Source organism: Haliotis rufescens, unplaced genomic scaffold (assembly GCF_023055435.1).
Source record: "Haliotis rufescens isolate VD_foot unplaced genomic scaffold, xgHalRufe1.0.p SCAF_5, whole genome shotgun sequence".
NCBI lineage: Eukaryota > Metazoa > Mollusca > Gastropoda > Lepetellida > Haliotidae > Haliotis > Haliotis rufescens.
This window is the reverse complement of record NW_025964223.1, coordinates 3375996-3520174: the sequence shown is the minus strand read 5'-3', so window position 1 is coordinate 3520174 and position 144179 is coordinate 3375996. Positions and strand designations below refer to the sequence as shown.

Sequence of the window (144179 nt, the reverse complement as noted above, 5' to 3'; positions counted from 1 at the left end):
AAAGATGCGCAATACAATCACAGTAGTATAATATATAGACGAAATATGTGACACGTTTTATTCCCCCGGAGAAGAACTCCAAAACCGTCAAAAATTTCTTATTGAAACTTGCTATTCACATCAGTCTCGTGGTGAATTGGTCCTTTTCATGATTTGGGATTATTAAAAAAAATATTGTTTTCATGACTACAAGCTGGGCTTATACTGAAAATGAGGGTAGTGCTCGTTTCCGTAGCAGAACTCTAAAACTGCTGAATATTTCCAGAAAAAACTTGTCATACAGACCAGTCTAGTGGGGAGCTTGTGTCTTTTGATAATTTGGGATTTTCATTTTATTTTGTTAATGTTTCATGGCGACAAGTTGGACTTTAGTGAAAATGAGGGTAGTGATTGTTTCCGGGCCAGAACTCCTAAACCGTTGACTATTTCTGGATGAAATTTGCTAAACAGATCAGTCTAGTGGTGAACTTTACTTTACTTTATTTTTCAGTACTTGTAGGCCACGCCCCTTTTTGTACAGACTAAATACAGTGGTGAACTAGAACCATTTGATCATTTGTGATAAGCAAAAGTGTTGGCTTCCATTGTCTATTGCTAATCACCTATCGGCGCCAATCATCTGTTGGCTTCCATTGTCTATCGCTAATCACCTATCGGCGCCAATCATCTGTTGGCTTCCATTGTCTAATGCTAATCACCTATCGGCGCCAATCATCTGTTGGCTTCCATTGTCTATTGCTAATCACCTATCGGCGCCAATCATCTGTTGGCTTCCATTGTCTATTGCTAATCACCTATCGGCGCCAGTCATCTGTTGGCTTCCATTGTCTATTGCTAATCACCTATCGGCACCAATCATCTCTTGGCTTCCCTTGTTAAGTTTCCACCTTTTGTTATCTTATTACTTTTGTAATCCATACATCCATAAATTATCTTCCTTATCCTTACCTAATACTTAATTACCCTGACAAACCGATGGATCAGATGAGAGAAACGCCACAACTCACCTCTAGCTACTATATTAGGTGTAGCTCTACCCAAGGGCAAAATATTGTTTCAGAAATTGTCATGACACGTGATACAACTGGTGACCGATGAAAGCCCCAAACTTCAGTACCATACATTAAAACTGGCAAAACATTGACATCAAATATGTGCAATAACATTTTGTACGGCATATCAATAAAGTTATGCATATTGGATCGAACAATATCTGATAATCTTCATGTTATAAGCTAATTTAGGGAGACGCTAAACCAGTATCTTATTTTTTTATTTGTATCTACACAATCACCATAAGCCATATTATTTGGTGTAGAGGATCCGGCACAAAGCAGCTTTCTACATGTTAATAAGAGAACCTTCGCTTAACAGTCATAACGCTGAAATACCCATACTTCAGAACCATATAATAAAATCGGATCTTGGCTTCCACATATCGGTTAGATCGTTGACACATTGATTAACTTACGTCTAAAGTTACGACATCTACGGCAAGAGCATCTTCCCGAGGCATGAGCGTTACCTGACTTCAAAAGTCCAGTTTCCGCCCTGGCCGAACTATGCTGGAATTCCTGGGCTCGATGTAGCGCCACCAGTGGCTATTACAAGTTATGTGCCTTCGACGCCTCTCCTATGGACCAATCAGATTCCACCTCTCGTATAACTTGCATTTGCTTCAAACAAAATGGCGACGCCCTGTCAAGAAGATCAGATCGATAATCGAGATCTATATTGTGACACTTACATCGCAAAGTGCATCAAATCACGTGAGCACCTTGATTAAAAGCATGAAAAGATTTGGCAAATATCTGTTGACAGCGAGTTGGCGGTGCACATGGTTTGCAAATCCTACAATCGACCGAAATCTGCATGACAGTTAACGAACCGAATTTCGATTTCGTTGCGCGATTTTGATTGGACTATGCATAGACTCGTTAGTCCAGCCAAAATGTAACTCCATAATACCAGTCTAGTTCGGCAAGGGTGGAAACTGGACTTTTACAGTCAGTTAACTCTCTTGCGTCGGGAAGATGCGACAAGCGTTACCCAGCTTAGAAAATTCGGTTTCGTGGTCTAAGGGGCCACTAGACTCCTGAACTCCCCCTCACACTGCTGTCGAGATATTAAAGTCGTATTGCTTATTCTAGAAACTGTGGAATGTAAAGTTAACGCCCATGAATAACTCTACTGACAACAGAAACCAACCTTCAATGTAAGTGAGTGAGTGAGTGAGTATGGTTTTACGCCGCTTTTAGCAATATTCCAGCAATATCACGGCGGGGGACACCAGAAATGGGCTTCACACATTGTACCCATGTCGGGAATCGAACCCGGGTCTTCGGCGTGACGATCGAACGCTTTAACCACTAGGCTACCCGACCGCCCCTTCAATGTAAGAAACAACATGGAGGGGTGAGTTGAGTACCAGCAACGACGATGGAGATGAACTACGATCTGGGCGGTATCTAGCAATGGCTCCTGTCTCCCACTACCTAATTTAAATGTCACCTGTATTGAAACTTTTGTTTGTTTGTTTGTTTGTTATTTAACGCCACACTCAGCAATATTCAAGCTATATGATGGCGGTCTGTAAATAATCGAGTCTGGACCAGACAATCCAGTGATTGACATCATGAGCATCGATCCACGCAATGGTGATAGGATGACATGCATCAACCAAGTCAGCGAGCCTGACCACCCGATCCCGTTAGGCGCCTCTTACGACAAGTATAGTCGCCTTTTACGGCAAGCATGGGTTGCTGAAGACCTATTCTACCCCGGATCTTCGCGGGCAACCGTTTTGATGCATACACAGGTAATGGTCGTCTTATACATGTTGATATGTGGTCACTGTTTTAACAAAGTATGGACGTGAAATACAATATAAATATATTGAAATAATACCAAGCTTTGGACGTCCATGTCTTAAAACCAATATTGGGTATTTGTGTGTTCTACGGCGTGTACCAGAATAGTCGCAACTCGTAATTAAAGGACAAATTAGCCAGTTACTAACCACATACATCAGTGTACACAAACCCCGGATCTTCACGGGTCCGTAATGAAACTAAATAGATCCGTGAGTCTTGTCAATCTTAAATGAATCATTAAATTGATCTAATAGACTTATGACAACAGAATTACGATTTATTAATAAAGCATTTTATTGTCTCCATTGTGGTAGAAAATTTATTTAATAACCATGCTTGTGTCATTTATTGTCTTTTATGAAACATTGTCATACTATTAACTTTCGTATCCAACATACAGGTCAACTTTGGCGTGTCTTATCACCAGGTGTTGAAATGTATACTTAGTATCAAATGTCAGCGTCCGTACCCATGGCAGGCCACATCAGGCATAAATATGTTTAACTTAAAGGGGGACTCCACTCGGCGAACTGGTGCCTATTTCCGTCCAATGCCAGAAGAATGTTGCCCTGGGTGAGACAGGAATGTCTAAAGTGAGCGAGTGAATGCTATTTTACGCCACGGTCAGCCATGTTTTAACAACGGCAGCAGCTTCCTAGTATTCGTGGAATTTCCAGGTTTGAGTGACTAATTCTCAGTAAGCTATGCTTGTCGTACGTGGTGGCTTCATGAATCTGGTGGTCGGGCTCGCCCCGGCGGCGAAGATTGCTGCTCATAATATCAGTCATCGGTTTGTGTGGTCTAGACTCGACCGTTTACTTGAACATACAAACAAGAAACGAACGAAAAGTTCTCTTCAACTGTCATCATATCTTGAGCCGAGGGTTCAAGGGTCGTGTTGGGTGGCACAGCTAATAAGGTGACATCAATGAACACATCGGATGAATCGGGGATGATGATGGCAACTGCTGTAGTTGATGAAACTGGTCATCGGGATGCGTGGAACCAATGACGCCATGGTCGGAACATTTGAGGTTCAGTCGGTGTGAGTTTAGTTGTATTATAGACAATAATAATATTCTTTAATGTTCATTTATCTCAACTATAGCCGGATATAATGTGGAACACTACGTTGTTAACACGGCACATCTAGAAACCTAAGTGACTGGCTGTTTGAGAATGATATACACAGCCGTTGACATGTAGTTTTATATAAGTTATCGGAAGTCCATCCTATGTAATCTCGCAATGATTACGCCAACAACGAAATAACATAGTACTTGTATCTAAAGAGTAGGTCCTACGACTAGAGACGACGTTCTGAAACAGGGGCCAGTGGAAGACTAATGCATTAACGTTCGTTTCTTGCAATCCTTGCCTGTTTAGATGCCACCTTAAGTTGACTCCAACTGTTGCTAATTCACCATAAAGCAGATGCTGTGCTGTATCGGTTCATCAGAAACTGCCTGTTTGTAACAGCAGCCTGTGTAGAAAGGGGGCTGTAGGGAGTTCTAGTGAACAGAAAATTGAATCTCATGTCCTATATATGACCCTCATGATTAGACATCCAGACTTTCCAATTAGTGACCAGTAATTGTATGTGGCCTAATTCCTCCACAGTACTGATATGTGTTTATCGTTAAGCATTCTGCCCGAGTGAAGAGTGTCCTGAGAAGATGGAAGCTGTGCTCTGTGTGGTTCTGTTGGCTGCTCTGGTCATCGTCCAAGGACAAGTGCCAGCGCTCTGGCGATGTCCAAATGACTGGTGGAGAAGGATTTTTAGTTGACGCCGATACGTTAAATTCTTTCGTTTGTTTCGCACAATGGATGTAATATGTTTACAAATGACGTAAAACTCTACTACAACACAATGAACAACTGACAAAGGTTTTATTCATTAATTGTATTCATGAAAACATTTTCGTTTTGAAAGTTTCCCACCAAGAGAGAATTCCACCTTTGACAGAGGTGATAAAAAAATGACACAATCAGTCCATGAAAAAATCAAAGGTCATATAACTTGAACCTGTAACGTTAATAGAGGTCTTTCAAAGGGTCTCAAATTGGCTTGATTCAAACATTGACCACTGCGCCATAACCCCTTCTTGACATTTTGACTGGAAAATGCGTCATACCTCATGTCGAATTGTAAATATAAATTGTCAGTGCAAGAGAATTAACCCGTCTAGATTGTCCGCCGAAACACTTGTTATCACATAGTGTTGACATTTTGACTGGAAAACACGTCATACCTTATGTCGAATTGTAAATATAAATTGTCAGTGCAAGAGAATTAACCCGTCTAGATTGTCCGCCGAAACACTTGTTATGACATAGTGTTGGCATACTGATTAGAAAACACGTCATATGTCATGTCGAATTGTAACTCTTCATAACATCTTGTTGATATTTTGATAGTTAGGTTTAACATTCACTGGAGTAAAAAAGAAAAACGACCTGAGTTCGAAAAGTTTGATACTAACATCAATTCACAAGACTGCGCACCATGCGACATTATCAACATGTCGAATTCACGTGCATTTTAACGCCCGTTTCATATATCCAAATTAACACGCAGTTTCTTTTATTAGTTTCAACAACATCAGTGATGGTACTCTCCTGTCACTGGATTTTCTGGTTCCTCGATCACTTGATTGTCTGGTTTGTTTACAGGCTGACGTCTCATGGCAGGAGTACTGCGTTGGTTGGTGGATGACCAAATGTTGGTGTGTTGGTTGGTAGTTGACAAAACGTTTGTGCGTTGGTTGGTGGATGACCAAATGTTGGTGTGTTGGTTGGTAGTTGACAAATGTTAGTGTGATGGTTGGTAGTTGACCACATGTTGGTGTGTTGGTTGGTAGTTGACCAAATGTTGGTGTGTTGGTTGGTGGTTGACAAATGTTGGTGTGTTGGTTGGTAGTTAACCACATGTTGGTGTGTTGGTTGGTGGTTGACAAATGTTGGTGTGTTGGTTGGTAGTTGACCACATGTTGGTGTGTTGGTTGGTAGTTGACAAAACGTTTGTGTGTTGGTTGGTGGATGACCAAATGTTGGTGTGTTGGTTGGTAGTTGACAAATGTTAGTGTGATGGTTGGTAGTTGACCACATGTTGGTGTGTTGGTTGGTAGTTGACCAAATGTTGGTGTGTTGGTTGGTGGTTGACAAATGTTGGTGTGTTGGTTGGTAGTTAACCACATGTTGGTGTGTTGGTTGGTAGTTGACCAAATGTTGGTGTGTTGGTTGGTAGTTGACCACATGTTGGTGTGTTGGTTGGTAGTTGACCAAATGTTGGTGTGTTGGTTGGTGGATGACCAAATGTTGGTGTGTTGGTTGGTAGTTGACCACATGTTGGTGTGTTGGTTGGTAGTTGACCAAATGTTGGTGTGTTGGTTGGTAGTTGACCAAATGTTGGTGTGTTGGTTGGTAGTTGACCAAATGTTGGTGTGTTGGTTGGTAGTTGACCACATGTTGGTGTGTTGGCTGGTAGTTGACCAAATGCTGGTGTGTTGGTTGGTAGTTTACCACATGTTGGCGTGTTGGTTGGTAGTTGACAAAATGTTGGTGTGTTTGTTGGTAGTTGACCAAATGTTGATGTGTTGGTTGACAAAATGTTGGTGTGTGTTGCAGTACCTAGGAACCTGGTATGAAGACGAGCGATTCTTCGCGGTGTACGAGATCGGGGCAGAGTGTGCCCAGGCCAACTACTCGATGAAGGCTAACGGACATGTGAGGGTGCTGAACAGCGGGACCGGGATTAACACGATGTCCGCGAGTGATCGTGATACTATATAAATGTGAATATAACCCCGCCCCTGAAATTCATTGTAGGTTTAAAATAAGGTGTTTTTATGTTAATTAGCGTGTGTGTTAATCAGATAGGCTTTCATTGTCAGCCTCCTGTTTGATAGAAATACAATTAGCCATACATCAACCACACACTTATGAACACATAGATTTTGAAACGCCGGTGGGGTGCTCACCTGCAACCTCTTGATTTGTAGTCGTTCCTACGTGCTAGGGAGACTGTTGTCGTTACAAGTGTCAGTTCTCCTAGCCACCATTAACCGAGTTTGGTTAAGTTGTAAACTTTTAGACCGCCTCCGTGGTCTAGTGGTAGAGCGTCCGCCCGGAGAGCGGAAGGTCCGGGGTTCGATCCCTGGCCGCGTCATACCAAAAGAAGTTAAAAGATGGTACTTGTTGTTACCCTGTCTGGCGCTCGGCATTAAGGGGCTAAAACAAGGACTGGTCGGCTCGGAGTCAGTATACTGTGTCTGAGTGGGGTATTCGTGTTAAACTGCGGCATGGTATCTCAGTGAGCTAGCACTATAATTCGGCATCAGTCCGGTCTAGTACAAGCAGCCACACACACACACGTGCATGCACGTCGCTATATAAGTGCAATAATCTTGGACGCGACGTTAAACCAAATTTAACCTCACCTCACCTCACATATCTCAAGTCTAGATTACTGCAGTTTCAGGTTGAATGTGAAAAATATTGTATTAACATAATTTAACAAAAAAAATCTTTACAATATTTTCATTACGGTAATATGTCACAGTTACATTTCGCTGTAGCACTTCAAATATTGTCTTTAACAGAGGCCCATATAGAATACGATTAATCTGATAGATTCAGAAATTTAAAATCACGTTGTTCCAGAAAATATTGGAAATAAATACCTTTGCCTCAGTTTTTTCAAAATCTATGGATATGCTAGTTACCAAAGAAATGTACAAAACGAGAAGAAAAAGCAGGTCGAAAGCATATTCGAATATGTTCTCAATCTGTAGAAATTCACAAGCCTTGGTTTTGGTGGGTAAAAATGTAGTGTTTGAGGCGCTCGTAAAATCTCTTAGTTCAACAACACATTCCAAGCTTCCGATAGCGTCTCCTCCCAAAAGACCTATTCTACCCCGGATCTTCACGGGTCTCACGTGCTATGAAGACGTCCCGACATCATATACTGACCGGGAAAATACCGCTACTTGTTATCACGTGGTCTAAGGATACCTGTTTGAAAAACCGCATTAATCGAATTGATTATTTTAATGTTCTTAAAGTGATACTGACAGGTCTTGTTACTATGCTGGAATTAATTAAAAAATGAAGGTAGTTTTGGAAAGTTAAGTCAAATGATTACTATGCCTTCGGACTCTCCCCAAACCTTTAATTCCATGCCTTGTGTGTGAAAATAGTTACTGTTTTAAGCCAGATAATTAAAAACACTTTATGGGTATTTGTCATTTAAGGTATTGTACCAACAATTCGCATTGTAGAGTTGCGTCCCTTAGGCGTACCAGAATCCCCTCAGTCCAGCGTAAGTTGTTCTCTATTACTCCTATGTTCGTGGGTTCGAATCTTATATTAGCCCACATTATGTTTCTTGGTCTGGAGGCACCATTCTCTATGGTTTTAAAAGACATAAATCATTTCGGGCTTGCCTGCCACGTTTAGCTGACACGCCGTGAAATAAATGACATAATGTTCAGATGACGTTAATTTGACGTTATTATACAGCGGTTATCTATCATACACTATATCAACCCGAGGGCCGAAGGCGTTATGAGGATCGAGGGTTGATGTGGGGTATGATATGAAACATGCCATATAATACCTTTTTAGCATATACCATAAAATCACCTATTTGCAAGTGAATGCAATACATTTTCGCCTTGTTTGGAAGTCATTATCACGGGAAAGCTAGCCGAGCGGACGAGCAGACCACGCACTAAGGGACGTAACTCCAAATTCTTACCCCGCGGACCGATATCGATCGCCCATTCAATATGCATTGACAAGCCATATCAGACCGGCAGGGTTGTAATACTGTCTGGTTATTATTATGACCGTCTCTATGTTGGCTATATCACACATGCAAAATACCTCATATTACTGCTAGGAATATGATAATCCAAATTAACCCACTCACTAACTCACAAAAATCACTGCGTATCTTCCCTCCGTGAATCTTCTCAAAATAAATAACACGTGGATAACAAACCAAAAAAGGTAATAATACCCGAATACGACTTGACACAAATCGCAGAAGGACATGTCAGAATTCATTCTACAAAGGCAGAATGTCAATCACAGAAATCACAGACGAAAATTCTCGTGAAGATTCCGGGTTAGAAATGGTCTTCAGCAACCCGCCATGCTTGTCGTAAGAGGCGACTAACGGGATCGGGTGGTCAGACTCGCTGACTTGGTTGATGCATGTCGTCGTATCCGCAAAGCGTATGTCGATGCTCTTGATTTTAGTCACTGGATTGTCGTGACTAGATTCGATTATTTACAGACCGCCGTCATATAGCTGGAATATTGCTGAGTGCGGCGTTAAAAAACAAACAAACAAAGCACAAACGAAAACTGATAGAACACGATCACAGCTCAATTTGAAGTAAAATTACTAAAACAATATTTAAAGATGAAACATTAAAAAGAATTTCTTTTCAAGCATGATTTAAAAAAAAATTGGTGTATCTGGGTACTGATTACAATTTTATTTGCGTCTCGCGCACGGCACTTCTGAGCCTGACTGACTGACTGATATAGAAGATTTAACGTGCGCTTTCCGACTGTAGCGTATTTCGCACACGGGCCTGGCCAGACCATTTAGTGTATTCCGAGAAGGGTGAAAGTAGTGTGTGCAACCCAAGAGGGGGCTTTTAGGGGTTGCTTAATTATATTGAATTTTTGGAATTTTTAAATTTGGAATAAATGCCGAGGTGGGTGGGGGAGGGAACTAAGGGAGCCGGGTGAGGTGGGTGTTTGTATGTTTATTGGATTTTGGATTGGTAGATTAATTAGTTTTTAGATGCGCTTAATTAGGTCTGTTTTGATTAGGAATACGCCTAGGGCCTTGAAGTTTTCTAGTTTATTTTGAGGGTTTAGTATTTCATCTAGAGTAGGAATCTTATTTAGATTGAGGGTGGTTTGTAGTGTGGTTCTGTGTGTTTTGTAGTGGGTGCAGTGGATGAGTGCGTGTTCTGTGGTTTCGGGTTGTTTGCAGTGGGGGCAGTTGCCTGTGGTGCGCCTTTTAAGTTTTTTTAGGTGGTTATTTAGGTTAGTGTGTCCTGTTTGGAGTTTTGTAATTGATCTGTGCCCCGACTTCCCTCTAAATATACCCCAAATCCCGCGTTACAAAGGGGGGGGGGGGGGGGGGGGAGGGGGGAGCGGCAGCAGCAGCAGCAGCCTCCTGACTCGGAATAACCAATGTGCAGTTTCTAATAAAAAAGAAATTATGAAAGTGGTAAACAATAGCCAGCGCGTGTAGTGAAACAATGTATTTTGTCTTCACCTTTTCTTTCCAAGATCACATTTGAAAAAAAATCTTGCGATTTAAGCATGTTTGCGTAATCATAAATTTATGACATAGCTCAAGGCCTATACGACATGTTGAATAGAAAATATACACACTAACATATTCTTATCCCGAATCCCGGATGGGACTCAACCCAAAACATTACTAGAATCTGTACTTTACTGACAAAGTGTAATCCCAAATATAACATAAGGGTTTCACTGAATAGCCTATTTAACAATATGGGTATATATTGGGCTAGTTTAATTCACTACATAGGTTTGGTGTCCAAAATTTAGAAACATATCATCCCAAGATTCAGATAACTAGCGAGCGATGAGAAGTTCGCGACTTGATGAAACGTTTGATGCATCGGAGTGTGATTCTCTGATAATTTACATTATTCATAACCATGGTGACTGTTTCCGATGTAAGCCAGGAAGAGTTATGTCCCATTAATGCACTGTGAAAGGAAATGTTCATTATTGTAAAGCGGAAGCTATTCATACTCACAATAAAGGCACTGGGGTAATGCCATTTAATTTTATCATAGAAACGATCACGCGGTCAGGAAAACGGTGGGGCTTAGCTGTGATAAAACGAATGGAATTTGTCATTTATTTCCTCGTAAGACGAGCGATATGACTTCGACGCATGCGCAATAGTTGTGCCTCATTCTGGACGCCATATTGAAGACGAGGTTGAACGATTTCGAGGTTTGTGACTCGTTTTGACAAATTTAGCACTTGTTCAAAATAGGCAGCTGGGACGGGGGGAGGTTTGAGGCCACGCTCGAGTACCCATTCAGTGCCTTGTCAGATGACATGGAGAGAAGATTACACACCAAAATAATCAATTAAACTTAAGTGTCATGGCCACACTATTATTTTACTAGATAGGAATATCTGGAAATAAGGAACACATATGATATTTTGAAGTCGCCGAGAATCTAAAACCTTCTACCGACAAACAATTTCCCTTGCCTGTTACCTCGAAATCTCTGTTTAGACTTTGTATTTATTCAAGACATGTGTATTGGAGAGAAAAAATAACAGCACTTTTCATGACGTATGTCTATTTGTATTTGCATATGATTACAGATGAGGAAATATATCGGAAGCTATGTTTTTTCTTACCAAAAACATCAACTGGATCCTAAATTCATCACACTCAAAAGAGTACTTTGAACGAAAATAACTTGAAACAATACATTAAAACAATGATGTAGATCTATCATGATCTATAGCTAATTGTTTTATGTTCAATTGAATGAAATATCAACATCATTTACTTGAATTCCATCATGTTGACCTATGTATAAAAAACCCAGTCTACTTTTTTTTCCTGTTTATATCAGAATCCAATATTAATATTTCATCAAATGGAAATTTAACACAAAAGAAAAAGGAATCATTGGGATTTAAACATATGTAGATCTACCTCAAAACTTACACTCATTTGGCAGAAAACTCAGTCATTACATACAACTCTCTCCAGATCGATATTAGATCTACAAGATATTTCACATTATTGATAATCATGATAATACTGTTTTTTAGTAAGTTCTTTTCATCTCTGCACAGATTAATGAAAATACAAAGAAAACAAATCTATTTCAGTATTCAGCATTATATTACAATTATCGGCAAAAAATCAGAATCAGAATAGTTAAGGTGAGCCAAAGTTCACAGTCTCACTGGCTTGAAAAACTGTAAATTGGAAAAAATGTCTTGAATTTGTTGCAGTTATCTGTTTACATAACTCTGTGTAAAAATGTAGACTTGTAAACAATTATTAGTCCATAACACAAATGGGACCACAAATGATGAAAATATTGAAACATTTCATGTACAAAAAGACCAATTCTGACGATAACAAAAACAAAGAATGTCCTTATGAGTGTTTGAAAGGACCTATGGGAATTCCTGGTAGAAATGTGAGCCCCTGGCAACCTGTTTTTCGGGTAGTCAGGCGAGGTAACTTGTTTGATTGCGTGTGATTGTATCCCATTGCATGGATCAGTGCTCACAACATCGACCACTGGTCAGTCAGATATAGATTCGATTATAGCTGGAATATGACTGAATGAGGCAGTATACAACAAACATAATTGATCTCAGTAGCCAACTTGTATATGTATCCTGTAGGCAATGTATCAAACACTTTCAACCAGTCATTCCAGAGGACTTGTATCCTGCACCAAAAGGTTACGACTGCCTATGTGGTCTAGGATAAAACATGGATTGGTTGTCAGCAGGAGGTGATTTTATGGATTGGGTGGTCGTGCTTGGTGAATTGGTTGATTGCGTGGTATATAAATCACTGGATTGTCTGGTCCGCAATCGATTATTTGCAGACTACCTTCATAATATCTGGAATGTTGCTGTGTGCAGCGTTAAACAACAAACTAATTGAATCATTTTTTAGTTGGCAGCATTATCATGGTTATGTTAAAAGTCTATCTGGAATATTTCTAAAAGCGGTGTAAAACCATACTCACTCACTCACTCACTAATAGAAATGCTCATAAAATGTAATTCAATTTGGCTCCAGATAAAACATGTAATACAATGCAATCTGATTTAGAAGATTTCTCATAATTTACAGAGCTACTGACCACTGTCAGTCACCACGATGACCAAAGACGATGGAGTGAGCTCCAGCTCCGACGTTGTCGTGGTTGGAATTCCTGTTGTCAGCAGCGGCAACATTGATGGTAGCATCATTGACCTCCCCCTCACAGCTATCTCAAAAGCGGAGATAAGTTCAGAGATTGACGTTGCTTCTGCAGGATTTGTTAACAATTCTTTTCTTGGCAGTGAGTTTGTTACTTTTTCTTCTTCATGTACTTTGTTAGATGGTATATCAAACAGCCTTGAAAGACTGTCCTTAGAGAACTAAAATGAAAACAGCAATTTTTGTAACCATGTTAAAATATTCTGACAATATTGGTTTGATCAGCATTATGCCATAAGGCTTGGTCATTGTATCCCAGTTGCATAAGTCGATGCTCATAATGTCGATCACTAGATTGTCTGGTCCAAACTCCAGAGGTGACTAACTGGATCGAGCGTCAGGCTCGCTAACTTGGTTGATGCATGTCATCATATCCCAGTTACATAGATCGATGCTCACGTTGTCAATCACAGGACTAAAGGGTCTAGACTAGATAATTGAAAGGCCACTGTTGTAATATTGCTGAGTGTGGTGTTAAGTACTGTGGTATTTGAATCATGGGATCTGTCAACATGCTCTAGTCTTTTCCTTTCAACATTAGGGTTATGACAAGGATCCTTTGACAGTTAACTTATATGCTAAACTTTCAGCTACTGCCGTTGTTTCAGGTGTTCGTACAGACAATGCAACCCTTCAGAGCCTCCTGGCTGCTCCGATAACCACCCCTCAGATACTGGCCAACCCAGACACCATACAGATCATCACGGTGCCCACTGCTGCCGACCTCATCACGACCTCGCAGCCAGATGGCGCTGGTAAAGTCTGGCAGGTCATCCCGAACATCAACAACCCTGAGATCGCCACCATCATCGCCGTCAGTGATCCTTCGGAGCTTCTCCAGCATATGCAAGTTAAGCCAGATACAACAGGTACAGATTGATCTGAAAAACAAAATATAGATACGCCCAGTGTGTTCCTGCGTCCTAAATAGTATATATTAGGAAACTGTTTTTTTTATAGAACCTATGTCTTTATACAGCAATGAATACAAACTTTACTTGTCATTTGCTCATATACTTGTTTCGTCATGCAATAAACTGGTTTGAGAGTATATTGCATTTGTGTGTAAAATAGCAGTAATATCCATGGAGTCGATTCTCTTTCTTAAGTTGCACAATCATACAATTTCTTATGTAATGCGAATAAAGCCTAAAGATGTATGTGTGTTTAAACATTTATTTCAGCTATCAGTGTTTTGAAAGTGGTAGTGGTGAAAAGTTGCCGTTTTATTGCTGTCAGTCTGTATGATCAGCAGTCATTGGAAAAACTCCATCACATATTTATAAATTCTGCAGTTTATAATGTTGATGTATTCCAGATGGCATGGGTCAGTTTGATGCCCAGTTTGTGACAACTGCTGACTCTGCAGGGGTCACCTGCTCCACCGACAACCTCCTCATGCCCCCTCCCCAGCCGCCACCCCAGGCCCTCCCCCCGGACTGTCCCACCTGGGCCGCAAGGTTGAAGAACTGTGAGGTAGGTCATCTAAACAGTGAGTTTCCTTAAACAGGTTTATATAGGCCTTCTTAGAGGTCATCTAAACAGTATGTTTCCTTAACCAGGGGTTGATAAAGGTCTTCTCAGAGGTCGATTGAACAGTATATGTCCTTAATCAGAGGTTTATATAGGCCTTCTCAGGGGTAATCTAAACAGTATATGTCTTTAACAAGGGATATATCTAGGCCTTCTCAGAGGTCATCTGAACAGTATATGTCCTTAACCAGAGGTTTATATAGGCTTTCTTAGAGGTCATCTGAACAGTATATGTCCTTAACCAGAGGTTTTGATATGCCTTCTCAGAGAGGTCATCTAAACAGTATATGTCCTTAACAAGGGATATATCTAGGCTTCTCAGAGGTCATTTGAACAGTATATGTCCTTAACCAGAGATATATATAGGCCTTCTCAGAGGTCAGCTAGACAGTATATGTCTTTAACAAGAAGTTTATATAAGCCTTCTTTATCTTCAATCTTCTGTCAACTGTTATATAGCTAGAATACTGTTGACAATTGTTGATCAGCATTCACTGTCTCCAACTGAGGGTAGGGGTAGCTTTGTGTTTAAAGTGATGGTAGTTTCCTACTGCTGTGGGAATTTCCAGACAGATTTTGTTCCTATGCATGCATATTGTGGCCGTGAAGATCTGGGGTAGAATAGGTCTTCAGCAACCCATGCTTACTAAAAGAGGCGACTATGCTTGTCCGGTGGTCAGGCTTTCTGACTTTGTTGATGCATGTCATCTTATCCCAATTGCGTGGATCGATGCTCATGATATCAATCACTGCATTGTCTGATCCAGGCTTGATTATTTACAGACCGCCATCATACAGCTGGAATATTGCTGAGTGTGGCGTTAAACAACAAACAAAACATGCTTGTTGCAAAAAAAAAGCTAAATCAGCATTCGGACTTGAAATTGAATAATGGTAAATAGACAAAATGGATATGGTTGTGTACAAGACCATTCAGCTTATGATATCTGGTACATCCTGCTAGAGATAATACCATAACATGTAATAATACCATAACACTGGGATTATTGCTTATTGTATTAACCAGTGTTAGACCTGGTCACAAGCCACTGGGGGGCACGGGGGCCCAGTCGTCAAAGTCGCCGCTATTTGCTGTGCAGAGTTGTGTCCCTTGGACACGCCAGAAACTTATGATTGTGGATTCGAATCCCGGTTTACCCGATTATGTGTCTAGGTTCGTCAGCACCATAGCCATGCTCTTGGGTTTCACCAAAGTGGTAAACGTCTGAGACCCGTATCACTTCAGACTTTCCTCCCACATTAAGCTGACATGCCGTGATATACCTGGAATACTGTTAAAAGTGGCGTTAAACCCAATTCACTCACAAGCCACTGTGCAAGGATGTTGACTGCTGTATTCCATTCATCAACATTTATACACTTGATATTGCTGTAAGCTTTTGGAAAGCCATCATATTCCTTTCTAACTAAAGCAATAATTAAGTAGAATAAAAAAAAAAGAGGCATAATCATTTTGACTGCAGTCAGATTCAGTGTGCATGACTTTCCAGAGAATCGGTGATTCCTACCGAGGCTACGTTGAGAGTGAGGTCGAACTTGACCTTCTGCTGACCTTCCACAAGCAGCAGACGCAGAGCTTCTGGGGCACCCGCCAGTCCCCGAGTCCAGCGAAGCCGTCCACCCGCCTCATGTGGAAGTCCCAGTATGTGCCCTTTGATGGCATCCCGTTTGTTAATGCAGGTATGTATGGTGCCAGGGATACCAAGTCTTACTCCACAGCAGAGAGCCTTCAGTGAGATGGCAGTAGTTTATGCTTCTTCAATTATCCTGGGTCCATGTCCTTTGTTTTTAATCTGGTTTCAGTGTTACAACATCAGTGTTGACTTTCACATTGTGTGAGTTCATTGGAGTATGAACCTTCATAGAGTGAGGGTGAAACTGTATGAACATCGGAGCTGCGACGACTTTTATACAATGTATTTCGACCGGACCAGACAATGGAATGAACTTAACTGAGAATTCGAAACATGTGTTCGACTGTAGTCTTAGAATCTGTGATGGAACCTCTGTGATACTACACACAGTACATTGAAGAAGAATTTCTATACCTGTTAAAAAGCATTGAACATGATTTTGTTTTTGCAGTAGACCATGTAGACTGTGGAGACATGATAGAAACATTTGAACAAGTTAAAATTATGATGCTTTTTTACTCTTAAGTATCATTTGCCTGTATGAAAAACATTTGAACCTCCTACTCCTAGTTTGAATTTTTGCTCTCAGCATTATTTTCAATAGATTTTAGTGTTATTATCATGATTTTGTTGGCTATTGTCATTGTTGATTATAAGCTGATCATACTAGACCAAATAGAATTTTACTAGACTATGGTTTCAGACCAGTGACTATAGTTTCAGACTGCGATATGCATACTCTTGTATGAGAGTATGATGTACTGGTATCATGTGTGAGTCATATTGCTTGTATAACCAGTCTGCGACTTTAACCACAAGTTCAAAGCCCAAGTCTAGTAAAATTCTTGTAAGCACAGCTAGTATCCATCTAACAGTAACATCAAGATCAACATTAAATGTTGCTTATAGCCACATTCAGGTTAGTATACTCAAAGGTATTTTTGCACAGACTGTATAACTATAACTATATTCACGACACAATGACTTCAGGTCAAAGCTTCAAGTTTAGGTCCCTGGCATGTCGCCCACTGGTGTAAGGGGAGGTAATCACTGTACTGTCTGTGATTGCAGGGAGTCGAGCTGTGGTGCAGGAGTGTCAGTATGGACCGAGACGGAAGGGGAACCCCAAGAAGCAGCTGGACATCCCCATCAAGGGGGAGTACAGGCAGACATGTCCTGCAAGGTAAACATGGACACTGTTCTTCCACAGTACAATCTACAGTTATGGCAACACACAGAGAACTTTATTCAAGATGCGTGCTCAACTTCTTTCGGAGTATTTGAACTTTTTCGAAGATAGCTATTTTAAAAATTTGATGAATTATATAAATGTGGCTAAAATGAGTGATTTGTTTTACTTCAAATGGGCAAGTTTTGGTTTGGTTTGTTGTTTAATGCCGCACTCAGCAATATTCAAGCCATATGATGGTGGTCTGTAAATAATCAAGTCTGGACCAGACAGTCCAGTGATTGACATCATGAGCATCGATCCACGCAATTGGGATACGATGACATGCATCAACCAAGTCAGTGAGTCTGACCACCCGATCCCTCAAATGGGCAAGTCAATGACCCAGTTGACCTTTTATCATATGTTTGTACTGTTTTTATCTATGAAAATCAGACTTGCTCATGTTTAAATATTAGACGTTTCCAGAAAACCTCTAATATCACCTGTAACATTTGTTCCTGATCTATGCATTATGTTGTCATAAGTCCTAAACATGCATATGTTCAGATGAGCAAAGCCGTTCTCATTTATATGAACACATCTGATAACTTTCAAAACAAGTTTGAGCAATGTTTCTAATTTCTCAAATAGTGGATATCCTGTTGACCAAAAAGGGCCCTTGTCCTACCTTGTCCTTTATTTAAGTCCAATACATCTGTGTTTCAGAATATACATCAAGAAAGTGAGAAAGTTCCCCGAGTTTTATGTATCAACAACACTAGATAAGAAATCCTTAAAGATTGCCATGGACAAAGCATTTCAAGACCTGAAAGACAGGGGCGTCGACGGCTGGGGGCAGGAGAGGTAATATATATATATATGTTACCAGTCAGTATTATGTATATCTTGATAATCATTAGGCCTTTTGATTAAATATGGGAGTGGGGCACGTTGCCCCAGTACTCAAGGCATCACAATTCTGTTGCCAGAAACCCATTATCATGATGATTGTGGCTTGGAATCACAGTTTCTAGGTTGACCAGCACCATACCCATGCTTGTGGGTAGCACCAAAGTGGTAAACATCTGTTGTGATCACACTTTTTCTTGTTTAGGGAAAGGAAATGGTCAACCAAAATGTCTTGCTGCAAATGAATTCGGTAAAAAAAGTCTCCTCATTGTTTTAAAAAAATACCATAGACTTGACATGTTGGACCATGTTGACCCAAGACAGAAAGTTTAAACGTGATAAATAGAACACCCAAAGTGCTCAATGAAAATGATTGCTTTTGAGTTATTACTCAATGGCTAATGTTTCTGAAGCACTGTTGGTCTCTCAGCTCCCATAGTACTCATATTAGTTTTTTTGTTAACGTAGCACTCCGTAATATTCCTGCTATGTGATGGCGAATTATCAAGTTTGGACCAGACAATCCAGTGATTGATATCATGACCATCCATCTGTGGGGGAGCATGGGTGGCCCAGTGGTCTAAGGCGATACGCTGTGCAGTGTTGTGTCCCTTGGGAAAGCCAGAAACCTATGATTGTGGGTTCAAATCCCGGTTCGCCACGATTATGTTTCTAGGTCTGTCAGCACCATACCTGTGCTCGTGGGTTTCACCGAAGTGGTAAACGTCTGATACCTGCATCACTTTGTGCTTTCCTGCCACATTAAGCTGACACACAGTGATGTAACTGGAATAATGTTAAAAGTGGCATTAAACCCAACTCACTCTCTCACCCCACCCATCTATGCTAGTGGGATATGATGACATGCATCAACCAAGTAAGCGAGCCTGACCACTCAATCCCGTTAGTCGCCTCTTACAACAAGCATGGGTTGCTGATGACCTATTCTATCCCTGATCTTCATGGAGGAACTCCCACATTAGACATTGTTAGACCCAGTGAACCGCTGCTCACTCCTGTGTTTGTGTGTGTCTTCAGATACTATGTCCAGCTCCCGACGGAGAAAGCTCACGAATTCCATGAAGATGTTCCCCAGCCCCCCAAGTTGATGATTACCCCGGCCAAGTTAGAGTTTGACGACACCGACTGTGGCGAGCAGCGGCTACACCCTCGGGTCGTGCAGAAAATACGAGAGATGGTCTCGGCAGGAGAAACTAGAGTCTACGCCATACGCAAACAACTAAGGTACTGACCTTTACACGCTTGATGGTGATTGGAGAGTGAACAGGGCTTTGATTTTGTTGAAATTTTTATTGTTTCCAGAGTTGTAGAGTAATACAGTATTCCCTCAAAACATATTTCGGATTGCAATAGAATGACACAATACACTCTTTAAAAATTTAAAGGTTTGGAAACAAACATTGTCACGTTATATATTGTTGTTAAGAGTTGTACTCAGCAAAATTCCTTCTGTGTGAAGTAAATATTCCATGAAGTCTGGACCAGATAAACCAGTGACTGTTATTGTAAGGGTTGTGTTTGTGAACACTATTAATAGTAAGGGTTTTTCCCTGGCTCGAACTAGCTCCCATGGTCAATTGTTACGTCGGATCTGACGCCATGTGTGTTCTATGTAGTCTGCCTACTCTCAGCGCATGGCAAACACCATGATAAAAAGACGCTTTTGAAGTAATTAAACTGTGTTGACCGTACACGTAGTTAGTCCTTCCGGCAGCAGCTGGGGTCTCCTTTGGTTCTGTAGCAAGAACATGACAGCAACATCCCACACTATCAGGGTACAATGACAGCAATCGACTGAGCCGCCAAGTGTTGAACAACACTCACTCCCTTTACTGTCTACCAAATGTCTGCATTGGTATTAATGAGAGCTGTTGTACACGCAGGGTGTTTGTGGTGAAGGAGTTGTGTCACGGGGGAGAAACTCCAGAACGCCATGATCTCACCTTGTTCCCGACTGTCAACGATCTCAAGAATCACATTCATCAAGCTCTCAAAGACATCGAAAATGGCTCTCTACCACTCACGGCTTCAACTGTAAGTAGCTGAGATGCCAGCCAACTTGAATACTATTCCTTGATTGTGTCTCACTTGAACTGACAGTTCACATGGAAGGTTTAGCAACAGCATCAGCTACAGTAATGATTGTGTTCTTCAAGGATGTGATTTGATGCCGCACCATGTCTTTTCTCAATTTTGAAAGTATTTAGCATGTTCAAAGAGGTGGGGGTGGTAGCACAGTCATATTGTTTGTTAAGCATGGAGGAAATAGTTGTGTTGTTTCTTTTTACATTTCCTGAGATATTGCCAGACTAATATAAAGTGACTTTGTCACAGATTTAAGATGAGTTGTGACAACAATCTTTGCATGTCAGATTTTGAAATTGCTTCACTTTTTCTTTTTTGGTTTCAAATTTGAATAAGGCAAAATCAATGCAACCTTTTCCGCAGAATTTTCTACAAGATATTTGGTCTTTCACATTTTTTAATTGTTCTTTGCTCAATGTATACTTTTATCTTTGTGATTTGTGGCAGTTAGACATGTTAAGGCTGCATCTGCTCATAATGGTAGCTTTGTGTGACCCGGTTACTGTATAGAGCTGAGAGGGGCGGTCGGGTAGCCTAGTGGTTAAAGCCTTTGCTCGTCACGCCGAAGACCTGGGTTTGATTCCCGACATGGATACGATGTGTGAAACCCATTTCTGGTGTCCCCCGCCGTGATATTACTGGAATATTGCTAAAAGTAAAAGCGGTGTAAAACCATACTCAGTCAGTCAGTATAGAGCTGATGCTGAGAATGTGCTCAGTTACTGCTATTTATGATGGCCTAATGATTCTTCCATTATCAGGTGAATGTCGAAATAATCACCAACCAGGATGGAACATCCACATCATCACTGGACCCTCACGGGGAGCTGCAGTCCTTTGACCCCTCCATACTGTCTGGGGTAGCACCTGGAGAGGATGGGCCCATGCCAGAGACTGTCACTGTCACCCTCACACAGAACCCTGGAGAAGGTAGGTCACACACAACATGGGGATGTAGCAGCGTTAGAAATTGGCACTTGTCCTGTAGTCCTTACCAAACTGCCCAATAGTAAAGGTATCCTAAGGACTAGTCACAATTGGCCCATTTTAAGGGGTTTTGCTATATGTTATCATTATAAGGACTATTGGACAAAAACTGTTAGTTTCTAACCCTGTGTAGGTCAGCCTCACAGAGAAACCTCGGGAAATAGGTCAAGTTTCAGTTGAAATGATTGTCTGAAGTTTGTATGGAGTGTGTTTACAATCAGGTGCTCTCCATAGTTACCAATTCTGTGAATGAATGTAATGAACCCCACCAGATTTCAGGTTATGGGTTCAAAGTGTGGACATTTGACAACCTTGATGAATGTTCTGTAGATGGCCACCACATCATATCTCGCATCGAGACCCACCTGAGCGACGGCACCACCCAAGTGAGCACCACCCTCACCCCGGAGACGGCCCAGCTACTGTCCCGCCTACACCCGGGGATGTTCCCAGCCGGCAGTCTGCTACAGGTGAGGAAGAGAGGGGAGACACTTGTACTTTCCAGCTCACGGATTTGACCAACCAGAGCCAAAACTTCCAATCATCAGTTACACTAAAGATAGTGTTAAGTTATTTCTATTTGCTGAATGCTCCATTTTAGATGCCTTGCTTTTGCTTCAGATGAAGCAAATGCTTAATCGGGAGATGAGTCTGTATTTGCAAAGTAATTGTCCTTCTCCAGTAAACCTCCCTGACCAACTTCTAGACCAGTCTGAAAGTAATGTTTACTTTACTTATCTTTACTAAGGGCCCCTACCAAGACCGAATATAAACGTGACAGTAGCTCATGGCAGCATAGAACGAGTATATGATCGCCTCATAATTATTATAAGAATAGTTTTAGTTTCACAGACGTTTGACCTAAATTTGTTCACTACTGCTCAATCTCTGAAAACAAATTTTACTCATTGTATATGGTTTTAACATGTTTAATAAACATTCCTTTGAATTTTCTAAGCACTCAGTGCGATTATTACAGCAAATACGGATTATTACAGTGAATTGAATTGTTCTGGACAAAATTTACGAACAAATGTTTTTTGCATGCCTAGATTTCAACATTTCTATCAGGTGATCCAGGTGTCCCCTGCTGGAATATTGCTGGAATATTGCAAAAAGCAGAGTAAAACCAACCACACTCACTTGCTCCATATTTCAGCTCTCGCCGATGCAAGGACCCACCACTGCACAGGAGATGGGGTCCTCACAGGACATCGTCGTCGGCAGTGCCATGGGAGATGATGCAGAGCAGAATTGTGATGATATGGAGACCTCCCAGAATGCCGATGCACTTGACGGGACAACCCCGCTACATATCGTTGACACTCAGATCATACATAATGATGATTGTGATGATGAAGATGAAGGTGAAGACATGGGGAATGTGGACACTTCACTGGAGCAGGCACACATGAATCACACTCAGATGCACCAGACACACATTGATCAGGACGACCTTGATCAGGCTCAGATGGCTCAGGCACACCTGGAGCAGACACACATGATAGCAGTGTCTTCCATGGAAGGTAGTTGTTCAACTCATTTGCCATTGAAATACGAATGCCTGTCAGAGGGTCAGCAATATAGCAATCGGTGAAAAAGGCAATCGTGACGATGGTTCATTGTGTATTTGGCTCTCGTGGCCTAACAAGCTGTGTGGCCAATTTACAATGACTAACAATAACAATAATCTTTCATGTTTGATCATGTTGATTGTTGATGATGATGCAGTTTTTCAAATTCAATGCTTTGACCGCTTTGACCCATGCACCAATGTTCTCTTTCTGTTACATTGGTTCAACTTTCTACTTGAAATGAGGGCATGTGTGACCCAATTGTGTAAAGGTTCACAAGTCACTGTACAGTTGCCTCCCTTAGTCACCCCAGAATCCGACTCCCTACATTGCCCTGATTATGATTCTTGGTCTGAAACATCTAGGGCTGCATCGCTTCAGTTATTTGTTCTGACATTTCAGGTCTAACTGATGGAGGGGCAAGAAGTAGCCATTAAATGTCGCAACAAACAATGAAGTAGTTATCATCCATATACATTTAATGTCTTCATGTTCTTCCAAATGCCTTTCAAAGACAAAGAGTTAAAAAGGGGCGGTGGGGTGGCCTAGTGGTCAAAGCGTTCACTTGTCATGCCAAAAACCCAGGTTCGATTCCCGACATGGGTACAATGTGTGAAGCCCATTTCTGGTGTCCCCCCGCTGGGATATTGCTGGAATATTGCTAAAAGCGGCGTCAATCCATACTCACTCATTTTTACTCACTCGTCAAGCTGAAGACCTGGGTTCGATTCCCGACATGGGTACAAATACTACAATGGTGCTCCTCGCCGTGATATTGCTGGAATATTGCTAAAAGCGGCATTAAACCATACTCAGTCAGTCTGTCAAAAAGTTAAAGGCACACTTTGAATTAATTGCATGTATTTCCCACAATTCAAAGCAATTGCACATTAAGCATGGTGTTTAGCGCAATGCAATAAATTTCATTGTAGTTTTAACTTTTTTTTATATTTTCTGGAATTGAAATGTGACAGATTGAACCGGGTATCATGTGAATATTGCTTGTGTTTCAGATGAGCATGGATTGGTGCATCTGACAACAGCTACCTCTCACCCTGGTATCTGACTATATGGCTGAGACCTTGTCAGCATGTCTCAAGTGTGGCCAATGTGTTGTCGGCATATTTCACTAACCCTGCCTCAGTGTGTGTTTGAGGTCTTGTCTTTTATTAATATCTCACTGTGGTTGAGATTGATATCCCACTATGTGGCTAAGATGTTGTTAAGATGTTTAACTATGTGGTCATCATGTCTAAATTTTGTTGGCAAGATCTTGTCACTGTATTGCACATGTACATGAGATCAAGATATCTCACATATGGCTGAGATCTTGTCTTCATCACTCACTATCTCACCGAGACGTCAGCATATCTCACATGTGGTTAAGATCTTGTCAACATATCTCACATGTGGCTGAGATCTTGTCAACATATCTCACATGTGGCTGAGATCTTGTCAACATATCTCACATGTGGCTGAGATCTTGTCAACATATCTCACACGTGCTGATATCATGTCTTCATCACTCACTATCTCGCCGAGACTTCAACATGTCTCACATGTGGTTGAGATCTTGTCAACATATCTCACATGTGGCTGAGATCTTGTCAATGTATCTCACACGTGGCTGATATCATGTCAATGTATCTCACACATGGCTGAGATCTTGTCAACATATCTCACATGTGGTTGAGATCTTGTCAACATATCTCACACATGGCTGAGATCTTGTCAACGTATCTCACACGTGGCTGATATCATGTCAATGTATCTCACACATGGCTGAGATCTTGTCAACATATCTCATGTGGCTGAGATCTTGTCAACATACCTCACATGTGGCTGAGATCATGTCAACCTTTTTCACATATGACTGAGATCTTGTCTTCATCACTCACTATCTCACCGAGACGTCAACATATCGCACAATGTGGCTGAAACAATGTCAACATATCTCACATGTGGCTGAGATCTTATCTTCATCACTCACTATCTCACCAAGATGTCAACATATCGCACAATGTGGCGAGATCATGTCAACATATCTCACTGTATTTCACCGAGACGTCTGCATTCTTCACCCTGCGGCTGACTATCACTGTGATTGCGCTGACTCTGCTGTGTATGGCTGGGGAACTGACTACATGATTTCCCACATATCGTCTGGCATGCAGCATCGTCTCACAAACAGGTGCTTGTTGTGACCACATGCACAGTCTGGAAGCGCTGTAGACTCTGATCATATGTAACATACCTGTAACATACCATACGCACTAGACATCTTCAGGTTTAGAAATGAACATCAGTTAGCTATTCGGAGACTTATAATTCAGGACCGACTTGTGACATTTCCTTGTGCACTACCACCTTTTTCATTAGGAGCAGCAACGTCGTAATATAACTGGAATACTGTTAAAAGTGGCGTTAAACAAAACTCACTCAATTCATTAGGAGCATGGCAACTCTTTTTGGGACTAGTGGAAAAATAAAAAATTCTAATCCTGAAAATGTGAGACATGTAAGCACCTTGCAGCCAGTTTGTGACAATCAGTGAATCAACATCCACTGCATTTGATTTCCAAAGGTTAACTATTATGATGATGTTGCGCTGTTTTGACTGGCCATTGTGACCCAAATTTAAATACAGTATTCAACATAATAAGCCCCCAGGGCGATATTTGCTAATATATTGGCTAGTGAACAATCCCAATTAGCACCCCTTCCGATTGGTCAATGTACACAAGACTTAACTTGTTTGATAGGCATTACTTAGAAGTTGGCGGATGACAAGATTATGAAGATAGACACAATTTTATGGATAACAACTTCTTTAATACTGTAAAAAGCGACGTTTCAGTATAGATCCTTATACCGTTGTCTTGTTGGTACACAAGACTTATTTATTAGTGTATAATACATGTGTTACATGCATCCTTAATTATGGGAAACTAAATTCTGGAAAAATATATCTGTCGTATATAAACATTTCAGGCTGTCAGCATAAATCACAAAATTTATGATCTTTCAACTCTGTTGTTTTTCACCAAAATAATATTTTAATAAGAGCCCCCTATTTCATATTTTGAGAGTGCCCTGGGCGTTTATTATCTTGAATACAGTAAGCAAAACTGACACAACTATAGGTCATTATGCAAAATTATAGAAAAATTATATATCGACCATAACATGGTTTAAGTCCGACAAATCACTCGAATGAGTTGAATCCAGAAGTAGAATCAAGAGATTCTCATAATTTTGCCATTACAAGGAAAGGTTTGGAAATCCCTTCTTAGCATTCGTTATGACCAGAATGACTGCAAACTTCATCCAAACCAACGAACCTCACTCATGACACATTGTTTGTTGCTGTTGTTACCATGGTAACTGTAGACTTGCATGTCTCATTCTGTCACTGCTGATAACTATGCTGCTTCATAAACTGTATTGAATGATGGATGCAATGTGTTGGTCAGATTCGGCTTTATTTTAAAACCACCTTACTTTGGAATTTGATTAAAAATAGAACCCCAATATATCCTCCATTGTACACTCAGTTTGGTGTGTAGATGCACCAACAACAGAAAGTATAAGCACAGCTTCTTATTTTTGCATTCTGAGATTCCCAGTTACATTTGATTTTGAGATACAGAATTTGGATATGCTAGTCTGAATGCTTTGTAGCGAGAATTTAGAGGCCTTGAAGCTAATATAAAAAAATCACCTGTTGTGACCTATGGAGGACTGGTGTTCTAAGATCTTCACACAGAGAGCTATTGTATCAGAGTAAACAATCTAATATTGAGGAGATTGAGATTGACAAATTTGATGTCAAGGTTGCAAGATTGATGTGAAGGGAGGTATTAATATTTATGTATATTCATTCATACAATCATGAATAGATCAAATAATATTTGAACCAAGTTATTCATTTGATTTATGAGAATTTAGAAATCTGTAATGTTGATAGTGTAAGCTCAATTGCACAGTAGTTTTGAACACATGGATATAATAATATATTGATGTTTACTTTTCAACACTAATATGTTTCTCTGCATCTAGAATAATAAAATATCTGTCAGACAACATTGACAGATTTGTCTGGACAAATCAGTAAGAATATAATGGATGTACGTTTTTTTGTATGTGAGATCAAAGATTGAGATGTATAAAGGCCGAAGGTCATGTGGACTGCTTGCCATGTGATGTGCCAGTGTACTGGCGGATAGGATGCATTCAATGTGATTTGTTGTCTACTTCCAGGAGACAGCTGGTAGTGGTTTACATTACTATTCTATCTGTGATCTTGTGTTCCGTGTATCGTGTATCATGTATCATGTATGTATAGTGTTATTTAAGTTTCTTGGTCATGAAGTCTCCATGTTGAAGATAATGAGGATGTTAGAGTTGATTTCATACCCACAATCAATTTCATGAAATTCTCAGTCTACTAAACTACATTTTATATTATCCAGTGTATATCTCCATTCTATCATTATATATACGTCAACCTATTCGCTTGCTTCATCTTAAGCCAGATTTGAATGTGATGCTAAACATAGCCATCCAATGAAGTTACACTTATGAGCTGGAGGAATCTTGTGCTAAGTTAGTGATGAGAGAGATAAGGTTACGGAGGCAAATGGGTCCAGTTTATCACTATATGATGAAGATATAGTGAGCTGGGTAATCAAGATGGGCTATAAAATTTATTTAATTTTTTTGTTAAGGCGTCATTTCACAGTTTGTCTTGACACTATTTACTCGATCTTTTTTCCAGGTCAAATGAAATATTGCAACAGTGTCAGGCTATTTGTGAAATGTGCAGTCTTTTGAGGGTGCAGGTGTGTACTGAACCCAGTGCAGATGAAGTGCGTTAATCACGATGATTCAATAACTCTTTTTCTCATCTCCATCTTTTACCAGTTTTTACAGAAAACACCACACTCTCTCTAGAGACGTTTAATCACATCTAACTCTTTCCTCCTCTTCAGCAACCAACTCATGACCAAGAAATGTATAATATTGCCTTATTTATATGTTGAATTTCATTTGTTGTGTGTACAAATATCTCCATGTATGCCCTAGGCATTGTGAACTGCACCAGACGTAGGTTTGCTCACTGTTATTTATTTTCTGTATATATAATAGGATCTTATTTGCATAACATGTAAAATATGTACATAATGTGATTGACAGCATGCCACACATTGCGAGATGTATTTCATTTGTATGACAAATATATGAAATGGTGTTCCTAATGTCTGGAGAACTGCACAGTATAGTGTGTCAAATAGTGCTAATGGACAAGACTTCTGTCTATGCGTGACCTGATCAAGACAAATGTTTCAAATTCAGGATTGACAGTGATGTGTTTTCTTTGGGTGGGAAATACCACCCTACCCATCTGTTTGATGTACATTGTTTGTGTAAATGTGACTCACATCCTTTATCGAAACAGGCTTTTGTTTAAATGCACAGCAAGTTGGAGCTACTGCAGCACTGAGCTGAAGAGACATGGCTCCAACATGGCTCCTACATGGCTGCAAATATTCTGTCAACAAATAAAATAATGTTCAGACACTGTTGTTGTGTTATCTCTATTTGTAGCAAAATTACAATAGTGGAAACAAAACCTGCTAAATTTTATATAAAAACTGTTACTAAGGAACAGTGGTAGCTTTGGAGGCATTATAGTGGTCACAGACATAAACTGACATCACATTCAGGGGATTATTTTAGAGATGTTTTCATTTGTAGCTCTATCTCACTCACACACACAGTAGATATATATCTATCTGTCGGCATAGATTACAGTTTGTGTAATGTACTTGGAACACCTCATGCGAATTCAGCAGATTGTCATATAGCTGAGGGTGGTGTGAAATGAACATGGAACAAATAATGTTCCCAGTAGCACCAGTCATATGATTTCAAGGTTTTGTCTTTCAATAAGCAAGTCAAGGAATGTCCCATGTTTCTCACCTGCACAGCTTCAGGTTGACCTAAATAAGTTGTCCTGTAAAACGCAAAGGCTTCTGCTTCTATTGTGAGGTGAAATGGGGGTTTAATGTCGTGTGTGTGTGCTTGTACTAGTTCGGACTAATGTTGATTTATAGTGCTAGCCCACTGAGATACCATGCCACAGTTTAACATGAATACCCTACTTTGACACAGTATACTGAATCTGAGCTGACCAGCCCTTGTTAAAGCCCCATAATGTCAGGCGCCAGACAGGGTAAGAACAAATACCATCTTTTAACGTCTTTGTTGTGATACGGCCATGGATCACACCCATGACCTTCTGCTCTCCAAGCGGACGCTCTACCAATAAGATAACGGAGGTGGTCTCTGCTTCTGTTTAGACGGTGCTGACTGCATGTGCACATGTCAATACTGGAGATGTAACAATCACCTGATCACCTGTCACCTAATATGTGATGCATTCGCAACATCTACACCCTGTCCACCTCTGAAAAACATTAAGATGTGTGAAAACAAATTCGCACACAAAAACTATCTGCTGCATCAATATAAAACAGGTAAAGATGGTGCATGCTTGACCAATAACGTATCTATTTTCTGACACGTCTTAGTTTTGTGTCAATGATCGGCCTCATGCAAGCAAAAATTTTTTTTCGACTTAATGCTCCAAAACCTCGTTCAGCTCCAACACTCACACCGCCTCCGTGGTCTAGTATTAAAGCGTCTGGGGTTCGATCCCCGGCCGCGTCATACCAAAAGACGTTAAAAGATGGTACTTGTTGTTACCATGTCTGGCGCTCGGCATTAAGTACTGGTCGGCTTGGAGTCAGTATACTGTGTCTGAGTGGGGTATTCATGTTAAACTGCGGCACAGAATTTCAGTGAGCTAGCTCTATAAATCGGCATCAGTCCGGACTAGTACAAGCAGCCACATATGTTCATGCACGTCGCTATAGACATGCTAGAACAGCAATAATCTTTGTCGCGTTAAACACAATTTCCCCTCACCTCACCTCGCCTCATGCTAGCATTCTTGAGCAAGGAATAAAAACAGAACAGACTTGTATTCATTTATATACTTTAATTTTTGGATTAAGTACACAATAATCCCCAGCCATGATATATTACTTCATTTTCCACAGCGTTATGTACAATGTACCTTAAATAATTCTCCTACAGAGCATATACTATGTACAACTTTGAAAATACTTTTATTGAAAGACATTTTATGGGATGCATTCAAACAGACTGTTATTTTGATATGCCTTGAGAAGAAATACACCAATGCTACCAATAGCAACTTAACACCATGCAAAAAAAAGAGTGAGCTTGAAAACTAGTGCAAAGTAAAACTTACGGCAATATTTCTGGGGAAGCATACCCAGCATTGGTCTTAAACATGAACACAAAATTTCCAACAAAAAAACAAACAGGAAGCTAGAAAGGAAAATAAAACATAAAAATGGAATGCCATAAGCAAAATATTAACTAAAAATGACCTAAGCAGACAAAATAAATAACCCCAACATCTGCGACCAATGTCATTCATAAAAGCAGAATCACAGGCAAGATTTGTATGACTAACAGATACATGGCGGATTTGTGTCATTTATCCCTCTTCACGACACACGTCCCAGACCGTGTACCGGTTTATAAATTCATAAGCAGAATATATTGCATGGAAGAGGAAATTGACAGGACACACTAGCCAGATGTGGTAAATATGTAAAAATATGACACATCTTTGTCCCATTGTGTGGAATAAAAGTACTGATTACAAAGTAAGATTAGTGTCAGGTGGGGAATATAAAGTCTGACACAGAGTATGTAATAACAGTGGAATTGATAAGACAATAACAGATGTTACCATGTGTGGGTGCCAGGAAAAAAATACAAAAATGGATTATCAGCTGATTGGGACATGAAAACCAAAATTGGGAGACATGTCGGGCCCGATCCACAAAACGGTCATCTGTTACCCAATAGAGTTCAGACAATGGCAGTGGTACGAACCTTTGTGGCTTAGATTTCTATGTGTTTTCTGTGAGTGAAAAGAGACAAATGGAAGGTGGGGATTTGTGGCAGCGGATGTGAAGTAAAACAAGAAACATTCCCTCACACACCTCAATACAACCGACCTATCTACATATTTACACGCACACCAAAGCACCACTGTACAGATAGATATTCATATCCTCCCACCTTGTCTGTTGAACACAATGGAATGTGTACCAACTGTGTAGTTTACATCATTTTATATGAGAGCCAGTTTGGTGGATGAATTGTGTAAAGGGTAAATATCAAAACCCACAGTATGTCCCCTGACAATGTGTATCAAAATGTATGTACTTAATGGACAGTGTTACCATTTATTTTGTCAAATGCATGAAACTTCATATTTACATGTTAATCAATGAAGCAAACCCATGACCTTCCTATGCTTCAGACACACACTTTAATATTTCCAAACATGCATTCAGTATGATCCCTCGTGACATTAAATCGTATCCTATTATGACCCAAACAGTCAGCCATAGATCACATTATACATCCACAGTGCTAACTCCCAATGCGCAGGTGTGATCATTATGAAAGTAGAGATGGTTCGGCAACACTGTTGACCACACATTCCACAAAATATCACAAAATCACCTCAGTTTCTTCAACAAAACCGAGAATATTGTCCTGTACATGTATCAGCATGGGGTCCATCCCACGATAAGATTTCTTGAATTGACCACCATTAGCAATGTCCCTGGGGTCTCCTACAAGTCCAGGACGGCAGGACGGCGCACACTGTGGGAATGTTGAGTTGGCCTTCCATACAAGTTGATGCAAGTATGACACTATTGTCTCAACTATCATCACATACAGTTTGCAGCAAAGCCACATGGCTGATAATGTAGATGTCCATTTTGGTCACCCATACATTTCAGGTCTAGCTGATAATGTCGATATCCCCATACCATCTTCACAAAGCAAGACACCGGCTTCACAATATCTCCACGAAAACTTGCACAAAATCTGTCCCAACTAGACTCTCATATCCTCTAAATTTGACACATTTCTCGGAATAGATATGTCCCCACTGGTCTTTCATATCCTGTATAGCTTGAAACGTCTCTCGGAATACATATGTCCCCACTGGTCTTTCATATCCTGTATAGCTTGAAACTTCTCTCGGAATACATATGTCCCCAGTGGTCTTTCATATCCTGTAAAGCTTAAACTGTCTCTTGGAATACTGGTCTCTCATAAAAATCCTGTGAAGCAGGATACCAGGAGGATGTGCAGCAGGATGAAGTAGGCCCAGATGACAGTCCGTATCCCCGGGCGCATCCTCATCACCTTGGTCAGCTGACGGCTGGAAAAGGAGAAGTATTCCCTGAAGAGGAATAAACAACAAAGTATGACAGACACAGGCAGAACATGCTGTTACACAAGCAGCTACAGGGAGGGTGGGAGCGAGGGAGGGCAGCAGTGAACACTAATCCTCAACTGTCCTGGACCTCCATTCTATTGGGATAAATACCCTGGACCCATTTGCAACCACAGATTCATTTTGATCCAATGAAATCACTCTCAAGTGCAAGAGAAATTGTGTGCGATGATTCTGATGTGAGAGATGAGGTGGTGATGTAACAGAAAATGCTATGGCTGCAAACTGGTCCGAGGGTAATAATCATAGAATGAAGCCGTACTACCCTGGACGTCAGAGGATGGTGAAACCTTGGTGTGTACCATACAGCCCCATGCGAACACTCAGAAATATTCAAGTGTCACTTCGTTTTCAAGTACTTTTTACCTGGTTGAAAGCTCTGCCGAACCAAAATATTAAAAGCGATAATGTGGAATAAAATGAAAATCATAAATTCTTTTCACTACATCTAAAGACTGTTGAATAATTACTGTAATTAACAATAATAATGTCAATGACATAATTTAGAAAAGAAATTCTCTTATTTACAATCTGTGAAAGTCTCTTTAGCATGGATAGTTTCTGTAAAGATCTGTTCCGTGAATCCACTATTCCTCATGACTCGCAGGAACAAGTACAAGACTGACTCACAGTAACGAGATCGTCTACACAGAGAAGGTGCTCGCCAAGGTTTCACTTCACTAGCTGGTAACTAGAGAGGTTGTATGAACACAGCACCGTTATTAGTATGACACGTAATAGAGGTCACATATGCACATAATCAACTACTTCCATGATGCAACCTACAAGAGAGAAGTCCAAAAGTTTAAAGTCTGATAAAACTCACATTTGTTTCAGTCTGAGTGAGTGAGTGAGTGAGTGAGTGAGTGAGTTTGTTTCAGTCTGAGTGAGTGAGTGAGTGAGTGAGTGAGTGTGAGTGGCTTGTCTATGTGATTCATGTTTTTCATCCAGCATCAAACATTTGATCTTCTGCCTTACATGTTTTGATTACATGGACTGTGTTAGTCAGTCTGGAGCTTCTGAAGCATGAAGTATGATGGATGGTGTTTCAATGTTCACCAAACATCTATTCACACTTCAGTTGGGGATTAGTGAGTGAGTATGGTTCTACACCGCTTTTCGCAATATTCCAGCAATATCACAGCAGGGGACACCAGAAATGGGCTTTACACATTGTACCCATGTGGGGAATCAAATCTGGGCGTGACAAGCAAATGCTTTAACCACTAGGCTACCCAACTGTTAGGGATAGGGATTAGATATAATCCATCTCACAAACCAACACCAAACTTGAATACACATAAATATTAACGGTGAAAACACACACAAACACACACACACACACACACACACACACACACTGAGAAACCATGCCATGTCTACAATGTGATACCATGCCATGTCTACAATGTGATACCATGCCATGTCATACAATGTGATACCATGTCATACTATGTCATACCATGTGATACCACGTCATGCCATGTTATACTATGTCATACTATGTGATACCATGTCATACTATGTCTACTATGTGATACCATGTCATACTACATGTATGTCTACTATGTCAGACCATGTCATACTATGTCATACTATGTCACACTATGTGATACCATGTGATACCATGTCAGGCCATCTTATACTATCTGATACTATGTGATACTATGTCATGCTATGTCTACTATGTCAGACCATGCCAGTAAGTCTAGGTGTGAAACAGGTTAAAAGATGGCTTACTTCTTCATTCTGGCCCATCTGCACATTCTCTGACAGTAGCCCATTCCATGACGAGCTGAAACATAGCAAGGTGTCCGCTAGTACACATTGGCTTACAATGGCGTGCAGTGTCTTATTCTAATCATTCCAAAACACGAACAGAACAAGAGAAGAACATTGTGTTGCCAGCTTTAAAAACCTGGAAATGTAGGCAGATCTTCTTCATGACATGGATACCGTGATCAACCAGTATTTCATAAAATCACACAAAGTGAGTATATCTGTTAATGAATTTGTTTTTAAATGACAACTACTGTAGAAAATGTCTAGGTACTTTCAAATACCATGATTAATGATTGAGGTTGCAATGTTTCAAGTAGTCGCAACATTCTGAATAAGCACAAAAGATGATGTTAAATACATCTCTAAGTGAGTGAGTTGGGTTCAATACTGCTCTGAACTGTGGGGTCAAAACCCAAAGTGGTGCTGTTCTAGACGTGTAAAACACACGACACTGAGTACGGTGTTGACAAATGTAGGGACATAATCAGGATGTTTTTTGGATTCCAACTCAGCTGATCCTGTCACACAAGGGGACACAACAAATCATATCGTCCCTGTAGTGAGTGAGTGAGTGAGTGAGTGAGTATGGTTTTACGCCGCTTTTAGCAATATTCAAGCAATATCACGGCGGGGGACACCAGAAATGGGCTTCACACATTGTACCCATGTCGGGAAGCGAGCCCGGGTCTTCGGCGTGACGAGCGAACGCTTTAACCACTAGGCTACCCGACCGCCCCTATCGTCCCTGTAACTCATATAAGGATGTCAGCTGGTGTTGTGATTGCCACGTAGCTCTAACTGTTAGCGAGCCCCTTAAGGACAATCTGTCGCTGACATGAAGAAATCAGCTGAAAATCAGAGAAAGCCAACGACACAACCAATCAACATCTGCTGAGGACCAAACAGTCATCTTTAGTCAAAGATGTGGTCCTCAGCCAATGCTAAGTTGTATAGTAGCTTATTCTTCCTATGCCAGCAGGTGATGGAGTTGTGTTTTACACCACTTTGAACAGTGCCAGCTTGATGTGGGAGGAAAACCTGAAGTGATGCTGATGTTTATCCCCTCCCATCCTCTGCACTTACTCAGCATCGTGTTGACCTCCCTGATCCTGGAGTCCCCCTCCTCCTCCATCTGGAGATGGACCTGCAACACAACACAACCATGTATAGAGGAACTTCCTGTAGAGCTTGCTGGGCCACGTCCTCATGTCACATCCAGGTAGGTAGAAGGTAGTACTTGTCAGGGTGGTCTAAGGCCTGTTACTTTTATTAGCAGCAGAAAAGCCCCCGAAAATTGAATAAATAAATAAATGCAATCTGAAAACATATCTTGAGGCCGACTCTCAATTTCAATTAGGTGCTAACTCAGGAACGTATAAGTGACGTAATTGAATTGAATTGAAGTTCTTGTAAATAGTTTCCAATATGTCTTCATGGATAGACTCACTAGTGATAATCTGCAAGGGAAAATAGCTGACCCCTAAAAGTAGTACTGTATGTTACATAAACATCCAATCTCATTAAAATCAGACCTCAGTTCTCGCTACCGCTAAACAAAGATCTGAGGACATCCCATTAGGGGTCACGTCAGAACGACCTTTCAGAGCGTCACTTACCAGATTATGAAAGTGACAGTCGGAATGTGATTTCTGATCATGCAGCCCCGAAAGCTTTAACTCCGAATGATAGTTACGGGTTTAACGACTGTATCCATACAATCTAGACCATCTATTAGCCATTCCAGAATGTTCTTTGGTTCAGGTTTCAAATTTGTAATCGAGAATTTGTCAAAATATGTTTCTAAGCGTAGTCGCCAATTTGAAATTAGTGCCGTAAAGCACGAGAAAGCTGCCTTCTGATTGGTCATTCCATTGGTCGGTCAAAGTTCGCGCAAGGTCGGTCTGACGTGACCCGTAATGGGATGTCCTCAGATCTTTGTTTAGCGGTTGCAAGAACAAAGATCTGATTTTAATGATATTGATAAACGTCGTGACCACAAGGACTACAATGATGTTTAATTTTGTCTGCTGGATTGGTCTGTGTGTGAAATTCAAGGGGCAGAACCCAGGCATCCATGTGGCCACCCACCTCCTTCGTGTTGGCCTGTATCTGCAGGTGTTCCTGCAGCTCTGTCAGGGTCTTCTCGATCTGTGCGCTCCGCCCTTTTTCTGCGGCCAGACCCTGCTCAAGCTTCTCAACAGACTCCTCAGCCACCCGACGGGACTTCTCCGATGCTTGTAACCTGGTGACGGATGGATCCAACATTTATTGTGTATTTTGGATGTATCATCATGTATCTGCCTCAGTTATCATAGCTACTTGGAGTGAGTGAATGTTATTTTGTGCCAGTCAGCTAGATGATTGTTAGGATGGACATGGTCTGGGTAGAATGATGCATCATGTGAGAGTGACACATTGTGACCACCAGTTTCTCCTTTTAGTTGTCTCTGGCAACAACATGAGGTGCTGGATCTCCATTATCCCCTATAGTTATTGAGTAGATGAGTGAATAAAGTTTTATAATATTCCAGTAATATCACAGCAGGGAGGCACAAGAATTAGCTACACACAATGTACCCATGTGGAATCAAACCAAGGTATTCAGTGTGACAAGCCAACGCATTAACTGCAAGACTACCTCACTGCTCCATAAAACAGGACAGACTCAAACACAAGACATAAGGTCAAACCTTACCACACAAAACAGATGTGAACACTCCATACTCCATTACACAGCAAACAGATCCACACTGTGTCATATCAGCAGCTGTGCATATCACCCACTCCATATACTCAGCATATTCAACATATACCAGCATGTGGTTTTGCATATTCAAGTTTTGTTTGTTTGTTATTAAAATCACGCTCAGCAATATTCCAACTAGTGGCCTGTAGATAATCGAGCCTGGTCTTGACAATCAAGTGATTGATATTGTGAGCAACGATCCGTGTTGTCAGAGTAATGTTGATACGCTATCAACATTGTCACCGAGCGTGGTCACCCTATATAATAAGACTCCTTGTGGAACAAGCATAGATTGCTGAGGACCAATTGCAATCTGGAATCCCATAATTCAAGATTGGTTCCATCACAATTCAGCCATGACGCATACCTCTTCCTGAGTTCCTCCACTTGAGCTGGGTCAGCAGCTTGATGAGGAGCTGCTGTTGCTGCTGTTGCTGCTGTTGTTGATGTAACTGATGCTGCTGTAGTTGTCTGGGCAACTGCTGCTCTCTGCAAGGCCTCATTGACTGCCTTTTTCTCTAAGTCAGCCACCTAGAAACATGACAAGGAAGGTCAACATTAATGGTCTTACTACTAGTTACTGGAACAAGTTTTCAGTTAAGAATCAAGTCTTAAAGATGGTCAGGTCACACTTTTTTAATTTTAAGTTTCGTGGATTTATTCTAGCTGTTCCACAGGAGTTTGGTTGAAATAAAATTAAAATAAATCTCAATTATTTATTTATTCATATGAAAGTCATTCTGTCATGGAGTTAAAACTGCAGGTGGCCTCTTGAATCCCATTGTACCCATGTGGGGAATCGAACCTGGGTCTTTGGCATGACGAGTGAACGCTTTAACCTCTAGGCGACCCCACTGCCCCGGGCCACTCAATGGCTACCTTTGAAAGGTTTATTATTTCATGTGCTGCACGACCCCAACAAGAGGGTCATCATGTTATTATAATCAACCCAAAACTTCTAAACACCACCATGATAAATAAATTGTTTTGTATGAACATCACAGTGAGGCTCTCAAACTGACTTCTTGATCAGCTTGGGTGTTGGCTTCAGTCACATAACCCCAGGATACATCTAACTTTACTCGATTAATGGTCTGTTTCACAAGTGTCATTAAGAGTGAGTGAGTGAGTGAGTATGGTTTTACGCCGCTTTTAGCAATATTCAAGCAATATCATGGCGGGGGACACCAGAAATGGGCTTCACACATTGTACCCATGTCGGGAATCGAACCTGGGTCCTCGGCATGACGAGCGAACGCTTTAACCACTAGGCTACCCGACCGCCCCAGTGTCATTAAGAGAGGAATGCTAGTGTGACTTACATATATACTACTCCACTCTTATTAGGGATATTCTTTCTTTCAATGATTCTCACAATATGTCAAAGTGCATACTTCAACAGAATGACATGTCTGGTTATCCCTATCGAAAGTTGAGTAGTCTATTTAGGTCACATGACCTGTCAGATCTTCCAGCCTTGCGATGGGTTAATAGACTTGCACAAGTCTCTAAAGCACTTACTATTAGTTCAAATCATAACTTCTTGATTATATAAATAATAAGAACAAACTGTCCCTAACAGAGACTGGTGTCCACATATCTAGACTTGCCTATTATAAGTGTAGAATTACTTTAGACCCATGGATTTATCACTCAGTACAGCCATGGAGCAAGGCTAAAGGGTTGATGATGATGGTTACCTTTGTCTGCGTGTTGATGTGAGTCTGGTAGAGAGAGCGGTACTGCTGCTGCATGGCCAGCCACTCCTGCTCCTTCTCCCGCAGGGACTTGGACAGCTGCCCCAGCTGTGTGTTCAGGTACCCCCGGTCCTCCGCCAGCTGGCTCACCTGGGGACAAAACAACCGTCAGTGTCGCCAGTTGCTGCACATAGGTAGGGAGTCTTTGTTTGTTTGTTAACGCCGCACTCAGCAATATTCCAGCTATACGACAGCCCTCGGTAAATAATCAAGTCTGGAACAGACAATCCAGTGATTGACATCATGAGCATCGATCCATGCAATCGGGATACGATGACATGCATCAACCAAGTCAGAGAGCCTGACCACCCGATCCCGTTAGTCGCCTCTTACGACATGCATAGTCGCCTTTTACGGCAAGTATGGGTTGCTGAGTTAGCAAAGAGTTAGCCTAGAGTTAGCCTAGAGTTGGCCTAGAGTTAGCCTACCTGCATGGCCAACTGCTGGCACCGGGACTCCCTCTGCTGCAGGCTGTGCAGGGCCTGGTTGAGGTCCACTTGCACCTGGTTCTTCTGCTCGATGGCCTGGGAGAACTGCTGCTGAAGCTTCTCATACTCCACCTGGAACTTGCTCAGTTGGTTGCCCCCGGCCGTTGCCACCTCCAACTGAGACCGAAGCGTGTTGATGTCAAACACTGCCTGCTGAAGGCTGCTCTTTGTCTCATCAAGGTCCTGCTTGAGTTTATTGTTTTCATCAGACTGTACGAATGACTGATCTTCTAGCTCGTCGACCCTCCTCTGGAATGTTTCCTTTTCTCTTGTAAGATGTTCCCTCTGTTCCACGTTGAAGCTGATTTCCTGCTTCATGCTGCCCATTTCCCGTATTTTATCATGAAGTTCTTCAATCTGCTTCGCCATATCGCTGTTGTCTCCTAACACAGCATTGTATTGTTCACTGAGTGAGGAGAAGTCAGATTCAACTGAGGCCATTGTACTGAGTCTGTTGTTCATGTCTCCAATTTGCCTCTTCAGGGAAACATTTTCTGTCTGAGCAACATTTAATTCATCCGAAATTTCCTTCACATCCTGCTCAATGTGCATCAGGGCTTGAATCTTTCGATTCTGCTGATTAATTTCTTCCTTCAGACTCTTACTGTCTCTGTCCATATCTTCAAGATCTGTCTGGGACATCCTAAGTTCCGACTCCAGTGATTCCATCTCTTGGAGTTTCAGAGACAATGAATTGACCTCAGACTGTATCATCTCCTTGTCCACAGACAATCGCTCACATTCATCCTGTGAAGCCTTCAATTCATCCTGTGAAGCCTTCAACTCATCCTGTGAAGTCTTCAACTCATATTGTATCCTTGAAAATTGTTTCTGTGATTCAGTCAGTTCATCTCTGGTCAACTGAAGATCCTCCTCGAACGCTGATGCCTCTTCCAGCTTCCAGTTCAACCCATCAATCTCATCCCTGAGGTTCTGATTCTCAGTTCTCAACTTAACAAGTTCCATGTTGTTCACCTCAAGCTCATTCTCAAGAGCACTGAGCTCCTGTATCTTCCAGTTCAGTGCATCCACTTCATCCTTGGAATCTTGTCTCTCTTTCTTGCTGGTTGTCATTTCGGCTCTCATATGCTCAATGTCCTCCACAACCTGATCCCGCTCAGCTTCAAGATCCACAACCTTCTTCTGCAGTTCTCCCAAGGAGTTCATTTGTCTGCTCATGTCCTCAACTCTCTGACTGAGGATCTGTTTTTCTCTCCTAGAATCCACAAACTCATCTCTCATACCCTCAACCTCCTCCTCAAGATGTTCCTTCTCTGATTCCAACTCGGCTACTTTCTTGTGCAGGGTCTTCAACTCCTCACTTTGGCCACTTGATGTCTTGACCTCCTCTTCCTTCCTACTCATCACAAACTTCACCTCCTCCACTTCCTTCCTCAGCGTCTTGTTGCCATCTTTTAAAGTCTCCACCAAGGCTTGGAACTCATTATTGTCTGCAAGTAACATGTCATAGTGTGACTGAAGATCCTGCAATTTATTTCTCAAGCTGAACAGTTCTTGTTCTTGAGAATCTGAGTCTGATACAGATCGCTGTCGTGTCTCAGTTTCTTTCATGAGTTCAGTTTGTAAGCTCTGGATGCTTTCCTTATACCTCACAGAGTTGTTTTTTTCAAAATCTTCTGCAACTGATAGATCAACTTTTAGACGATTCACCTCCTCTTGAAGCTGGGCCATGTTTAAACTGGATTCTTCTTGTACATGTGCTAATGTAGTCTGCACTTTTGTCAATTCATCTTGCAAATAAACAACCCTTTGAGATTGTGAGTCATTTGATTGTTGAAGTTGAGAAAGACTTGTTTCATAATGTTGCCTCATGTCCTCCTCCTTCCCTTGACATGCTTGTAGCTCAGTCCTAAGACTGTCAATCTCCATATTCACTGTCTCAAGTTTGTTGGAATCATCTTCTGTGGAGGAGAGATTTTGCAGTGAGGCAAGTTCTTCTTGAAGCTTAGCAACTTTCTGAGCCTCCTCATCCCTTGCCCTTACAACCTCACCAAACTGAAGTTCATACTGTTCTTTAATAGCATCCTGCTTTTCAGAACTCTGCTGTTGCTCAGAGTCAAGTTCAGATTTTAGCCTCTCTTTTTCTGACTGAAGTTCGATGAGAGAACTTTGCATAGATGAGTTGTCATGATACATTCTCCTGTTGTCATTTTCCATATCGATTAGTTTGTCCTGAAGATGCTGCATCTGGTCCCGAAGATGTTTCCTCTCCTCAGCAAATCTATTTTCCTGGTCTCTCAAACTACCATCTTGGCTGGCCAGCTCACTTTGCAATTTATCCATGTCTTTTTGCAGTTCTTCATTCTTGATTTTGAATGCTTTTAACTTCACTAGCATTTTCTCACATTTCACTTCAGCTACCTGTAATCTGTTCTTCATCTTCTCATGTTCAGTTTGAAGTATCTTATATTTTTCCTCTGCCTCAGTGGAGGCTCTGTTCAACTGCTCCTGATCAGGAGCTGATGTTTGTCTCAGTGTCTCTTGTTGCAACATTGGAGCTTCAACACAGGTCACCCTCTCTGCCACTTCCACAACATCAGAAACAGACTTGACCGGAATATGTTCTAGTTGATGTTTCAGACTTTCTTTTTCTGAAATTAGCTCCTGCACCTGCTGATAAAGTGTCTTATTTTCACTAAACATCTGATCACATTCTACTTTCAGTTTGTTATATTCATTTCTGGTCTCTGATTCCCCAAATTGAGCTTCAGCAATACTTCTCTCAAATCCTTCACACTCCCCTTGAAGAGATTCAACCTCTATCAGCAGCTCTTCCTTCTCCTGAGTGACCTCAGTCAGTCTGGCATGCAGTGAGTCATGGGCATTCTGTAGGTCATTGATGGTGGACTGCTTCTCAGAAATGAGCTGATGGATCTTCTCCGAAAGCTGGACTTGTGAGTCAAATTCAGCTTTTAAATTGTCTCTATCAGTTTCAATGGCTTGTTTTTCAGAAAGTGCATTGTCAAGTTGGAGTTTGAGGCTCTCTGCGCTTAAACTTTCATCAGTTACTTCCCTTGCTTCTATCAGCTTCTGATTCTCTTCTCTAAGAACTGCTATCCGAGTACTCAGTTCCTTGATCTGGTCTTCATACCCTTCCAATTCCTTAGGCACACTTTCAGTGGAAGTTTCTCTTGATGAGCTGAGATTCTCAGCTACCTGCTTTTGCTCAAGCAATTGGGTCTCTAATGAGGAAACAGAAGTGTGTAAGAGACCTGCTGCCTCAACCAAATGACTATTTTCTTCTTTCACTCGTTCAAGTTCATTCTCTTTTTCTTCAAGAAGTCTCTGACAATCACTTAATGACATCTTGGATTCACTTGAATCTAATTCCGGATCCGCTGATATGACCTGTGTTTTGAGACTCTCCACATGTTCATAGCTTTCAGCCAACTGTGATGTTAACTTAGCTACATTCTCTTCCTCAGATTTCAGTAATTCTGTCAGTTTCAAATTCTCCTCCTGTAAGACAACTCCCTGTTGGTTATAGGTGTCCACCTGGGCCTTGTATTCCTCCACTTGAGATCGAACAGCTTCAAGTTCTGTCTGCAGCTGCCGTTGTTGAAGCTCCTGGTTCTCATCTCCCTTGCTCTCCTGTGTTGAGGCTACCAGCTGCTGCATTGCCTTCAGATCGGCCTGCAGCTGCTGCAGTTCATCCTCTTTGCTGGAAATGTCCTGTTGAGATGTGTCCAGAGTTTCCACATACCTTTCAAGGGCTTCCTCTCTAACTTTCAGAGCTTCTTGAAGATTCTTAACAGACTCACTGACTGAGGCCAATTCAGCTTTCAGGGCATCTTTTTCCTCATTTATCTTCTGATGTGAATCCTGTAGTATTTCGACAATATGGGACAACTCGGTCACCTTTATTTCTTTCTCTTCGAGAATGAGTCTATCTTTTAAGAATCCCTCTTTTTCAATCATTAGCTTCATTATTACATCTTCCTTCTCAGATACAGTCTGTTTGTGGAAGTCAACAGCTCCTTCAAGTTCCTTCATGGTCTCACCCATTCTGTGCACCTCAATGTCCTTCTCTTGCACAGAACCATTACTTTCTTCCTGCAGTCTGTTCAGCTCTTCTTGAAGCTTCTCATAAGCAGCCTTCAGTTCCTGCGACTCAGATGCCATATTATTCCTTGACCCTTCCAGTTCATCCATCTCGCCTTGCTTTTGCTTCAGCTGCTGTTCTAAATGGTGGGTGCTTTCTGTGAGAGTCTGAACTTGCTGCTGAAGCTGCTGAGTGTACTCTGTGTAAGTCTGCACCTGGTTCTGAAGTTCTTGCATCTGTTCATCATGTTTAGCATCAGATTCTTCTTTTGCTCTCTGTACCTCAGACTTGACAACTTCTTCCTCTGCCATTGCTTTTGCCTTCTTCTGTTCTTCCACCTGAGATTTTGTTTCTTCCAGTTTTGTATTTGCTTGATTCAGCTGGAATTTAAGTTTCTTAGCAGTGGCCAGGGCTTTCTTGAGGGTCAGTTCCCTGTCATCATAAGCCTTCTTTTTCTGTTCAAGCTCTGTTTTAACACTCTCCATCTCTGCTGTGAGTGCAGCAGACTGTTCCTCGCCACTTGACAGCTGTGTCACCCTGTCCTCCATCTCCTGCAGATTCTCCAAAAGTGATGCCAACTTTTGATCTTTCTGGCCAATCTTCTCAGTGATTTCTTTCACAATGTTTTGAGACTTTTCCAAACTGGCCTGGAGATTCACAATCTCATCTGCTTTGACTTGCAACTGTTGATTCACCTGCTGGAGGGCTTCAGTCATGTGCTGCTCCTTGTCTGAGGATGAACTAGACAGCTGTTCAACAGTGGCATTGGAAGTCTCAAGCTGAGAATGCAGACTTTCTACCTTAGCTTTCCAGGCAGCATTGTCTCCATTTAGCAACTCCACTTCTGACACCAAACTAGCAACCTGGCCTTCCAACTCACTTCCTTTTGCTTCCATTGCCTCAGTTCTCTCTGCCACCGCCTTCTCTCTCTCCAAGGAACTACTCTGAAGCTGCTCCACAGCTGTGTTTGCCATCTCTAATTGTGACTGCAGGTTTTCAACCCTTTCCTTCCACGCAGAATTATCCCCTTTGACATTATCCACCTCCGACTCCAAACTGGAAACCTGGGATGCTAACTCATTCGCCTTTGTCTCCATGCTCTGAGCTCTTTCTATGATCTCCTTCTCTTTGTCGGAGGAACTGCTCTGAAGATGCTCCACAGTTGTGCTTGCAGCCTCCAGCTGTGCCTGTAGACTCTCGACCTTTGTCTGCCAAGCACGGCAGTCATCTTCTTTCTGCTCTATTTGGGTCTGTAGACTCTGCACCTGGGTCTGCCAGGCGCGACAGTCAGCTTCTTGCTGCTGCAGTTGGGTCCCCAGGTCAGCCATCCGTGAGCCCTGGCTGGTAGATTGGGATTCAAGTTCTGAGATTCTGGTCTGCAGTTGCCCCTTCTGCTCCTCAGCATCATCTAGCTGGGCCTGCAGTGTCGTGGCTGCCTCTGCATACGTCTGCAGCTGTTGGTTCAGTTCTGACAAAGATTGGTTAACTGTGGCCAGCTGAAGAGAAGAATACCAAAACAATTAAAGATAACATTCTTTCATCCAATTCTTTTTTTCTTTTACATTGTAACACGTGAATGAGACATGGTCAGCAAGCAATATCATGGCGGACAGTAAGTAATGGAGTCTGGACCAGGCAAACCAGTGATTGATAGCACAAGCAACAATCTACAAAATCAGCATATGAAAATCACCAGCCAGTCTGATCAACAATGCCAAGTTGCTTTTTCTCTTTATGCATCATGATAATTAAATTGATACAATGATAACATCCTTATAAGATATGGTGTCTTTAGACCCATAATAATGTATAAACAGAAAATAAATAATAGGTCCAATGCAAAGTAACACCAAAAATACTTTCTAGCACATATCATCATGAACAATTGTCAAAACAATATTTGAAACAAGCCTGACCAAAATTGACCTTTTGGATCAACAGCAAACATACATAACTGTGGTAAAATATAACATGGTTAAACAAAGAAAGAACATTCACCTAGGGAAAGGCCTGCCTAACTATAGATCTTAGTACTGTCTTAATTCTACTTTGACATTATTTGTCTGTTTGTTCTTTGTTGTTTTAACACTGTACTCAGCAATATTCAAGCTATAATACTGTTAATAATCGAGCCTGGACCAGACATTCCTGTGATTGACATCATGAGCATCGATCTATACAATTGGGATACCATGACACGCATCAACCAAGTCAGTGAGACTGACCACCAGATCCTGTTAGTCGCCTCTTACGACAAGCACAGTCGCCTTTTACAGAAAGCATGGGTTGCTGAAGACCTATTCTAGTATTTCTACTCCAGATCTTCATGGGTACTTTGGCATTAAGATTCTACCATTTGTTTTAATTATCCTCAGTTGAGATGCCTGTTTATTTATTGAATACATCCATCCCAGCAACACTAAGACTCCAAGGAGCATTACCTTTAGCTTAATTAAAAGTGTTGGCTGGTGATAGAGACACAATTTTTATTATCTGTGAAGCCAACAACACTGGGGGCATCCACAGCACATTTGTTATACGTACTTTTGAACCCAAATTGTGTGACTGGCAGGTGCTACCTGTAGGTCAGGACATGCTTACACTAATTGTGTGACTGGCAGGTGCTACCTGTAGGTCAGGACATGCTTACACTAATTGTGAGTGAGTGAGTATGGTTTTACGCCGCTTTTAGCAATATTCCAGCAATATCATGGTGGGGGGACACCAGAAATGGGCTTCACACATTGTACCCATCTCGGGAATCGAACCCGAATCTTTGGCGTGACGAGCGAATGCTTTAACCACTAGGCTACCCGACCGCCCCTACCCTAATTGTGAGCGAACACCTGATTTTCTGTGATACGTTCACATGATTTTCACGCCTATTCTGCCTTTTCATGCCCAATGTTATTCTCTGGCGTGTATCTTTTATATTTTCAGAACATCAAGTGATCGATCTTGTTGTTGTAAAACCTGAGGTACAATATATTTTTGGGGTATTTTCTGTAACAGATTAATGGAACCATCCCAGTCTCTTTCCCAAGAGTATCCAATGGGGGACGCCTTATAATTTAGACTTCCAAACAAATCAATTAGTATTGATACCAGTTTTACCAACTATTCATATACCTATTGATATATCACACACTTCCTGTAACTCTTGAGCACCAATGCTCATAATCAATAATAACTGATTATGAATAAATCTCATATCAGCCCTCAAAATATTCTCTCCTGGCCTTGAAAATGTTAAACATAGTGAACTGTCTTGATGCCGGGCGTTGGTGTGATGTACCAGTGGCCTTTATAATGTAGCCATCACCTCGGACTTCATTAAAATTGTCTTCGTAAGATCTCTTTGCACTTGTTAGCAAATAACATCTTTGATCCCAAACTACCTTTGCAAACACTTTTAATACTGAGTTTTTTAATTTCGCACCAATTGTATAAGCATTCTTTGGACAGATTCATGTAATAAATGTTAATATGGTTCTATGTCACTTTTTAACGATATTCCAGCAATACCACACAGGTACCCATGTGGAGAACTGAACCTGGACTATCAGTGTAACAGGCTGACACTTTACCTACTAGGTGACCCCACCGCACCATACCACACAGGTACCCATGTGGAGAACTGAACCTGGACTATCAGTGTAACAGGCTGACACTTTACCTACTAGGTGACCCCACCGCACCATACCACACAGGTACCCATGTGGAGAACTGAACCTGGACTATCAGTGTAACAGGCTGACACTTTACCTACTAGGTGACCCCACCGCACCATACCACACAGGTACCCATGTGGGGAACTGAACCTGGACTATCAGTGTAACAGGCTGACACTTTACCTACTAGGTGACCCCACCGCACCATACCACACAGGTACCCATGTGGGGAACTGAACCTGGACTATCAGTGTAACAGGCTGACACTTTACCTACTAGGTGACCCCACCGCTCCATACCACACAGGTACCCATGTGGGGAACTGAACCTGGACTATCAGTGTAACAGGCTGACACTTTACCTACTAGGTGACCCCACCGCTCCATTAAGACATGAACAGCAACACAGACTCAGGCCTGTCCGAGACACAAATCAGATTACAAGAATGTAACCGCATCTGAAGAACCTTGTTCTGTTCAACACAAGTTTTTACAGTGGTAGCAAATCCCTCCCTGATATCTCTTGTATATATTCCATGAATATGCAACAGCTGCTGTATTCAGTCCTTCCATTCCCTCAGATATCTTGCCAACAATCTGATGAAACTTACCGTATTCGACGTAATAAGCGCCCCGCTCTAATAAGCATGATAAGCGCACACGGTGACATTTGCTAATATATTGGCTGGTGAACAATCCCAATTAGCACCCCTTCCGATTGATCAATGTACACAAGACTAATTTATTCGCGTATAATACACACTCGTGTGCTATATGCACCCTTAAATATGGGCAATAAAATTCTGGAAAAATATATCTGTCGTACATAAATATTACAGGCTGTCAGCATAACCATGAAATTTATCTTTCAACTCTGTTTTTTTTTCACCAAAATAATATTCTAATCAGAGCCCCCTATTTCTAATTTTGAGAGCGCCCTGGGCGCTTATTACGTCGAATACGGTGTGCAGCTAAACCTTGAAATAATATTCCATCAATATCCTTTGCCTGTTATATACTACTCAAATGAAGTTAAGGATCACATAATTCTTTCATATTATGACAGTTAATCTGTCATGGCATGACACATAGAAATATAAAAGAATCGGGGAATCCTTAGCTTCTTTTGAGTGGTATGTTCAATCAGCAGAGTTTTACAGCTCCTCATACAGATACATAATTAAATAGAACCCTCACAAGACAATCTCCACTTCATCATTGATATCTAGAACCCTCACAAGACAATCTTATCTTCATCATCAATATCTAGAACCCTCACAAGACAATCTTAACTTCATCATCAATATCTAGAACCCTCACAAGACAATCTTGACTTCATCATCGATATCTAGAACCCTCACAAGACAATCTTGACTTCACCATCGATATCTAGAACCCTCACAAGACAATCTTATCTTCATCATCGATATCTAGAACCCTCACAAGACAATCTATCTTCATCATTGATATCTAGAAAACTCACAAGACAATCTTATCTTCATCATTAATGGCTTGTCATGAAATAGACATACCTACTGCCATATCAATATACACTGTCACATTGATTAATGATATAATCCACATGCCCTCACCTTTTGAATAGACACAGATAACAGCTAAGGGCATTATTAACTAAGAATCAATAGAGCATCCCTTTCTCAACCTATCCCTTAGATTATCGATTTGTTGATTGAAGCGAACACATAAATTGTACAACTATTTCACTGAAACATAGCCTCCATGCAATATATCCTTCTCACAGTGAAATAGCCTCCCATGCAAGACAATCTTGACTTCATCATTGATAGCTAGAACCCTATCTATACAACATACAACACACACACCACTGATCCTCCCTCTATACAATATACAATATTGCCATACACACCACTGATAATCCCACTATACAATATTGCCATACACACCACTGATAATCCCACTATACAATATTGCCATACACACCACTGATCCTCCCACTATACAACATACAAAATAACACACACACCACTAATCCTCCCTCTATACAACATACAATATTGCCATACACACCACTGATCCTCCCACTATACAACATACAAAATAACACACACACCACTAATCCTCCCTCTATACAATATATAAAATAACACACACACCACTGATCCTCCCACTATACAATATACAAAACAACATACACACCACTAATCCTCCCACTATACAATATACAAAACAACATACACACCACTGATCCTCCCTCTATACAACATACAAAACAACATACACACCACTGATCCTCCCTCTATACAACATACAAAATAACATACACACCACTAATCCTCCCACTATACAATATATAAAATAACATACACACCACTGATCCTCCCTCTATACAATATACAAAATAACACACACACCACTAATCCTCCCACTATACAATATACAAAATAACATATACACCACTGATCCTCCCTCTATACAATATACAAAATAACATACACACCACTGATCCTCCCTCTATACAACATACAAAATAACACACACATCACTGATCCTCCCTCTATACAACATACAAAATAACATACACACCACTAATCCCCCCACTATACAATATATAAAATAACACACACACCACTGATCCTCCCTCTATACAATATACAAAATAACATACACACCACTAATCCTCCCACTATACAATATATAAAATAACACACACACCACTGATCCTCCCTCTATACAATATACAAAATAACATACACACCACTAATCCTCCCACTATACAAAATACAAATTGACATACACACCACCGATCCTCCCTCTATACAACATACAAAATAACACACACACCACTGATCCTCCCTCTATACAACATACAAAATAACATACACACCACTAATCCCCCCACTATACAATATACAAAATAACATACACACTACTAATCCTCCCACTATACAATATACAAAATAACACACACCACTGATCCTCCCTCTATACAACATACAAAATAACACACACCCTTTCTTCATACTATACATATACATCATAAAACATACACATCACTAATTCCCTCATCCAGTTCCAAAGCCATACTAACCATACATTGTCTATGGTATCAAGGAAGCAGTGCCCAACATTGATCAATGTAGAAATGTGGCAGTCAGAGGACATCCACAGTCTGTAACATGTCTACAAACCACCACACGAGACTACGCAAAGCTGTCCTGAATTCACACCACATTACATCTGTATCCAGCGGCCAATCTGTTCAACTGTTGTATTGATTTCTGTACCAGGTGTTGCGTATTGTATATATAAACTGACAGCTCTGAATACCTAGTCCCCAATCCACTTGACATGGAAATTGTAACCATTCATTTCAGTATTACCTATTCATTCACGTAAGAAGTACAAATCATTCCTGGCATTTAATTTGGAAAACTAATCACTTTTAATGGTTCAATGCATTTCATTTAACCAGACTGAATTAAGTGTTAGTCTCTGTCCATGGAATTCAGCGAAGTTAATTTTTCATTTGAGTCTGGGTAGGGTGTTTAATATTTGACAAAATATCTGACTGTTGTTGGTACATCAAAAGTGATTTATTTATTTTTTTGTTTTGTAGTACCTATTTAAAATTACATACATAATAAAAGCACTTTAAATCATCAAAAACAAATATCAAAATGACCTCTATCATTAAATGAATGCAAAATAATTATAATTAATAAAAAGGTTTAACAGCTCAAGCCTAAATGTTTGTTTGTTGTTTAACGCCACACTCAGCAGTATTCCAGCTATATGCTGGCAGCCTTTAAGACAATCCAGTGATTAATATTACACGCTAGGAGTAACAACCAACTTAGCACTAAGATATCTTTGTCGAACAAGTTCCTGGAATCCTCACAACACTCAAGATATTAACATTATCACTAACTTGAACAATGAAGTGCACAAATGTAATTTCTCAGAAAAAGGAGTTTGTTTACTATTGATGACATAACAGGAATAAACAAGCATGCTGTTAAACGGTCTCAGTTATAAAATCAATTTCCCCAAAAAACAAAATGAACCACAACCAACTATGTCAATATTGGAAAAAAATATAAGTTTCAAATACATGTATGAGTCAATAACTGAGAGCAAATATGAATATTATAGTTCTAGATTAAAGTTTGGCTATAAATATTAAATCATGCAATAAATATGCATTTATACTAAACGAACAAAGTTAGGGATCGTGAATATGTTTGGAGATATTTTTATGAAATTGTGTGTTGAGTTTACAATACAAAATAATAACCCGAAAAATATTCATGACCCCTAACCTTTTTCTTCAGTATATACATATACATATATACATATATATAGGCAAGATACATATCTATATTTCCTACTGTGAAAAAATGTCATGCATTATGACCAAACCATGATTCAGTCTATCATATTCCCCTTCAAAATGACCAAGTATAAATTTGTAACAATATGCCAATATACTGGAATAATCATTATCATTATGTACCACTGTCTGACGAGAGGATTTTGTTGATCAAACTTCAACAAATCAAACCAACTGAGCATAAACTTAAGAGATTGATACTACTCGCTATGCTTGACTAAGCAAAGCACTCACACACACACTCACTCTTGAAAGGCAGGTGGCCGCTATGCTTCATCACTTCTATGTACGAAGGCAAAGCAGTAGGTATGAGCAGAGGTGATATACATGAATTGAATGATGAGAATACTGAATGCAGGTAACAGATGAGTATGCTGTTGTGTTACAGTGTGAATACATGGAGTGAATACAGTGAGTGTGAAGATGCAGTTAGAAAGGTGTTACAAAGCAAGCAGAGGAGCAGTGAGAGTGTTAGTCCCGAGCAGTACAACTGGTAGGTATCCTCCTTGTGGGATGCTTACATGTGTTTCCTTAAGCTTCAGTTCATCCTCAAGGCTACAAAGGGAAGTTGTTAGAGATGATGTCTTCTGCTGTTCCTTGGCAATGTGTTCATCCTTCTGGGCAAGACTCTGGACGTAAGCTTGTTCTTTATCTCTAAGCTCTTCCTCAAGGCTACTGAGGGAATGTTGCAGAGACGTTGTCATCTGCTGTTCCTTTGACAAGTCTTCTTGCTTCTGGGCAAGACCCTGGATGTATTCCTGATCCTTGAGTTTCAACTCATGCTGAAGCTGTGTGACAGTGGCCTGGAGGCTTGTAGTGGTATCCTGAATATGAGCTTCATCTTTCTGACCAAGATGAACACCTTCTTTCATCCCTTGCTGTTCTTGAAGGCCAGTGATGCATCTCTGCAAATCTAAGATGGTGTGTTGCCTTTCTCCTAAATCTGCATCTCTCTGGGTGAGGTTCTCATCTTTCAGCCGTATCTGCTCTTGGAGTTCTGACAGAGATGTCCGTAGCACAGCAATGGTGTGAGCTTCTTCCTCCAGTTTATCATCTTTCTGGATGATCGTCTGCGCCAGTTCCTCCACCTTCTGTTGTAAAGATGCGAGCATTCCTTCATCAGAATCTGATTTAGAAGTGACTGATGCATCAGATTGCCTTTGCTGTATCTCAAAGTCAAGGTTCCTGCGTGGTATGGTCTGTGACAGTTGTTGAGCTGTTTCCCTTGTAACAGCTTCAAACTTCTCATCCCTAAAGTAATCTATAGCCAAAGTGGTGTTGGATGAATCCCCTTGTTCAGAGAGTTCAGTGTGTCTTGATTCTAAAGAAGCCATTTTCCCATTCAAACTGTTCATTTCTAACTGCATTGTGTGAATGCATTCATCCTTCTGAGCACAAAGCTGTTGCAGGTAAGTGTTACTGTTAATGTATTCATATGTCTTGGAAATGAAAAGTGACACACACTCACTTACATTGTCCTCAGTCACAACTCTTTCAACATACACATAAGGGAATGCGGCAGACAGCTGATCTCGAATACTCAACAGGGCCTCTTTGAGCATTCTGTCTTGTGAACTGAGTGTTTCCACAGCAGTCTCCTGCTGCTGAAGGGCGTCCAGGAGTTGGGCTTTCTCCTCTTGTTCATGTTTGTTGTTCTCTAGCTCCTCTGTAATAGCAGAAATCTGAGCTTTCAGAGTTTCCACTAAAGACTCATGTTCCTTTACCAGTTCATCTTGCATTTGTTTCTCCTGCTTCAGCTGATTACCAAGAGCCTCACTGGCATTTAATTTCTCAGTCAAACTGTCCAGAGCAGTTTTTTGATCAACAAAGGCGACATCTTTTTCTTCAAAGGCATTTTCAAGGGACATGATCTTTTCCCGCTCTGCCTCCAGCATTTTGTTACTCTCAGTATGATTCTGTTGAAGATATTCATTTTCTTGCATAGACAGCTTCAATTGCTGATGCAGGTCATCAATTGTTTGTTCCATGACATTTGTTTCATTAGTCAGTTTAGTCACAGTTTCAACTAAACCACTGTTGATATGTCCATATTCAGACTCGATATCGGAACAAACTTTCTCTGCATTTATCCTCAGCATCTTCTCTTCTTGGTATTTAGTATCTGTCTCTCCAAGTTGTTTTTGTAACTGAGATAAAAGAGTGTCCTTCTCAGAACTACTGTAGCTCCTTAAGGCCAATTCTTTCTGGATATTTTCATAGGATGTTGTCAGAGAATCGAACTCGTCCCGAAGTGAGTCTTCCTTCATTCGGGCTTCCTGCAACTGCATTTCAAGGTCTTCCACAACATCCTTAAATGATTCCACTTGAAGTCTGGTCTTCTCCAGTTCCCGAGAGCATGTCTGATGGGCAGAATCAATGTCTGACACTTTCTGCAGAAGAGTCTCCTCATTTCTTTGACTGTTGTCAAGCTGCTGCTGTAGAACTCCAATTTGACTTGCCATTTCAACCTTTGCACCTTCCATTTGTTGTATTTGGTCAGTGGCACCATCAAGAGATTTCTGTACCTCTACAGCTTTCTTTTTGAGAACAACTAATTTGGCATCTTTCTTCTTCATTTGGCTCTGCATCTCTGTTATCTTGTTTCTCAGGGAATCAAATTCAGTCTCTAGATTTTCACCTTGATTAGAGTGGACTGTCTTTTCTTCAAGCTCATTGGCCTTCTCTTTAGTGCTTGAAACATCTATCAGTTGCTTCTCTAGATGTTCTTTCTCAGATTTCAGGCCATTTGCATACACTTCCCATTGCTGTGAGTACTCCTTCCACTGATCCCTCTCAGCGATAACACCAGATAGCTGATCTTCAAGACTAGAGATTTGCAGCTTGAGTGAGATAATTCTATCATCATCAGATCCTTTCCCTTGTTTAGACTCTTCTTCAACCTGTTCTGTTCTATGCAACTCATTCAACTGACTTTCAAGATCCTGTTTAACAGACATCAAATCTACGATCTTGGACTGTTTCTCTTGAAGCTGTAGTTTTAGTTCATTCAGTTCACTTGAGGAGTCTGTCAAGCTCTTGCTGCTGTGATTTTTCTCTGATTGGAGTGTAGAGATTTCTTCTTGCTGTCTATACCAGTCTGTTTCAAGTTCCTGTCTCCTTGTTGCTGCTTCATGGTAGCTTTGAGACCAAACTTCTATGTCAGACTGGAGTTGCATTACTTCTTGTGTTAGAGTCTGAATCTGTTGAAGTTTGTCATCTTCTGAAAGACTCTCCGAAGAAGATTTCAACTTCATTTGGTTCTGAAGAAGACTCTTTTCAGATAATGTTGTTGACAACTGATTTTCTGTTTGTTGAAGTTTATTCCATGTTTCTTGATGGCTTGAATTAGCATCTTGTAGTTTCACTGTGATGGTGTGGAGTTCTTGTGATGTGCTCGCCAACTTCACAGTCAGAGCATTAATGTTAATGTCTCTCTCCTCCAGCAGAGTCTGCAGAGATTTCATTTCCCTGTGCACATTCTCAAATTGTTGACACTTTCTTGCAATATCTTGTTTCATTTTTCTTATTTTTGAGATAACATTAGCACTCTCACCACTTAAATCTTCATAGGATGATAACTGCCCCATGTACTCTTCTTTCTCAAACTGCAAATCAATCAAGGTGTCTTTTTGATTTTCAAGTTCTGCCTCAAGTTGTTGTCTTCGGGCAGTTTCAGTATCAAGTTTCTGTACAAGCTTCTTCATCTCTTCTTCCAAATGAAGTGAAGTTGATGACCCATCTGTTTGGTCGACTGTCACAGAGGATCTGTTTGCAATTTCTGCTTTTAGCATTGCAATGTGATCTGTAGCTCTCTGTAGCTGCTGTGAAAGACTCTGAATGTGAGCATCTCTAGATATCACTTCTGAATGACCTGATACATTTGGCATGGCATTGTACAACTGATCTGCAAACCTTTGGTTTTCTTCATATAATGTCTCAGTTCTTTCTTCGGCTGCTGACAGTTTGCTATTGGCTATTCTGAGATTTTCATCAGCTTCTGCTACTTTCTTGCTCATGACTACAATTTTGGCATCCTTCTTCTTCATCTGTCTTTGCAGATCTTTCACCTTCTTTGCATCATCAGTAACCTCCACTTCCTTCTCAGGAGATGACACACGCGATTCCATCTTCTGCAGCTCATCAACTTGAACTGTCAACTTCTGATTTTCAAAGTGTAGAGTTTCCACTTTCTGTTGTGCATCTTTCAGTTGATGAGAGACTAATGTCACCTTCTCTGTTGCCTCTTTTACTTTCTTGCTGAGGGTTAGGATTCTTGCTTCTTTCTTTTTCAGAAGCTTCCTCATTTCCACCACTTCTTTCACAGGTTCATCTGCTCCTTCTCCTGCTTCAAACTCTGTGAAACTTTCATCAAGTCTACGAGAGTCCCCAAGCTGAGATTCAAGGTTCCTATTTTCAGCTGTCAGATTCTCAACCTTCATGTCCATGTCTTTCAGCCTCTGACTGAGGAGGGTCAACTGCTCTGTTGCTTCAGCTAACTTTTTATTAGCAACTGTCACTTTGGCTTCCTTTTTCTTGAGCAATTTTTGCAATTTAACAACATCCTTTTTAGCAAGTTCTTCAAGTTCTTTTTCCCTATCCAGATTAGTCTGAAGAGACCTAATAGCGGTGTCAAATTCTCTGTTCTCGTCCAACAAGTCTTGAACTTGGTATGAAAGATCCTTTTCCATGTATTCTTTGTCTTCCTGAAGGTAGTTGATCTGTCTGACAAGATCTTTGTTTTCAAAGTGAAGTCTTTCCACTGCTGGATCAAAGCCAAGACTTCGCTGTGAAGAGTAGCGAGAAACAGATGAAGTTTCCATACTGTCTGACACTTCGCTGAAACTGTCCAGATCTGACGACCATGATATATCCATTGCCATCTCTGTTGTCACAGACTCTGTGTCCCCCACCTGTGACTTCAAATTCTTCAGACGTTCACGGTAATACGCCCTCTGTTTCTTTGTAATACTGAGGTCTTCCTCTAGCTTCAGAACATGCTGCCTGACTTTTTCATATCTGACATCTCTTTCATACAGAACCCTATCATGTTCTTGGACTCTTGCCAAAAGTTTAGCATTTTCATCACAAGTAGATTTCAGCTGATGTCTCAAAATACCTGTCTGGGAATCTAAACTTTCAACATTCAAAAGTTCCTGGTATTTTCTAGAATAAGCTGTAACCTCTCCGACTTTCTGTTGGATTTCTAGCTTCAGAGTACCACACTGAGTTGAATACTTCTCGGATTTTTCTTTCAGATCAGCAATTTCTTTGACATTTTTAGCCATTTCTTTATCTTTCACTGCAATTTTTTCCTGATATTCGAACTCAGTGTCGTAGTGATGAGTCTGAAGCTTGATAATGTCCTGATCCTTCTCACTGCAAATATCCTTGAGAACACTAATCTCTATCTGCAAGGCATCCTTATCTTCCAGTGGACCAACCATTGTTTTCTCGATCTCTTGCAACTGCCTCTGCACAACTTCAAACCTACTACAGGTTTCCCTGAATTCCTTATCCTTGGTTTCAAGGCTGCCTTTGAGAATACTGATCTCTGAAGTAGCTCTTTCATGTACAACTTTAAGCTCATTGTGTTGACGCATCTCATTCTTTAAGGATCCTTCAAGTTCTTCCATATTTGTTTTGGCACTCTTGAGTTCATCTTCAAAACATTGACTAGTTTCTGTACTGGTTGTCTGTTGCTGTAACATCGATTCCATTTGTCCTTGCACCTCTTTCATCTTCATCTCTGCTTCAGAAAGGCTATGCTTCAAAGAACCAACTTCAGCCTCCCTGGCAGAAATCTCCTCCTGCAGTCTCCCTTCCATCTGTTCCAAAGCACCTCTCATGTTCACAATCTGTTCATCCTTTTCAGTAACACAAAGGTCTTTCTCACTCAACAACAAACTCAACTGATCAGCCTCTGCCTGTGTCTCTGCAAATTTCTTCTGAAGATCTTCCTTAAGTTGTGAATCATCTTCTGTGGTTGATGTTAAATGTTCAACCTTCTCAGAAAGGAGTCTGTCTTTTTCAACAAGTGATTCTTCGAGTTTGGCACAAGTTTGTTCTAATGTCATTTTGCTATTGCACATTTGGGAATGAACACTCTGAATGGAAACCAGTTCTGTGGACAAAGTGCCCAACTCCTCTGTCAAAACAGACAATTGCACATCCCTGTTATCACCAGCCTTTGACTTATCAGCTCCCATTTGCCCTAGATTTTCTTCCGTTATCAGTTGTTCACGCTCCAGTTTGATCTTTTCTTCACTCATATTAAGCTCAAGATTTCTTTGTTTTAATTCTGATATTTCAGATTCAGCAACCAACAGTCTATCAGTTAGCTTGATGATTTCCTCATTTGATGTTTGGCATTGATACAAAGTTTCACGCAGTTTGCCTTCAGTTTCTGCAATCTGGTCAGCTAGAGCTTTGTTCTGTGTAGCCACATTCACCTTCTCCTCTAAGACCTCTTTTTGTGACGTTTCAACTGTTTCCAGTTGCTCCTGAAGACATTTGTTCAATACTGAAAGACTTTCCCTCTCTTCCATGGACGCATCAAGACTTGCCTGCATGCTTTCAATATCTCGGTGTAAAGACTCCTTCACTTGCACAACCTGTCCAAGATCCTGATCTCTAATTGTGACCTTCTGTTGAAGATGAACCAGCTTGTTGTAGAGCTCCTTGATTTCCATGTCCAGTGAACCACACTCTTGTCTTGATTCCTGCAAAGTGTTCTCGGTTGTCTCCTGATCATCAGAGATCTCATCAAGCAGCTGCAGCGCCTTATGAAGCTCCTTCTCAACCTCCTCCCTTTCAGCCATGATGCTGCAGATGCCTAGTGATAGTTCATGAAGGAGTTGATCCTTCTGTTCAAAGAACATGTCCATAGTTCTTGACTGCTCACTGGGTGGAAGTATTGTATGGCAGAGAAGAGTTTTACACATTGCCTGGAGACTACTTAGAGTCTCACCAGACACCTTTTCAAACTCTGACAACTTTTGCTCCTGGAATAAAAGTTTTGATTGATCAAGCTCATGTTTGATTTCACTGTGCTTCTGTACATTAGTACTTATTTGTGTGGACAGGGACTGTGTGTGTAGGGCATAGTTCTCAAGGGCCGATGTTAATATTTGTATTTGTACAGATTGCTCTTCCAGGTCTTGTTCTTTGTCTGAACAAGGTTTAATCTTATCTTGCAACTCAGCTCTTAATGAACTCATCTGATCCCTTAGATCATCACATTCACACCTGCTTTCCCTAAACAGCTTATTCAGCACCTCCACCTCATAAACTTTAGCTTCCAACTCACTTCTATGCTTCTCATTAACCTCTGCAATTTCATATCTAAGTGTCTTCAACACTACATCCTTTTCTCTTACAATATTGGTATATGATTCTGTCTGACTATCTGCCAAAGCTTTCACCATCTGAAGATTTGTATCCTGTTCCCTAAGGATTCCCTCTTTCTCAAGGACTAACATGTGTACCTTATCAGTGAGAGCTTCTGTTATTTTCTCACTTCCTTGCAACTCAGTCTTAAACTCAGACACTTGGGCCAGTAAGTCATCTCTACCCTCCCTCAAATCAGTTACTTCTTTAGTCAGTTCAATGTGTTCTTCACTTAAGGTGGTTATGCTGTTTTCTAGCTCCCTATTCTGAAGGCAAATTTGGTCCTTGGAGTCCGAAATTTGCTCAAGATCACAAAGTAATTGCTGTTTTTGAGTTTCAAGACTGTTAAGATCTTCATTAAGTTTATCGTGCTCACTCACCACAGGCTCAAGCTCAGCAATCCTCTCATTCCTGTCCTGAACCAAACACTGTAGTTTGGCAACATGTTCTTGCAAGACCACATATTGATTATCTTTGTCAGATAGAAGCTCCTGTTGTTCACATAATTGCTCCTTCAGCGAAGCAACTGTTGTTTCTTGTTCTGAGAGAGCTTCTTGTAACTCTTTAACAATCTCTTTCTGAGCAATTAGAAGCGTTTCTCGCTCTTCAAGTAATGACTGTGTCTCCTTTGATTTGACATCATATTTACTCTTGTCATGATCCATGGTGGCAAGGGAATCACTCAAATCTGACAATTTACCCTCAAGGACAGAAATCTGTTCAGTTTTGACAGCAACAGTGTTTTCTGATGTTTTCAACCTAGATTCCAAATCTAATACTGATTGCTCTAGTACCTCAATAACCTTCTTAGTATTATCCATTTTCTGTTCCAAGTCCACAGTGGATTCCTTCCTGTCTCCTGCCTCAGTCTGTAGCTGATCAATTTTACTCTCCAGATGGAAAATACTATTTTCTTTCTCTAGAGCAACATCCTGTGACTTCTTGAAAGCTTGTTCCAGGGTCATGAGTTGGGTTGCATTCTGTTCCAACTGTTGAATGTTCTTTATGTTTTCCTCATCTTTCTTTGACAACATTTGTTTCACATCCTGTAAATCAGATACTTTGCAAGCAAGTTGACTTTTCGTCGAAGCCAAATCTGCTTCAAGTTTGGTATACAGGCATTCCTGTTCAACAAGTGTTTCCTGAAGAACTGTTTGACTTTCAAGCATAGAGGTGATCTGAACATCCCTATCCTTAACGTCAGTTTGCAACTTTATCAAAACTGAATCCAACTCAGATTTTTTGACAGTTTCAGCTTCCAAACACTGCAGAAGGTTTGCTTCCTTCTCAGATAATGTTCTCAATGTCTCCTCATGATTTTTTACTCTCTCTTTCTCCTTTGCCAATGCTTCTTCCAATTCCAACCTCACAGAAACAGATTCATTCAGAGTTTGACCAGTCTCCTGTGACACAATTTCAATTTGCATTTTTAGCTGCTGAATTTCTAAATCCCTCTCAACAAGATTTTGATTAACTAATTCCAAATCCCTAACCAGGATGTGATTTTTCTTGGACATCTTCTTACTGACAGCATCACAAGATGACCATTTGTCTGAAAGGTCTTCTAGTTCTTGAGTGAATATTGAAATCTGTGTATTTTTTTCATTCAGTTCCCTGAACAGTTCCTCCAATGCTGATCTCTTATCCAATAATTCCTGGGTAAGTGCTGTCAGGTCTTGTTCCATGTTTACCTTCAACATTTCTTTCTCTCTTCTGACATCTTCAAATTGAATTTGCAACTGCCCAAGCTCATCAGACATTCTTGAAGATTCAATTTGCTTTGCTTGCACCACTGTTTCCAGTTCATTTCTTTGATCAGTTAAAGTCTCAATACTTTCTGATGAAAATTTCCGTACATCATCAAGCTGTGATGTAAGTTGCTCCTCTTTTGTCACTAGTTCATGCATTTGCTGAGACAGTGATGATGTGTGTTCCTCTAGTTTCCTCTTTTCCTCAGAGACATTCTCCAAACTTTGGACTAACTGTCTGCTTTTATTACTCACTTCCTCAAACTTCCCAGACATAACATCTAACTCCTCTTGAAGTTTACAAATCCTTTCAGAACTCAAGTTGATCTGATCTCTGAGAGTCACAGCCTCGGTTTGTTCATTCTCCAACTTAGCCATAAACTCTGTTTTCTGCTCTTGAAGTGAAGCCACAAGCTCATCTCTAGACTTCACATCTGATACTAAAGAGTTCTTTTCTGCAGACAGTGTCCCTACACTTTCATGTAAATGTTCCACCTGTTGTGTAAGAAACTTGCTTCTTTTTCTGTCTTCGTCATGGCTGGATGACGCTGATCTCAAAACCTGCTGCACATCTTCCTTTTCTATCTTCACTTTATGCAAGGTTTGCTGAATAGTTTGCAAATCAACCACAAATGAGTCTCTCTCTTCAGTTACTTTGGATAAAGATGCTTTAATGCCTGATAAGGTATCCTCCCAATGACTCTTCTGTTGTTTCATTTCATGTCTCAGATTCTCGAGGTCTGTTTTTGCTTCTGCAAGGGAATTTGATACAGACAGAAGTTCTGTTCTGAGATTGTCTCTTTCAAAAGAAACTGTTTCCAAAGATGATTCAAGTTTCCTGGTATTGAAGCCTGCCACAACATAAGCTGAATTGAGGCTGAAAGTTGTCTGACTCACATCAGATAGTTCATTCTCTAGAATATGAACCTGTATGCATGAGTCTTGTAAAGCTGCCTCTTTACAATTCAAAGAAGATTCAAATGCATCTTTCTGCTGATTCAAGTCGGATGTAAGTTGGTCAATTGTACCCATGAGCTTTACACCCTCACTGTCCCTATCTTGCCTTGTACACTCAATCAGTTCTACATGGGCAACATGTTGTCTCTCTGCTTGTTCAACAGCCTGAGCCAATTTGTCCTGAGATTCTTCCAGGTTAGACAGCAGGGTATCCTTTTCAGATTCTAGGCTTTTCAGAATGCCTGACAAATGTTCAACTTCAGAGGACAATGATTCTGACATCTTACAACTTGCATTAAGTTCTTTACTCACACTCTGGGTTTCGTCCGTTTTATTCATCAAAGATGTACACGTGGATTGCAGGTCAGTCTCTAAATGAGATATCTTCTCCAAATGTTCTTCTTTTTCCTTAGCAAGTCTGTTAAGCTTTTCTTCAGTGTTATCATGCGCCTCCTTGAGTTCTGTTAATTTTCCATGAACTGTTTTCAATTCAATATCTTGATCGTGACACTTTGTCTGAAGATCACTAATTTCCTTCTCTCTAACATTCTTTTCTTCTTCAGATTTTAGACACATATCTTGAGAATCTGTGAGCAGCAGTTGTGTAGTCTGTAGTTTATCTTCCAATTCAGATTTTAAGGTTTTCAAGTCTGATTCCATCTTGGTCAATTCTTGGGTCAATGTCTCATTTTGCTGCTTGATAACAACAGATTCTTCAGAAAGACTGTGTATGTTCGAAGATAAGGACTTCACCAATCCTGATTTCTCCTCCAAAGAGACTGCGAGGGAAGAGTTTTCACTACTCATTGTTTCAATAGTAGCTTGACAGTTACTCAACTCAGATGTTAGGCTTAAGAAGTCCTTGTTTAAAGCTGTCAGATGTTCATCCATTTTCTTTAAAGAATCATCCTTTTCAGAACACACTTTGTGAGCCACAGTTTTCTCCCTCAAAAGTTTGGACAATTCAGCATCAGATGAGTGCATATATGTAAACATTTCCTCTGCCTCTGTAGAAAGAATGTTAATTTGGACATCCTTGTCACTATTCTGGGATTCAAAATTACTAATGGTATCATTTGCCATCTGGATTTCATTCTTCTTTTCTTCCAGTAGTTTACTGCTTTCTTCATGTACAGATGATTTTTCCTTTTGTAATGTCTGGAAATTATGTTCCATATCTGCAATAGTTGCATCAGCAATTTGGAGTTTCTCTGCAAAGTCAGCTTTCTCTTTCGTGACATCTCTCAAGGATTCACTTAAATGTCCATTCTCTTCCTGGTTCTCGTGTAAGTCTGACTTTGCCTTTTCTAACTCAACTGATATTGAATCAATCTGATCCTGAGAGCCCTGTAGCATCTTCTTCAGCTCATTTAGTAAGACATCTTTTTCTTCCATGGTCTCCATCAATTGAGACATTCTTCTTTCCATACCAGTCATTTCTTCTCTCACCTGCTTCACTAGCTCTTCAAGGTGCTGTTTCTCAGACTCCATTTGCCTTGCTTCCAATTTGGTTAGGTCAGTGGTTTCATTGGCCTTTTCAAGAGAACTTTTTGTGTCTCTCACATTTTCTCTCAGCTCTTCAAGGCTGTATTTCAGCTTCTGATTCTCAGCTGATACCTCTGCAGCATTTGCCAAAGCTCCCTTCCAGTCCAGTTCAAGTTGTGAAATGAGTGCATCCTTCTCTTCGATTGAACTCCTAAGGGATGAACAAAGGTTTTCCATGTTTCTGTGCCTTCCACTCAGCTTTTGGAAAGATGCTTTCTGACTAGCACTGGACACTGCCAACTCAGACAACTGATCTAAGGTCATCTGCAACTGCGATTCCGTCAGTTGAACTGCATCTGATTTTTCCTTAAGCTCTACTGACAAGTCTTCAATCTGTTTCTTTGTTATTTCCACCTCAGTATTAAGGACATGTTCAGATTTCTCTTTGTCATCATTTACTCGTTGCAGCTTCAGATCACATTCCACTAAAGTTCTCTTTGAATTCTCTTCTTCCACACTCAGTCTGTTGCTCATCTCATTGACCTCTGCTGTTCTTGCTGAAAGTTCATCTTGCAATTGTGCAACAACAGACTCCCTCTGTTTCTGTTCAGATTGAAGTTGTACCCTGAGTTCAGATATCTCCTCCTCTTTCTGATCAACAAGTGCATACATGTCTTTAAAATTTGACTGAAGACCTCTCTCAGACTCTTCATATTGTTGTATCTTTGTGTTCAGTGCACTGCAGGATTTCTCCAGGTTATGTGTTTCATTCTTCAAAGAGTCCACCTCTGAAGTGAGATCATCCACTGCCCCAGTTTTCTCCTCCAGATCCTTCCTGAGTTCAACAATGGTCATGTTAAGCTTCTCCTTCTCCTGGGTGAATTCTGTCATGGCCAACAGAGACTCTGATGATAGTGTTGATATCTGTGTCTTTCTTTCTTCAGCTTCGGTCATTGAAACATTCACATGTTCCTTGAGTTGTTCAATCTGTTGTCTCCCCACCTCTACCTGATGGCTTAAATTATCTATTTGTTGTTCATTTTCATTTTGTTTTGATGACAGTCTTGACACTTCCTCTATCAAGTCCTGCTTTGCCATCAATAAACTTTCCTTCTCTGTTTCAAGATAAGCCACTTTGTCTTCAGCTTCAGATTTTGCAACAGTGACCTGGGAATGTTCCTCCATGAGTGAAGACATCTTTGAATGAGTTTCATCAAATCTCTGCTTTAGATTGCTCAGTTCATTCTTGAATTCTCCCTTTTGAACATTGACAGATTCCATCTCATCCATAGACTGACTTAAATTCTGCATTATCTGCTGTTTCTCCTCTTTAACAGTTTCAAAATGAGTCTCTAGTTCAGCCAAAGTTCTTTGCAATTCTTCAAGTTGTTTAAGTAGATTTACCTTCTCAAGTTCCATTTGTCCAACAGTATCATTCAAAGCTGTTACTTCTTTAGTCAGATCCATTATCTTGCATGTATTTACATCTAACGTACCCAATAGTTCTTTCACATTTTCTGACAAAGTGGATATCTTCACATCCCTGTCTTCAACAGTCAGTTTCAAACTGTCACATTCCTCCTGTGTTGCTTTTAACTGTTCACATGCCTGCTGAAACTGATTGGTCTTTAGGTTTAAGGCTTCTTCACTATTTCTCAAGCTGGAGTATATTTCTTCCTTCTTTCCACCAAGTTCTTGCAGTTGTGTTTGAAGCTCACAGACAATCATTTCCTTGTGTGAAAGATCCATGAGTACTTGCTTTTTCTTCAATCCAGCTTTGGAAGCAACACTCTGAGCTGAGTACGAAACTACCATCAATTCTTCACATTCTTCTCTTAACATTTGTACTGATGCATTCTTCTCTGACACTTCTGCACATAGTTTGTCTATCTGTTCTGTTTTCACTTCCAGTGTCTTTTCCTGATTTGTCACTTCCTCTGTAAGCTGGATAATCTTGTTGTCTCGGTCAGAAACAGATCCTTCCAAATTGCTTTTCATTCTCTCTCTTTCTTCTTCAGATGAGTTTAACATCTCAGAGGTATTGACAACAGCTTTCTCCAGTTCAAAAACCTTTAAAGAACTTTCTTCAAGGTTATTTCGTTGTGTGGTGAGCTCTGATTCAAGTAATTGTACCGTACTTTCAAGCTTTTGCACATCATTCTCCAAGCCTAGCCTGACCTCCTTCAAACCAGACACTTCTTGTTTTAATGATTTGTTTGCTTCTTCAATAGCCATCATTTCTGCAGAGACCCTTTCTTTTTCTTGAGACATGTTCTTCAGTTCCAGTGACTGTGTCTCGACTTCTTTTGTCAAACTGTCTGCCAACAAGATCTTGTCACTAAGCTGCAGACTCACGTCTGTAAAATGGACATTAGCTTCTTTGATTTCCTCTCGACTCTCAGACAGTTCTTTACTCGACATCTCTAACTCTGTTTGTAAGTGCAGGGACTTGGACTGCTCCTCTTCAAAACACAGTTTCATTTTCTCAAGCTGTTTTTCTGACTCATCAAGCAGCTCCACTCTTTTACTTAAGACAGCATTTGCAGTTGACAGTGATTCATCTAACTTCTTTGTCATAGCTTCATGTTCATCAGTCTGAACAGCAAAGTTCTTTGACATTTTCTCCAGTTCCTCCTTTGTGGTGACCAATTCTTCTTCCATTTCTCTTGTAATCTTCTTAACTGAAATAAGTTCCTCAGTGATCCTTCCATTCACTTCTTTAAGGTCGGAAACTTCTTCCTCGGTTTTGGCAAGTAAACCCTTAGATACATGAAGCTGGTCCAAAACCTGTGCATGAGTAGTCTTGAGTTCTTCAAACTCTGAACACTTTTCAGTAAACTGAACTTTTAAGTCCTGCACAATCTGTTGAGATTCTTCTACAGTGCAAGATTTAGACATCAAATCCTGCTGTGCCTGAGATAGATCAACTTTGGTTTGCTCAAGTTGATCCAACAGCTTTGAACATTGCAAGGCATATTCTTGTTTCTCTTCTTCTAAGCTATTCTTATCCTTCATGAGGATTTCAATCTGCTGCATAGATGAGGATAATTTCTGCATAGTGGCCTGCAGATCCATGAATACTTGCTTCTTCTTCAATCCAGCTTTGGCAGCAACACTCTGAGCTGAGGATGAAGCTACTGTCAGTTCCTCACACCGTTCCCTTAACATTTGTACTGATGCATTCTTCTCTGACACTTCTGCACATAGTTTGTCTATCTGTTCTGTTTTCACTTCCAGTGTCTTTTCCTGATTTGTCACATCCTCTGTAAGCTGGATAATCTTGTTGTCTCGGTCAGAAACAGATCCTTCCAAATTGCTTTTCATTCTCTCTCTTTCTTCTTCAGATGAGTTTAACATATCAGTGGTATTGACAACAGCTTTCTCCAGTTCAAAAACCTTTAAAGAACTTTCTTCAAGGTTATTTCGTTGTGTGGTGAGCTCTGATTCAAGTAATTGTACCGTACTTTCAAGCTTTTGCACATCATTCTCCAAGCCTAGCCTGACCTCCTTCAAACCAGACACTTCTTGTTTTAACAATTTGTTTGCTTCTTCAATAGCCATCATTTCTGCAGAGACCCTTTCTTTTTCTTGAGACATGTTCTTCAGTTCCAGTGACTGTGTCTCGACTTCTTTTGTCAAACTGTCCGCCTCCAAGATCTTGTCACTAAGCTGCAGACTCACGTCTGTAAAATGGACATTAGCTTCTTTGATTTCCTCTCGACTCTCAGACAGTTCTTTACTCGACATCTCTAACTCTGTTTGTAAGTGCAGGGACTTGGACTGCTCCTCTTCAAAACACAGTTTCATTTTCTCAAGCTGTTTTTCTGACTCATCAAGCAGCTCCACTCTTTTACTTAAGACAGCATTTGCAGTTGACAGTGATTCATCTAACTTCTTTGTCATAGCTTCATGTTCATCAGTCTGAACAGCAAAGTTCTTTGACATTTTCTCCAGTTCCTCCTTTGTGGTGACCAATTCTTCTTCCATTTCTCTTGTAATCTTCTTAACTGAAATAAGTTCCTCAGTGATCCTTCCATTCACTTCTTTAAGGTCGGAAACTTCTTCCTCGGTTTTGGCAAGTAAACCCTTAGATACATGAAGCTGGTCCAAAACCTGTGCATGAGTAGTCTTGAGTTCTTCAAACTCTGAACACTTTTCAGTAAACTGAACTTTTAAGTCCTGCACAATCTGTTGAGATTCTTCTACAGTGCAAGATTTAGACATCAAATCCTGCTGTGCCTGAGATAGATCAACTTTGGTTTGCTCAAGTTGATCCAACAGCTTTGAACATTGCAAGGCATATTCTTGTTTCTCTTCTTCTAAGCTATTCTTATCCTTCATGAGGATTTCAATCTGCTGCATAGATGAGGATAATTTCTGCATAGTGGCCTGCAGATCCATGAATACTTGCTTCTTCTTCAATCCAGCTTTGGCAGCAACACTCTGAGCTGAGGATGAAGCTACTGTCAGTTCCTCACACCGTTCCCTTAACATTTGTACTGATGCATTCTTCTCTGACACTTCTGCACATAGTTTGTCTATCTGTTCTGTTTTCACTTCCAGTGTCTTTTCCTGATTTGTCACATCCTCTGTAAGCTGGATAATCTTGTTGTCTCGGTCAGAAACAGATCCTTCCAAATTGCTTTTCATTCTCTCTCTTTCTTCTTCAGATGAGTTTAACATATCAGTGGTATTGACAACAGCTTTCTCCAGTTCAAAAACCTTTAAAGAACTTTCTTCAAGGTTATTTCGTTGTGTGGTGAGCTCTGATTCAAGTAATTGTACTGTACTTTCAAGCTTTTGCACATCATTCTCCAAGCCTAGCCTGACCTCCTTCAAACCAGACACTTCTTGTTTTAACAATTTGTTTGCTTCTTCAATAGCCATCATTTCTGCAGAGACCCTTTCTTTTTCTTGAGACATGTTCTTCAGTTCCAGTGACTGTGTCTCGACTTCTTTTGTCAAACTGTCCGCCTCCAAGATCTTGTCACTAAGCTGCAGACTCACGTCTGTAAAATGGACATTAGCTTCTTTGATTTCCTCTCGACTCTCAGACAGTTCTTTACTCGACATCTCTAACTCTGTTTGTAAGTGCAGGGACTTGGACTGCTCCTCTTCAAAACACAGTTTCATTTTCTCAAGCTGTTTTTCTGACTCATCAAGCAGCTCCACTCTTTCACTTAAGAAAGCATTTGCAGTTGACAGTGATTCATCTAACTTCTTTGTCATAGCTTCATGTTCATCAGTCTGAACAGCAAAGTTCTTTGACATTTTCTCCAGTTCCTCCTTTGTGGTGACCAATTCTTCTTCCATTTCTCTTGTAATCTTCTTAACTGTAATAAGTTCCTCAATGATCCTTCCATTCACTTCTTTAAGGTCGGAAACTTCTTCCTCGGTTTTGGCGAGTAAACCCTTAGATACATGAAGCTGGTCCAAAACCTGTGCATGAGTAGTCTTGAGTTCTTCAAACTCTGAACACTTTTCAGTAAACTGAACTTTTAAGTCCTGCACAATCTGTTGAGATTCTTCTACAGTGCAAGATTTAGACATCAAATCCTGCTGTGCCTGAGATAGATCAACTTTGGTCTGCTCAAGTTGATCCAACAGCTTTGAACATTGCAAGGCATATTCTTGTTTCTCTTCTTCTAAGTCACCCTTGTCCTTTGTCATGATCTCTATCTGTTGCATAGATGAGGATAATTTCTGCATAGTGGACTGCAGATCCTGCATAGTATTGTCATAGTCACTTTGAGTCCTACTTCTCACTCTCTCAATTTCATCAACGTTCTTGGACATCTGTTCAATATTTTCAGTGAGCTGGGTGAGTTTCAGTTCTTTTTCCTCTAAGGTAATGGCCATTTTCTCTTGACTTTCATTCAATTGTTGCACTTTCTCTAGGAGTTTCTGGGAATTGGAGACTTCATCTTGCAAGAGACGCTTTAACTCAGCTATCTGGACGCTATGTTTCTCAATGGCATCAGCATCTGTATCTTTCACATGTTGTGCTTCTTTCAGTTCATTATCTAGTCTGGATGACTTCATCATCTCTTGCTCCAACATATTCTGAAGCTGGTCCAAGGAGTTCGACAAACTCTCTAACTTCACATCCTTTTCTTCCATACTGGTTTTGAATCTTTCTCTGAGCAACTCAAGTTCCTCTTTTGCTGTTGTAAGCTGACTCTCCAGTTCAGATACATTTTGACATTTTTCCTCAAACATTTTCTGAAGATCCTCCAAAGAATTGACCATGCTTTCTATCTTCAACTCCTTCTCTTCAACAGTCTGTTGATATTTCTCACTGGTCTGTGCCATATCCTGTTTAGCTAAAGTTACTGCTTCATCAAGGCTCTTGATCCTGGTATTTAACTCATCTTTCTCATCTTCAACCAATGACAACTGCTTCCTCACGGTATTCAAGGCCTCTGATTCAACTTCTTTGCTGCTGAGGACACTGCTTAAGTCAGTCTGAAGCTGATCTTTCTGAAGTTCTAATACTTTGTTGAGGTCAAGCACTTCTGAAAGTTGTTGCTGGCTTACATCTAACTGAGTTGAAACTTTCTTCAAACTTTCCTTACTTTCTTCCAGATGAAGCGTCAGTTTGTGTTCCTTTGTCTTCAGTTCTCTGATGACTTCTTGGCCTTCCTGTAACTGCTTGTCAAGCAGATCAATATTTTTGGAGAGTTCTTGTTTCTGCATTGTTAGGTCTTCCACAGTGTTCCTCTCTGCTCTAACATATGCTTCTAATCTATGAACATCATTAACTAAACCTTTGTTCTTGTGATTTAGAGACATCACACTCCCTTCAGTTTCCTCCAGGGAACTTTGCAGCTCCACAACATGACCCTCTAGTACGACAATAACATTACACCTATCCTGCAGTTCTGTTTTCAGATCAGAAATACTTTCATTCAGGGATGAAATCATATCAGTTTTCTCCTTTACCAATGTTTCTAAATCTGAATTCCTTAACTGTATTATTTGCAATGTCTCCTCCAAGGAGGCAATCTTTGACAGTACAGCTTCCGTTTCATCTGTCTGACTTCTCAGCTTTTCAGTCAAGGAGCCGATCAACTGATTCTTCTCAGCAGCAAAGGTCTCGAGCTCTTCAACCTTGTTCCTATGAGTCTCCAGTTCACTGCCCCTGGTGGCTGATACTTGGTCCAGCTCCTCAACCTTACTACTGACTGAAGTCAAAGTGCTTTCTAATTTCTCTTTTTCTTGTGAGATGCTCCTAAATTCTGACTGTAATGTTGAAATAGTGGAAATCTGTTGACTTATGTCGTCCTGAAGATCTTTGATGGTGGTTTGCTTCTCATCTAGCATAGATTCCAGTTCTCCAATCTTCAGATTTAATACCTTTTTGTCTTCTTCCATCCTCACTTTCAGATCCCCCGATGCTATGTCTGCAGTATCTAGCTTCTTCAGCAGATCCTCCTTATCATCTTTTGCTGCTTCAATCACAGCTTCCAGTTCTGATATTTTCTTGTCTTTTCCCTTAAGTTCCTTATCAGCTCTGTTCAACTCTTGTTCAAGGCCTCCAGTAACCTCTTCTAGACCTCGAACTTTCTCATCTCTCTCTTCAAATAGGAGGTTTTTCTGTTTTAGTTCTTTCTCAAGATGAGATATTGATTCCATGTCCTCTTCCAGTTTTGCCTGGGATTTCTGAAGCTCTTCCTCAATGGTAGTTCTATGGCTTGAAAGTTTTTCAATATCTTTGGAAGACTTTTCTTTGGATGCATCTAGCAGTTTATAAACAGTCCTCAGTTCACCCTTCAGTCCTGCCACCTTGGCCATCAATGAGTGACCAGAGACAGTTTGACCGTCAAGTTCTTCTTGTAGTATTGCAATCTGCCCATTTCTGTCACACAGCTCTTGTTCCCTGCTTTCACAATCAGTCTGCCATTTCAAAAGTTCATCTCTGAGCACTTGAATCTCATTTCCTACTTCTAAGGACTTCGACTCCATGTCACTGGAAAGACTGTCGACCATTTTCTCTTTCTCAAACAACAATTCTGTAAGTCTTTCCTTATCTTCTGAAAGAGATTTCACAACACTGTCAAACTCTTGATTCTTCTGACCCAGAGTTAATGTCAATGTTTCAACTTCACCATGCAACCTTTCTCTTTCATGCACAACAGAATCATGACTAGATTTTAGAGTCCTTACCTCTGACTCCAGAACATCACACTTTTCAACAGTTTCAGACAACAAAACATGAGTCTTTTCAAATTGTGATTGTTTCTCATGCAGCTCTGTTTCTAGCTGGGAGACATTGGATTTCATGCTATTATTCTCAACATTTAAACTAGCACATTCAGACTGCACAACATCATGCTGGCTGTACAGAGAGGCAAGATCTTTCTCAGTCTGAAGCTGCTTGACATGCAAACTTTCGAAAGATTCTTTGGTTTCTGACAACTGGGATTTCATGCTGGATAGTTCAGATGCTTGACATTCAATCTGATCATTCAGTTCATGCACTTTGTCAGTGAGAGTCTGCACCTGGGAGCTGGAGTCGGTAGAGAGTGTGTCAAGCATTTCTTTGGTTTGTTGTAAAGATAAAGTTAAGGAATTCACATCAGAAAGTTTGTTCTTGAGTTCAGCCTCAAGTTCACTCACCTTCAACAAAGCACTGGATTTCTCAGAGTCTGTATCTTGTAACTGAAGCTTACACGCTTCTAATGATTTAGACAGGGAATCATACTCATCCTTAATCCCTGCCAAATCAGACTTTACTATATCCAAAGAAGTTGACAATGATTCACTTTCACGATTCTTCTCATCAACACATTTCAACATCTCATCACTATTTAGCTGTAACTGAAGGTTCTTGGAGGAAAGTCTCTCCTGTTCTTCTTTCAACACAACTAAATCTCTTGTAACAGTCTGCAACTGTTGAACACTGTCACCATACAGTTTGGTGACATCATCAAACTTTTCTTGCAAGTTCTGAGTTTCAGACCGAGCTGCATCTACCTCTTGTACCTTACTGTCTAACATTTGTTTGTAATCTTCTAATTTGTCATTTGATGCTGATAAATTGTGCCCATAGTTCTCTACTGTGCTCTCAAATTCTGTGACCTTTTCATTTACAACAACAAGCATTTGTTTATGTTCTTGCAAGGCAACAGATAAAGATTCTTTGTCCTGTAACAGAACTTGATTACTCTGTTCTAAAGTCCTCACCTGAACCTGACTCTCTTCCACAGTCCTCTCACACTGAACAGATAGCTCCTCACGCTCTTCTTTCAACCTCTGAACCGCTGTTTCAAGGCCTGAACATTTCAAGTTCAGTTCTTGGACTTCAGCACTCATGAGCTGTATCTGACTATCTTTTTCACCACAGATACGAAACTGTTCCTCAAGGTCGGTCTCAAGATTTTGAATCCTCTCCGACTCAGCTTGAGCATGGGTGTTCAACTCTTCCAGATTCACCACCAAGGATTGGATCTTCATATCCTTCTCCTCTAGAACCTTCTGTGTCTGAGAAGAGCTGTCATCCATTGACTGGGAAATGGAGTCAATCTTGATGTTCTTTTCAGTAACTTCTTTTTTCAAGGTTTTGACTTGTTGCAAAACTTCACTTTTTTCTGAGAGAGACACATCCAAATCTACTTTGTATCTTTCAACATCACCTGCTGTTGTTGCCAGCTCGGTTTTCAAAGAACCACACATTTCACTGAGGGATTTTATTTCTTTTTCTTTCTCATGGATAACAGTGTTCAATCTAGTAATCTCAACATCAGATGTTTCTACATTGCATAGATAGCCACTTGAAACTTCCTGCAGTTTATTGAGCTGTTCAGCTAGGTCTTCAACTGATTTTTCCCTATCACTACACAAAGATGTCAGCTCTTCTATCCTAGTATTGCACTTTTCAAGCTCTAAATCCTTCTCTGCAACAGATCTCTTAAGAAACTCATGATCTCCTAGTAATTGTTCATACTCTCCTCTTGTCTGCTCATTGGAGTCTTTCTCCTTCTCAAGCTGATCACGAAATGATTGCTCCCTCTGAGAAAAATCTTGAATCTGTTTCTGCAGTGTTACCATTTCAAAATTCTTCTCCTCCGCATGTTCTTGTAGGGCATCCTGTTTGGACATCTGGGCATCAAAATCACATTTCAGTTTAGATAACTCATCCTCCAAGACTATCGAAGATTGTTTCAAGGACACAATTTCTGAATCTTTAGACTCAAGCTCTTTCTCAAGCTCGATCTTCTCCGTTTTCAACTTCAAAATGTTCTCATCTTGGGAAGCTGCAGATTTTTGCTGTTCAGCAAGTTCCACCTCCATCTCGGACAGCTGTGAGAGAAGAGTCTGAGTCTTCATCTCAAACTCTTTCCCCTTCTCACTCTGACCCTCCTTCAGCAGATCCAGCTCCCGGGACATCTGTTTCACCTGAAGCTCCAGGCTGGCAGCAGCACCAGCCTTCTCATTGGCTGAAGACTTCACACTTTGCATCTCTTCACTTCTCTGCTCCAGAGACTGAGTCAGCTGCAAGATGCGAGTTTCTCTCTCACCCAGTTCTGTCGTCATTCTCTGCAAATCTGTTATTGCGGACTCCTTGGCCACTTGTAGGTGTTGCAGCGAGGTGTTGAGTTGCTCCTGGACAGTTTTCATCTCCTGTTTCGCGTCAGTAATCTCTGTGTTAAGTTTTGTTATAGTATGTTCACGCAGTTCAAGTTCCTCGGTGGACTGACGATGCTGTTCTTCAATGTGTTCCTGCAATGTAAATATGTGAGCACAATTGAAGCCTAAACAATCAAGTATCAGCCTACACAATCAAGACATGGCCTAAACAATCAAGAATCATGCAAATAGTTAAAGAGAAATATAAAATTAAAATCTGCAATTCATAACTACCAGTGCAATAAGTGAGAAACAATTCCCACAAAAAATATACTTAATATGACCATAAACACATTTACATTCCAATCATCAGATCAATAATTTATGGACTTACGAACTCAAACCTAAATTGATTGTATTCTCTTATTACTGGCAGCTGTGCCAAGAAACTCCTTTTGAATACCAAAATGTTCTTAACACATTAGAGTGAGTGAGTTGGGTTTAACGCCGCTTTTAACAGTATTACAGTTATATCGCGGAATGTCAGCTTAATGGTGCTGACAAACCTAGAAACATAATCGGGGCGAGCCTAACACATAAGACAATAAGCTGAATGTATGTCACAGGCAAGGTAGAGATTAACTGAAAGTCTTTTAGCAGCTGATCGAAGAAAGAACATCAAATAACCTTGGCTTCCAACAATGTCTGGAGTTGCTGCTTCTGTTGGGCGTTTTCTTCACCAAGGGAGTCAATTCTGGACCGTAGCTCTTCACACATGGAGTTCAACTTATTAATTTCTTCCTTATCCTGTTTTGTTATCTCTGACCCACTGTCAATATTCTTCTGAAGTTCCTCAACCTGAAATAGTGCAAGAAGTTTAATAGCTTCCTCTGGGTAAAAGATCTTATCATGTATGTAATAGTGTCATGGTACTGACACTCAACCTGTTTAGGCTTGTTAAAATAGACTTTCGAACACCAGAGTGAGTGAGTATAGTTTTATGTCGCCTTTAGCAATATTCCAGCAACATAAGACGGGGGACACCAGAAATAGGCTTCACACATTGTACCCGTGTCAGGAATCGAGCCCGGGTCTTCGGTATCAAGAAAACCAGAAATGGGCTTAACATTATTTTTAATGACTGTCATGAATTTCATTTTTGCAACAGATTTACACTTTCTGCATATAATGTGTAAAATATGCAGCAGAACACCTCTTTTCATATTCCCAGGTGTAGGGGTCCATAATTTGAGCAGCAGGATCTTGTGGACCAAAGAGGTCACATGGTACACCAGAATCAAGTTAATAAATACTAATAACCTCCATTCCTCCCAAGTCAGTTTAGTCTACACAACTCAACTCAGATTAACTCACCTGGGCCCTGAGTTCTTCACTTTCCTTTTCGAAAGCAATGACTGGTCTCGTGTCACTCTCGATTTTCTCCTTCAGTCGGTTAATCTCACTTAGCAGCTCCATCTTTTCTTCCTCAGTAGCTGCAACAAACAAACAGGTGTGGTCATGAGTTCAATGTCTAGGAATGACTCGCTCACATGATAAAGCCATGACCTTATCCTAGATAAGGTCTTATCATTGTTCAAGACTTCTAAAAGATGTTGTGAGATGCTCGGTTTTTTTCCCGTAAAAAAACCTGCACGTGTTCTATGAATGTAACGATATAAGGAGCAACAACCCCAATCAACCCAGGTGCCGGATCTGACCAACCAATCCATATATAGTCGCCTCGTGTGGCAAGTATTGGCTGCTGGTGATCTAACCCCATCGGGCAGGAGAATGCTTGAGCTTGTCCATGTCCTCACCATCTCTTGTCTCCTCGGTCTCGGCCATCTTCATCTCCAGGGAGACCTTATCACCCTTCAGGGTCTCAATGCTAGACTGCTTGTCCTCCAGGTCGGTCCTGGTCTCGGACACAACACTCTCCAGGGATGTTATCTTCTCAGTCATTGACTCCTGGAACAAACCATTACGCCATGAACAAAATTTGATTATGAAAATTGATCAGAGGCCGACGATCCACCACCACAAAATCTAATTACCCCCTTCCTCCCTATAAAATCTCTTCCCCCTCAGCTCTCTCCCTTGAAAGTAACATGAGAAATTACAAAACAAAACACCACAAAACAAAACTTTATTGAAATGCTATATAATGAAATACTGCATATTGTCAACTTAACACCCCTACATCCTACACACACGCACATGCTGAAGGTGGAAATTCAAAATGTGCCTCCCCAAACACACTTAAAAATCCCTCTCTCCCACCCTTAAATAAGCAACTTTTGTTCATACATGTGATAAAGTGTGTAGCATGAGGTTCCCAATATCCCCGGGATTGTTGATACAGAAGCTACTCACGATGTCGGCCTCAGCCTTCTTCTTGAACTCCTCCAGCTCGACAGCTCTTATCTCCAGACTGATGCGGTTCCTCTTCTCCACATCACGCTCCTCCTGCACCTCCTTCAGCTCCTCCCGAGCTGACTCCAGGTCTTGCTGCAGCTCCAGGAGTCGTTGCTGCTGGTTGCTGTCATGGGACACCTGGTTCTGGAACACAGAATTGGATGAGAATAGAATGAGAGTGAGTTGGTTGAACACTTCTTGTAACAGCATGTCAGTCATATCAGTTTAAAGTGGGGGAAACCCCAAAGTGATTCAGGTCCATCTACTACTATAGTCAAAGCCATGAGCACAGATGGAGTGGCAGCAATCCAAGGATCATAATCGGGGCTAGGATTCAAACACATAATGATAGCATGGCACTGTGAATTGCAGAGCCTTAAGCATTTGGGCAGTTAGCAATATTACAGTGAGGGAATACTGTACACAAGAATCAGCAATATTATCAGCAATCAGCGAGTGAACATTCCGTTACATCATCTACGTTGCAGTCACTGACATTCGAGCTATATCTTACTATGATCATATGCGCCTGTGACAGCACTACTCCCTACCTGGTCCACGGTGGCCTGAAGGTCTGTGACAATCTGACTAAGTTTCTCTCTCTCCTCATTGGCTGCCTGAAACTCTGCATGGAGGTCAGCCTTCTGCTTGGTGAGAGCCTCCCTCTCAGCCTCCATGTCCTTCAGCTGGGCCTCCAGTTGAGCTGCAGGACAAAGTCATCACCATCAACAGAAATGTTCTCCTGAGACTATCAAGACTGAGATATACAGTGCTGAGTCCATAGAAAACCAAAGTTTTTGTTTATAACACCACATACGGCAAAATTCCAGCTGTGTCATGGCAGCTTGTAAATAATCAAGTCTGGACCAGACAATCCAGTGCTTAATATTATGAGCAACAATTCACCCAGTCAGGGTTCAATCACCCACAATCAACCAAGTAACTGAGTCTGACGACCCCAACCATTAGGTCCCCAGTATCGGTTGCCGGATACCTGTTCTAACCCAGAATTCCACCGGGACCCACTACAGCCATCTTGACAAGATTGATGAAATCTCAATTTCTAACTCTTATAAAAAAGTAAGTTAGTTTGTATACATCGCTTAAGTCATTATCATGATGATTCCCAGAACATCACTGAGTGAAACGCCAAGAACGTTCCTCTCATTATGCCCAAAGGAACACTAAGGCTACCACAGCCCCTGAAAATGACACTGTCTTACCCTGCTGTAGTCGGAGCTCCTCAAAGTCGACCAACTTCAGCTGCAGGTGCCCCTTCTCATCTTCCAGTTCTGCCAGGCGATTCTTCAGGGTCACGACCTCATCTGCAAGGTCACTACCCTGCAGAGGAATGAAAGAATTAGCTACTCACTGAAAACATCTTAACAGTCATGAGGCAGTGCTTGCATTTCTGCTACAAACTAATCAATACAACACATTGACAGAGGACAATGACCAGATGATTTTTGATCAATACAGGTCAAAATAATTGGCTTTTTTTTAACAAAAAGTGTACTCCACTTCACTTTATTGTATTAAACGATCAGTTTGATTCCATTTGCATCGCTGCCCTTACCTTGCGAAGCTGAGTCACTTCCTTCTCCAATGACTTGATCTTAGAGGTCATTTGAGCCTTCATCTTCAGCATCTTCGTCTCCCCCTTCCCAACATCATCTGACTTCTTGGCTGCGTCTAGCTTCTCTGTCTTGTCAACAACCTCAGCCTTCAGCTGGTCGACCATCACCCTCAGTGCCTCTACTTCATCACTGTCCCCAGGGGAAGATGCAGCTACTGGTCCTTGAGCTATCTCAGCTTTGAGCTGATCAACCAAAGTCCTCAGAGCAAGGACCTCATCAGAATCTGGAGCTGAAGACATGGAAGAAGGTGCATCAGCTTTTTGAGCTATTTCAGCCTTTAGCTGATCGACCATGGTTCTCAGTGCACGAACTTCATCAGAGTCAAAAGATGCTGCAACAGGTGCCTGTCCCGAAATTTGACCTTGACCTCCACCCATGACAGCTTGTTGATATCTCTCTTGCAAAGCACTGTACTGCTCAGATGCTTGAGCATAGGCAGTTTCATACTGGGTGAGAGTTGTCCTCAAGGTGTGCATCTGCAATTCTTTCTCACTCTTCTCCGTTTCCTGTTTTTCTATGAGATCTTTTTGTTTCTTTTCAAGCCTTTCTCTCTCTGATTTCCACTGTGTCTCCATGTCCACAAAGTTAGCCTGAAGTAGCATCAACTGTTCAGATGTGACTTGTAGCTTATCCTTCAAATGTTTCATCACTTCCTTGTTTTCGGCCAAATGACCTTCTTTCTCAGCCATTTCAGTCTGAAGAACCTGAATAACTTTCATCTTTCCATCCAAGACTTCATTGGTGTCTTTCATCTTCTGTTCCAACATTTTCATCACATGATCATGAATATTCACTTCCCCCTTCGACATAATCTGCTGAATATCCTTCTCGTGTCGAGAAATCAATTCTTTCAAATCACCCTCCCTTGTAGAAAGGTCTTTTTGATTTTCCCGGATCAAGTCCCGGAGTTTACTTATTTCAACCTCCCTTTCCTGCAGCGTTTCCTCAAAATATTTCTGAGTCTCTGTTAGCTTGAGATCAAATCTGTCTGTTTCCACTTTGAGCTTGTGTTCCTCCTTGCGGAGATCCTCCATCATTAAAGCTATTGTTTCTTCATTGTGTTCAACTTTCGTGGTCAGTTTTACAATCAAGGTGGCTTGATCCTGGATGCTTTGATCTTTCTCCTTTAAACTTGTTTGCAAAATCTGAAGCAAACAAAGGCTTTTCCAATGATGCAAACTCGCAATGCCAGACACACTAAGAATACATGACACACAAAATGTGAAAGAAAGCAAACACTCCAATATTCATCAACAAAATGGTAGTCATCATAAAAAATTAAAACTCTCCCCTTCAACATTTGAAGACATTAAAAACCCATATCAGAGGGACAAGAACAACGGACTATACTCTGAAATGTTTTATCATTGACCATGTTGACAGATAACTGAATCAACTATCTGATGAACTCAATCCTCAATTACCTCAACCTTGACCCAAGTGTCCAGAGAACTCACCATAACATTCTCTCCACACGAAAAGAATTGCAAAACCCTTACTCACCTCGGCAACCTGGATTTTTCCTCAAATGACCTCACCCAACTCTCAATCATCTCAACCTTGACCATCCCACCTAACCCTCATCTTGACAACCTTGACCCTGCCTCTGAAGACCTCACCCAACCCTCACCTTGACAACCTTGACCCTGCCTCTGGAGACCCCACCCAACCGTCGCTCACCTCAACCACCCTCACTCGCCCACACCAACCGTGACCGTTTATCTGCTGACCTCCTGCAACCCTGACTCACCTCAACAACCCTCACTCGCCCACACCAACCGTGACCGTTTATCTGCTGACCTCACCCAACCCTCACTCACCTCAACAACCCTCACTCGCCCACACCAACCGTGACCGTTTATCTGCTGACCTCACCCAACCCTCACTCACCTCAACAACCCTCACTCGCCCACACCAACCGTGACCGTTTATCTGCTGACCTCCTGCAACCCTCACTCACCTCAACCACCCTCACTCGCCCACACCAACCGTGACCGTTTATCTGCTGACCTCCTGCAACCCTGACTCACCTCACCCAACCCTCACTCACCTCAACCACCCTCACTCGCCCACACCAACCGTGACCGTTTATCTGCTGACCTCCTGCAACCCTGACTCACCTCAACCACCCTCACTCGCCCACACCAACCGTGACCGTTTATCTGCTGACCTCACCCAACCCTGACTCACCTCAACCACCCTCACTCGCCCACACCAACCGTGACCGTTTATCTGCTGACCTCCTGCAACCCTGACTCACCTCAACCACCCTCACTCGCCCACACCAACCGTGACCGTTTATCTGCTGACCTCCTGCAACCCTGACTCACCTCAACCACCTTGTCCCTGCCTCTGATGACCTCGTTCTTCTCCCCAACAAACTCCTGCAGATCCATCACTTTACGGTCCTGTTCCAGAATCTTGTTGTTGAGCTCCATCATCTTCTTGTCCTTGTACACCATCTGAGCGTACATCTCCTGAATCTGGGACTGATAAACACACCTCTCACAATCTCATGCGTCACGCAGAAAGTCTGCTCATTCTCCATCCTCTGTCCAGTCTTTGTTTTGTGTTGATAACTTTACAGGGGATTCTTGCATCCCAAAGCGAGAACAGTTTAAAGCACACTAGGAAGATGTACCAATGCAGGTTTTACATGCTTAGGAATCAAATGTGCAGAGAAGTGTTAATATTTCAGTAGGAGGATAGAGTATGACAAGAAGATGCAATAATGAATACAGTGTGAAGCATAGCGGATACACCAGATACTGTCACTTGTGACAGCTGCCTATTGGCACTGCTCAAACCATTCGTACAGTGACGATACACCCAAGTGGATGGACATATTACTTGTAAAGATCACATATAACTATAATTGTAAAAATATGGTATATAGTATTGAAAATAAATAAAATTAGAAGTAAACTCTGCACTGTTTGAACTGAGAGTATTCACCCTACCTTGATATTTCACTAAGTTATTACATAGTGACATATATCTTCAGTCACTGTTTGATTGGGGTTCTAGAAGTTGATGAGTAAGTAAGAAAACGTACAACTTTATGGATAACAACTTCTGATTTATTGCATATAGTCACGTTTGATGTAGATTCTTATCATGTTGCTTATAGGGTTATCCACTGTTTACCCCAGCTTGATAACGCTGTAATTATCTACATTGAAATGTTGTTGTATACAATAAACCAGAAGTTGTTATCCATAAAGTTGTATGTTTTCTTACTAAATCTTCCATGTTTACACACAACGGTAAAAGGATCATTGACAACCTTACTGACAAAGTTAAAGATCAAGGGGGATCCATAGATTTTAATACTTTTATACTAGGACAAAACGATGTGAGGACCCCACATTTTGAACAATGTATATTGATAATACACTGTTAACTTTTCCAGTTATATGTTTGTCCAGCACTTCTTATCATGACTGAAATATGACAACAATCTTTCACCTCTGAGTCAGCTGTTTTGCTTGTAACCAGGTGCATGGCAACATTACTGACTCAATCATTGATTAGTGATTAGATCAGTTAGTGCAGGCTCCATGACGTTGCCAATATTAACAGACTTAACAGAGTACTAAAGCTATCAAACAGGAATCCCAACCCTGATTAAAATAATGAGTGTGTGCCTTTTAGCAAAAACACCCCTCTATCTATACAAACTACAGTAGTTCATGAATAGAGAGAGGAGTGTTTGTTAAAAGACAAACCATTTCATTATTTTAATCAGATCCATGGATTCCCATGATCTAATCAAACATATTGACGTAGTCAAGGTTAAGAAACATAACCTGCATGTCTATTTTCAAGTTTAAAATTGTGGAGAAATAATATAAGCAGATCTTCAGAATGTCTATTCAACTAACATACACCTATAACTCTGAGCAAACATGGTGTAATACCTCTGCAAACAAACGTCATGAGTTTTCAACTGAAACCTGATACCCACACTGATCTCAGCACAAAGAAGTGACAGACAGACATTACCATAGAGCCAAAAGCTTAGCATGCTTATCATGTTCCTAGCTCATCTGTCAGCCTATCAAACAGTATACTTTGTGTATGCATAATCAAACATGTCAAACAGGATAGGACTAGGACAAGATTATCTGACTGTATCATACGTCGTCATCAGTTCTTATTTCCTGCCAGAGATGTTGATTATTATTATTTATTCTCAAGGCTGAGTTAGATCCAACTACTCCCCATATCAAATAGGACTAGTGCATGTAACATTACTACATGTGTAAAACATGGGTGTCCTACATGATTGTCAGTAGTAGTCTCGGGACAGGGATGGGCAATGTCTACTCCCGAATCAAAACACTACACATAGCCAAAAACATCCATTCGTAAAAGAATTACCACCTAACATGGTTTTCTGAACATTTGTCTGTTTACTTTCTTTGTGCATTTGGTCAGTCTTCTGTCAGGCCTCACTACCCCAAATTCAAGAAACAGCAAGCAGCAAACACAGATGCTCCCTCGTCAGCAAACACAGTCGCTCCCTTGACCTACCTCCGAGCCTCCGTCTCCTCCCACTTCACGAATGCCTTGCAGTGTCTCGATGAGCTTCGTCTTCTGTTCCAGCTGCTCCGTGAGGTTGCGCACGAAGAGTTCACGGTCCCCAAGGATGGCCATCTTGTCCTCGATCTGCTTCTCCCTGACCTTGATGATGTCCTCCTTCTCCAGGATGACCTTGTCCTTGTCCTCAAGTTGCCGCTTCAGCATCTTCGTCTTGGCTCGGAAGACCTTGTTTGAGGAGCCTTCTTCACTGGTGATGCTGCTGGTGTCAGAGTCCTGCAACGCAATCTGGAGTGAGTGAGGGTGTCAGCGTGAGGGCAGAGGAAGGACCAAACTGATGTTTCCCTTCACCAGGGGTCAAATATCCCACCCAATGTTTCCCTTCCCTGGGGGTCAAGTATCCCTCCCCTTGTTTCCCTTCCCCGGGGGTCAAGTATCCCTCCCCTTGTTTCCCTTCCCCAGGGGTCAAGTATCCCACCCAATGTTTCCCTTCCCCGGGGGTCAAGTATCCCTCCCCATGTTTCCCTTCCCTGGGGGTCAAGTATCCCTCCCCATGTTTCCCTTCCCTGGGGGTCAAGTATCCCACCCCATGTTTCCCTTCACCGGGGGTCAAGTATCCCACCCCATGTTTCCCTTCACCAGGGGTCAAATATCCCAACCCATGTTTCCCTTCCCCGGGGGTCAAGTATCCCACCCCATGTTTCCCTTCACCGGGGGTCAAATATCCCAACCCATGTTTCCCTTCCCAGGGGGCCACGTGTCCCTCCCCCTGCCTCCTCTCCCCGGGGGTCAAGTATGACTCACCCTGTCTCCTGCCTCCCCTGCCTTCTTTGCTTCTTCTAACTGGGAGGTCATCTTCACCACCTTGGCTTTGGCCTGAAGTTTCAGCTTGGATAACTTAGAATTTGTGTCCTGCAATCAAAAATATAGAACATAACACACACTTCCAAATAAGAAAAAATCACCTTTAAACATAGAATCCATTCTGCTATAATTCATAAGAAACCAATCAATGTTTTTCCCAGCAACAGTAAATTCACAAAGTACAAATTCTAATTTCCATTCCTTACTCCAAAATAGACATTGATCCAAGAGACATGATTACCCACTCAGAAAACATTCATAATTCAATAAATGACAAAAATCAGAAGTACCATCCTTAAAACAACATTGTATTGTATGGTTTGACACTGCTTTGAGCAGTATTTCAGCAATATCATGGCTTCACAAACTGTACCCATATTGGGTGAGTGAGTGAGTATGATTTAACGCCGCTTTTAGCAATATTCCAGCGATATCACGGCGGGGGACACCTAAATGGCTTCACAAATTGTACCCATGTCGGGAATTGAACCCAGGTCTTCGGCGTGACGAGCTAACGCTTTAACCACCGACCGCCCCGTACCCATATGGGGAATCGAAGCCGGGCCATCAATATGACACTTTAACCCCTGCCGCCCCTCGTTTACCTGGAGCTCCTTGTCTTTGGTTTTGATGGTCTCCTCTCTCTCTCGGATCATTCCCTTCAGCTGTTCAACCAGCTGCTGCTGGGCCTCATACTGAAGGTGAAGGTCACTTTCGTCCATCTTGTGTTTGTGGCGTCTTCTTGATACTTATCTGAGTAAGAGAGATGTGACAACATTATCAACAACCATCACAATGGGTTGAAATACTTATTCTTTTAACAAGTGTAGGGATGACACACTGATGCATTGGTAGATCAGGATTTTCTCAATACAGGTATCAATCACAGTCTCACGCTAAGTAAAAAATATTGATTCCTGCTTGTTTGCTTTAATTACTGTTACACCAAAACTAAACGCTAATCATGCTAATCAGTAGAGAAAAACGTTGTTTGTTTGTTGTTTCAGCCACACTCAGCGATATTCCAGCTATATGCCGATGGTCTGTAAATAATCGAGTCTGGACCAGACAATCCGGTGATTGATATCATGAGCACTATTGGGATCGATGACATGCATCAACCAAGTCGAGTCTGACCACCTGATCCCGTTAGTCACCTCCTACGACAAGCATAGTCGCCTTTTACGGCAAGCATGTGTTGCTGAAGACCTCTTCTACCACGAATCTTCGCGGGTCTAGAGAAAAACTTATTTCTCATCTATTTCACCATGTTTGACACTGCTAAATGTAAATCATCAGTGAGCCAGGTATTTGGCCATCCTGTCTCTTAAAAAGATGGCTTACACACCACAGATAAGAGCACATGCAAGTATCGTGATACGTATCGGATCGTGATCAATGTATCAGAATTGTTTCTAGTTGGTGTATTGTCCTACTTTTAACAGCAACGGGTTTCAACATGCTAATGGCGGTTTGAACAATTATCATGATTATAGATTCTGATCTTAAAACAGGCAATGAAACAACTCACCAGTAATGCTCAGTGTAAATTATTGAAGTTCTTGTTGATCATGGTCTGTGGGAGATATAATCTCGGCCAGCATGCCATCCAACTCACGAAAATGTCATCTTTCAGCCTACCAGATATTACCTACAAGAAAATATTGCTTCAAATTCAAGCTTGATCTAACATTGTTAACAAACTCCATAACTAACAGTGACTACCGGCAACTCGATTAAACGTGCAAAAACAGAACATATTATAATCATCATGATCATGGCCATATGGTCAAAATTAAAGGTTTCTGTCGATCATGATTATGAAATTCTGTACATGAATTCATGAAAGAGTACATGACATGGGAAAAATGGGTTTCAATGTTGCAATAAAGGTTATTGCACTAATCATGCTACACGCATGCATGTGTGTGACTCCTTGTCATGCTTATCAATGCTTATGTGCCTGTCGAGTGACTGCTCTGCACTAATGCCAGTTTTATAGTGCTAACCGACTGAGATACCATATCCTTGTTTCATCCCCTTAAATGAATCAACCAAGTCAGCGAGCCTGACCATCCGATCCCGTCAGTCGCCTCTTACGATAAGCATCGGTTGCTGAAGACCAATTATAACCCGGATCTCTATGGGTCTGATATGGGGTAGTACAGATATGTACCCCAAGTAAAATAAGAAATGTACCCCAACCAATACTGGAAGACACAAATGTACCTAAGTTTGACAATGTGTGCTCGACATGAGTGGATGCATCCAAAACACAAAGAGCAAAAATGGTGAGGAAATCTGCAAACTATCCAGTATTGTGACTCATGGAATAGAAATGTCACATGGGGTACATTTCTTAATTTTGATTTTGGTATGGACATGATGGATACATTTCATGCTACAGAAAGGAGTCTGTTGTAGCACTGGTACTAGCAGTAGCATGTGACGAGTGCTGTTGGTGTCGTTCGCACAGGTACAGGTACTACGACCATGACTACTACAGAAATGTACCTCTGGTACCTGTCTATAGCGTTAGTTGGCACTAGTCCTATAAGAAAGAGAATTTATGGATGACAGTTTCTTTATTTTGGGAACACAACATTTCGGAGTACATACTTCTTCATCAGGTGAATAAACATGATAAATGCTATGAGACAGAGCATATATATGTACCTGTCAGAACAACAAAAGTAATAACACAAGTGGAACTAACAGGGGAAGCCAACAGTTAATTGGTGCTGATAGGAGTTTAGCAATAGACAATGGAAGCCTATAAATATATTTATAGCTCTTCCTCATAGCATTTATTCACCTGATGAAGGAGTATATATATATGGCTATGTGCCTCATAGCATTTATGTCATATGGGCTAAGGATGAAACATTCTTCTTTTTTTTGTCCCTTAACCAAGGCTTGTCAACAGTATAAGGGTCTATACCGAAATGTTGCCTTTACAGTATTAAAGAAGTTGTTATCCATAAATTGTGTCTACTTTGTCAATTAAGTGATTCTAGACATTACATGTCATAGGTCCAGGGTAATTAATATGCCTTTGATATTAAACATTCATTCAGACCAAGGTTGTCCCAAATCGGTCACTATTACATTATCAAAGGTCTGAAAAGGAAGCGATTTGGTTCATCCTGACTTCAGTGCCATAAATATTCCTAATTTCTGTATGCTGATTAAGGTACAGTATACAGAAAGGTACTTGGGTGTACCTTTCTGTAGTCATGGTAGTACCTGTGCAATTACCAATAGCTTTAGTACAGTATTACACAGTGTATATGATAACGACCTGACTTCAGTACCATAAATATTGCTATGATTGGTTAATTTCTGTATGCCAGTTATATCACAGTAGGCCTATACATTGCATACAGACAGGTACCTGGGGCTGGGACTAGCCTAGTGGGAGTAAATATCTGTTGTACCTGTGCAGACACCAATTGCTTTAGTCCTGTATTATACAGAGTATATGACAACGTGCCATTCGGTGACAAAGCTGGAATGCTGTTTTACCTAAAGGCCACACTGAGCCAGTGAATTGTTCCACAGAAAGACATTTTAGCCCATTGAAATAATAAAAAAGATTTTTTAATATCCTCAACAATAAAATACAAAATTCATGACATCTTGAATCGGATTCACTGACAATGTACAGTATGAAAACATAAGATCATCTGAAGAGCACGGTAACAATCAACACCTGAAACATTATTTTCACAAACATGCCACGGACAAAATATTTTTACTACAGGTAAACAAAACGACGTTTACAATTTGGGTCATACAGAATGGCCAACAAATGCACCTGCTGCTTTTACTTTTCTAGTTATTGCTGCCATTAATGTCTGGTTACACACCGTTCATGCACACGTACACACCCATGCTAAACAAATTAGAAATTGCTGACATAGTATAGCAAATTTACTGTCAATCTGACCTCTCCACCCGAAATTCCAACTCGTCCGCCATCTTGAGAGCACCTTGTCAAATCACGTGACGTGGATGGCTTCTTATCTGCCCTTGTTTGTCATAGTTATGTCCCTTTATGTGAGCTGCAGTTTTCGTCAAAGTATTCGAAGCGCAAGGAAAATATATTAGTTTCACAATTGCAATGGTGTTGAAACAATATTGTTTTGTCATCACCCTAACAAGAGTGAAACTACGACTGTTTTTATCTATGAGGAGGATTTCTGACAAATACCAGTAATGTTTATGTGGCCTAAGGTGCAAGACGCATCTAAGACGTAGGGTGACAATGTCGGTCGCTATTTCCCGCTCATCAGCTACCGTGGGTCAATCCAAATTTTTGTGTGTGACGAGGAACTGGGCAACAGTCTTGAAAAAATAATAACCGAGAAACTTCCTATTGGTATATGTGAACGCTGATTGGTTAAAGCATTGATGGCTTGCCATATCTCAAGACTGAGATGAGTCGAGAGTTCAACGAAACTTTAAAGCCCTTTATATGTACTCTCCCGCTATCGGTCTCTAATACATATTTAAGAATCAGTCATGCCAATTTGATAATATTATAATATCTTATATTAATAATGTTGTGTTTGTGTAGGCGGTAAAACTGACTTGGACTTGAATCACTCAACAGTGACGTGTCATGTGGTGTTGGGTGCAGCAGCTCCGCACTGAAATTCACTGAAACGTGACGAAACGACGGATTATTCTAGTTGTGACGCAAGTAAATCCAATTAGTGCCCATTGTCTCTTATATCATTTCATACAAAATAAAACTGGAACGGATCTTAAAAAAGCAACAATGGCCGAGGTCAGGTAAACACACATGGAAAACAATATGGATGTGGCGCATGAACACTCCACAGCATTATGGAAAACAACATGGATGGGGTGAGTGAGTGAGTGAGGTTTTACGCCGCTTTTAGCAATATTCCAGCAACATCACGGCGGGGGACACCAGAAATGGGCTTCACACATTGTACCCATGTCGGGAATCGAACCCGGGTCTTCGGCGTGACGTGCGAACGCTTTAACCACTAGGATACCCGACCGCCCCACAACATTATGGAAAACAACATAGATGTGGCGCCTGAATACAACACAGCATTATGGAAAACAACATAGATGTGGCGCCTGAACACTCCACAGTATTAGTGAAAACAACATGGATGTGGCGCCTGAACACAACACAGTATTATGGAAAACAACATGGATGTGGCACCTGAATACAACACAGCATTATGGAAAACAACATAGATGTGGCGCCTGAACACTCCACAGTATTAGTGAAAACAACATGGATGTGGCACCTGAACACAACACAGTATTATGGAAAACAACATAGATGTGGCGCCTGAATACAACACAGCATTATGGAAAACAACATAGATGTGGCGCCTGAACACTCCACAGTATTAGTGAAAACAACATAGATGTGGCGCCTGAACACAACACAGTATTAGTGAAAACAACATGGATGTGGCACCTGAATACAACACAGTATTAGTGAAAACAACATGGATGTGGCACCTGAATACAACACAGTATTAGTGAAAACAACATAGATGTGGCGCCTGAATACAACACAGTATTATGGAAAACAACATAGATGTGGCGCCTGAATACAACACAGTATTATGGAAAACAACATAGATGTGGCGCCTGAACACAACACAGTATTAGTGAAAACAACATAGATGTGGCGCCTGTATACAACACAGCATTATGGAAAACGACATAGATGTGGCGCCTGAACACAACACAGTATTAGTGAAAACAACATAGATGTGGCGCCTGAATACAACACAGTATTAGTGAAAACAACATAGATGTGGCGCCTGAATACAACACAGTATTATGGAAAACAACATAGATGTGGCGCCTGAATACAACACAGTATTATGGAAAACAACATAGATGTGGCGCCTGAATACAACACAGTATTATGGAAAACAACATAGATGTGGCGCCTGAACACTCCACAGTATTAGTGAAAACAACATAGATGTGGCGCCTGAACACAACACAGTATTAGTGAGAACAACATGGATGTGGCGCCTGAACACAACACAGTATTATGGAAAACAACATAGATGTGGCGCCTGAACAGTCCACATATATACTAGTATACTACCCAGGGACTTTCGAACTCCCAAGGGAGTTGATAATGATGACTGGAATGCAAACGGATCCAGGTGGTCAGGGAACTACTAATACTGCATTTTAGCATTAGTAGTACCTGGATATCTGCGGTATTTAAATGTATAATAATAGAATATATTTGCTGAATTCGTCGTTATACAACACACAAACTCAAATTTGGCAAAGAATATACGAAGAGAAAAATATATACTGAACAGCATTGAAAACGCACCAGCAATAAATCTTGAAATATTACAAAAACAACTTGAGCAATGATCGATTTTAAGTAGAACATACATAGACGGATTATTAAGAAAGGACGACAAAGGAAACAGGAATACCACACAGTAATTACATTTACGTCATCAGTGTGAGGAAGACACATAGGGTTAAAAGGAAAAGTCAATATCTGGTATGTCCACCATTGGCAGCAACACAGGCCATGCAACGTCTTTTCATTGATCGAATAAGTCTGCGAATAGTGTTCTGTGGGACAGCATTCCACTCTTGACGTAGTGTATCTTCAAGTTCTCTCAGGTTCCGTACTTGCGGACGACGTGAGAGGCGTTGACCCAGGTAATCCCATAGATATTCAATTGGCGATAGATCGGGTGACAGGGCTGGCCATGGAAGCTGAGGCACATTATTGTTCGCTAGGTACTGTGTTGAAACACGTGCCGTGTGCGCTCATGCATTATCTTGCTGGAAGGTGTGCATATCCTGGTGCTGATGAAAGAATGGGATGACGTGATTTGCCAATATGTTATTCCTGTAGTAAAGGGTATTAACTCTTCCACGACAAACATGGAGCTCTGTTCGATGGTTATGACTGATGCCGCCCCACACCATGACACTCCCTACCCCAATCGATCTGTCTGTACAACGCAGTCATTGTGGTAACGTTCTCCACGTCGACGCCACACTCGCAGTCGACCGTCAGCATTCCGTAAATGAAAACGGGACTCATCAGAGAACAGCACACCATGCCACTGCCGCAATCTCCAATGACGATGCCTTTTGGCCCAACGCAGAGGTTCATTTTGATGTTTATCAGTGAGTATGGGTCCAACATATGGACGTCGAGCATGTAGCCCAGCTGAGCGGAGACGTCGATGTACGGTGTCAGCGCTGATCAAACCCCGTCCGCCTTGTACGGTTGCTGCAGTCCTGGTAGCCGGAAGTGTATGATCACGAAGATGCCGACGAACAATATGGCGATCCTGACGTGGTGTAGTTACACGACGTTGACCCGGATGTGGTCGATCTCTGGTGGTTCCTGTCTGCTGGTATCTGCTCAGTAGCCTGAGGACTGTTGAATGATGGCATTGAAACCGTTGTGCAACGACTCTACTTGACGTACCAACTTGAAGCATGCCCAAGGCACGTTCACGTTCCTCTGCTGTTAATCTTGGCATTTCTTGTGTCAGTACCCTTTACGTCTGCAGCAACAAGTGATATGGCTTTTAAAAGTCTGTCTTTTATAGCCCTATTCTGCATGTTTCCCGTGAAACAAAACACGTTTTCCATGATGCGCACGCAATTTGTTGCGTTTTGGCGTTGTTGCTTACAAAAAATTTAGGAATGTGTTTTGACGAGCTGTTCTTCTTCATGCTTCGTCCAGAACGTCGTATATTACTCATTCAATTATATGTTTTCATATGACATAAGCCCGGATAAAAATACATCCATTTTCATGGTGGTGCGTTTTCAATGCTGTTCAGTATATGTTACTGTTCGAGCCCGTTCATCTTCCCGAGGCGAGGGCGTTAACTGACTATGGAAGTCCAGTTTCCACCCTTGCCGAACTAGGCTGGAATTTCCAGGCTCGATCGTAGCGCCATCAGTGGATATTACGAGTTATGTCCCTTCCATGTCCCTCCTCTTGACCAATAAGATTCCATCGCTCATATCGCTTGCATTTGGCTTTAAACAAAATGGCGGCGCCCATTCAAGACAATCTGATCGATAATCAAGATCTATATTGTAATAAAACGGGTCTTACCCCGCGAAGTGCATCATATGACTTGAGCACCTGGATTTAAAACATGAAAAGATTTGCAAAATATCTGTCGACGCCAAGTTGGCAGTACGCATGCTTTGCAAAGCCTGCAGTCGACCGAAATCTGCACGTTGAAATCCTATATGTTGTTTGCGAATCGGAAGTCTAGTTCGTCACGCGATTTGGATTGGACTATGCATAGACTCGTTAATCCAGCCAAAATGTAACTCCGGAATTCAAGCCAAGTTCGTCAAGGTTGGAACTGGACTTTTATAGTCAGTGAACTCCCTTGCCTCGGGAAGATGAGCCCGTTCGGCTTACTCTAGTACCTACATGATACCTCGAACAAAGTAATAGTGCACGGTTTCAGTGTAAACCTCATACCGGATATAGATATTATTTCAGCTACAGCTGCAAAACGAGAAATTTATGTAATTAAATCCACGAGCCGAAAGATGTACACGCGAAGGACAAGTGCACGCGTGCTGATGACGAACACGGTTGTGGAGATATGGCCGCGAAGGACAAGTGCACACGTGCTGATGATGAACACGGTTGTGGAGATGTGCACGCGAAGGACACGTGCACACGTGCTGATGATGAACACGGTTGTGGAGATGTGCACGCGAAGGACACGTGCACACGTGCTGATGATGAACACGGTTGTGGAGATGTGCACGCGAAGGACACGTGCACACGTGCTGATGATGAACACGGTTGTGGAGATGTGCACGCGAAGGACACGTGCACACGTGCTGATGATGAACACGGTTGTGGAGATGTGCACGCGAAGGACACGTGCACACGTGCTGATGATGAACACGGTTGTGGAGATGTGCATGCGAAGGACACGTGCACACGTGCTGATGATGAACACGGTTGTGGAGATATGGCCGCGAAGCACACGTGCACAGTTGTGGTGAACACGGTATGGAAGAATTGTATCATTGTATTTCATTTTAATATGCTAGCTGCAGATGAATTAGATTTTGTTTTTTTCCCAACGTGGTAACATACGGCCGTATATAGGCTGAAGTTATGTGCAGTATGCGAGCTGAAGAGACCAACAGCACAATGACCACCTGTCATTAAAAGCGGAATGTAGGTTTATGGGTCTTTTTTCCCCCCGCAATTCAAACTGATCAAACGCATTCTCGAGCATAGGATCAATTAAGTTTGACGATAGGGTTACAATTGAGTATAAGGTGACTTTAGAGCACGCACAAAAAGAAACGCTATGGTTCTGTATCAAGTGTTGTGTTTATTGATTTGTGGGCGCCAAGGTATTATACCGAGAGCAGATTGACACACAACGACATGGTTCCCAATGTTTAAATTCATACCGCAACCTGTCTATGAACGTATTTTAAATTTACATTTATGCTCCAATTGAAACAATTATTCGATGGATACTACATATACTCTGCAAAAGAAGAAACGCAAACGTGATTTTTAGATGTATAATATATGATATAAATAATCAACAGAGGTAATCGGTTGTTTTAAATTGGCCCACATAATTGTCATTGAGCCAGATTCCATATTGCACACATGGAACAGTAGATTTTCAAGGTGAAGGTCATCTGTTCTTGTATGATCCCCAACAGACTCCATGACTTACTAGCACCGTCGTCCCACGGGAGCAATCAGATCCCAAATAGTGACGTGGAGAATGCCCACCCACACAGCCTGCAGTGCTTGTGCCAACTGTCGGAGCTTCTGTGGTTGATGCCGACGTGCTCGCAGTCGTTGATCCAGTGCATCTAATAAATTTTTATTAGGTTTAATTTTGGAAATCCGGAGGGCTATGGCAGGGCCTGGATGTTGTGATTCCTGAAAAGGCTGTTGTCAGTCTTGCCGTGTGAGGTCTGGCGTTATCTTGTTGGAAAATAACTTTCGCTTGTTGCATAATTGAAAGGACGTGTGGCCGAAGAATCTCGTCAAAATGACGCCTGGAACTGGTCGTCTAGCGCGAATAAATACCTTCAGCGCGTAAACGGTTCCTCACTGTCTGGTCTGATATTGCACGTGATGTTGCACGTGCGAGTCATCTTGGTGTGTTTTTGCGCCAGGTTCCCACGTGGCTGTGTTATGTGATTTTTCCATCTTTTCGCCAAATTTCTGCAGTACCTCATTCTTTCCACACAAATCAATCCCAATCCATGCAAAAATGACCAATTCATATATCTCACGGGGACGAGTGTAAGGGGTGCCCGATATCTCACGGGGACGAGTGTAAGGGATGGCCGATATCTCACGGGGATGAGTGTAAGGAATGCCCGATGTCTCACGTTGACGAGTGTAAGGGATGGCCGATATCCCACGGGGATGAGTGTAAGGGATGCCCGATATCTCACGGGGACGAGTGTAAGGAATGCCCGATATCTCACGGGGATGAGTGTAAGGGATGCCCGATATCTCACGGAGATGAGTGTAAGGAATGCCCGATATCTCACGTTGACGAGTGTAAGGGACGCCCGATGTCTCACGTTGACGAGAGTAAGGGATGGCCGATATCTCAGGGGGATGAGTGTAAGGGATGCCCGATATCTCACGTTGACGAGTGTAAGGGACGCCCGATATCTCACGTTGACGAGTGTAAGGGATGCCCGATATCTCACGTTAAGGGATGCCCGATATCTCACTTTGACGAGGGTAAGGAATGCCCGATATCTCACGTTGACGAGTGTAAGGGACGCCCGATGTCTCACGTTGACGAGAGTAAGGGATGGCCGATATCTCACGGGGATGAGTGTAAGGGATGCCCGATATCTCACAGGAACGAGTGTAAGGGACGCTTTATATCTCACGTTGACGAGTGTAAGGGGAAGCTCTATATCTCACGGGAACGACTTAAGGGATGCCTGATATCTCACGGGGATGATTGTAGATATATATTTTAAAATTCTACGTAGTTATTTGGGAGGCGTATGAATATTATATCCATAGATAATGATTCTTGCAACCTAGCAATAAAAGCGCAGTTTTCTCCGAGATCGATTATGAGATACGATAGCATTCAGATTCTAAATACACATTTGATAATAGCATTAAAACAAGTATCGTAAACTTCTGCATTCAACGGAAAAACGGAAAAATCTAGCTTCATACTATCGGTTCACTGCAGGCCTAGCGAGCCGGAGAGTCCATCGACCCATTGGCTTTGCGATTTCATACGGTAGTTAATATGTAATAAAATTGGACAAATTCAAATAAAATATGCAGTAATACAGCGAGTGTTGAGATGACAGCATATTATGTCTGTGTATTTCTATCGGGAGGAGATTATCCGTCTGGGAGCACAGGGAAAAATACTCAGGTTCAAGATTAATAACTTGTACCCATAAAAGGACTGACGAAATACCTCTCCATAGATGAATATTTAATTTTATCGCAACATGTTGCTTGTTTGCACAGCTTGGACTCAGCCAGTGTGTGTGTGGCTGCTTGAACTAGTCCGGACTGATGCCGATTTATAGTGCTAGCTCACTGAAATACCATGCCGCAGTTTAACATGAATACCCCATTGACACACAGTATACTGACTCCGAGACGACCAGTCCTTGTTTTAGCTCCTTAATGACGAGCGCCAGACAGGGTAACACCAAGTACCATCTTTTAACGTCTTTCGGTATGACGCGGCGGGGATCGAACCCCGGACCTTCCGCTCTCTGGGCGGACATTCTACCACTAGACCACGGAGGCGGTCATATTCAGAATGACTATCTCTCCCCAGTTTAAACCACCCTAGTTTAAACACCACAAAACATAGATGCATGAATAAAATGTATTGAAACCTGAAAATGTCAACGATGACAGGATGTCAAGATGACAGTCAAACATCATCCGATATTGGCATGACAGTTGTCCGAATTCAGGTGGGTCGCAAAAGCAAGCTTTCAACGTAATGTACAAATGACGCACATCTAAAATCGCCCATGTTCAATGACACGTCACATTAATAGCGTGTATGACCACCCCCTGCTACAAGACACGCAAAAAACTCTCCGGTGAATAGAAAATGTCAGTCGTCTGATGACGTCATGTGGGATACGTCGCCGTTCTTCTTGGAGAGCCCGAATCAGTTCTTGTCGGTTGGCTGGAGAATGTGGTCGTGGTCGAACACGACGATCCATGACATCCCAGAGGTGTTCTCTCGGGTACACGCCTGGGGTGCGCGCAGGCCATGACAGCACGTTGATGTTGTTGGCGGCAAGGAAGTTATGTACAATTCGGATTGTATGGGGTCTGGCGTTGTCATGCTGACAAAGGACACTGCGGGGGAGCTGTTGTAGAAATGGTAGAACAATCGGACGAATAATGTAACGCTGTGCTGTCAAATTTCCATTAACCATGACCAGTGGTGCTCTCTCCTGCCCACAAATTCCTCCCCACACCATCACACCCCCTCCACCAAACGACCCGACCTCCTGAACGCAACATGCTGCGTTCGTTCTCTCCCCCGTCTTCCATCAGCTAGTAGCTAACAGAACCGACTTTCATTAGGGAAGATGAACCTCTGGCAGTCAGGGTCGGGTCCTAATTCCTTGAGCCCTTGGTCGCCTTGCGACTGTTTGTCGACTATCCACATGCCCTAAGGCATTCGTCGCTGATGACGTTACTGTCAGGAATCGATTCCGGAGTTGCAAACTACGCAAGTACCGGTCTTCATTGAGCGTAGTTACCCTGCTTCTGCCTGTTATTGGCCTGTCTGATGTCTGCCCGGTCCGTCTGTAACTTTACATCAGGTTAGTTACAGCAACACAGGAGCAACCAAAAGTTTTAGCAATGTGGGCATGGGTGGCTCTAGTCTGTATCAAATCCAGGGTCCGCTCGCATTTATCGGGTGTCACTCGTGGCCTTTCTGTGGTGTTTTTTCTATCAGTGTGAGTGTCTAAATCCGTATAGCTTCGACTACCCAAGCGGAACGTGCATTTCACTTGTACGCAATTCTAAATAAAAAACATGATCGTGTATATTGTTCAGCTGATTCAGAATCCCTTTCCCTGCTATAGAGATGGACTGGTACTACAAGCCCTAACTCCTGTTCACGATAGGATGTGAGCTTACAAAAATAACCCCATTATTGATGATGCAACAGACTCCCCTGTTGAATGTAAACTATACACAGATATTAGGTAAACTGTAACTTTTCTAACTATAATAGCTCTGCATAATTTATATGTTAACAACGTGACACTTTACAGACGTTGTACAGACACTCTGTGTTTTAATCAGCATAGAATACTTCTGTGAGTGGTTGGTGAGGTGAGGTGAGGTGAGGTGAGGTGAGGTGAGGTGAGGTGAGGTGAGGTGAGGTGAAACGGGGTTTAACGTCGCGTCCAAGATTACTGCACTTTAATAGCGACGTGCATGTGTGTGTGTGTGTGTGTGTGTGTGTGTGTGTGTGTGTGTGTGTGTGTGTGTGTGTGTGTCTACTTGTACTGGTCCGGAGCAGATTTATAGTGCTAGCACACTAAGATACCATGCCACAGTTTAACATGAATACCCCACTGACACACAGTAGACTGACTCCGAGACGACCAGTCCTTCCGCTCTCCGGGCGGACGCCCACTACACCACGGAGGTGGTACCTCCTTGCATAGACACTGACACTCAAATATGTTTTTCTAAAGTTTTTCATTACCATTCTATTATCAGTTGTAATGTATATTATATTTCCATAGTGTGTCCATATGCGTGTCAGGAAGTCCCCATTATATACTCTTCAAAAAAAGAAACTTGACATAGATGTCAAACCACTTTTTGCCAAATATCTAAAATAATTACATTAAATGAGAACCAAATAAGTCAAACAGAAAGATGATGTGTCTATAATTCGCGAAAACACATGCAAAGCACATAAACGTAGCGTTTGGGGATCAATTTTACAGCTTCATCCAAACGCAACCGCCTGTAAAATACGTGCAGCACAGGATCCTGCATTTAGGCATGCATGCCCCCCTGCTGAATGGGTATAAATATCCACATCAACGGCTGTTCATACAGTCCTTATAACGGCAGTAGAGGCGGTGACAGAATGCCAAGACTGAATGCAGCTCAACGGAACTACGCCATTGGGAGATTACAAGCTGGAGCAACTCAGCAAGAAGTGGCCAGGCACTTTGGCGTATCCAGATAGACAATCTCCGCACTATGGACCCGATACAACAACACCAACAGAGTTGACGACAGACCAAGGTCAGGGAGACCAAGGGTGACAACCCAAGCACAAGATCGATACATCAGGCTGCGACAACTCCGAGACCGCACTACCACAGCCACGTCTACAACCACACAGATCCCTGGGGTACGCAGAATATCAGATCAAACGGTACGCAACAGACTGAGGGAGGCTGGACTTTTTGCACGAAGACCTGTTCGACGTCATGTATTGACCCCACGTCATCTGGCGGACCGTCTGCTTTGGTGCCAACAGAGGGTTAGATGGGCACGTGCACGGTGGAGAAATGTACTGTTTACTGACGAGTCCCGTATCCTACCCACACGTCTACAGACGTCGGGGTGAACGTTACCCCCCAACTGTGTGCAGCAGGTTGTCCCATTTGGCGGCGGGAGTGTCATGGTAAGGGCCGGAATTCATCACGGTGGTAGGACGCCTCTCGTGCATGTGGCAGGTGCATTGACAGGTGTGCGTTACAGAGACTTGACCCTACAGCCTTACGTTCTTCCTCACGTCAACGTTCAAGGCGGACAGTTCCAGCAGGAAAACGCTCGACCGCATATTGCACGTGTTTGTCAGGACTTCTTACACCACAACAACATCCAGACATTACCTTGGCCAGCCCGGTCACCAGATTTGTCCCCGATTGAGCATCTGTGGGACGAGTTGGATCGACGCGTTCGCAGAAGGAATCCACCGCCCAAAACACTTCCGGCGCTTCTTGATGCACTTCAGCATGAATGGCAGCACATCCAACAGCGTGTTATTGACAACTTGATTGCATCTATGGGTCGTCGGTGTCAAGCGGTGATTGATGCACGTGGTGGGCACAACCGATACTGACATTTTCTGTACCCCTGTGACATTAACTGTATCGTGTACGTGAGTCTGTCTAGGTGACACGATTAAAGTTTTGAACATTGTGTACATTGATCTTCAAACAATGTTTCAATTATGGTTTCTGTGTCCTATTTTGAAACAATCGCATTATATTACATTTTGAAAGTCAGTGTCAAGTTTCTTTTTTTTGAAGAGTATATATTATGCTGTTTTAGCTGTGGGGTTGTATGCAATGGATGGTTTGTGACACAAAAATAAACTTTATTTCTCCTCTTTCGACAGCCTACGTGAGGCCCACACAATCATCCGGCACAAATGCGAGCAGTCTCTCACACAATCTCTCGCCGATTCGTCTGCAACAGGGGCGGTGGGATGGCCACAAGGACTGACGGGATCGGGCGTCCTGGCTCGCTGACTTGGTTGAAGCATGTCATCGTATCCCAATTGGCTTGATCGATGCTCATGATATCAATCACTGGATTGTCTGGTCCAGACACGATTATATACAGAGCACCGTAATGTAGCTGGAATATTGCTGAGTGCGGCACAAAACAACAAACCAACCAAACAGAAAAGCCTATGTTTTCTGCCTCTCCGTCGAAGTCTTCATCGTCCAATGTTATTGTCCCTCTTTGCGGTGGTGCCTACAATACAGCTGAAGTCAGAAGTGTCCCCTGGTTGTTCTAGAGCACTCGGACTACACGGTGTCTCCGCCATTCGAACTCTGCTGGGGGCGGTCGGGTAGCCTAGTGGTTAAAGCGTTCGCTCGACACGCCGAAGGCCCTGGTTCGATTCCCAACATGGGTACAATGTGTGAAGCCCATTTCTGGTGTCCCTCGCCGTGATTGCTGGAATATTGCTAAAAGCAGCATAAATACTCACTCACTCACTCGTCTGCAGCTAAGAACGGCGGTGTTCAGTCATTCTTCAAGGTGGTTCCGTTGGCAGTCATTCTCACCAGTAAACATCGCGTTAATGGAAAACATAATCACACATGTGATCTGTCCTCTGGGTTCATGCACTTTGTAAATAGTCACCGTGAACAACTATTTTAGGCAGTGAAGAGTAACGGAAGTTATTGACAATATTTGCAATGATTTTACTGCCTGATAAATATATGTTTCTGAACGGTTATTTAAATATTTTATGGGGTAATCGAACTTCTGAAGCACAGCGGATTCTGGAAGATATTCGAAATAACTCTGATTTCCGAAGAACTGAACAGGAGGTTCAGCCCATGTCTCCTCGAGTAGCAAGATTTGAGGAAATTCGTTCAACCCACAAATAGTGTCTGCAAGCTTTTTTCTGAATAATCTGGATTTCTCTGTGCGAATTAACTCATTTGATATTGTAGGGGACCAATAATGATTTCCTAAAAATGTTCGAAGAACATATTTTGTACAGATGTGTAGATTCGAACCATGGTACATCGGTCTGACGAGTGAATGCTTTATTTGTTTGTTTGTTTGTTGTTTAACGCCGCATGTAGTAATTTAGCTATATGACGGCGGTCTGTTGATAATCGAGTCTGGACCAGACAATCTAGTGATTAACATCACGCGCATTGATCCACGCAATTGAGAGACGATGACATGCATCAACAAAGTCAGCGATCCCGACCACCCGATCCCGTTAGTCGCCTCTTACGACAAGTGAACGCTTCAAAAACACTAGGTTACCCAAAATATCAGAAGGCAGTGTTTCCTCCTGCTACCCTCAACGTATTACGGAGAAATACTGATGTAGTTCCGGGTTCGATTGCTCACAAGGGTCAATTAGCTCCTTAAACTCACGTCCCAAATAACAGAATGGGTTCAACCAGTGATGTCTATAACTTTATAGACTTTATATGACATATATGAATTTGGACAAGGCTCTGCCAGCTGACTAACATAATTCCTTTACAGATCCCTTCATGTCTAAAATTTCTTTAAGCCATAAACCTAAGTATTTTTTATAACTGTCTGTGGTACATAAATGTTCTGTTTTGTTACATTAAACATAAAGATGAATCATTTTTTAGATGACATATACAGTTTTGACTAGGTCGGAAACCATTCTGTTCTTTGGCTAGCAGTTTATTCTTTTCCAACCAGATCTGAATCCTTAGATCTTACACCCACTAGAGATCACCAGGCACCTGTACCCTAATGGATCTCCGACTTCACCACATTATTTGGTAACAGGTTGAATTAATCCATCTCTCGATGCGACACCTTTTTTTCGAAACAAAAGCTTATACTCTGCAGCAGGCCAATACAGTATTCTGCAGAACTTCTGCAAGAATGCCACCAAGTCAGTGGCTTTCCCCTTCTTCATATGCATCACTGCGCATGCGTTTTCAACTTCTTGCACTGTAATTGGTTGGATAGATCGATGTTTTCATATGCAATGTTTTTGCGTGAAATGTTAAGAAATTAAAACTTTGACCAATCAGAATCAAGAATTCTTTGTCATGGTAGAATAACTGATCGATTATGATGTGCACGCCGTAGGGAACGATGACGTGCAATCAACCCACACGCCGAGCCTGACCAACCCACCCATTTAGTCGTCGCTTACGACAAGCATAGGTTGTTGGAGACCAATTCTAAACATGAATCCCCAACGGCGTAGTGAGGCAGGCAATTACAAACTGCGCCGTAAAAGAACATTCACTCACTACCCATGACATACCCCCCATTCTCTGATAGACAATAGGTTCAGAGTATATTTATTATAACAGAATGGCTTTATAAGTCACTGGATAAATGAAGACGGAATATTCTTAACATAAAAATGCAACTGTCTGAAAGGTATTTCTGTAATTCAAACTTGTATTCAATAAAAACGTAGGGTTTATTAGAGTCTATTATCGCAATGCAAACGAGCCTTACTATTCGAGACAGTATAGGTTGCACAAATGAACGTCTTACCAATAGAGGCTACACGTCTTTGGCTGGATATTATGTGTACAGGGAAAGAGGGGTGCAGAACAGAGGGAGGGGGTGGGGGTTTTGGGGTTGGGGGGTGGGGGGTGGGTGGGGTGGGGTGGTGGTATTAACAAAACATGGCGAACCAGCACCAAAGTAAAAAACAATTAAACATTTCACATAAATCTTCGTTAAAGAAACATATTCCTATATGGCTCTTTCACAATACATATTCGCGGTGTGGTATTTGAACGACAATTTATCAATTAGCGACGTGGTTTCCTTTGCATCCGTGTTCACATGGTACACACGTAGTTATATGTTAGATACTTCACGGGCTTCACTATCACTCTTCACTATCACCCATGAAGACATACAACGAATCTAGCAAAGACATGGTTCAAGGGCAATCTCATTAAAATCAGATATAAGTTCTCGTTGCCACTAAACAAAGATCTAAGGACATCCCATTACAGGTCACGCCAGAATGGCTTTTCGCGAACTTTGACAGACCACTGAAATGACTAACTAGAAGTTGACATCAGCCAATTAGAAAGCAGCTTTCTCGAGCTTTACGGCTTGAATATAAGTTGACCAAATTCTCAATTAAAAGTTTGTAAACTGAACGAACGAACATTACGGAATGTCTAATATATGGTTGCAATTGTATGGCAGTGCTTCCCACATACTATGCAACGCCTCCTCCATTCAAATGTTTATCCCACGGAAGCGAGAGATGGACGATAATTTTGACGGAACCAGTTGTACGGGCCGTAACTGTCGTTCAGAATACCCCGTATTAAAGCTTTCGAGGTTGCATGATTAGAAAACGCATTCCGACTGTCACTTTCATGATCTGGCAAGCGTCGCTTTTATTGGTTGGATGAAAGGACGTTCTGACGTGACCCGTAATGGGATGTCCTCAGATCTTTGATTAGCGATGGCGAGAACTAAGATCTGATTTTAACGAGATTGGGTTCAAGGGGAAGCAAACCAGCAAGTACACAGGCCAATGAACGCCCAGTTTACATCGGACAACGGCAATGTGTCTATCTACACATCGTGTGCAACAAGTGCCAAAGCCTTGTGGTATCTGCTCCACACATTGCCTGGATGGCAGGCATGATAGGGTTCGCACAAAGCCCTGCATGGAGTAGGGTTAATATGACTTCCGTGAGTTATCCACGGCCTCATTTCATTAGCTGATTAAAAATAGACACACGTCATCACTACCCTGCCTGTCGGCCGTATGCACCCAAGGGCTATGGAGGAACGTGATGAATTTATCTCGTGGAGTGTGGACGATGATGCAGTCACTAGTTCTGTCATTAAGCCACGAAACCATCTCAAGCAACACAAGTGTAACGTTGGTCATCGAGTCATGTGGCATCTGCTCTAGCCAATCACCTTGGAGTGTATCTGCGCCTGCGCAGAATTCTTGATTGCCATTTGAAATGGCAAACAGTCTCTGCCATTCTCGGTTCTATTTTTTGCGTTGTTTGAAGTTCAACTCTAGTGGAGTTTCTTTCGTTGCCAGGATGTTGTATACGATGCTGAGCTGTTCCTCTGGATCCTGTAGTGAGATTTCAAACGACTGGATGAGCTGTAACGAAATAAGGATATTTGATTAACGTTTGATATTGTGGGAAACAATAATGAGCTTTCGAAAATATTTGAAAAACATAATTAGTGTAGATTCGAACCCAGCCAATGCGGTCTGTCGAGTGAACGATTTAACCATTGGGCTATCCAATACATCAAGAGTCATCAGAAACAAAGTATTTCCCCCTGCTTCCCTCAAAGTATTACGGTGAAATATTGGCGGAGTACATGGGAACAATGCGTGAAGCCCATTCCTGTGTTTACCTCCACGATGTTGCTGGATATGTGTGTTGCTAAAGGCGGCGTAAAAACTCATTCATTCTCAAATGCAAAACGAGCCAGAGTCCTTTTTATTTGCATACGAAAATATAAAATATCTAAAGAAACAAGGAACTACCTACGACTAAATTGGTGGGAGGACATACTGAACGGTTTTGAATTCTGCTCCGGAAACAAAGCAGACAAGCATAGTCATAGTTACCGCCAAAAGCTAGATTTCAGTTTAAGCAATAATTTTTATATTTGTTGGCTCATCGATACGCCGACCCTTTCTTTACCATTGTTTTGTTCCAAATTATCTTAAGTTCTTCCGCTAAACTGTGACATACAAACAATCATTTGTGATAACTCAGCGTTACCCAGCAACTTTGGAAAATCACCAACACTGGTTATCCTTTATTGAAATATGAAATTTCCTCCACAGGATGAAAAAAAAAATCGCGATTGAACAATTAAGAAAGTAATGATCTCAATATGCAATATTAACGACGTTCGGACCGTCAGCAGATACGACGCTTTTAGCGTAGTTCAGTCATATTTAATTCAACCCTGTGGTCAGCTGAATGAGAAAGTCAGAAGGGGCGTGCCCGGGGCTGGGTTGGTGACACCTCCAGACAAGGATGGTGTCAGACTGATGCTCATTGTCGGGTCCAACCTGGGATTCTAACCCGCGACCGCAACATCTCAGCTATGACAGATGTCAGCACAGTGGCTTGCAGCGACTGGTCCGCTCGTGTACACTCTATTTCAGGCATTTTAAATTGGACGCGTTATCATGAGGTAAACTCAACACTCATCGTTTAAGTGACATCTTTAAAGTCTTCTGATAAACATTTATTGATAAGTTAATATTCTTCGCACGTCAGATTAGATTAAGGTATTACATAGGCCTACGAAAACACAATAATTACTCACACACCTCCCCCCACCCCTTCAAAAAAAATTGTATCGATACTGGATATTTTTTTCCAGCTACAGCCGCAACACCAGATTTATTTTAATGAAAAGTAAGACTATAAATATATATATTTTTTCAAAATTCTTGCAACAATACTTTTTGTATAAAAATATGTTTTTTCGTTAAAATCCAGTCCTCCCCGCCTCACCCACCCCCACCACCGAATATCAAAAGATCATTACCCCATCACTCTAAGACACACCAACATCCCATCATCACTTCTCCAAGACACCCCCACATTCCACAATCATTCCTCCATCACTCTAAGACACACCAACATCCCATCATCACTTCTCCAAGACACCCCCACATTCCACAATCATTCAACCATCACTCTAAGACACACCAACATCCCATCATCACTTCTCCAAGACACCCCCACATTCCACAATCATTCAACCATCACTCTAAGACACACCAACATCCCATCATCACTTCTCCAAGACACCCCCACATTCCACAATCATTCCTCCATCACTCTAAGACACACCAACATCCCATCATCATTTCTCCAAGACACCCCCACATTCCACAATCATTCAACCATCACTCTAAGACACACCAACATCCCATCATCACTTCTCCAAGACACCCCGCATTCCACAATCATTCCCCCATCACTCTAAGACACACCAACATCCCATCATCACTTCTCCAAGACACCCCCACATTCCACAATCATTCCTCCATCACTCTAAGACACACCAACATCCCATCATCACTTCTACAAGACACCCCACATTCCACAATCATTCCTCCATCACTCTAAGACACACCAACATCCCATCATCACTTTTCCAAGAACACCACATTCCACAATCATTCAACCATCACTCTAAGACACACCAACATCGATCATCACTTCTCCAAGACACCCCCACATTCCACAATCATTCCTCCATCACTCTAAGACACACCAACATCCCATCATCACTTTTCCAAGAACACCACATTCCACAATCATTCAACCATCACTCTAAGACACACCAACATCCCATCATCACTTTTCCAAGAACACCACATTCCACAATCATTCAACCATCACTCTAAGACACACCAACATCCCATCATCACTTCTCCAAGACACCCCACATTCCACAGTCATTCAACCATCACTCTAAGACACACCAACATCCCATCATCACTTTTCCAAGAACACCACATTCCACAATCATTCAACCATCACTCTAAGACACACCAACATCCCATCATCACTTTTCCAAGACACCCCCACATTCCACAATCATTCCTCCATCACTCTAAGACACACCAACATCCCATCATCACTTTTCCAAGAACACCACATTCCACAATCATTCAACCATCACTCTAAGACACACCAACATCCCATCATCACTTTTCCAAGAACACCACATTCCACAATCATTCAACCATCACTCTAAGACACACCAACATCCCATCATCACTTCTCCAAGACACCCCCACATTCCACAATCATTCCTCCATCACTCTAAGACACACCAACATCCCATCATCACTTTTCCAAGAACACCACATTCCACAATCATTCAACCATCACTCTAAGACACACCAACATCCCATCATCACTTTTCCAAGAACACCATATTCCACAATCATTCAACCATCACTCTAAGACACACCAACATCCCATCATCACTTCTCCAAGACACCCCCACATTCCACAATCATTCCTCCATCACTCTAAGACACACCAACATCCCATCATCACTTTTCCAAGAACACCACATTCCACAATCATTCAACCATCACTCTAAGACACACCAACATCCCATCATCACTTTTCCAAGAACACCACATTCCACAATCATTCAACCATCACTCTAAGACACACCAACATCCCATCATCACTTCTCCAAGACACCCCCACATTCCACAATCATTCAACCATCACTCTAAGACACACCAACATCCCATCATCACTTCTCCAAGACACCCCCACATTCCACAATCATTCCTCCATCACTCTAAGACACACCAACATCCCATCATCACTTCTCCAAGAACACCACATTCCACAATCATTCCCCCATCACTCTAAGACACACCAACATCCCATCATCACTTTTCCAAGAACACCACATTCCACAATCATTCAACCATCACTCTAAGACACACCAACATCCCATCATCACTTCTTCAAGACACCCCACATTCCACAATCATTCCCCCACTCTAAGACACACCATCATCATTCCTCCAAGACCACCACATCGCCCATTCAATGTAACACCATCATGCCTTTCCATCACATCTCCCCTTCAATGTAACAAGGTCACAGGTCTTTCTATCTCACAACGCCTTCAATGCAACACCGCTGCGTGTTCTTTCAGACGCCGAAACCGTACCGTGATTAAGGCCAAGAACAACTGCTGTTCAGCGAATCTTCTACCCGGGCAGTTCCTGGTGCCGAAACCGAAGGGCATGACTATGAATGACTGAAGATAGTTGTTGGTGTTATTGCCATTGTCCCTCAACCAGCGCTCCGGGATATAGGCCTTGGGCGTGTCGAAATACTCCGGGCTGTGGCACAGGACGTTATGGCCGTAGTGAACCTCTGTCTGAAAGGGAGGTAGAAACTGGTGTATCAAACAAAACAAAACCTCTTTCCGCATTCATAAGAAACCTCGATTGTACGATTCCGACTATATCATGAACATGTGTTTAAGAATCACTATCAAATAGTTAGGAAATCAGGTGTTCGCAAAAAAAGTGAGCGTATCCTGCCCCACCGGTGGGACCCGCCTCAAACACATGCAAAGGCAAGTTAATTGTTCACTTGCAAAAACACGGGAAAGTATGGTATATGTCAAAATAGGGAGTTGCATCGCACATCATTTTTGTCACTGATAAATTAAAGGCCGTTGTTGCGTTGTTTTTTAGTTCATTGTTTCCTATATTTCATGTTGTTTTTGTTCAATATTTGGCATATTTTCTGAATGTTTACTCTTCTATAAATATTTTCTAAAGGCAAACACTTTTTTTCTAAAGGCAAAGCATCTTCACGCATGTTTGTGATGGTTTATATTTGTGAGGTGAGGTGAGGTGAGGTGAGGTGAGGTGAGGTGAGGTGAGGTGAGGTGAGGTGAGGTCAAATGGGGCTTTATGTCGCGTTCAAGTTTATTGAGGTTATATAGCATACAAGCATGCGTGTGTGTGTGTGTGACTGCTTGTACTAGTCCGAACTAATGCCAGTTTAATAGTGCTAGCCCACTGAGACGTCATTCGCAGCTTAACAATGATACCCCACTCAGACACAGCATGCTGACTCCGAGCCGACCAGACGGGGAATCAACAAGTACCATCTTTTAACGTCTTTTGGTATGACACAGCCGGGGATCAAACCACATCTTGGGATCTGCCACTCTCCGAGGCCACAAGATTTGGGACGCAGTTTCATGTTTGTGAATAAATGAGTGACAGAATTTGTTCCTCAGTGTATCCTCCCTTATTGTTGTGGTACATCCAACATGTGTCTATATGGATAAATAGCTCGTGTGTTTGTGCGGATGAATGTGTCCTTCGTGATGGGCTGTGGGATAGCCTAGTGGTTAATGCGTTCGGCGTCACGCCGAGACCCGGGTTCAATTCCCCACATGGCTACAATGTGTGAAGCCCATTTCTGGTGTCCCCCGCTGTGATATTGTTGGAATATTGCTAAAAACGGTGTAAAACCATACTCACCCACAAAGAATTAACACCTGGGGTTCTTGATGAGCTTTGAAGAGTGCATGTTAAAGTGCTTAAAGCGGCGTAAATTCCATACTCACTCACTCAGTGAGGATCTGACAACCCCTCTTTCGATGGTCGTGTCAGGTGACCCGTCGGCGGACTTTGACTACTTGATCTAAATTATTGGATTCATGATCCATTCAGCCTTAGAAAAACAATTCGGCTACATGTCTTGTTTACCGCTCGACACAGAACACACATATTCCTTCGATGATTCTCTGGTTTGAGTGCAGATGCCATGCCGTTCAGAATCGAAAGGGTGTTTAAAATATCCGCTCCTATATAGTGGCAGCCTGTATTATGTACATTCGGAACTGGCCGTTGAACTTCGTTTTCGAAATACAGAAATAATGTCGGTTTGAATGCTACGCTGAATCGCACCTGGACGCTGATTGGCTCATTAGAAGGTTCATCTGACGCCACCCTGTAAGGGGGATGCATTCACGACGATAGTGTCGAAATGTAGTGAAGATCTGGGTTCCATTCCACAAAGCGATCTTAGCGCTATGATTATCGTAGGCCTATGTTAAACTATGGGTGTAACGATCATCTTAGCTAATATCGCTTTGCGGAACCCGATCCCCTCCCCCCCCCCCCCCACACACACACACTGGTATAATGAAATGGTTACATGAGATTAGATTCTCACCCCTCTTGGAATGTGATAGCCGTCCAGTTGAAGGTCCTTGTCGATGATCCTGACAGAACCCACAGGAGAAGGGAATCCCAGTCTGCACAGATAAGATGAGAACATTCAGCCCCTCTTGCCAAACACCAGGTTCATCACACCCATTGAATGAGTCAAATACCAGGTTCATCACACCCATTGAATGAGTCAAATACCAGGTTCATCACACCCATTGAATGAGTCAAATACCAAGTTCATCACACCCATTGAATGAGTCAAACACCAGGTTCATCACACCCATTGAATGAGTCAAATACCAGGTTCATCACACCCATTGAATGAGTCAAATACCAGGTTCATCACACCCATTGAATGAGTCAAATACCAGGTTCATCACACCCATTGAATGAGTCAAATACCAGGTTCATCACACCCATTGAATGAGTCAAATACCAGGTTCATCACACACGTTGAATGAGTCAAACACCAGGTTCATCACACCCATTGAATGAGTCAAATACCAGGTTCATCACACCCATTGAATGAGTCAAATACAGGTTTATCAGATTCAGTGAGTGAGTCAAACACCAGGTTTATCACATACGGGGAATGAGTCAAACACCAGGTTTATCACACAGAGTAAACAAGTCAAACATCAGGTTTATCACACAGAGTAAACGAGTCAAACATCAGGTTTATCACACAGAGTAAACGAGTCAAAAATCAGGTTTATCACACAGTGAATGAGTCAAATACAGGTTTATCACACACAGTGAGTGAGTCAAACACCAGGTATATCACACAGTGAATGAGTCAAACACAGGTTTATCACACACAGTGAGTCAAACACCAGGTTTATCACACACAGTGAGTGAGTCAAACACAGGTTTATCACACACAGTGAGTGAGTCAAACACCAGGTTTATCACAAACAGTGAATGAGTCAAACACCAGGTTTATCACACACGGTGAATGAGTCAAACACCCGGTTTAGTAGACAGAGTGAATGTTTGTTTGTTTAACGCCGCACTCAGCAATATTCCAGCCGAGTCTGGACCAGACAATCCAGTGATTGACATAGTAAGCTTTAATCTATGCATATGGGATACGATGACATGCATCAACCAAGTAAGCGAGCCTGACCACCTGATCCTGTTCGGCGCCTCTTACGACAAGCATGGGTTACTGAAGGACGATTTAACCCGGATCTTCAGAGTGGTTGATCCCAACACCAGGTTTATCACATGGGCGCAAGGATCCTCTGATCGTAGGTTGGAATCCCTGATTCACCACGCTTTAGTCCTTGGTTTGTCAAGGATATAACCGTGCATGTGGGTTTCAAGAAAGTGGATCACTTCCTTCACATTCCGTACCTTCCTCCCAACCTTCTGCTGATACATCGGGAACTGAAACACTCAAACACAACTAAAACGGGCGGCCCAACCGTGTAGGGCGCTGCAATTCGCTGTCCAGAGTAAGGTTTCTTAATTCCTCCGGATCCAATGATTGTAGCTTCGGATCCTGATTATTATGTTTGAATGTCAGCACCAGACTCGTGCTCTTGAGTTTTACCAAAATTGCACATATAGATGCCAATGCAAGAGAATAACCAACCTACATGTTCTGCCGAAACAGATTCCACCTCTACAACCTGCGGGGGGCACGGGTGGCCCAGTCGTCTAAGGCGCCACGATTCGCTTGCGTCCCTTGGGCACGTCAGAAACCTATGATTGTGGGTTCGAATTCCGGTTCGCCCCGATTATGTTTCTAGGTTTGTCAGCACCATACTCGTGCTCGTGGGTTTCACCGAAGTGGTTAACGTCTGAGACCTGCATCATTTCGGGCTTTCCTCCCACATTAAGCTGACACGCCGTGATATAACTGGAATACTGTTAAAAGCGGCGTTAAACCCAACTCACTCACTCACTCACTCACTCTACAACCTGCGTGCGTCAACCTGGGCCAATATAATCTCACACGCCGGTAGATGACTGTTCAAAGCGGTTAAGTTACTCTCTTGTTATTTCGTAGCGTTATCACTCACCTGTGCCCTTCCTTAACGCAGGCCTTGAGATAGGGCATGTGAGACAGAGACGTTGCATTGATCTTCCCGGTGCCACAAACGGAGATAATCTCTTGGTACAGAATCTGCTGCTTGTCCTTATTCTTCGCCAGCAGCCACAGGGACAACGACAGGGACTTGGCAACCTGCAACATGGGCCATTATAATCTATAGAGCGAGAGAGAACTTGAGATATATGCTGGTCTAAATACTTCGCTCACTCGTACCGAGAATTTAGAAGTCTCAGCAATAACTGATGTCCTTAGATCTTCATGCAGAGAGCTATCGTATCGGAGGTAAAGTTGTTATATGAATGAGATTGTGTTTTATAAAGATGCTGTTAGCTGCCATCTTCCCGAGGCACCCTTACCGAACTTAGCTGGAATTACTGGGCTAGATCGTAGCGCCACCAGTGGCTATTACCAGTTATGTCCCTTCTAAGCCTCTCCTATGGACCAATCAGGTTCTCGTATCACTTGCGTTTGCTTCACACAAAATGGTGGCGCCCAGTCAGGACGATCTGATCGATAATCAGGATCTATATTGTGATAAAACGGGTCTTACATCGCGAAATGCATCAAATCACGTGAGCACCTTAATTAAAAACATGAACAGATTTGGAAAATATCTGCTGACAACGAGTTGGCGATGCACATGCTTTGCAAATCCTGCAACCGATCGAAATCTGCACGACAGTATACGAACCGGATTTCGATTTCGGTGCGCGATTAAACTATGCATAGACTCGTTAGTCCAGCCAAAATGTATCTCCATAATACCAGCCTAGTTCGGTAAGGGTGGAAACTGGACTTTTATAGTCAGTTAACTCTCTTGCCTCGGGAAGATGGTTAGCTGCACGAGGCACCAAAACAGTCATAGACGTCAAAAGAAATACCAAGTCCAAGCCGAATAAAATAGATGTGAAAACACAAATTCTTAGTGACAATTTGGCTTTTTGTCAGAGACAGATTAACTGTTTGTTTTGCATTCTAGAAGTTGGTGAGTAAGTTGTTTGTTTGTTTGTTGTTTAACGCCGCACTCATCAATATTCCAGCTAAATGACGGCGGTCTGTAGATAATCGAATCTGGATCAGACAACCCAGTGATTAATATCATGAGCATCGATCGACCCAATTGGGCCCGATGACATGCATCAACCAAGTCAGCGAGCCTGACCACCCGCCGATGACATGCATCAACCAAGTCAAAGCCTGGCCACCCTATCCCGTTAGTCGCCTCTTCCGACAAGCATAGTCGCCATTTACGGCAAGCATGGGTTGCTGAAGACCTATTCTACCCCGGATCTTCACGGGTCTAGTAAGTAAGAAAACGTAGAGTTTTACGGATAACAACTTCTGGTTTATTGCACATAGCGACTGCTCGATGAAGAGTCTTACACTGTTATCAAGCTATGTGCAATAGACCAGAAGTTGTTATATATAAATTGTACGTTTTCTTAGAGACAGAATATGTTTTAGGTCACATACACAAAACATAACTTAATGGAGGCGCCGTAAAGAGGACATCCAAAGAATTTCTATTTTGTGTGTGCGTTCGTGCGCGCGTGCGTGTGTGTATGTGTCTGTGTGGCAAATTTATGGGCTTCAGATATGAGCAGGGTCTTAAAGTGAAATGAAATTTTCGAATAAGTCCGGATTCTGAACTGTGGAAAAACAGTACTTACATTCTCCGTAGCCACTGTGAAAAAACTGGACATGACGCGGAAGCAGGCCTCTTTTGGAAGACGGTCATCATTGAGCAGCGCCAACAGCAGATTGGGTTCGTGGGGATCCAGGGTCCCACTGGCCTTCTTCTCACACAGTTCCCTGTACATACTCTCCACATACACCTTGCCTGTTCTGGAATGGGGGGAGTGAGTGAGTGAGTATGGTTTTACGCCGCTTTTAGCAATATTCCAGTAATGTCAAAGCGGGGGACACCAGAAATGGGTTTCACAAATTGTACCCATGTGGGGAATCGAACCCGGGTCTTCGGCGTGTCTAGCGAAGGCTTTAACCACTAGGCTACCCCACCGCCCTCTCTTCTGCAATGGAAACAATAGCACTAGTATTGTTGCTTGTTTTATGCCGCATCAGCAATAGTAATATCACGACAGCCGCTATAATAATAATCGAATATAGTTTAGGCAAACCATAGCGCGAAATCGTAACTATGTACGAGTTTACTATGTGATATCCACAGTATTAAACAATACATATGTCACCCACCATGAGAAAAGGGACCTAATGGGTGCTGTGTAACAATTGTGCTATGACTTCAACTAACTTCAGTGAAGATCGCCATTTGTACGGACTGTACAAAAATATCTTATTTTTCTCTCGTTACTTCTAGTTCGTTAGGTAATAAACCATACATGTCTACCCAATTCTTCAGACATCACGTCTGAAAACGCCATTTTTTACACCAACAGTTATAAGTCGGTAGTTTTAGAAAATAACGAAAAGTCAAAATGTGATTTTTCACCCATGTTTGGTCCCATATGTCTCAGACACTAGTGGATGTGGGTTGGTACAAGCGGAGCGGTACGTGATACATGTGACCTAGAGACCAATTAACTCGTGAAGATCCAGGTCACAATTGATCTTCAGTAACCCACGCTTGTCGTAAGGGGGGACTAAAGGGATCGGGTGGTCAGGCTCGATGACTTGGTTGATGCATGTCATCGCATCCCCATTGCGTGGATCGATGCTCATGATGCCAACCACTGGTTATCTGGTCCAGTGTCGTGGGAATATCGATGAGTGCGACGTTAAACAACAAACAAACAAAGCAAGCATACCCACAAAGAGACCAGGGCCCACTTGCACAAAGCGATCTTAGTGCTAAGATGATCGTAACTCCCACACTTAAACATCGGCTTACAAAAGTATTAGCGCTAAGATCGCTTTGTGCAAGTTGGCCCTGTTCATGTCGGAGCATTACATAACTCATAAATATCAGTAGAGTTCGGCCAGTACAAGCGCAGCAGAAATTAATTACGATTTTGCAACCAAGCAGAACAGTGACTACAACCGTCAGTGACGAACCACGCCATCGGGTACGACACACACTCAGTTCAGTCACCGAGCATTGTCACCCAACTGTCTTTAGTCAGGTCTTACGGCAAGTACTTCCTACTAGGAACAGGGCCCACTTGCACAAAGCGATCTCAGCGCTACGACTATCGTAAGCCTATGTTAAAGTGTGGGAGTTATGATCATCTTAGCGCTAAGGTAGCTTTGTGCAAGTTGGCCCAGGAACCTACATGATAGAATAGAGGCACTATATGGTCTGACACCAAGCCATCTTTATGTACTCCAATTGCATTACACTTGTAACTTGATATTTACAGCTAAACACCCTTTTTAAACACAGTTCTGTCTATGCTATAAATCACATTTACAAACCATTGTTTGATGTTTTAACACACCCATACACAAGGTTATAGATTACCAATGAACTGATTACACAACACACGATAAATGGATTGCATTATGGAAAACGAAAAAAATGTCTGTGAAGTTAAATTTCATTAAAAAACCCACTCTATACATAATAAGCATATTAGTCGTTGACATCAGCGATAATGTTAGACCATGAAAAATGTGTTTCTAATCCGTTTATTTTGAAATAAGCAGGTTACATAGATATCATTTCTTTATTTCTTTGTAGGCAGAATTTACCAAAAAACCTCTTACGTTAAAACCCCGACAAACTTGACAGAATAGAAACCACGATACGCATGGCAAATGTAGGTCCCCAGCATCTGGCGAGAATAGGATGACCTGGGCATCGTTCCACAAAGGGGTCTTAGCACTACGACTATCGTAAGCCAGTGTTAAAGTATTGGAGTTGGTTGGTTGGTTGGTTTGTTGTTTAACGCCGCACTCATCAATATTCCAGCTATATGACGGCGGTCTGTAGATAATCGAGTCTGGACCAGACAATCCTGTGATTGATATCATGAACATCGATCCGCGTAATTGAGATCGATGACATGCATCAACCAAGTCAGCGAGCCTGACCACCCGATCCAGTTAGTCGCCTCTTACGACAAGCATAGTCGCCATTCACGGCAAGCATGGTTTGCTGAAGACCTATTCTACCCCGGATCTTCACGGGTCTAAAGTATGGGACTTACAATCACCTTAGCGTTAGGATAGCTTTGAAGAACGGGGCCCTGATCTAAAACATCTATTACATGTATTACGACCGACAAGCGATTCAAGCCGCCGTAGGCGGATCTTGTACCAGTACCTGGGTGGTCTAATACGAGCTTGATTTGTTTGAAGTGTAGACGCTCCACATTAAACACAGACGGGGACATAAAAGTTGTGTTGCCCATTTTATGACAAAGAGATGAAAATCTATCACGCACTTAAAGTTTTCACTTATAAAGATGTTTATGATGTGTAGTAGATTGATGTTATCACCACGCTGAATGTGCTTCTGTTTATGTTCAATTTAGCAGCATCGTTCTTTAAAGATGTGGCGTAATAAACCAAAACATATGCGACAAAAAGAATTGAGTTGAGTCGACAGAAAATATTTCTGATTTGCATGACATTACAAAAGCACTATAATATTACCACTATTGTCGCGCGAACAAACGCTTTCCGCCAAACCTGCCTGTGTACGCTTGGTTATCCAGTGATATTAAATCTCTAATATAGTTTGGTAAATGTGTGGAACAATAGTTCTTCACAATGGCGTCGTTTTGAGCCTGATTTTAATGACAGGACGCTGCATATTGCCATTCAGTCAAATTATTCTTGTGTTTCATAATTGAAATGGTTGAACAGGGGGCCGTTGTACAAAAAACCTCAGTGACACGACTGTCGTAAGTTTATGATACGGTGTGGGAGTTATGACCACCTTAGCGCTAAGATCGCTTTGTACAAGGGTACCAAAACTCGACTAGATTTGTTGTGTCGTCTGAAATACAAGCGAAGTAGTGAGTGAGTGAGTTGGGTTTAACGCCGCTTTTAACACTATTCCAGTTATATCAAGGCGTGCCAGCTTAATGTGGGAGGAAAGCCCGAAGTGATGCAGGTCTCGGACGTTTACCACTTCGGTGAAACCCACGAGCACGGGTATGGTGCTGACAAACCTAGAAACATAATCGGGGTGAACCGGGATTCGAATCCACAATCATAGGTTTCTGGCGTGCCCAAGGGACGCAACTCTGCACAGCGAATCGCGGCGCCTTAGACGACTGGGCCACCCGTGCCCCCACAAGCGAAGTAGCATGAGGACTTTAACCATCTGTCTTAAAACACATGAAAACATTCCAGCTGAAAAATCATTTTGTATATTTCGTTCACAAAAAAGTCAGTTTCTTCGGTTGTTGATTTTTCAAGCCAATGAGGGAGTGAAATTCTGTTGACGATACAATGGAGATTGAAAAGAAGGCGAAGAAATGTCCGGTAGCCATTGAGGACCACTTACTGGTCGTTACTTATTTCATCGTCATACAGGCAAATGCTAGGCAAGGCATGGCACAATGACCACACACGGACAGCACGTGGTTACATATGACAAATATGAATCGGGTGCTACGAATCGGCTTTCGTCACCACTCACCCCTTTCCGTAACCTGCAAGAAGACTCGTCCCCCTATCGATGAATGTTATGTGCGATAATACAACCAAACCAATCACAATGCGCGTATGACTTCAAGTTCTTCGTCAAAGAATCCCTCAGGAATAAATTCTGATTTTACTTGCATCTAAAAATATACCCAAGACACAGTTAAATGTGTTCAATCAAACTGTATGTCGCGATGTGCTTTAAATTGCTTTAGAAATATATATAATATATAGGGAAATATATGTGAACCATTACGCAACGAGTTGGTAATTGTTTTCGGTTTGCCCGTTTGCGCTAAGACGGAACCCGGTCGCATCAATGGACACGAGAGGGGCACGAGTCGCTTTCGGCTTGTCCCGGAATAACACGAGTTGGTCACGAATGACGAATCGTGTGCATATAATTGTTGAACCGGCAACGAAATGGCAGGTATCGAATGAGTTCTGGGTATTTATGAAATGGAGATATCATATGCGGTAAAGATGAGGATAATGTGTGACCTTGACCTTGATGTTTGGAAACTTACTTTTGTACATCACCATACACTTTTTCAAATGTCCTGTACAGCTTGTTGGGGTACAGTTTGAAGGTGGGGAAGGTATAGAAGCTCTGGGCCACGAGAGCCAGGAACTGCCGGATGCTCTTCAACATGTCCTCCTGCTTCCGGGTCATAGGGCAACCCCTGTGGTCCAGGAATCCCAGTCTCACGTTGAAGCAAAACAACCCAGTCGCTGAAAGGAATGGATCGGAGCTTACAAGACAATCTACTTACTTAAGTACAATATATTCCTTAAAGATCAATGTGTTGGCAGACATGTTGCAATTGGCAGACCGTGTTGTAGTCATGGACGCCTTTGTTGTATAATGGAGGTACGAGAAGTCATTGAAGTTGTGCAGAGTTGCGTCCCTTGAGCGTGTCAGAATCCTATTATTTTAATTCGATCCGTCCATATGATAAGACTTATTGGTTGGTAAATGTTAAAGAGCTGTATCACTTCGGGGTTTCCTCCCACATCAGACACGCTATGATTTAACTGAAATACTCTTCAATACGACATTACACCCAAACGCTTTTACGGCGACATGCAAACTGTTCCCTTGAAAAGACACATCTCTGGGTTATAGGCGATGAGTGTATGATTGGATAAGCCTAAATACACCATTATGGGCTTAAGTGTCAACTGTATGACGACAATGTCACGCAGAGCAGTGCAGGTCGAGCTGAATCTCTGACGTGACCCAGGGCCCATTTGCACAAAGCGATCTTAGCGCTACGACTATTGTAAGCCTATGTTAAAGCATGGGAGTAACGATCATCTTAGCGCTAAGAGCGCTTTGTGCAAGTAGGCCCTGATCGTAGACGTTTATCACTTTGGTTAAAACTACGAACACGGGTATCTGTCACATCGGATAACACATCAAGAATCATAATCCAGTATAGCCCGAGACCTCGAATCTAAGGGACGCAACTCTGCGCAGAGAATAGTGGCGCTTCGGGGATCGACGTCAATATAATGCCTAATCAAAACACTATTATAAGTGAACTTTTAGATTGAAAAGATGTTTCCTGAAATCGGGTCAGGGATTAAGTCGTGTTGTGTTTGAGACAGCGCAAAAGACGAATCGGGAACAAGTGATATATATAAGTGATATATATGCGCTGTCTGTCTTGTTGGACAACAGAGAGAAAACAATGGAATAATCATAAGACGGCGCTCTGTAGATAATCAAGTCTGGACCAGACAATCCAATGATTGACATAATGAGCATCGATGCACGTAATAGGGATACGATGACATGCATCAAACAAGTCAGCGAGCCTAGCCAGCCGATCCCGCAAACCTAGAAACAGAATCGGGGCGAACCGATACTGGTTAGAACTGAACAATCTATGCTTGTCTTTAGGGTCGACTTAATCGATCTGGAGGCTAAGCAAGTTGATTGCATGTCACTGTAACCTCCGACATGGTTGCTCATAATATCAATCACTGGTATCTCAAGACTATGCCCACAAACAAACTTACATTCTGCAGTGTATCTGAAAAGGAGTTTGCTCAGGTCGTCAACGTGAAGTTGCTGAGATTTGATGGTGGAGACCATATCGTCTGCAACATCTCTCTGAGAAGGTAGATATTGAGCAACAACGTGAGGCTTCATCGTCCGGTCCTGGACGGGCTTCCGTACGTCGTACCATTCCTTGCCGGTACTGAAATAAATAAACATACTGTGACAGGTGGTAAAACTAACACATTCTAAATTCACTTACCTGACCCTTTTTAGTGACTGTTGTGACTGTAAAACCAAAACCGAATGTTTTAAAATGATATGCTGGTTATACATTAATCATGTGTGGTCATTTACTGATTTCGGGGCCCGGGTGGCCCAGTCGTCTAAGGCGCCGCGATTCGCTGTGCAGAGTTGCGTCCCTTGGACACTCCAGAAACCTATGATAGTGGGTTCGAATACCGATCGTCCCGATTATGTTTCTAGGTTTGTCAGCACCATACCCGTGCTCGTGGGTTTCACCGAAGTGGTAAACGTCCGAGACCTGCATCACTTCGGGCTTTCCTCCCACATTAAGCTGACACGCCGTGATAAAACTGGAATATTGTTAAAGGCGGCGTTAAACACAACTCACTCACTCATTTACTGATTGTACACTTTAGTTTCGTACGTGCCGATATCTGGGTTAATCTTCAGGCTACAAGACCTTAACTTCACTCCACTTCACTCGCTATGATTATCACCCAGCGTATGATTATGATTGAATCTCGATTACATTATGACATATATACCCTAGACCCATACGCCACTAAAGCTTCGCTGCGGAAGTGACGTCACGATCTCCATCCCCGTATCTCTGAGCTAGCACAGAATTTCTGTCACTGGTGAGCTTGTGCTAAAAACATTTTAATGGAATTTTCTTGGCGATAGTTCGACATAGATCTATATTCAAAATATCGGCCTCTTTCGGGCGAGTCTTCGATTTATTTCAAATAAAGGATTACACTTCGAATCAGAATAAACTTCTGGCTGGAAAAATGTTTTCTTAAGTATTAATAGAAAGGGGAGGTGGGTCATTATGTTACCAGGAGTTCCCAGTTGTATTTGTTTATTTTGTTGTTGTTTAACTCCGCACTCAGCAATATTCGGCGGTCTGTAAATAATCGAGTCTGGACGAGACAATCCAGCACCGATCTACGCAATTGGAACGATGACGTGCATCAACCAAGTCAGCGAGTCAGCTCCCGTCGCTTCCTACGACAAGCACAGTGGCCTTCTACGGCAAGTATAGGTTGCTGAAGACCTATTCTGCCCCGGATCTTCACGGGTTCTATGTTGTATTTGTGACGGTACATAACAACACGAGTCGAGAATTTGTGATACTTCCCCTTTACCGAGAGCCTGTAGCCAATATCGTGTAATTTGATTGGATGGCTATTTAAGTCTCGCATCATTCGAATCTCACAACCAACCGGATATCATACTCTAGATAATGGAGAATAAACGTTCTAGGCTATTGAGCTGGTTCTGCAATCACCACATCTCCAAGCTTCACTACCGTAGGTAAAACTAAATGAAATAAAACAAACAAACACTGCCACCAGTTGAATTACGTTCTTGCACGGTTGGATGGGATCCATAACTTCTGTTGTGGAATGTTTTGATTACGATGTGGGAGGAAGCCCTTTCGGATGCGCCCCTCCAACCCCCCCCCCCCCAAAAAAAAAATAATTAAATTTTAATAAATAAATAAATAAATAAATAAATAAATAAATAAATTCCATGCACACTCTGACCTTATCGTGAAGGTGATATTTTTTGGACACAAGGACTTAAAATGTAGCGAGGAATAACGTCTTCAACTTATCCAGATCCGGAATCCAAAGTGTTTTTGTTTTTTTTGAGTCACGTCGAAAATGTAAAACATTATAAACGCCAACAACGGACGCCAACACTTACAGCTGACTGATTCCCGGCGGTGCTCCTGACCTCTTGCAGTACGTGTCCAGTAATGGCATGCTGGGCCGTTTGGGGTAACGTCCTTCATGACGCATGGCGACCTCGATAAGAGAGGGGTCAAACAGAAACACGGCCCATGACGAACCCTTCCGGAATTTGACGATCTTCCCATATTTCTGATGCAGTTCTTGGAACAAAAGGTTAAGTTTGTCCGGACGAAATTTTCCTGGAACAGAGTAGTAAGTGAGTAATTTTTGCTTAACGCCGCATCAGCAATCTTGCAGCTATTCGCGGCGAAAATATGTCTAATCTGACCATATTGAAGCAAATAAAAGTGATGCTGAAAATCACTAAAACCTCAGTCAGTATTACATTCAAGGGTAAAAACTGATTGTTCAGATAAGAATCTTTATTTTATCATACAGTTTGATTTCTTTAAAATATGCTAAAATCAAGTGATTAGAAACTGTGTTAAAAAGTTCAGATAAGGTATGAACATTATCATAAAAGCGTTGTCTGATGAACGCAAAAACAACACAACCAAGCAAAATGTGCTTGGTAGTAACTGGACTATTGCAGGGGATACAAAAAGGTGGATCTTCACCCTTCAATAAAAATGAATGTGTATAATAACTATGGCCAATGCTTTACCGCAGTAAAACAACTTCATTATGACGATATAAACCAGAATGTGCGTGACCTCCAATCAGTGGTTCGATAGCATGAAGTTTGTTCAGTCTTGGTATTCCAAGTTTTTTGCCAGTGATCATTCACATATTGTCTGATGGATGGTTTTAGATCAGAATATGGGAGGTTTGTGTTTGAAGTTGGTTTATTAAGAGCGGCTTTTGCCAAAGAATCTGCTTTACAGTTACCATTGATGACAACATGACTGAGCAGCCAATAAAAAATTATATCTTTTTTCAACTACGGATAAACTGAGATGACACCTAAAAAATTCAGCTAAAAATGGATGATCCACTTTTCGGTTTTTGATTGCCTGCAGACAGGACATACTATCAGAAAATATGATAAAACTGTTTTTTGTAGACTTTTCAATATGTTGCAAAGCTAATAGTATAGCCTGAGCATATGTCGTAAAAATCGAGCTTCCATCAGTTAGTTGTATTGACATAGGACAGCTGTTAGTAACAGCTGCAGTTGATACCTTCTCATCATCTTTTGACCATCTGTGTAAATACTGGTATGTGAGGGCTGGTTGTTTTTCTGTTCATGAAATTCCAGTAGGAATTTTTTTTGTAGACAGGTTCAATGTACTACATACTACCTGTGCGTTTCTTCTTTCGAAGAGTGTATATATATATACAAAAATGAGGTAAATGTTCACTCGGTGTACATGTAATATATAATAAAATAATAAAGTCCACATAAGTCCATCATCTTCTTTATATCTGTTTCATACATAGTACTTTCGCTGTCTCATGACAGCTCTTCAGTGTAACTGACAATGACATATACTGACGTCATACTTATAATGACGTCATAAATTACAACTGTGACGTCATAATGTATTTACACACTCCAGCGACGACACCAAGTAATTTAACAATTGTAGGGAGACATTTGAATTAAATATACAGTATTTGTAAAGTAACAGTGCAACATTTACGATTGAAATGACAAATCTATTAATACATTCTAGAGTTCAATTTTGGTTTCATCAATTGGATAAACATTTGTTCTTTTTCCAGTCTCAGCTGCTTGTTACTTGTATACAATTTATAAAACACACACAAACACATATATATATATTCTAAATGTCGACAGAGCGACTTATTGTGAACACTATGCCGCGTAAACACTTATGTAAACACTGGGTACTGTCGACATTTGTGTGAACACCAGGTTCTGCTGATAGAAGTGAAATAATTTCCACATCAGCATTAACCAATACTCACAGGCTCGTGAATCGAAGTTTTATGAAATGTTTAACAAAGTCACGTTTACGGTAATTTCAGCAAGTATTGTAACAAGATATTTTGTCTGAAAGGAGTTAGGACCTACCTCCCCATATACAAAACCCACTTCCAACCCACTGGATTGCAATACCGTGCCTCAATACCTATACACAACGTCCCACATTGCATTGTTCTTGAACTCGCCTGTTATCTAGACTTCTGACGTATATTAAAAGCGAATGGTATTTTTACCGTGTAATTATAAGGCGTCAGTCTGATGAATACATTACCGTGAATGACGCTAACATACATGCACTTGAGTTCGCGTCGTCCTACTAACACATATACCGACCACAATGCACCTTGACATGCACACTTCAGAGCTCATCTGGAACCCCAGGTGTTAAATTCTTTGCAACATTCAGACAGATCTTTATCCTCATAACGTATCCAGACATATTGTTAGGTGTATTGTGTGAGTTAGGGACAGGTTTGTGTTGTAGGATGACCCCGCTAGCGTTCATTATAACCCTTTTGCTTAAGCAATTTTGTATTGTGGTACTATTTTAGAACATTACTGTCAATGTCAGCCATTCGCTGCTTGCGACGGGCACAGTTTCACAGTGAACATCTTGCTGCGTGAATACTAGACTATGTGAACACCGGGCTATGTAAACACGTAATGTGAACACCGGGCTATCTAAACATGTATGTGAACACCCGGTTATGTGAACACGTATGTGAATACCGGGCTATGTGAACACGGATGTGAACACCGGGCTATATGAACGCGGATGTGAACACAGGGTTATGTGAACACGGATATGAACACCGGGCTATCTGAACACGTATGTGAACACCCGGTTATTGGAACACGTATGTGAATACCGGGCTATGTGAACACGGATGTGAACACCGGATCATGTGAACATGGATGTCATCACCGGGCTATCTCAACACCACACTGTGAAGATTTTCATGGCATGTATATAATGGAAGTCGTTGAGGAGAGGACAAAAGTCTGATGTTTCACAAAATTCCACATCGAAATCGTCATAAACCTTAACGTTTGTTTGTTGTCGCATTCAGGGACCTGTAAATAGTCGAATCAGGACCTGACAAATCAGTGATTGATGTTTTGCGCAACTTCCCACAAAGTCATGACAGACCGTCAGGTCACACAGTAGGGCAGACCATCAGGTCACAAAGTCAGGACACACCGTCAGGTCACACAGTCAGGGCACAGTCAGGACAGACCATCAGGTCACAAAGTCAGAACAGACCGTCAGGTCACACAGTCAGGACAGACCGTCAGGACAGAACGTCAGGGCCCACCATCAGGGCACACAGTCAGGACAGACCGTCAGGTCACACAGTCAGGACAGACCGTCAGATCACACACAGTCAGGACAGACCGTCAGGACAGACCGTCAGGTCACACAGTCAGGACACACCGTCAGGTCACACAGTCAGGACATACCGTCAGGTCACACAGTCAGGACAGACCGTCAGGTCACACAGTCAGGACACACCGTCAGGTCACACAGTCAGGACAGACCGTCAGGTCACAAAGTCAGGACAGACCGTCAGGTCACAAAGTCAGGACAGACCGTCAGGTCACACAGTCAGGACAGACCGTCAGGTCACAAAGTCAGGACAGACCGTCAGGTCACACAGTCATGACAGACCGTCAGGTCACACAGTCATGGCAGACCGTCAGGTCACACAGTCAGGACAGACCGTCAGGTCACACAGTCAGGACAGACCGTCGGGACACACAGTCAGGACGATCGGCAGGTCACAAAGTCAGGACACACCGTCAGGTCACACAGTCAGGACAGAACGTCAGGTCAAACAGTCAGGACACAACGTCAGGGCACACCATCAGGTCACACAGTCACGGCACAACGTCAGGGGAGACAGTCAGGACAGTCAATCAGGGCACAACGTCAGGGCAGGCAGTTAGGGGAGACCGTCAGGACAGTCAATCAGGGCACAACGTCAGGGCAGGCAGTTAGGGGAGACCGTCAGGACAGTCAATCAGGGCACAACGTCAGGGCAGGCAGTTAGGGGAGACCGTCAGGACAGTCAATCAGGGCACAACGTCAGGGTAGGCAGTTAGGGGAGACCGTCAGGACACACCATCAGGGCAGACCGTCAGAGAAGAGCGTCATGGCAGACCGTCAGGTCACAAAGTCAGGGCACACCGTCAGGGCACACCGTCAGGGCAGACCGCCAGGTCACACAGTCAGCAAAACCTAACCACCGACCTCTTACGACAAGCACAAGTTGATGGTGAGGACAGCCGGGGACGGGATTTTGTATTGCACAATATTAAAGTCATTTATTGCACAATAGCTCCTATTTCGTTCAGTCATAACACGTGACTAGAACGTGATTTGTGTCTACTCAGCCTTACGAAAGTCATGCGAAACTTGCATCCTTTATCCAAAATAGAATGATTTCATTATAAAGAGTAAAAAATATGATGTTATTTTGTGTAACACAAGAAGGCCATTGTGACCTTTGTTGAATCCCATCGCCATTCACACAGGACAAGTGCATCGAGCTCAAATGTCAGTCCGACCTCCTCATGACATATGTATCCGGGGTTTTAAATAACCCTAAAAGAAGAATGATAATGTTCTATTCATCACGCTTGCAATTGTAAAGATGTGAAAATGTCAAAGAGTATTCTAGGTAAAGTTACTGAGACCTAGATTCCTGGTAATATGTGAAAGTTGATTCACAGATGATTTGACAGTACTGTCTATGGCGTAAAACCATACCACTCACTCACTCACTCACTCACTCACTCACTTAGTTGGGGCTTCCAATATCAATACAAACATATTACCGTGTTCGTCATGGCATGCAAGCTTGGAAGTGGGCGCGAATGATAATCTTAACGAAACAACCCGCGGGTCGTCAGTTCGGCTTGGCCACGCTTAAAGAGCACGTAATCCCCAACGGTAAAGCCAGCCCCATGAAGTGTCGTGTTCTTTTCTCCGACACTATGCTTGCCAGATATCGAGGTAAAAACTAACCTCTCCCTTAAAGTACTCCTGTCAATTTTCTGTTCCAGGTCAATCCATTGGAAAGCTGCTTCGTTACGCATACCGACCCTTTAAGCTAGCTAGATGCTGAGAAGGTCACGACCGAACCCTTAAAGTACTTTTGTCTTGTTTTCTGTCTGAGACGAACTGACTGCATAGGGCTATTACAGTGTATAAGCGACACGTACTTGGGATGTCCCTGTGGGCTTCAAGAATAGCGCTCTCCAGGAGTCGTGATGATGGTTACAAATCACTGCAGTTTCTTTAAAGTACACCCATGCCTTAAACGGACGGGTCTGATGAGTTTTGGATGATAGAATATCAATTGACTACAGCGGAACCTTATCAGACGACACTGTTAATCCGGAAAATGTCAGATATGTGACGCACATTAATTATACCGTTAAAACGATTCGGATCTTCATATGGGGTTGAATACTGATATGTGGTATGGTTCATTGTTTGTCCCCGCGTTGATGTGTGCGAATTGGTGGATCCTTGAGCTAAGTGGATTTCTAGTCATACCAGGATCCGCTGATTGTTAATTCGGACTAAATATTTGCGTCATTCCACAGTCTCCAAAGAGGTGAAGGTCTATGACTTGCGTCATGTTTTACTTCTCTCCAACACACATCTGACAAACCGTCAAACACAACGCAGCTGCCAAAGTTTTGGCACTCGATTGGTCTTTCAGATCCTGTCCCGCGTTGTGAGAAACCCCTAAAGGTCATTCACCTCTCACGCATCTATTCTTAATGATCTATCACCGTGAACAGACAATCAGTGGTACACCAATGGCGTCCCGACAGGTTATCGTGCTTGGAGGGTGAGTAGTCTAAAGAGCGAGTGAGTATGGTTTTACGCCGCTTTTAGCAATAGTCAAGCAATATCACGGTGGGGAACACCAGGAATGGGCTTCACGCATTGTGTCCATAACGGGAATCGAACCCGGGTCTTCGGCGTGACGAGCGAACACTTGAACCACTAAGCTACCCGACCGCCCCTGCAGTCTAAGGATGTGGAACAACGAAGATCAATGCTATTCTGGCATTCTGCCATGGAACTTTTGACACCAATTCATGATGACAATACTATGTGGTATGTTTGTTTGTTATTCAACGCCATTCGACAACACTCAGCAACAGGAAGTCGGCTTGTGTAAATAATCAAGTACAAACAAACCAGTGATCGATATAAGGAGCAACGCCCGACGCCACCGGTACACATTGACACGCGACTGAATAAGTCTCCGAGTCGAACCGTTATGTCTGTTGCGACTTGGGAATACCCGTTGAGTCTGTTATTGATTGCAACAAACACTATCGTAAAAGTGCATGCTGTGTTACTGAGTGATGGATTGTGAGTTCGTGTTTGGGTGAGTTCTTGCGGGGATGACTGCGTGAGTGGGTGAGTTCTTGCGGGGATGACTGCGTGAGTGGGTGAGTTCTTGCGGGGATGACTGCGTGAGTGGGTGAGTTCTTGCGGGGATGACTGCGTGAGTGGGTGAGTTCTTGCGGGGATGACTGCGAGAGTGGTTGAGTTCTTGCGGGGATGACTGCGTGAGTGGGTGAGTTCTTGCGGGGATGACTGCGTGAGTGGGTGAGTTCTTGCGGGGATGACTGCGTGAGTGGGTGAGTTCTTGCGGGGATGACTGCGTGAGTGGGTGAGTTCTTGCGGGGATGACTGCGTGAGTGGGTGAGTTCTTGCGGGGATGACTGCGTGAGTGGGTGAGTTCTTGCGGGGATGACTGCGTGAGTGGGTGAGTTACTGAGTGGGTGTGAGTTTGTGTGGGTGAGTTTGTGAGAAGATGAGTTCGTGAGTTTGGGAGTAGATGAGTTCGTGAGTGGGTGAGTTTGTGAGTAGATGAGTTCGTGAGTGGGTGAGTGTTTCGTGAGCTGCTTTTGGCAATATCACACCGAATATACAAAATATGGGCCTCACTTAAAGTTTGTTTGTTTGCTTGTTCGTTGTTTAACGCCGCACTCAGCAATTATCAACTTATATGACGGCGGTCTGTAAATAATCGAGTCTGGACCAGACAATTCAGTGATTGATATCATGAGCATCGATCCACGCAAATGGGATACGTCACTTAAAGTACCCTTGTAGGGAATCGAACCCGGACGTTCGGCGTAAATAGCGAATGCTTTAACTACTAGGCTATCCAACAGCCCCTTCATGTATGCAACATGAGAGATGAATGTTAGCTCGAAATCAGTTGCACAGCGAAACGGGAAGTCTTTATAAAATGTCAGACTTTGGACAAGAAACACTTTGTGGCATTTAACATGGTAGTTTGATTTATTTAAACCAGAACTTCCCAACAACAAATAAAAACACTCATATGTGCTGCATTCAAAGTCGAATGTAAAATGTCAGTCATATGCTAATGAGACTCCAGAAGGATCACGCCATCTGTCATAACTTTAGCACGAGGGATGAGGGATGCTTACTTTACGATGTGCATCAAATCACGTGGGCACCTTGATTAAAAACATGAAAAGATTTGGAAAATATCTGTTCACGCCGCGTTGGTGGTACACATTGTATGCAAATCCGGCAATCGACCGAAATCTTGACGGCAGTTTACGAACCGGATGTTTATTTGATTATGCGATGTTGATTGGACGATGCATAGACTCGTTAGTCCAGCCAAAATATAGCTCCATAATACTGGCTAAGTTCGGCAAGGGTGTAAACTAGACTTTTATAGTCAGTTAATTCCCTTGCCTAGGGAAGATGTTTCTTACAAGCCTGGGTCACTAAAGACCAATTCTAACCCGGAGTAAGTATTTGACTTATACAATACCCCAGCTATATTGCGGGGTATATCAAGAATGCGCTTCACGCATTTTACCCATATGGGGAATCGAACACATATTTTCGGTGTGTTAGGTGAACGCTTTCACCACGTGGCGAACCATTACTCGTGTGTGAGTGAGTGAGTATGGTTTTACGCCGCTTTTAGAAATACTCCAGCAATATCACGGCGGGGGACACCACAAATGGACTTCACACATTGTACCCATGTCGGGAATCGAACCCGGGTGTTCGGCGTGACGAGCGAACGCTTTAACCACTAGGCTACCCGACCGCCCCTACTCGTGTGTGTACCGGGAAACCAAGCCCATGGTGTGTTGACCTTATCAGTCTTCAGCAATCAGTTTGCGTTACATGTAAGGGGATGGTACAGACTACAACTGTGGGGATAAATATGCATGATCAAAGACTCCCGGGGGTCCGGCTTCGAGCTGGTCCCCAGATGAAATGGATCAGATTTGGCTCCTTGAGTGCAAATGCACCCGGACGGTTTATATACCGTTACTCATAATATCAATCAATGAAACTCAATGGATTGCTTCGAGACCGAAACAAATCGCAGTAATTGTTTCACGCCGCCTTTAACAATGCTTCTATAATTACGACGGGCGACACAAGAACTTGGCTTAGTACCTTATACTCATGCGGGAATCGAACCCGGGTGATGAGTGAACACTTTAGCCACTACGTGACCCCACCGCCCGCTCTAGAGGTATGAGTGGATAGACCTAGGGTCAAGATTGGGCGAATCTTGGATTCGAACCAAGGAAACGAGGATCATAAGGGACGCAACTCTGCAGTTTCCGGGCCTCAAACAACAGTACCACCTGTGCTCCAGTTAGACCTGGAAGAAATGTTGTGATTAAACCGACCTAGATAAAACTGAACTTGAACCCGGCACTGAAACTGGGCTGTGGATAAAATATTCAGAGACGTAATTACAGTTGGCCCGTAGTCGGGTTTAATTACTTCAACCCACCGGCACTCCCACATAGGAACTAGTTTCATTATTAAAATTTGACACCTTCAACGCAAGCAGATATATAGATCACGATTCCGCTAGCTCCAGGGACGTTTAGTTGGACCCACATATAAAGCAGTGTAGTTATAACACTGTTATAACATTAAAACGATGACCTCGGAAACTTGGAATTAATTGACGAGTCAATCACACCACAATGGTCTTTAAATTTTTGGATTTTTCTCCTATTAGACACTTATACTCAAACATTTTAGAAACGCAACTACCATTATTTTATAGAACCAGACTGAAACAGTAGACATATTTTCAGGCGTTGGTTCCGTTTTTTTAAAATTTGGCGAGAATATTATGTGACACTATCATATCACTTTGGTTCAAAATTAACGTCCCAGACCCAAGTGAGCTTTGATGTTATAATGGCGGGGGTGACACTTAGACATCCACTCCAGATTAAAACCCGATTCGTCGGCGTAACAAGCGCTAGCTTTAACTATACACCACCCCGCCGTACTATACATGTACATGTTGTTTGTTTGTTGTTTAACGCCGCACTCGTGTGGTATAATTGAAATATGTCCCACGGCAACGTTAAACTACTCTCACTGACATGCTGTGATATAACTGAAATATGTCCCACAGCAACGTTAAACCATACTCACTGAAATGCTATGATATAACTGAAATATGTCCCACAGCAACGTTAAACCATACTCACTGACATGCTATGATATAACTGAAATATGTTCCACAGCAAAGTTAAACCATACTCCCTGACATGCTATGATATAACTGAAATATGTCCCTCAGCAACGTTAGACCATACTCACTGAAATGCTGTGATATAACTGAAATATGTCCCTCAGCAACGTTAGACCATACTCACTGAAATGCTGTGATATAACTGAAATATGTCCCACAGCACCGTTAAACCATACTCACTGAAATGCTGTGATATAACTGAAATATGTCCCACAGCAACGTTAAACCATACTCACTGACATGCTATGATATAACTGAAATATGTTCCACAGCAAAGTTAAACGATACTGCCTGACATGCTGTGATATAACTGAAATGTGTCCCACGACAACGTTAAACCACTCTGACTGACATGCTGTGATACAACTGAAATATGTCCCACAGCAACGTTAAACCATACTCACAGACATACTGTGATATAACTGAAATATGTCCCACAGCAACGTTAAACCATACTCACTGACATGCTATGATATAACTGAAATGTGTCCCACAGCAAAGTTAAACCATACTCCCTGACATGCTGTGATATAACTGAAATGTGTCCCACAGCAAAGTTAAACCATACTCCCTGACATGCTATGATATAACTGAAATATGTCCCTCAGCAACGTTAGACCATACTCACTGAAATGCTGTGATATAACTGAAATATGTCCCTCAGCAACGTTAGACCATACTCACTGACATGCTGTGATATAAATGAAATATGTCCCACAGCAACGTTAGACTATACTCACTGAGATGCTGTGGTATAACTGAAATATGTCCCACGGCAACGTTAAACCATACTCACTGACAGTTGAATTGTAGTTTTATGGAATGTTTAACAATGACACGTTTACGGTGATTTCAACAAGTATTGTTACAAGATATTTTGTCTGAAAGGGTGTAGGACCTACCTCCCCATATACAAAACCCACTTCCAACCCACTGGATCGTAACACCGTGCCTTAATACCTATACACAACGTCCCACATTGCATTTGTTCTTGAACTCGCCTGTTATCTAGGCTTCTGACGTATATGAAAAGCGAATGGTATTTTTACCGTGTAATTATATGGCGTCAGTCTGATGAATACATTACCGTGAATGACGCTAACATACATGCACTTGAGTTCGCGTCGTCCTACTAACACATATACCGACCACAATGCACCTTGACATGCACACTTCAGAGCTCATCTGGAACCCCAGGTGTTAAATTCTTTGCGAGTGAGTGAGGTTTTACGCCGCTTTTAGCAATATTCCAGCAATATCAAAGCGGGGGACACCACAAATGGGCTTCACACATTTTACCCATGTCGGGAATCGAACCCGGGTCTTCGGCGTGACGAGCGAACGCTTTAACCACTAGGCTACCCGACCGCCCTCAAATTCTTTGCAACATTCAGACAGATGTATATACCCATAACGTATCCAGACATGTTGTTAGGTGCATTGTGTGAGTTCAGAAAAGTATTATGTCGTAGGATCTACGGCCTAACACTTTTTGTGAATAAACAATATTTGATTTGAGGATCGCACCGAAAGCTTCCATTATTCCCTTTTGCAATTCCATGACGTTAAAGTAGTGCAATTCTTTTTTTACTATTTTAAAACGTTACAAAGTCAGCCAGTCGCTGTTTACGAGGCACAGTATGTATGAAAACATGGGGTAATGTATATGTGAGAACATGGGGTAATGTATATGTGAGAACATGGGGTAATGTATATGTGAGAACATGGGGTAATGTATATGTGAGAACATGGGGTAATGTATATGTGAGAACATGGGGTAATGAATATGTGAGAACATGGGTAATGAATATGTGAGAGCATGGGTAATGTATAAGTGAGAATATGGAGTAATGTACATGTGAGAACATGGCGTAATGTCCATGTGAGAAAATGGCGTAATGTATATGTGAGAACATGGGTAATGTATATGTGAGAACATGGAGTAATGTACATGTCAGAATATGGCGTAATGTATATGTGAGAACAAGGTGTAATGTACATGTGAGAACATAGCGTAATGTGTATGTGAGAACAGGGGGTAATGTATATGTGAGAACATGGGGTAATGTATATGTGAGAACATGGAGTAATGTATATTTGAGAACATGGGGTAATGCATATGTGAGAATATGGCGTAATGTATATGTGAGAACATGGGGTAATGTATATGTGAGAACATGGGGTAATGCATATGTGAGAACATGGCGTAATGTATATGTGAGAACAAGATGTAATGTATATGTGAGAACAAGATGTAATGTATATGTGAGAACAAGGTGTAATGTATATGTGAGAACAAGATGTAATGTACATGTGAGAACATGGCGTAATGTCCATGTGAGAAAATGGCGTAATGTATATGTGAGAACATGGGTAATGTATATGTGAGAACATGGAGTAATGTACATGTGAGAATATGGCGTAATGTATATGTGAGAACAAGGTGTAATGTACATGTGAGAACATAGCGTAATGTATATGTGAGAACAGGGGGTAATGTATATGTGAGAACATGGGGTAATGTATATGTGAGAACATGGAGTAATGTATATTTGAGAACATGGGGTAATGCATATGTGAGAATATGGCGTAATGTATATGTGAGAACATGGGGTAATGTATATGTGAGAACATGGGGTAATGCATATGTGAGAACATGGCGTAATGTATATGTGAGAACAAGATGTAATGTATATGTGAGAACAAGATGTAATGTATATGTGAGAACATGGAGTAATGTATATGTGAGAACAAGATGTAATGTATATGTGAGAACAAGATGTAATGTATATGTGAGAACAAGGTGTAATGTATATGTGAGAACAAGATGTAATGTATATGTGAGAACAAGGGGTAATGTATATGTGAGAACATGGGGTAATGTATATGTGAGAACATGGGGTAATGTATATGTGAGAACATGGAGTAATGAATATGTGAGAACATGGGTAATGTATATGTGAGAACATGGCTTAATGTATATGTGAGAACAAGGTGTAATGTATATGTGAGAACATGGCGTAATGTATATGTGAGAACATGGCGTAATGTATATGTGAGAACAAGATGTAATGTATATGTGAGAACAAGGTGTAATGTATATGTGAGAACATGGCGTAATGTATATGTGAGAACATGGCGTAATGTATTTGTGAGAACATGGCGTAATGTATATGTTAGAAAATGGGGTATGTATATGTGAGAACATATTTTGGTCTGAGTCAGAACGCAACCTAGTCTTCGTAATAGTTGTTTTGTGAAAAATGATTACGCGACCCCATGTTTTCTTACTAAGAGTCAAATGACAAAAATGGCGACTGTGTAGGCATGGCGATTAATTTTCCAGTGATCTGGAAGCAAAGAATATATCTATAAGATGATCATTGTAATATTGTGTTATACTGTCGCGTGCAAACGTAGACCCATACATCTGTATCAGTCGACTAGCCTCCACAGAGCTAATTCCGATCCATTTACGGATCAAAAAGCCCCACTTATAGAGCAGCGACCATGACAATACAAGACGCGAACACACCACTGATACTCTTTTAAGGCACCAATCATTTATAATCTTTTAATCATGTTTCGCGATTCCTGAAATTTACCAAACAGTTGAAATACGAAGAAGGAAGTCCTCAATCATTTGGACAGAACCATTCAAAACCTTCACTATATAAAAGTCTAAAAACAACTACTTGACAGTGTATAACACGTGCGTCAGTGCACGCGTGTGATTCACGTCACTAGTCATTTTGCCATGGACTCGGTCAGGTAGACGATGATGTCCTTTCGCTGACGGAGCCGTCATGGGGAAGTATGAAACGAAAGCGATGCTGCTCAAAACGTTGAAGGCGTGTTGTGTAGATCAATTAAATCAAAACAAGTTATCGTCGTGCCCAAATCTGAAATGGATCTAGTGTAAATCTTTCCTCACCGTCATCAATCTCACAATGGTGATTCCACGAATACTATTTCCAATCACGTACGTGAACATAAACCACAATTAATCGATATCTATATGGATAAAGTCGTCTTTGTGTACGCTGATGATAAATTTTGTTTGTTTAACGTCCCACTCAACAATAATCAAGGATGTCTGTAGATATTGGAGTGAAACCAGTGACTGATATTATGAGCAACGATCCTCGACGGCGCGATAGCATTACACGCAATCTGACATGTGTGACCACCCGATCCGTTTAGTCTCCTCGAACGTCAAGCACTTGTTGTAAGGGAGCCTGTTCTCACCCACACGTGTAGGCTGAACATTAGTGACATAACGAACAGTCGTGCAACGAGAATTTATGTAAATATATATTGTCAATGCAAGAGATTAACCAGTCCGTATAATCCACCAAAACAGATTCCATATGGAGTAAAACAATGGTTTGATAATAATTGTAAACATGCTAGAAAAAATAGGAACAAAGACCAGTCTAGATTATCCGCCGGAACAGACGAAAAATAGCATGTTTTGGTTGGGGCAACAAGTGTGTGGCCAAAAGGAAGTAGACCAAGAGTTAGAAAGGCTATGAAAGAAAACTAAAAGCATGTAGAAAGTCAATATGTATATATTTTATTGGAGTTGTGTTTTAACATTAGAGTACATCTGCTCATGCTATCCAAACAAAACCTTTACCACACTCTGAGACACAAAGACACATGGGGGTAGAAAATGACAAGTTTCACAATATGACTGTCACAGTACTTGTTCAACATGACATTTAAATCTCTGAAGGCACATTCCAAACCAAGTTACTATCGAGTATGTTCACCATGTACCAGTCTTAAACAGTAGCTTAACACGTTCATTTCGTTCTACGTAGCCCAAAGTCGTTTTGGCAAAACGCACGATTTTCACAAAAATTGTCAATTTTTCCTGCTTTTTGTCACCGGATACATTTGGTTGTATTCGTGCAACATATTAGTCTTAATTAATAATAATTTTTTTTTAAGTTATCAAAATAGAGGAAAATATTTAAGTTGGTATACTTTCTATTAGATATTTAGTTTATTTAAATGATTATGTCGCATTTATCAATATTTCAGCTATACATATTCTATATAAAGATTGAAAAGACAAAACATAAATTCAATACAGTTTATATAAAACACTAATCAGATAAAAGTCAAACAGTTTAGCATATAAATAACAGTAATTATCATTACAAATACCGGCTATAATCCAGCAGCAACCAAACCAACCACATGTTATCAGGGTGTTTGTCAAGCTTGACAACTGACGTTGTATATAGAGCCAAGGTCAATGTGCACCCAGTTGTGTTGTCGGTATACTTTGTGGGGAAAAAATAAATCCCGTTTTCTTCTCACAACATTTTGATTTTCAATGTAAAATATATAAAATGTGTGACCTCCCTACTCACTTTTGAGAAATATGTACATGAGACGCATTACATTTGTAATAGCATTATAGTATTGTATATGTGTTTATCTTTTGCGTGTGGATGTATGGCGGTCCTGTCGCCTTAAGCATCGCAATTCGCTTGGCACAGTTGCCTCCCTTAGGCGTGCCAAAACATATGACCGTAGGTTCGAGTAGCACTTCGTTCTGATTACTCACTCACTCACTCACTCACTCACTCACTCACTCACATGTTAACTATGATCCGGGGTAGAAAAGGTCTTCAGCAAGCCATGAGGCAATCCCACTTGCGTAGACCGATGCTCATGATGTCGATCACTGGATTGTCTAGTCCAGACTCGATTATTACCGACCGCTGTCATACAGCTGGAATATTGCTGAGTGCGGCGTTAAACAACAACAAACTAACAAACAAACATGTGAACTACTTGAAGTTCTTATCGCTCACCTTTAGATCGGTGTATCTATACATACACAGCGCATCAACTAGCGTAGGCAGATACATTTAGTAGTAATCGAATCAAGATCAAATATAAACGACAAAGCCACAACTCACCGAAAGGCCGGAACATGAAGGCGGGTCCGATGTACGGCAGGGCGTGTATTCCACTGGGGCCGGGGATAGCCTCAAGGGATTTACTGTTATCAGTGCGAATGTTCACAGGATGCGCTGTTGCCACGTGCGCAGCACGTGCAGTGCCCAACTTAGAGCTTATGAAACTGGCGATTTGCTTTTTCATTGTGTTCTGCAAAGACAAAATCAATATTGATTAGAAACTTCATAACCTTATTCAACAACAAAAATGGTCAAATGTTAGCAGAGGTTCTAACAGTATCATATAATTGCCCTACGATTTTCTCGTCATTCCTGTTCGCCACCTTATTGTAAGTTAAGTGAGTGAGTGCGTTTTATCGCCGCCTTGTGCAGTATTGTGCCAATTAACAGGCCATGCATCATCATATTAGCAAAGCTTGTATTCGAAATGACCAGAACATCCTAGCATGGCCGAGAGGGCGCACCTCTTTCCTCATAAGGGGTGGGGTGGGGGTAGGGTTGGTTGGGGTGGGTGGGAGCTCTTCTGTAACGACATGCAATGTTCAACCAATTATGCACCATAAGTATCCTCAAGGCTACAAATACAAACTTTTAACATACGTTGCAATCCTTTGAAAGCATTTGAGTGATCGACTGTTGTCACAAAAAAACAACTTTTATCTTTCCTCAAAAAGAAGTAATATTTTAATATTAGGTTCTCGAATATTAATATTTCTCTAATTTTAGGAGTTACTTTCCTTGGTTTAACGATCTCGCAATCGTTGCTCCCGAGTTTGAAACAGCTGCCTCCTGAGAAAATACATCTTCCCGAGGCAAGAGAGTTAACTGACTTTAAAAGTCCAGTTTCCACCCTTGCCGAACTAGGCTGGAATTCCTGGGCTCGATCGTAGCGCCACCAATGGCTATTACGAGTTATGTCCTTTCTATGCCTCTCCTATTGACCAATCAGATTCAAACTCTCGTATCACTTGCATTTGTTTCAAACAAAACGGTGGCGCCCAGTCAAGACGATCCAGAGCTCCAGATAAGCTGCGTATCTGCGTGAAATACGCATCAGAAATGCAGAAATACGCAGTAAAATATAATCCGAGCGTATCAAATACGCAACAAACATTACAGATACGCTACAAAAATAAAATTTGTTTGTATAATCAAAATATTGTGAAGTAACCCTGCGTATTCGATTAGCAAATCAGAAACTTATTTTGAAATTATAAACGGGCATTCCGTCAACCTTGCCAAACTCCACGATGACAGTTACATCCTGATCATTTGCCATAATGAGTCCTATAAAGCTCTCGAACCCACACGACACCAGTTTGCAGGGACTAGATGAATAGTGTTTTTAAATATTTAACTTAAATACCCACATGTGTAAAAACTAGTGGGTAACAGAAATTTGAATACGCAGATAGAATTACTGATACCCAGTGATTTTAAAATGCATGGGTAAAATACCCACAACACCAAAAGCTTATCTGGAGCTCTGCGATCTGATCGATAATCAAGATCTATATTGTGATAAAACGAGTCTTACATCGCGAAGTGCACGTGAGCACCTTGATTAAAAACATGAAAAGATTTGGAAAATATCTGTTGACAACGAGTTAGCGGTGCACATGCTTTGCAAATCCTTCAGTCGACCGAAATCTGCATGACACTCTACGAACTGGATTTCGATTTCGGTGCGCGATTTTGATTGGACTATGCATAGACTCGTTAGTCCAGCCAAAATCTAACTCCATAATACCAGCCTAGTTCGGCAAGGGTGGAAACTGGACTTTTATAGTCAGTTAACTCACTTGTCTCGGGAAGATGCCTGACCCCCTGTCACACGGCCTGACTCCCTCCCACCCCCTACTGACCCCTATCACACAGAGTGAAGCCTGTTCTGTCATGGAATCACAACAAGGATCAAAAGCAAGAGAACAACGAATATTTTCTGAAACAAATATGTACGTTTCCATGCAGCCGACGTAACACGAGGTCACGCCAAGGTATCGTGCACTTTAACGACTAATATTTGCTGACTGCTAAAGCCATTCGCCTCTGACATTTCAACAAATGCTGTCGATGACAGTACTTCGTAGTTGCATGAATGTTTTATCATTTGAAAGGTCTCATGTTCTTCGGGGGGTGGGGGTGTTGAGGTGTGGGGCGTTATTTTCAACATGGCTGCCGTGCGGCCATGTTTTAATTCTGAAAACATATATTGCGACTGCACTCCTGTGATCATCAATGGGGTTTCAGAAGCGACGCGGGGGCGGTCGGGTAGCCTAGTTAAAACGTTCGCTCGTCAAATCGCATCGACAAATTGCGTGTAACCGATACTTAGTGTCTGGGCCAGGCAGTTTTGCAAGGTGAGAGCGGATTTCAACTCATACCACCACCTCTTCACCAAACGATGTAAATTTACAATTCGTTTGTTTCACACTTTCAGAACCTCACAGATCATTCCGTACCATCGTTGTCTCATTGTTCCATCCCTTGTTCAGATATATATATATATATATATATATATATATATATATATATATATATATATATATATATATATATATATATATATATAGGCTTATCAGGTATACTAGACACCAAAAGAATCTGTGCGAAAATACTAGTCACTGTGACACTGAGGATACACATATTCTCCTCTGCATATTTATTTGCACTACCCCCAAACACCATGTACATTGACCACATAAACAGATATACCCACGTACGTAAAACCGGTCATGTAGTCACTGTTGCATACCGTGTAAATATACACGTGCAATACGTGTGTATGTATGGTGAGGTGAGATGAAGTTGGGTGAGGTGAGGTGAGGTGAAATGGGGTTTAACGTCGCGTCCAAGATTATTGCACTTATATAGCGACGTGCATGTACGTGTGTGTGTTTGTGTTGCTGCTTGTACTAGTCTGGACTGATGCCGATTTATAGTGCTAGCACACTGAGATACCATGCCGCAGTTTAACATGAATACCCCACTCAGACACAGTATACTGACTCCGAGCCGACCAGTCCTTGTTTTAGCCCCTTTATGCCGAGCGCCAGGCAGGGTAACAACAGGTACCATCTTTTAACGTCTTTTGGTATGACGCGGTCGGGGATCGAACCCAGGACCTTCCGCTCTCCGGGCGGTGTATGTATGGAATCACTGGTATGTAAGGGTGTCCATACAAACATGAATCTAGTCACTGAATAGTCTCACAGTCTCGCATTAGGTGAACATTACAGCGATTAACAGAGCTACAGATAAGCCGTGTACTTGCATAAAGTACCCCCAAAAGTATTCAAACCCAAATTACTTTCAATTAACTTGCTTACAGAAACGCATGAACTCAATGAAAAACTCAATTGTTTGAAAACAGCACGCGATAATGCACAATACACCTGAGGTAATTTCCGAAACACAAGTTCGAGCTAATTTACTTTCCGATTCAAGACATATTTAGAACCGTTATATACATCTAAAACATTATTCCATTTTTTTTTAAATCTCAAAATGCTTACTCATTTTGGGAAAAAACCCATTAGAGTGATGAAAAGATGAGTGAAAAAATATTGGTTACCCAATGATAAATGTAATAACCCAATTAAAATAGAAACCTTCGAGTAAAAACTCAATTGGTAAAAAAGGTTACCTGGAGCTCTGCAGATTAATGACATAAATATGAAAACTCCTCTATGCATGGGCGCATTGGTAAAACAGTTGGACTGAAACGACCGAGTTAATTAAGGGGATGCATCATTGAAGCAGCCACAGTCCCTTTACCTGTCTCGAATAGATTTTGAATGAAATTAGCGGTAAGGAGAGTAGCCCCGCAGCGGCCTACATCGCCCATTCACGTTCTGAGAGACGTGATACACTATCCAACAGGTCATGGAAAGTGGGTCGCAATGTATCACAGACAAGGACGTTTTGAAATGGCTTCGATGTTGACAATGAAGCTCTACTGCCATTGTGAGAAGGAGTCGGGTTTTATGCATAATATACCTGGTGCATCACGTATCGTCAAGCCAAAACAAAAAACAACAACACTTATTGCACAAATACTCACTCCTTCGTCCTGTATCGTCACTGATAGGATCACTAGGTGTTTCAGAGTTTGGTTGAACCGATTTTGAAACTAAGAGGGCATAATAAAATATATTGTTCATTCTGTAGGGAAATGTGTTCTTTATACCTCAAGATAACTTATGTATTTTTTTAAGTGTTAACAATGTTATTACTTACAAATGTTCTTAATGAATTACGAATGATTAATACGCCACGTATATGACGACTTCTGCCATATTATGGCGATGAACATTGAAATATGATTCCGACATTGTGGGGAATCCATAATCTGTCATACAGACCCTGAAACAAATATATCCAATACAGCCCATGCAAATTTATAATGTTTGGCAAGTCTAGATTACTACAGTATGAAAATGAAGAAAGTCTCTGGGCTCCTTTTTATATTTTATAACTATAATTTAACAACTGTTTTTTTCTGTAAAATATGTTCATTTCAGAGACTAGATGTTAGTCTAGGGAATCGAATGCGGGTACCTATTCCCCTCAAAATAAGTATAAACATGATAATAATCAAACCTTGAATTGGAGGAGATCGTCGTGAAAGATGTGCGTGACTTAATCCGACAGTGTTATCCAGACGACGTCGCGAGTCAAAGATCTACAACGTCACGTGACTATTTCCGCCAATAGGAATAGAGCCGGAATCGGGGTTTGGCGACACTCCAATCCAGCCAGGCCAACATTGACATTCATGCGCTTCCAGCTGATCAAAGATTTACGTAAACTGTGTTACCAGCGAACCAGATTGTGAAACCCACTTCTGACACACCAGAGATGTAGTGGGTGATCCCTTGGCGGCGACGTGACACGTAGTGCATTGCGACATTCCCCACTTCCGGCAAGCTGATATGCGGCCGTGGACAGGTAACGTGTCAGAGCGGCAAGTATATGGCGTTAGGGATCACAGACTGATAGTGATTTATTTAAACAGAAAGCCTTTAAAGATGACCTCGTGCTTCTCACGCTGTCACGACATGGAAGACGGGGAGGGGCGAGGGATGTAATGTCGAAAAATAATCCCTATCAAAGCGCCTTTAGCATTTACTGGGGAATTGTAGCTTTCTTTAGTCACCGCATAACTAGACACGCAGTTTCTATACATGATATTTACGCATTCCTGCGGCGGGAGTCCTCGTAAGGGAAATCCCACAGTTTTTTTTCACGGTCGTGTGAGCAAGAGAACAGTCTCTGGGTACACCAACCCGGCCATGTAGCAAGTACTCGCGACCTTGTCAACATACTATTTGTTTACACCAAGGCCAGTGATGGTTATTAATTTTTTAGTAGTCTGACGCAACCGTTGTCTCCTCATTTCTGTTAACCAGGGTTTAACCTGATGTAACCAGTGTTAATCGAGGATTGTGACAAAACCCGATACAAAACTCATAAAATACAACTTTATAAATCATACAAAATGGCTGCCAAGAGGAGGCGAGTGAGTATGGTTTTACGCCGCTTTTAGCAATATATCAGCAATATCACGGCGGGGGACACCAGAATTGGGCTTCACACATTGTACCCATGTCGGGAATAGGACCCGCTCTTTGGCGTGACGAGCGAACTCTTTAACCACTAGGCTACCCGACCGCCCCCAAGAGAAGGAGAAGCACAACAGCCATTTGTACTGCTCTAACACACAACTATCAGAGTTTAACAAGTCTTGTATTGCTTGACATCGCTGCCATTATGCTTTTTCTTTTTAATGCATGTAACACTGCCAACTTGAGTCCAAAACACAACGATGACACCCGAATCAAATACATCACCATCGAATAACCATTACCTCTTTGTTTCATTATTAAAACACCATCAAACGTGGGCGTATACCTTCTTCGTGCCGGCAGTTTATATTAAGTGTTCTTGTAGGTTTTAGTCATTTCAGTTGATGTTGACAAACTTAGAAAACATCATCACGGCGAACGGGGATACGAACCGGGATACGAACCCACAGCTAAGTGACCTAAGGGACAGAACTCTGCACAGTAAATTGCGGCGCCTCAGTCACTGGGCCACCCAAGGTCAGATGCATCCTCAATAAGATAACCTCGGTACAAAATATACTACTATAATACTACTACTAAATATATATTATGTTTAATCACTTTGAAATGAAGTTGCACACGCGGAAAGACTTCCGTCCGTATATCCAAACCCAGGTATGCATTGCTGCTCAGTCCTTTTAGTTATATATATTTTGAAGGGCGGGGCGGCTTCAGTTCCATGGCAATATCGTGTGACAACATGTCCGCCCAATGAGACCCCACATGAATACCCCCAGTCCCTATCAAAAGTTACAATGTCTCCAGCATGACCGCGAGGTCGTGCATACTTCTATGTCACCAGATTGCTAGTGTATGGTCGTCAAGTCATTCAGTAGTTATTGTCGGTGTGAATATGGAGGGTAATATATGATAATGATGATGGTCCTACTTATAGCAATAGGTCAGCCTTCACGTTCAGCATGAAAAGCACGTTCAGAGTGTCCCATTGAGTCATGTACTACACGTGGCCTCTCATTGGACAAGAGTATTGGCGTTAATATGTCGGTAGTTCCCGCTTCTCCGAAGTCCCCGTTCTCTGCCCGACTTAAAGCAAGTTCAAGTACACACGGGATACGAGAGACATATCTTCATAACCCCTGTCACGAGATGAGAGAAACTTGATATTTCACTCGGCACATGGAATATCCTATTTATTATATATTTTTGTGTGTAGTTGCCTACCGGAAAATTATATTATTTTATTACAAATGTAAAACCTTGAAATGAAATACTCCCTACCAACAGCGACCTAAAAAGTAGTCCGTGTTTGTAAAATCTTAAAAACTATTGCTGAAAAAAAATTGATAACGCAAATTCTTTATTCATACATTTAAATATGATTATATACAAAATCAACTTTAACGAAAAGTATTCTTGAAAACTACGACACCGCTGTTGGAAGTGAAAAAAATTAAAGAATACAGGCTGGTCAAGTAACAAAAATGGCGCATTGCGGAACGATTGACGAGTTAAATGAGAAATTTACAGTTTATAACGAAACATTTTCAAGAGAATGACAAACGGCAAGAAGGTTATTAACTCCATAAATGACCATCTGTCATTCTTTTATCTTGTCAGTGTGGAACTAACGTGAGAAAAACGTCAACAGTTTGTGTACGGGCCAGACATTTACGATAAAGGGAGACAATTTGAGGGGAGGTAACTCCTGTTTGACAATGGTTCCGTCAAAGCGTTATGTTCACTGGATTGAAATTTTCAATTTTCTCAATTTGGTGACTTTTGTTTTGTCGGCCCCATGCCCGTGCTCATGGGAGGGGTAAACGTCCACGGTGTGGCTCACACTGGGCAGATGAGGCTACAACGTCCTGAAGTAACTGAAATACTGGTCAAGCACTCATTACTCAGGGGTCCCCAGTACCTCATGTTGGTCGTAAAAGACGACAAGAGGAAGAGGGTGGAATCGTTCCCTGCGTCTTCGACGTCTATTATTATTATTATTATTATTATTATTATTATAATTCCGTTTCGGAAGTGACGTCACCTCCTCTATCTCGCCTATCTCACTACGAATAGCTGCAAGATTACTGATGCTGCGTTAAGTAATAATCACTCATTTCTCTTCATGTCACCACTGACCACGCCTTTTAACGGCTTTGGTGTAACACGGCCGGGCTTTCAACCACGGACCATCTCTCCGGGCAGATGCTGTATCTACTAGACCACGGAGGCGTTATCCATAATCGAGTTTGACCCAAGTTACAATACAAATATATATTATAAAGGATCATAAGTTATAAGAATTATTATGGTCGCGTCCTGTTCGGGTTGTGCCACATAGGCTGCTCTGAAGAAAACCGTTTTCTGTAATTCAGAAGGATTAACATCTGCAGAAAGTGTTACAACACCTGTATCAGATATCTGTCAACAGATTGCTGGGTACATTGGTGTAACTTTTACCCTAAAAGACTGGAAATTGGTGACCTTGTGACTGACCTGTTGATTCATCATTCAGAATTCACAAGTCTCCTTCACACAGGGGCAATTCACATGACCGAATGTAGGACTGAGTGACAATGACATACTTGCTTGTCGAATCCTTTCAATGGGGACGGTAGGTCAGGGTCATACTGATTAGCTTGGGCTTTTGTTTGTCAATTGTGTTTTCAATACAGTGATCATGGTTGTGACATGTATTTCTGATGAATGGAGATTTATTGGAAAGACTACCCCCAGCAAGCGTAGACAACTGTCAAAATACAGAAAACTGACAGATCTTGGCCCATGTGGCGTGTCACAGACTAAAAAGGGAAGTCCTTGAAAGTTGGACTTTTGAATGCTCGTTCAACTCCTGAAAATGACAAAGCATCTTCAATTGCGGATGTTATCAATAAAAATCGGGAAAGACTTGCCATCACTGAAATTTGGCTCCGTGAAAGGGACATTGCCATGTTGGCAATAAGAAGAACGACATCTACTGGTCAGAAGCATTATATGCCAAGGCTAGGGGAACGACATCTACTGGACAGAAGCATTATATGCCCGGGCTAGGGGAACGACATCTACTGGACAGAAGCATTATATGCCCAGGCTAGGGGAACGACATCTACTGGACATAAGCATTATATGCCCAGGGTAGGGGAACGACATCTACTGGACATAAGCATTATATGCCCAGGGTAGGGGAACGACATTTACTGGACAGAAGCATTATATGCCCGGGCTAGGGGAACGACATCTACTGGACAGAAGCATTATATGCCCGGGTTAGGGGAACGACATCTACTGGACAGAAGCATTATATGCCGGGGCTAGGGGAACGACATCTACTGGACAGAAGCATTATATGCCCAGGCTAGGGGAACGACATCTACTGGACAGAAGCATTATATGCCCAGGGTAGGGGAACGACATTTACTGGACAGAAGCATTATATGCCCAGGCTAGGGGAACGACATCTACTGGACAGAAGCATTATATGCCCAGGGTAGGGGAA

At 41.8% G+C, this 144179-nt stretch overlaps 3 protein-coding genes across 8 annotated transcripts in view; 1 reads left to right on the top strand and 2 right to left on the bottom strand.

The window, feature by feature from the left end:
• Positions 1 to 10806: 10806 nt before the first annotated feature.
• LOC124133537 (calcium-responsive transcription factor-like) lies at positions 10807 to 25001 on the top strand. 3 transcript variants are annotated; one of them, XM_048383738.1, is made up of 14 exons: positions 11544 to 11852; positions 12327 to 12439; positions 12787 to 12997; positions 13524 to 13784; positions 14234 to 14391; positions 15960 to 16149; positions 17175 to 17286; positions 18001 to 18138; positions 19222 to 19428; positions 20088 to 20238; positions 21051 to 21219; positions 21607 to 21746; positions 22436 to 22802; positions 23864 to 25001. In XM_048383738.1, the coding sequence occupies exons 3-14, from the start codon at positions 12814 to 12816 to the stop codon at positions 23914 to 23916; spliced, it is 2130 nt and encodes a 709-aa protein (XP_048239695.1). In that variant the 5' UTR covers positions 11544 to 11852; positions 12327 to 12439; positions 12787 to 12813; the 3' UTR covers positions 23917 to 25001. The 3 variants fall into 3 exon arrangements, with proteins under 3 accessions (XP_046353922.1, XP_048239695.1, XP_046353921.1); XM_046497966.2 differs by lacking the exons at positions 11544 to 11852; positions 12327 to 12439 and adding an exon at positions 10807 to 10895; XM_046497965.2 differs by lacking the exon at positions 11544 to 11852 and having other exon boundaries at positions 12309 to 12439.
• Positions 25002 to 29898: 4897 nt separating this feature from the next.
• LOC124133536 (golgin subfamily B member 1-like) lies at positions 29899 to 86775 on the bottom strand. 4 transcript variants are annotated; one of them, XM_046497964.2, is made up of 22 exons: positions 86702 to 86775; positions 84284 to 84403; positions 83358 to 83505; positions 82693 to 82800; positions 81883 to 82164; positions 79677 to 79835; positions 77286 to 78491; positions 76933 to 77050; positions 76261 to 76412; positions 75668 to 75853; positions 75112 to 75262; positions 74669 to 74787; positions 73982 to 74152; positions 71912 to 73447; positions 51671 to 58150; positions 38985 to 44603; positions 38500 to 38646; positions 37167 to 37330; positions 36142 to 36295; positions 35137 to 35197; positions 34012 to 34066; positions 29899 to 32217 (listed from the first exon to the last, which is right to left on the bottom strand). In XM_046497964.2, exons 3-22 carry the CDS (start codon positions 83472 to 83474, stop codon positions 32085 to 32087), a joined length of 17118 nt encoding a protein of 5705 aa, XP_046353920.2. In that variant the 5' UTR covers positions 83475 to 83505; positions 84284 to 84403; positions 86702 to 86775; the 3' UTR covers positions 29899 to 32084. The 4 variants fall into 4 exon arrangements, with proteins under 4 accessions (XP_046353920.2, XP_048239553.1, XP_046353917.2 ...); XM_048383596.1 differs by lacking the exons at positions 71912 to 73447; positions 73982 to 74152; positions 74669 to 74787; ... (9 more) ...; positions 84284 to 84403; positions 86702 to 86775 and adding an exon at positions 58916 to 71335 and having other exon boundaries at positions 29899 to 31946; positions 32059 to 32217; XM_046497961.2 differs by lacking the exons at positions 71912 to 73447; positions 73982 to 74152; positions 74669 to 74787; ... (9 more) ...; positions 84284 to 84403; positions 86702 to 86775 and adding an exon at positions 58916 to 71335 and having other exon boundaries at positions 29899 to 32196.
• Positions 86776 to 101658: 14883 nt separating this feature from the next.
• The window catches only part of LOC124133534 (probable cytochrome P450 49a1), a 63719-nt gene continuing 21198 nt past the window's right edge, over positions 101659 to 144179 (bottom strand). The window contains exons 2-10 of the mRNA XM_048384503.1: positions 135099 to 135288; positions 119624 to 119849; positions 117685 to 117866; positions 116187 to 116391; positions 111756 to 111930; positions 110054 to 110217; positions 108031 to 108112; positions 105998 to 106210; positions 101659 to 102413 (exon numbers count right to left, since the gene is read on the bottom strand). Coding sequence (XP_048240460.1) covers positions 102294 to 102413; positions 105998 to 106210; positions 108031 to 108112; positions 110054 to 110217; positions 111756 to 111930; positions 116187 to 116391; positions 117685 to 117866; positions 119624 to 119849; positions 135099 to 135282 — 1551 coding nt within the window. The 5' untranslated portion in view covers positions 135283 to 135288 and the 3' untranslated portion in view covers positions 101659 to 102293. The remainder of the gene's footprint in view (positions 102414 to 105997; positions 106211 to 108030; positions 108113 to 110053; positions 110218 to 111755; positions 111931 to 116186; positions 116392 to 117684; positions 117867 to 119623; positions 119850 to 135098; positions 135289 to 144179) is intronic.

Coding starts and splice junctions, on each gene's coding strand:
- LOC124133537 (XM_046497966.2), top strand. CDS start 12,814: ATGACCAAAGACGATGGAGTGAGCTCCAGCTCCGACGTTGTCGTGGTT. Junction 13,785..14,233: donor AGTTAAGCCAGATACAACAG/GTACAGATTGAT, acceptor GATGTATTCCAG/ATGGCATGGGTCAGTTTGAT. Junction 18,139..19,221: donor GACGGCTGGGGGCAGGAGAG/GTAATATATATA, acceptor GTGTGTCTTCAG/ATACTATGTCCAGCTCCCGA.
- LOC124133536 (XM_048383596.1), bottom strand. CDS start 71,263: ATGCTTGACACACTCTCTACCGACTCCAGCTCCCAGGTGCAGACTCTC. Junction 58,151..58,915: donor TTGCTGAGCTTGAGCCTGTG/GTGAGTGAGCAC, acceptor CTTTTATTCCAG/GAGCAAAAGTTGTCAGAGTT. Junction 44,604..51,670: donor TGAAGCTTAAGGAAACACAT/GTAAGCATCCCA, acceptor TCTTCTCTTCAG/CTGGCCACAGTTAACCAATC.